Genomic DNA, 144,179 nt, shown 5'->3' with positions numbered 1-144,179 from the left:
TCATATTGCTTCCAATCGAGGATTACTTGATCTCACTTTTAATTTGGGAGAATTTTATGCATTGAAGTCGACTTCCAATCCATCAATTGCATAATGCACATACTTCATACGGATGATCAAACTTTCTTGACCCAATTCGGGTCTGATTTAATAGCATGGTCATCCCCATTTTCTCAACTCAAATCCAATTGGATTTGTCATTTTGTTTTGTGAGGCTACTTGATTATGGCATTTGCAAATGCACAAATCAATGAAATTTTCACCATTTTCAATCAAATTGGCACAGTGATCACAAAGGTAATGTACCTAAATCATCTTCAATTCAGTGGCAGCTGGATCATCCAAAGTCAAATACACCGATCTTTTAGGACAAATTAATCATCATAATTGGTTACAAAATTACCAATTATTCATTCACCCATTGAATTGCACATGCCGTTGATTAAGCACACACACCCGAATTTTTGCCAAAATTTTATGCCAAAATTACATCAATTCCACATTGCAATGCTCAAATTGCAAACTCAATCAAGCATAAGTGAATGCATGCATGCTTAATTTTTAAAAAAATTAGCACTATTTTTACCCAATCAAGCAATGCACACACTCAAAAATTAAGCACAAATGATCAAATTTGGCTCAATTGGCAATGCAATTAGGCTTACACCTAATGATTGCACACACTTTTTATGAACATTTCACAATCAAAAAATCATTTTGGTGCCCCAATTGACTATCAATCATTGAAAATCAAGTAGCTTTGGATAGGCACACACACTCAATCTTTGCCCAATTTTGTGGCAATTAAGCTTATCCAATGATTGAATTAGCCTAGCATACACATAAATTACATGATTGCATACTCATATCCCATCAATTTCTATGCATGCACACACTCAAGATTAGGTGCACACACACTTGAAATTTTTGATAGTTTTTTTCCCTCTTTGGTGCATTACACACAATGATTTTTATGCACATTGAACCACATTAATCAATCAAGAATTGACATAATTACATTGTAATCACACTCCAATCTATTCCTTTGCTCCATGCAAAGACGCACCATTGCACACACAAGTGTGTGCACCATCAAATCGGCTCCAAAATTGACCATTGTATGCCAAAAATCAAACACTCAAATCATCAAATTAAGCATAAATTAGCACAATTAACTTGATTAGAGTGACGATTCCACCTCTTACAAGGGGATTTAACATACATTACACTTCAATGTTAGTGTTTAGGTTAGCAAAGTTAGTCAAAAATTAGTAAAAACTAGCATGAAATTAGTACAATTAGCATGGAAATGAAGCAAAATCAGCAAGGGTTAGTATGAAGTTAGTAAAATTGGGGTGAAATTGGGGGTTTGGGGTATTCATAACTCATCATTAGCATCAATTACTTGCACAACATCATCAAATCAAACCAAAATTGAGTTACACACACTCAAAAATCGAGAAATTAGTAATGAATTTACTCTATTTTAAACATCCTATACTCACTAGCTTAGGTTATCGATCCATGGCAATGGCGTTATATGTAGAGAGGCGTTGTAGCAACGACCTAATCGCAACCCACACAAAATTATCAAATCCGTGGATCGGCAACCCGGCTAGGGCATGGAAGCACGAGCATCAGATGAATATAAATAGAGGATTCAAGAGATCACCTCTCCAATGCAAGTAGAGATTATCCATGGCAAGACTAACTCTAAACATACTCTAATCACTAATCAATCAACTTCTACACACATCAAGTCTACTGAAGTCCCGACTTATCATAGACTAGAAACCCCAAGCACACTAATGATAAGTACGCACTAATTACATTGGTGTTGGCCTCTCCAATCACCACATGCCAATCATAGCACTTCATCAATAGCTACACACACAAGGTGAATGGTGCTAGAGTTTCATAAAACCTATCGACACACAAGCAAACAATAGGGCACACACACTAATTACAAGATTAAGACCCAACTTAATCAACCTAATTAGTGATGCTAAATATCACAAATCGAATGCTCATAGAAGGATAAGAGTGGTTAATAGCAAGAAGTATATACCTCTCTCAAATCTAGAATAATGAGAGTGTAATACTTCTTCATGACATAATGAAATGTAGAGAAGAAGTAGACTAATGAGAAAATAGGGATTAGATTAATGAGAGTGTAATACTTCTACATGACATGATGAAATGTAGAGAAGAAGTAGACTAATGAGAAAATAGGGATTAGATTAATCAAGAATAGATTACTCTAATTACAATGGATTAGCAATAGCCTCTTAAGCATGGGTATTAAGCTCAAGTCTAAGCCATAGTGTGAACACTCAAGAGAGAGAGAGAGAGCTCTTAAATTTTATAACACTGCAAATCCGGAAACCAAATACATTCTCTACATATATAGAGGCAAAAATTATTTGCAAGATTTTCCTCTAAGAGCGATTACCAAGAACCAAAGCTTCCCCTATGCAGACATAGATGCGAGAGGAAGATTATGCCCACAAATTCTTCATGTTACAATGTATTTCTTGATCTAGTATTCAACATATCTTGGGATCTTGGTATGCTTGTCTACCCTCAATTGGGTATAACCATGGCATTTCCCAGTCCTAGAGGTTGTTGTTTCAGTATGTTTCGTGCAGGTTGATGTTTCCAATTTGGAAAAGTTTTGTGCAACTTAGGAATTTCTAGTTGTGGTGGATGTAAAGCTACATTGAATGGGCTGAGAGAACTAGAGACATGTTTCTTTTCCAGGCATATTGAACCTCTCACCAAAAGAAGCTCTCACCAAAAGCTCCTTCCAAACCCCTACTCTAGGTGGGGAAGTGAGATGACAAATTGATAGATAGAACAAGAATACAAAAGAAAGAAATCAAAAAGGGTTAAATATATTCCTCTCTTCCTATCTCCTATGTGATGTACTTTTCTACCGAGTGCTCTCAAATCCATTCTACCTCTTGCATATTTCCTCTTCTGAGTTTTAGCACTAATGCACACTTAGGCATACAATATGCATTTTCCCAACTTTGATCATCGCCCAAGAAGAGAAGAAGAGAATATTTAACATCATAGGGACAAGCATGTGCTACGTGTAGAGACATTAACCGACTTTCTTACACTATGTAGCTTAGAAAATGAAATTGAACCCATGAAAATGGATGTGGTCACATGCTACAAGGTGTGTACATATCACAAGCATGATAGGGGTATACACACATGTGCTCCAAGATCATGATTGGACATAACTTCCAATGGTAGATTACAAGCATGACAAGCAATAGGAGGGTATATTATATTTAATATTAGTTACATGTATACACTTACATGCAAAGCATTTCAATTTTCAAAAAAAAAAGCTACAAGTTTATGAAGAAAGAGGGTCAATTTCATTCCAGCCCACAAAATTTGTAAAGGGGGTTTTTTATTATGCTCTGATTGCATGTGATATAGAGGATCTTGTAAGGTACACCCCTTGAGGATAAGCACAGTCCTAGTGGTAGTAACAATGGTGACTAATCTTGCAATTTGACAACCACTATATATAGGATAGAAGGTACACTTTCAATTATCGCATGCCACATGGCAACATTGATCCAAGGTTGTGAGGAGTCAGGAGGAAAATAAAATGTGACACACAACTCTCTCAAGTGCACATAGCAAGTCTAGGTAAAGCACCATGAGAGAATGTTTCAATGAGAAGCACAAGTAGTTCTTTATTCCTTAGTGCAATAGCATCAAAGAAGTTTTAGTAAAGATCAATTGAATGCAATCATTCAACTCCTACACATTGTGCAAACCACCAGCTTAGGCATTTGAATATAGTTAACTCTACCTCTACTCTTTGTAAACTCTACCCAAGCTTGTTAGAGTTAGTGTGTGTCATGGACTTTGTTCTTACTTTGAACCTATCTTAACGATTATACAAAAATCATCCACAAAAAATCAAGGTTCTTGAAAATCATCTTTCATTTCTTGTTCCCTTACCTACTACAAGAAGAAGAAGAAGAAGAAGAGAGTAGAGTTATAGTGTAATTATATTGTTCTATTCATTTTTTTTGTTGATGTATGTTATTTGGGACACCGGCCTCCTGATTTTGTGACAAGTCCCCAACCCACTGACTCAAAAGCCATGATGGGTTCCTTAATAGGTCTCTAGGCCTAATAAAAAATAGAGTCCCTAAGTTTAAAAAATCTAGGAAACATGCCCTCGCCATTGACAATGGCTTGAGTCTATAGCCCTAGAAGAAAAACTAGCCATGTCTCACTAGCAAAAACTAGTCATCTCTTGCTAGCAAAAACGGGACAAAAACCTAAAGGACCTTAAACTTTTTTGGCTTTATAACCTCCACATAGGGGCCAAGGAATCCTCTCCAACGCTTTTTTCTCTCAATGTATGTGAGAGCACAGTGATTGGTGGACTCCCCTTTCAATGGGGAAATCTACTAGACAAGTAATGCGGTGGGGATGGATAGTTATCGGACTAATTGGGTCCACCGATCCATGATCTACAACCTTAGTCTATCCCCACTTACCACCCCGCACTCATACATGATTCTTAATTTTTTGATTACTACCACATTCTTTTAACACTTGAAATAATGGTCTTTTCATATTTCCATAAAAATGTTTCTTTAAAACAAATCCTTGAAAGCAGTACTGTAAACATCTTTTATCAAATAGACATCTTTTAACTTAAGACAAGGTACCGTCAACTAAATTGACCATGACCAGTACTTGATTTGTCTCAAGCTCACCTATATAGGGGTGAAAAAATGGCACCCATTCATTCATTTGAAAACCAACCAGGAAGGAGACATCACCCAAAAGTTCAAGTGCCCATACACCCTAACTCATTGCCCATACAATCGGGTGGCTCCCCTAGGCTAAGAGAAATGGTATCCTAACTTATGTAGAGACATCAAGACATGAACAAAGTAGAGACTCATTGTCCACGCGGGTGGCTGACTTAAAAGTGGTCTTATAGTCATCATTGCTTATCACCTGAAGTGAAAAAATGTCAAGGAATCAAAGTGGGTTTGAAACAAGCTATCTTAAGGATGATCAAATTGTTCTCCTAGTTTATCCAGATTATCTAGGTTTTTATTGAAGGCACCTGAGAATGTGTTCGGACTTGAAAAACACTTCATGAAGGAAAATCATCATGGTATTGATATTTTAATTAAGGGCTCCTAACATTTTGTTCTAACTCTTAAAATCATCACATAATTTTCTTAGATAATTTACTAATTTCTCCATTTAATTCTCTACTAAAACCAGAGAATTTTAGGCATGGTAATTAGATAAACTAAATATCTAATCAATATATTATTATCATGGATTTTTAACACTATGTTATAACTTTGACAACTATTACATAATTTTCTAAGTTAATTTATTGATTAATTTTGGCACAATTTACCACGGCTTGTTAACACAATTTTGACATATTTACACAATTTTGACATATTTACCACGGCTTGTTAACAGTGTATGAAATCTTTCAAAATTACCTCATTAGTTTTTAGGTTAAGGTTTAAGGCCAGAATATCATTTTTATCTAAACCATCTCATAACTATTTAAGTTATTTTAGTATATTTTCTCTTGATTTAAGCTAAAATTAAGCAATTATAATCCTAAATAATATGATAATCATCTAACTATTATTCCTAATCAGAGAATTACTATTCGACACTTTAAGTATATATGATGAAGCTAATTAACAATATGGAGAGACTTAATCCTTTTTAATTTATAATATAAGTATAAAAATAAAGCTAAATTAATTTGATATTCACTAATCTATGTGGTTTAGAGTTAATTACCTCGATTAGTTCACTTAGAGTTTTGATCTCTTAGTGAGTTTGTTAAGACTCTCTCTAGAACTAGAGAGAAAACGACAAGGTCTCCAAGACCGAGGGAAGTTGTGAGAGCTATTGGAATTTTATAGATTCTCAATAACCAGGGGCTATCCTTAAGCACCTCCCAGCTCCCCAAGCAACCCCCCAGCTACAACAAGCACCCCCTACTACTATTTTAGTTGTAGACATGGCAAGATATCTTTTGCCCATCTTGAAATTGAAGTTCTGCAAACTTTGGTTGCAATTTCTTGCTTCAACCGGAAATATTTGCTACGCTTTGTGATTTAATATCTTCTATCCCATGTAATATAATATCTGCTAGTATTTCCAATTATTTAATAATTTAATCTAACCATGTAACCTTCTATATGTGATTCCAAGGTCGGCGGTCTCTACTCGAATTGGATTCATAAAAAAATTGGCTAAAGTAAAGTCGTGCTTAAGATTCCAAAAATACCGAATAAAACTTTTTATATTAAGGGTTTACTGATTTTTATACCCATTATTATCTAGAAAGGTGGAAGCCTTACATTTTATCCCATTTAACCAATCTTCAATCTTGAGGATAGAATCGTAGCAAGGATTATGGATAGCGAGGCAGGGAGTACTATCTATAGCATGGCACCACAATGTCATTATCTTCCACCAAAACCCATGAGTCATAAGCATCAAATTATCAAGCTACCTTATTGTTGCAGCAACCTTGAAAATGGTGAACACATTGCTTTGGGCAATGCTGATAGCAAGATATTTATACACACCCCCACACACACACACAGATCAAAGAGAGTTACCTACATTTTGAACTACATTGCTTACTACTAATGCTCAATGCTTCTCCTGCACCCCACTGCCTATGTGCCCCGTGTTGTGCATTATGCATTGGATCTTGTTCATGCATGAGTACCACCCACTTAACTACCATGATGCCCCATACTACCAATAGTCTGCATGCTCTTTGCAAGTCTACATGTCTATGTGCCTTGTGTTGTGAACATGACTTGTGTGCCTACTCTTGGGACTCCCAACCAGCTTGCTGCCTCCTTGGGGTCATTGATTGGTATAGCCTCTAGGACCTCTTGTTCACCGGGTCACATACGCCCCATGCCGCCTCAACTATGTGTTGTTTTCTACAATGTTTATAAAAAATAAGATGTGGAAGTAAACTCAAAAAAGCTAGCTATCTCAACAAACCTCTATCTCACAATGTTCCCTTTTGCGCTCAACTTTGTACATCCATGGCCTTCCTTAAAATCGGTCTTGTGAAGGAAAACAGACTTTGGTTGGTTTCTCTTTTTCAAACACACCATAAGAAGAGATTATACTAGATTAAATTGCTTGTTGCCATTGCCACAGACAAAACCATGATGTTGCTTACACCTTATCACAAGAGCATGAGGTTGTAGGTTGAGGCAAGAGAGAGACAGAGAGGTGGAAGAATGTCAGTGAATTGGAATTAAAGTACAACAAAAATTATCATACTAACTAGAATAATTAATCAATTGTGTAACAATAAGCATATTTGAGCATGACAATTGCAAAGCAAGCATTAACTTAGATTCAAATCATGCATTACATACGTGTTGAAACCACAAGAGAGAGAGAGAGAGAGAGAGAGAGAGAGAGAGAATTCGACAACATTTGACGGCCGAACTTTTTGGAGCCGATCCCTCTTTCAAAAGGAGTTTATATTGATATAATTCTTCTTCTTCAAACAAGCTTTTGATCAATACAACTCGCTAATTGCACTTCTAACGACATCAATTGAAGAGATGAAAGATTTAAAATTTGGCAAAGATTGTGATTAGGCTTTTCACTTAAAACACCTTGTTGATCTCAATCCCAAGGCCCTAAACACCTCCTGAGTGATAATGGGGATTAAGCAAAAAATCTGGTTAGAAATAAGATATGTAAGCATTAAGAAGTAGTAACATGTAAGGTTAATTTTGGCATCTCAAGTGAACTGCCTAATGTGATCCCGTTATTTCTTTTGGCTTTTAGGTATTTAGTTTACTTATTTGTCAAAGTCTAGGTAGGGCAATTTATTGAGGTTGCTATATAAGCAACCCCTTACCTCCATTGTATACATTCAGTTATTCATTTCCAAGGTTGATTGGTTCAAGAGACTCTCTCTCTCTCTCTCTCTCTCTCTCTCTCTCTCTCTCTCTCTCTCTCTCTCTCTCTCTCTCTCTTATGGCAAATTTGTTTGGGTGCATAATGGAGATGAAATTGAGTGATTGGGCTGAAGACAATGACAAGCGTGCAAAGGGACAAGCGGGTTTTCGTCGATGCCATAGCACCATTGATCATCTTGTCACTCTTCGTGTTCTCATGGAGGAAAGTTGGTTGAAAGGCAAGCGATTGTATTGTTGTTTTGTGGACTTTAAGAAAGCCTTTGATATGATTCCACGTAACAATTTGTGGAGAAGGATGGAAGAACTCCAAGTGCCAAGTGAGTTTATGCTTGCGGTTTCTCGAATCTATGAGAAGGTGATTTGTCAATTGCGCATGGGAAGAGAAATTTCAGAAATTTTTGTAAGCACTATTGGGGTTAAACAAGGATGTCCATTGTCACCAACTCTCTTTGGTCTATGCATCGATCAATTGGAACAAATGGTACTTGACTTTATGCAAGAAGAATACATTGAAGAGGTCACTATTTGCAATGCGGTAATCATGCTTTTGTTGTATGCGGATGATGTAGTGCTTCTAGCACACACTTTAGAAGATGCACAAAAGCTTATGGTTGTCCTTGAGAACTTTTGCTTGCATAGTGGGCTGATTGTAAATGAATCCAAAACAAAGGTTATGCTTGTGAAAACCAACCATAAGGAGAAGCCATGCATTGTGTACAACAACGAGACACTTGAAGTTGTTGAGAGCTTTAAGTACCTTGGCCTTGAGGTTCCATCCAATCACAAGTGGCATGAATGTGCTATGCGTCGTTTGGAAGCGGGAAAGAGAGCATATTATGCATTTGAGAACATGTGTAATGCGGGAAACATCAAGTGTTGGGTTCTCAAGAAGTATCTTTTTGATGCATTGGTGACACCGGTTCTTCTTTATGGAGTTGAAGTGTGGGGCGGGAGCATCTCAAAGTCTACTTGGAAAGAGTTTGAGAATGTCCAAAAGCGTTTTCTTACAAACTTTCTCCAAGTTAAGACACAAACACCATATATGCTCTTACTTCTTGAGTCGGGATCTCTTCCAATTGAGGTTATGAGCATGGAAAGGGTTGTGGAGTACATGATAAAGATGCGTCAAAACCCCTCACATCGACTTCCTACAATTGCATGGGAAGCAAGCAAAAAAGTTCAAAAGACGCATAAAAGCAAGATCTTGAGCACGGGATGGATGCAAGACATAAAGAAGTGGTTTGGGAGATGGGATGCATTACACTTGCTACATGATGCTTCAATTGACTCTCAAGTGAATGAAGCTTTTCTACAACGCCAATGTATTATGGCTTGGGAGAAATCCGGTGGGTCACACTTCATACATTACACCACCTATATTGCCCCCAACTACAAAACCATGTTCTTTGCTGAGAGAGGAAACCGTACTCACACTTACATGCTTGAGCCTATTCCCTTGTCCGTGATATGCACTATCGCAGCAATTCGGCTTAGCTCCCATTTCCTTCGATGCGAGATAGGGCGTTGGGGCAATGGAGAAGAGTCAAATCGATTGTGCACATTATGCTCACTGCAAGTTCGAGAGTCTGAGTACCACACACTACTAGATGCTCAACTTTTGATCACATCCGAACTTGCTTCTCTCACATTTTCAGCCATAACTTAGACCTACACACTTTCCTCTCCCAGCCAAAAAGTGGGCTCTCCTTTGCGACTCTCATCACTACAATTTTGGAGCATCGAGAGTCACTCATCAGCCATACACATACTACATCACATGTAACTTTGGTCCCATAGGTCATATTTGACCTCCGAGGACGATAATAAAATCTATCTCTCTCTCTCTCTCTCTCTCTCTCTCTCTCTCTCTCTCTCTCTCTCTCTCTCTCTCTCTCTCTCTCTCTCTCTCTCTCTCTCTCTCTCTCTCTCTCTCTCTCTCTCTCTCTCTCTCTCTCTCGTGCTCACTTCCCTTGGTCTCTACGCTGCCGCATCGTAGACTTTGACATGGTATCAGAGCCGTGTCAATATTGAAGGCCTTGGCATGGAGGAGCGGTTCCCAGAGAAGAGAAGAACTCCCCAACACCACCGTGTCCCATGTGTTTTGAAACACCCCCCCAGACCCCCCCCCCCCCCCCCCCCCCCCCCACCCCCCCCCCCCCCCCCCCCCCCCCCCCCTGTGCCGCCAAGCGTTTTGAAATGTTGCTGTCCTGACCAGTCCCCTCCCCTTGGCGATAGTTTTCTGTTGCATTTTGAAACAAGCTGCAATAGTGGTCCCCCTCTTAGCATTGAGCTCAACGTGTTAAAAATGCTATGGGTTGTGGAGGGCATCTTTCAAGGTGCAGAGTTGGACGGATTTGGTAGCCTCCCATTGGAGATCCTTGGGCAGTGGATTACGGAGCCTCAGTGACTTGTAGGAGGGAGTATTGGAGCGGCATAGGACCAAATTTTTGGAGGATTGGCCTTGCGAAATAATGGTGGAGTGGAAAAACGGCTTGGAGGAGGCAAGGAGATTGGAGATATTGCAGCTTAAAATTTGTTGCGTCCACCCTTGGAGTGCGATAAGGTACAATATTACCAAATTTTACAACTTGGTCAAATGGTGTCATGAATCTGCTATGGCAAAGCATTTTGCAATGAATCTTCTATAGTATAAGCACGCTAAATAAATCTTTGTAGCTCATCAAGATTATTACTTCAAGTCATTCGTTTATCAACTCAAGATTTTGTGGATCCATACAGATATATACCATCCTTTGAGGTAATGTGACATAAATATTGAATTTATTCTAAGAAGAATTCACTCTTTTTGCAATTAATGAATATCTTATTCTCTTGCAATGCTTGAAACACTGCTTTGAGATGCTCTTTGTGTTCTTCTAAGGACTTAGACTAGACTATGATATCACCAAAGAATACCCCCATGCAAACGCCATATGTACACAAAAAGTTCTTTCATCATTCAATTGAATGTGGCTAAAGCATCTATCAACCCAAAAGGCATGACAATATATTTGTACAAGCCAAAGGTAGTCCTAAAGGCTATCTTGTGAATATCTTTCGGTACAATTTGTATTTGATGATAGTTACTTTTAAGGTCTACTCTACTAAAGTATATAGATCCTTGTAGCTTATCAAAAAAATCCTCAATCCTTGGGATCAAAAATCTGTTCTTTATTGTTATCTTGTTTAATTCATGATAGCCTACACACATTTTGTATGTACCATCCTTTTTGTGCACTAAAAGGACAAGACAACAAAATGACGAAGAGCTAGGTCTTTTCCTTTTGCACAAGTTCATTGACTATAATCTCCTCTTGTTGAGTTGGTGAGACTTGATAAGGAGGCTTGTTAGGAGGAGAGCTTCCTCGTATGATCACCATCCCCCCTTCTAGGAGGTAACTCTCTTGGGATGTCATTGATAAAAATATCAGCATGTTCATTTAAAAATGAATAGAAATCAATTTCTACTTTTAATGATCCATTAAAACAAACATCATTATTTTTAGGAACATCCTTGACAAATATCATGTAAGAAGAAAAAGATATCTTTATTGATTTTTCAAAGCAGTCATGAGAGACAATGGGGATGGTGTGCCCCTTCTCATTGACTTGCAAAGGGATGTCTCTACCCTTGTGCTGAAATGCTACCAACCTCTCTGGAAACTTGATGGAAGTAGCCATATGGTTGAACCATGGTGCTCCAAGCAGCACGACCTCATTCATGAGAGGAGATATTATATAATCCTCTTTTTCTACATACCCTTGCACATGAAGCTTCAGATTTTCAATCAAAGGTGTGACTGGAGTCTCTAGGCCTTCAAAGTGTCCTTTAGCAGCATATGTTTGTCCCATCTCATGAGCATGTAATCCTAGCTTTGATGCTAATCCCATAGATATATAATTGTGAGTGGAACCAAAATCAAAGAGGATGAGTGCATCATCTTCTCTCACTTTTTCCCATTGCATGGCATAAGGGACCTCCAAGTTGAAGACCGCCCTCTTCTTGAATAGATACCGTTGCAATTCTAAGGAGTTTCTTCTTTGCATGATTTTGAGGGCATGCGCAATAAGAATGACCTTGTTCACCACATTTAAAACATATATTCTCCTTACAATAATGTTGTATATCTTCAAGAGATAATCCATTCTTACCTTGGTAGCCAAATTTGTCTTTAAGCTTCACACATTTAATTGAGATTTATTTCTTTCTCCTACGGCTTGTCTCTCTCATTCTTTGACTTTGAACCCTTGTTCAAATCTTGAAATTTGATTTTGGAGGCTACCATTGAGTGGTGGATAACTTCAAATTGGTCCACAATCTTTGTTCATTGATATAGTCTCTCGAATCTTCAAATAGCCTAGCACAATATTGTTGATTTTGCTTCGAGAAGTTGATGCGCTTGTACACTGTAGCTTTGAGATGTAGACCCCAGACTTTATTTTTGCATGTCCTCTCCATCATCAAGCTTTAGACTTTGCCATGCCATAAGCACTTGGTCGGAATCGCCACTAGATAAAAATTACTTCATGATAGCAACTCGTCATGTTTTCCAAGTCTTCAGAACTTCTCCCTTAGAGTTTAGGCTTGCCCACCACTCAGGGGCTACTTTCTTCTCAAAGCAAGGAGAAGAATGAGAACTTGAAGATCTCCTCCAAAAAGGAGGTGATGTGGTAAGGAAGCTCTTTGAAGTCTTCGGAACTTCTCCTTTAGAGCATAGGCTTGCCCACCATTCATGGGCTACTTTCTCCTCAGAGCGATGAGAAGAACAAGCACTTGAAGATCTCCTCCCAAAACGAGGTGATGTGGTGAGGAAGTTCTTCGACGTCTTCTAGGGTGTACATCTGTATTAGATGACACAAAACTCTCTTCGTCATATAGGAGATTTCTCTCTTGTACCTTTGAATTTCTTCTTACCTTTTTGCCTCACATTGACGGCTTCTTCCTCTTCTTGTAGCAGATTAATGCTTCTTCCGCTCGATAGGATTTTCTCTTTTTGAAGTCTTTTTATGAGACTTCACAAGGGAATCCTCTTTGGGAGCAAGGACAAAACAACTCCTTGCTTGCATTTGTGTTTGGACCATAGTCAACAAAGCAAGATTTTCCATAGCTTCTTGTAACCTGTAGGCAAGATATTCAACAACCCATATTCCATTAGCAGTGGCAACATCATTGTGAAAATTCACACTAGTGAAGTCAATCACTCTCTCCTCTTCTTGGTTGTGTTTAGACAAAGTAATGTTGCTTTGTGAATTAGAAGTTAGATAACTATTTTATGTGAACAATCACAGCTATTCCCCTTTGTGAATCAGGAGAAATCTCTTTGGATTTTAAGCACCCTTGGTTTCAACCCTTTTAATGAATCAAGGCAGAGAGAGAAGGTTCATAACGTTGCCCATTTTGAAGCTAATGAAATTGGTCCAAGCTTTCTGTACACTCAATAGTGGTAAAACCAACGGTAACCCTTGTAAGGGTCCACTATTAATACGACAGCTCCCAAGGTGTTTAGGTTGCACAATACACAGGCTAATAGATCCCAATACTCACTTACAATGGTCAAAAGATTCAACCCTTCATGCTAAATGCTAGAACCACCCTTTCTTCAAAAAGAAAGAGATAACCTAGATATGCTATGATACTAATGTTGAAGAATTGGAATTAAAATGCAACAAAAATTACAGATTAACTAGAATAATTAATCGATTGTGTGACGCTTAGCATATTCAAGCATGATAATTGCAAAGCTAAATTCTAGAACCACCCTTTCTTCAAAAAGAAAGAGATAACCTAGATATGCTTTGATACTAATGTTGAAGAATTGGAATTAAAATGCAACAAAAATTACAGATTAACTAGAATAATTAATCGATTGTGTGACGCTTAGCATATTCAAGCATGATAATTGCAAAGCAAGCACTAACTTGAATTCAAATCACACATCACATACATGTGTTGATACTACGATAGAGAGAGAGAGAGAGAGAGAGAGAGAGAGAGAGAGAGAGAGAGAGAGAGAGAGAGAGAGAGAGAGAGAGAGAGAGAGAGAGAGAGAGAGAGAACTAGACACCAGTTGAGGACTAGACATTTTGGAGCTGACCCCTCTCCGAAAGGACTTTGTATATGATCGATACAACTAGCTAATTTCACGTCTAACTGCACAAATTGAAGAGATGAAAGCTCTAAAATTTGATAGAGATTGCGATTAGGCTTTTCATTTAAAACACCTCGTTGAAACTCAATCCCAAGGCCCTAGATACCTTGTGAGTGATAAGATCTATGTTGGCTAAGCAAGAATCAAGTTGGGAAAAGTAGTAACTTGTTTAGTTATTTATGCATAAGCTGGAGCAGCCATAGCTATGGAGTGTGTGTGTGTGTGTGTGTGTGTGTGTGTGTGTGTGTGTGTGTGTGTGTGTGTGTGTGTGTGTGTGTGTGTGTGTGTGTGTGTGTGAAATGAAAAACCTAACAATAGTTTGTTTATACAAACAATTGAACCATACAATGGAGTAGATCAGACTTTACATATGGATACGAGTAATGATAAATGTACAAGGCCATTGAAAAATACCCAAAAGATACATTACATGTATATAATATCTTGCCAATTGTTTATTTTAATAGTTTACATTTGCTTAAACCTCTACTAAATGAGAAAATACTTGATGTAGATATTCCTTTCTCCGAGTATTTCTATTGATTTGATCTACTTTGACAATATCCAATCCATAGAGACAAACCTCCACTAATCCTACAAGAAGAAGGATCCAGTTGTTACCTACATCCATACAAAAGCATTCAGTTAGAACTGGCTATGCTTGTGTGTATTACAGGTGTCAAAATTTGGTCAGTTGTTATCCATGTCACACCTGCAGAATTAGCTTATAGTCTACTCTATGGACTATCATTATGTTTTTCAATCATATACCAATGTCAAAATACGTTTTGAAGTCACAATAAAGCCCAGTAGTAGCTTTAAAAATAAAAAAATGGACAGTATCTTGTTTGTATATCGAAGAAATTGTCAAAAAAACCATAGTACCAGCCATCTCTTTGGAGACCCTCACAGAAGGATTAAGGCTTTTTAAACGAAATAGAAAACTTTAAGTAGTCACATACTCATAAGCAGTCTCCATCATACTTCAATTCATTTAATGTCATTCAACATGCAAAAATTCAGAGCCAAATGACCCAATCACCATGCAAGAATTTCAAGTATAATCCAAGTGTGTAGCTTTCAATCCAAAGGTCATTGTATTAAAGAAACAGTCAAAAAAACAATATTATGTGGGGAATCGAGTAGGTTTCAAAAACCTCCTTGTGGACAATGTAACCATATTCTTCGGGACAGGTAACTTTTGTATAGAACAAGACTTATACCTTACTAGTAGGTCGACTGAATTCTAGAGTCCGAGAGCATATAGAGTTTAAACCCTATGTGTAAACTTCCTATATTAAACCAAGCTATCCATAGGTATAAACTGGTTCTCAATCCACCAAAAAGGTTCAACACTTGATAATTATATTTGCAAAAAGTGATATTGCTTCACAATGTTTTAGTGCTTATGAAAAAAAGAATCAGATACATTAGCTTTATAAAATATTCCAGGCATCTCATTAATACTTTTTTCAAAACAAACCATAATCAAATCCATTTGATGACATTATATGCATGCGAGAGATCAATTAATCCGCTTTACATTGTTCATCTAGTACCCCCTGCGGTTAGTAAGCATTCACAAGAGACTGCAGATAATTATCAGGCCAGGCAATATGTTAGGCATACTTAGAAGAAGAAGTCGTCACTTGTATACAAATAGTTTTCACTATCATTTACCCATATATCCTAGCTGAGCACACAAAGTTCATATTTTCCTTAGATCCACAAAAATTGGGCAGCATCTCCTCTGTATTGTGATTAAATTTTCAAAAAAAACCAAAAACTTCCATCTCATGGAGAGACCCTCACAAGAGGATTAAGGTCAAAATTCTTAATTCTTCAAAGGTCTATATAGCTCAAGATATCTATTCAACCCATTGTATTGAGATAATGAAACTTAAAATGTGCATGTATCATTTCTCAGCAACAATAATATGTTATTTATTGAATATCACTTTGTAATATTTACTCAAAATTGCATAATAAAGCTGTTAACTTGCGAGCCAAAATCTATTTCGAGTGAGTGTAATAACCTATAAAAATTTATTTTGTAGCAGTAAGTAGTACATAACCTCAATGGCAAGGCCAGTATATATCTTGTGTTTCGATGTTCCTCATCGACATACTCAAATCTTATTCAGTAGTGGGTAACATGACCTTCCTGAATCCCAAAAACATTCTTAGCTGAGGAACCCTTACCCTCCAATAGTGCATATATAGAACATAACCAAATCATTAGCTGGTCCCAAAATAGCTAATAACATCGCAAGTGGAACACGCTTCCCTCTCAAAGTGAGAAGTGCTTGCTTTCTTCACGACAATTATTAGATGAATCACGATCAAACACAAGCTTTCGTTTATGAGTATATGGATATTTACTCCAAAATTCAAGTCCCTATAATATCTCAAAACTATGACTCAAGGTTTGAAAGTTTACCAAATGCACCTAGCCAGATGAGAGTCTTTATGAGCGTCAAATTATTATGACATCTTGTAGCCCAACTTCTAAGTGTAAATGCACCTACCTGATATATATCCCGACGTGATCATCAAAATCACGTGTTGTAGAATTTCAGATCAGAGCTACAACAAGAGGATTCCAGAATGTGCCATGCCACCATTCACTTTAGATGCATGCATTTGCTTTGAAAGATTCATGTATGTACACTGCACCTTCATGTGTGTGTGTGTGTGTGTGTGTGTGTGTGTGTGTGTGTGTGTGTGTGTGTGTGTGTGTGTGTGTGTGTGTGTGTGTGTGTGTGTGTGTGTGTGTGTGTGTGTGTGTGTGTGTTTTGAGTAACATCCCATGAGGATGTGATGGTGGGCTAATCAAGGATTACCTGGTGGCTACGCAGACAATGACCACAAGCGGGTATACCGGTAGAGATGGAGAGAGAAATGAACGATGTGAAACCTCAGTACTTCGCGTAAGCAAATCCCCAGGACAAGCCAACCACGAGACAGTCTGAAGAGTTTGATGAACAAGGAGGAACCCACAAGGTGAGGTTCCGTTTGGCGTAGCAAAGAGGAGCAAGAAAAATGGCCGTGATGTATGGTATTCAGCAATTATCGCAAATTAGATCCAGATAAGGAAACATCAGGTTGGCTTAGGGGTGCTGCCGAGTGAGGATGAGCGTCAAAGGGGAGCATGCATAAAAGATCAAGGCTGGCACAGGAAAGTATGAGCACGAACATGCCTATATTCATAGAAGAGGAGACCATGCGGCCTACGAGGTGTATGAGCAAAAAAAACCCAAAATGGAGCCATCACTCCATGATCATACCATTAATGGTTTGTAGAAAGTTGTAAGATTGTATCAAAGCATGGGCCTACTCATGATGCGAGCCTTTATGAATTTAATCCAAGATTAAAGATACCCACACTCCAAGTTAGGTAACCATACGGTGAGATTATATATACCACCACCTATCACTCATATGTGTATTCATGTGAGCTCATTGAACAAAGTTACACTAGCATAGAGTGGGTAATGAGTGTACTGCAAGTGCAATTAGTAAACCTAGCATACTGGGCAATTATAGCTTGTGTGAAATATATGGGATTAGCGTATTCATTCCAAGATTATTGCCTAATCCATCACAAAAAAGGTTGTCAACCTCTCATCATCCATAGGAAATTTAATGGCCGTTCCATACAGTGTGGGGATAGACACGGTGGAATATCAAGTGAGTCTACGTGTGGTACCCACTTATGATAACTCCATTTTATTGTGTGTGTGTGTGTGTGTGTGTGTGTGTGTGTGTGTGTGTGTGTGTGTGTGTGTGTGTGTGTGTGTGTGTGTGTGTTTCAATAATATTAATACATAGACACCAAAGAATTTGACCAAATTCAAAAGACACTAGAAACTATGTCAGGAAAGAGGGCTGTATAATTCCATTATCATGTCAAAAAATGGTCTTATACACAAGTGGGGAAATTTAAAAAGCTTCCCTAGTAAGGATGAAGAGATACAAGTCCTGCAAATCTCTAGACCAGCAAAAATTTGATAGCTTAGAGTTGAGAAGGTAACCCTCACCTGCATCCATAGAGACAATATAACATTTAGTTAGTATTGGCACTGACTGCAGGTGATGCATAGGTATCCCACTTGTTATCGATATCACCCAACTTTAAAATTGCTATCAATTAAAGTAAAGAGATGAAAACTTTTAACCAGTGCGATGGGAAAAAATGTTTTAGACTTATGTGTTTCACGATATCAAAGACCATACAACTCTATCAGTTTAACAATCATAAAAAACCAAGCTGTATGGGGACAAAATGTAGTTTTTTTTAATTAGCAGAATTCCTGATATCAAAACAAATTTGTCTAACCAAAACAAACTTAGATTTAGGAATTCTAAGTGGAGCTCTTTTTAATGTTACAAGCTCTAAAAAGGAAAGGTCGGAGGCGAGCTTTGGAGGCTATCTTTGCCCCGAAGTGGACTACGTACGCCCATCTCTCCACTTGGCGGAGTTTGGCATTTATTGCCGCAATTTTTTAGGTTCTGAAATTGTGCTCATGCGTGCCGTTAATGTATATTTTGGTGTTTCCTGTAAATATACAAGTATTAGCTCCCAAGGTAAATAATAATAACTTGAATTAGTTACTACCTTTTAGGTGTTTTTTTATTCCTTGTGATCAAAAAAACATTTATCATTGGGATGAGAGGAAAAGGTATTAGTAACAAGTGTTTACATCATCCCATCTACAGGTCATCTTAGTCATATCCCAAAAAAATTTGCTGCTATTAAGGTTTTAGCAGAAAGAAACTCTCAACAGCCCAATAGCTAGGTTCATTCTGGTCTTCAGAGAGCAAAAGAGATGACACAAAGGTAAATATCAATACTCTTACTAGGTGACGGCCCTGCCAGAATTATCAATTACAAGAAACATATCACAAAGTTTCAAAAAAGAGCCATAAGAAGTATAAGCCCTCTTTTAGCATGTAAAAAGAGATGACACAGTCAGCTAGTACATGTAATAAGCTTTTAGAAAAACAAGCAAAGTGCAAAAACCAGTTATAGCCAAGTGGAGTTGGCCTAAAAAACATTTGTCTGAGATTTATAAGACTTAAAATACCAAGAAGACTCAGCTCAGTCCTGGTAGCATACTCCCGAGGAGATCCTACCAAGTTCCAAAAATCCCCAAAAAAAAGGTCAGTAAATAGCAAATAAAAAGAGGGACCAGTCTATCAAGAAACTGCAAATCAATCAAATATATAAAACATGTGTTACAGAGCAGAGCTATTGTTAGAAAAAAAGATATTTAAAGTAATCAACCAAAGGAAAACCACTCCCAAGCTTTATTTAGGCTTTTAAAGAGCAACCACCAAAGTGATGACAACTGCTAGATTTTTTTCAAAACCAGGATCGTGTTTTTTAAGCATTGATCCAGTAGCTCCCAGTTCAAAAAGAAACAAAGGTATCCTCTTCCCCATCTTGGAGGTTCAAGGAAACCATAACATAAACACATAAGACCTAGTGTAACAGGTGTCAACACTCATTATTTACAAGGGCAGCTCAGTACTGAGTAGAAACTAGTTATTACGGCAGTATATGGATGTTATCATCATCTACTAAGCCATAAGTATTTACATAACCTGATGTACGGAAGAAAAGTAAGTTCTAACCGATAACCGTTAGCGAGCAGCCAGCTTATGAGAGCCATATTTGGTTATGGCTAAACATCCAAAATAAGCAAGACCTAGCCCAAAATCTAGTACAGAAAATCAATCAGCACCCAGTGAAAAAGGGCCATGAGATACCCTTTAATACAAAAAACCTGGATAACTTTTTAAGAAAATTATTCTCAGAATTTTTCCAGATCAGCATGATCAAAGTTTTCCACTATAGCAACATTCCCAAAATCTCTGGCCAGCAAAAAACAAACCAACCCAATGAGATGCTTCTACCTATTTAACCATGGATAGAAAACTATAGCCAAGATACGAAACCATCGTAGGCCACGTGCTGTTGAAACATCCAGGCCTAAAGGACACAAACCAACTATATTGTGTGAAGTAAAAGAGAGACACAAAACCATTTAGACCGCTTCCAAATCCGTAAGCTATCTTGACAAAAAACCAAGAATCCGGTATCCGAATGTTGCCAAAGTTGTGTTGTTGGACACCATAGCAGCCAAAAAAAACACAAAAAGTTGTACAAGAATGATGCTCAATTCAAATGCAGGTATAAGCATTCAGTCAACAAAGAGACAGCCAATACCACAAAATAGCATAGTTGCATTAAGTCACAAGCCAACTATATAGTTGCATAAGCAAAATGTTCAGGTTAGTAACAAAACAAAAGAGACTGCAGCCATGATTAGCCACTCCATTACCCAACACATTGACCAAATTTTCATAGAGTTATATTGATGCACCTCAGCCCCAAACAGAGAAGCGGCCTAGCTCCCAACCAGAGCTCCAAAACTCAAATATTCCCAAACCCATAGTCAACCTTAGTGGAGTTCCAGCATGCCAAGTTCTATCAAAACCATCGGCTATATCAAACAAGCCATAATGTTGTCATGAGATGTAGGAAAAAAAACCATAAGAACCAGTCCATAAGCCATATAAGTCCTATTAAAATAAAGAAGAGCAGCAACAACACATGAAGCTTAAAAAGCAAGGTATCCACCTCATAGTTGTATAGGTAAATTGATTGCAGAATATAACCGATACGGCTTTCCAAACAAATAAATAAAGTTCATGCCAATAGTGCAAAAGTGAATTCGGTCACAATCAGTTGCCCCCTTAAGCAAAGCGGTGAAATGGCCAGACTTTCATGGAGCCATATAGATGTAGCTCAACCCCAAACAAAACAGTAACACATCTCCCAAACAGAGAACCATTCATATACCATAGGCAGACCTAGAGAAGCTCCACTAGGCCAAGTTCCACCAAAATCACCAGTCATAATATGTATGTTATATTGCTGTAATGCCACACATGGCCTATCCGAATGGAGAAGAGCAGCTACAAAACCACATGAAGCTGAACCTAAATAAAGCTCAATATAAATGCAGGCATAAGCATTCAATCAACCGAGTTCTGCGAGTATCCTTAAGTCAGGCATGGTATTCACGCCAAAAGACCAAAATCCCACTACTTAGTTATAATTATAGAACATAAGTTGCTTGGCTAAGCACAAGAGCCCTTTAAAAACAATCCGGTCTCCAAAGCAAGCAAGCCTAGACAGAAGTTCATAGAATGATAATCGACAAAATCTGGATATCCTTTACTAGTACAAAATAGAGACAGAACCTGGGTGATATTTTAACCTCAGAATTTTCCAGATCAGAGTTTTCTCATTACAACACCATCCCCAAAATCTCCAGCCAGCAGAAAACAACCAATCCAATGAGATTTTCCTACTCATTTAGTCATGGGTAGATAACCAAAACAACGATATGAAAACGTCGTAGGCAACTTACAGTCGGATTATAACGGAAACAACCAACTACATTGAGTTAAGTAAAGGAGAGAAAAAAACTATTTAGACTGCTTCCAAACCGCAAGCCAGCTTTTTACCACAAAAATTAAACAAGAGATCAAGTATTTGAAAGCCCATGTCCAACAGTAATACCTATGTTTGAGTTGGAGCAGCCAGCTCCACAACTGCCAATTTATCTTTCCCTTTAACCATCACTCAAAGCTTTTCCCCAACAAGAGATAGTGCGACTACTAAGTGGTATTTGCAAACACACAACGAAATGAACAAGTGCACAACACTAAGTGAGCTCCAAGAGAGCTCACCTTTATATACAACTCACGCAGCAGCTGGAGGAGTGGGAGAGATCCATACGGACGATCCCCGAGGTTAATGCCTTCGGTGGCATTCTGAGTGAGCAGAGCAGAGCGTATAGGAACCCGCGCGACAGAGTGCAGGAGTGAGGGAATGAGTGCGCCGTGTATATTGGGGAGACAGAACAGAGATCGCAGGCATGCTCGATTTGGGGGAGGGCATTAAGTGTAATGGCCATATGCCCCCCAATATTAGGAGATAATAAGTTTTATCATGTAAGGGTAGTGCCCCATGCAAGAGAGTTTAATAATCCAGTTTAAAGGTAGGTAGTATTAGAGTAAGTGTACGAGTGTGTAGGAATAAATGTCAAGAGCAATGTAGGTTTTTGAATAGCTAGCGGCCTTCATAGGTATTGTGTGTGTGTGTGTGTGTGTGTGTGTGTGTGTGTGTGTGTGTGTGTGTGTGTGTGTGTGTGTGTGTGTGTGTGCGGCAGCTGGCGGAGTGGGAGAGATCCTTAATATACAACTCGCGCAACAGCTGGAGGAGTGGGAGAGATCCATACGGACGATCCCCGAGGTTAATGCCTTCGGTGGCATTCTGAGTGAGCAGAGCAGAGCGTATAGGAACCCGCGCGACAGAGTGTAGGAGTGAGGGAATGAGTGCGCCGTGTAGAGTGGGGAGACAGAACAGAGATCGCAGGCAGGCTCGATTTGGGGGAGGGCATTAAGTGTAATTTCCATATGCCCCCCAATATTAGGAGATAATAAGTTTTATCATGTAAGGGTAGTGCCCCATGCAAGAGAGTTTAATAATCCAGTTTAAAGGTAGGTAGTATTAGAGTAAGTGTACGAGTGTGTAGGAATAAATGTCAAGAGTAATGTAGGTTTTTGAATAGCTAGCGGCCTTCATAGGTATTGTGTGTGTGTGTGTGTGTGTGTGTGTGTGTGTGTGTGTGTGTGTGTGTGTGTGTGTGTGTGTGTGCCCCATGCTAGGGGGTTTAGGAATCTAGTTTTAAGGTAGGTAGTGTAAGAGTAGGTGTAAAGGTCCCGGTAGCGGCCATAGCTAGAGAGAGTTAAGATAGATTGTGTGTGTGTGTGTGTGTGTGTGTGTGTGTGTGTGTGTGTGTGTGTGTGTGTGTGTGTGTGTGTGTGTGTGTGTGTGTGAGAGAGAGAGAGAGAGAGAGAGGATGATGAGCCTTGAGAAGAGCATGGAGACCTTCCTTTTGACTAAGGATTGCATGGCACTTCAAGAGCCAAGAAGACAGAAGGACTCCTGCTCTCTCTAGTGCAGTCCCACAGAAAAATGAAAAAATCACTCTTTTTTTGGAGGCCCAATTTTTAAGGAACGCCTTCTTTTTTTAGTTATTCTAAGAAGACTCACACCAAGTCCTTTAGAGGCGATTTTCTATTGTCATAACTAGTTCTTTTTTACCTTCTCTCTTGCATGAGAGACTTGTGGACCACATCCCTTATATCCACATAACTTTAGGTTGACGTAGATAATAACACCTTGGCTCCCATTCTCACCTTTTGGTTAGCCATATTGTCCACTTTTGAAGGCTCTTGGGATCTGTTTCGGACTCGTTTAGACTCGCAAACATCCCATTTTTGTCCCATAAAATCCCGATTGAATCGTTATCGAATTTTGATGGCATTTTTGACAAATGCATTTGAATTCTAAAACTCTAGTGCACAAAATCATTCCTCTAACCATTGTACATAATGGTCCCTTCTATTATTTTTATTTTCTCTCACTAGAATGGGCAATTCTAAAGAGAGAAAATTTATTCAAGTAAACCAAAAATGAAATTCAATGACAACATCAAAATTACTTCTCAAATTGAGAACGAGATTGAGACGATGTCAAACAATAAAGCCAAGAGCTACCCCGTTTGTATCCAAATGCTCATCTATCTCTGATGTGCTAGCTTTTCCCAGCCCTATCTCATACAGCTCCTCTTTGGCCCCATCTGGCAAGTGTGCTCGTTGCAATGATGCCCTCTACACTACTCACCCACCATAATAAAATCCATTGTTTACAGGGCAACAAAATCGTGTCACTTGAGCTTGTCGCACCCACGAAGAACAAAAACATGATGCTTTCTTTCAAGGTCAGGGGTCAGGGGACAACAGAACTGGGCCCTCTAGCTTCACACTATTATATAGAAAAATCAACGTGCTTGGTTATTAGATGGTTGCCAACTCACCACACGTCACAAAAACTATTGCTACTAGAGGCCATAGGATTGTTGCAAACTCAATGGTCATAGAAATCCAATAGAAGACACTTCTTAAGCAGCCATTTGACATCTCAATAGTTGGAGTCTGAGGAATGACCTTGTGGCTACGATATCTCAACTACCTGAACTGTGCGACATCTCCTCTATTGGAAGAATGATTGTGCGAAGAATTGTTAGTTAATGCCCCCCACACTTGAAGGCCGAGAACAATCCGTTGTTGACCATTTGTAGGAATCCACGCTCCCGCATGGCTCCCAACTTCCACCGATCGCAATGCAAACACATGAATTCTTGGGAATGGTCAGCAAGGGACCATTCCCTATACCTTCAGCTGCCACTCCTCCTCCTCCCATGATCACAGGTTGAAAGTGATGGCACAAGTTCCTCTTGCAGAGTTTCAACTGCATCGATATTTGGCTTCCCAATTCATCATCGCACTCTCTTTTACAATTCATGCAGGAAGTTTTAAAGTGCGAGTATCACACGATGAATATACATCATCAAACCAAAAGGGATAGCCAAAAACATGAAAAAAAAATGTTGTTGTCTTACTTGAGCGGCTACTCTGCTACAAAATATATTAGAGAGACAACAAGCATAAAAAGCATGGCAGTTGCTACCCACGTTTACTTATTGTCTGATATTGTTTATACATCCATGATTGTGGAGCAAGCTATGGCTTCATTTTAGAGAAACAACCGAGTAAACACAGCAATGTCTTCATTATGCCATTACTCAAAACACGGATTTAGATACGAAGTACCATTGCAAAAATTGGTTTCTCTCTCAGAAAAAAGGAACTTCTTTTGATGCATGGGAAATCAATAACGAAAAAAACTAGTGAGTCTTGAAGCTCACCGTGCAAAAACGCTTTATTGTTTTAGCAAAAGACATCTTACTAATCTTCTTTCGTGTAGCACTAGGTTGGTAAGGGAACAATTTTATGTTTAGAGACACTCTATGTTCTCTTAACCCAAGCAACTTTCTTGAACTATTCAAAGAGATGCAGCATGAATTTTTGAAAGTGTTTTATGTCCACAAAGTTGGCATACAAGTTGAAAGACCTTGGCATTTTTTTGAGCTACGGATTTTACCTTTAACCATTCGCAAGCAAATGATTTTTGAACCTAACCTATGTGAAACCACATGTGCTATCTTTTGCTAGAATGTTTGTAGTTATAGTTACGGCGTATTTATCAAAAAAAAATCCTTGACGATTTTTTGACTAAATCTTCGCTTTAGTATAATTTTAGTAACTTTTAAGCAATCTAAAGGTAAAATTGATTTTGCACGTGGATTCCATGACATTTCACTATTTTTCCTTCGATTTTGTTTGCACTCATTATCCCTTGTAGCTAACAATGCAACTCTAAGATAGTTTTCTAGTTTTAGCAAAAATCACTCTCATTATTTAGTTACAATTATTTTCTCTTTGAGATTCTTAGTTTGATAGGAGAAGCATGGTAACTTTGTATACATTTTGAATTTGGATATATGTCAATAGTTCTCCGAGGGATTGTAAAGGCCACACTGTGGAAGCTCGGTTTTTTTATGCATGTGGTTTTATTACTTCATTATTGTGTCCAAAATTATCTTAGGTAAGCACATTTTGATGCTTTTGTCTGTTGTTGTGTATGAATTCAAAGGGTTAAACTATATCAAGAAAGTGTATGCCTAGTGGCAATAATCAATGTGGGTATAGAAACATTGATAATAGGTACGCGGAATGACAAAAATTTACTTCTTTTGTACTCAATCCATGTCTACAATAGATATTATGGAAGTTCAACAACCATTGATTGTGATCATCCCCTTATCAAGGTTATGGAAAAATAGATCGATGGTCCAAAGAACTCCCTAAACCCCTTCAAATGAGCTTGACCTAGAGATTTGTTGTATTCAGTGAATTGGAGCAATACATTAAATTTGGAGGTTAACCATGACCAAATAGTGAGGAATTAGAAAGGTAAATGGAGTAGTACATTCATTTTGGAGATTGACCATGACCAGGTAAAAAAAGGTTACTTTGTTTCCCAAACAATAGTGGTCTTTTAACTTCAAAGTAATTTCATAAAATAAGAAGTCTGTTAGAATGGACACTATACACAAGCCCTAGGTGCACCCCCCAAGTCTTAGAGCATTTCCCTTGCACTTGCAATCCTCGTAGGAGTGGCATACAAGATGCAAGTAGATTGGTCACAAAGTTGTTAATCATGTAGACTATTAAGACATTGTATGAAAACATAACAATGTTCTAGATATAGAGACCGATCTCCCATGCATTTCCAAGTTCCAACCCTTTTTGGGTGGTTCAATTAACATTGGCTAGCTATCCAAGTGGCAACTCTCACAAGAGTTTTTCAAATAGAATATTGGCCAAATTATTGATTTACATCTTTTTAGTAGTGTATTACGTGAAATTTTCATGTATTATTGCATTGTTAAATTTTTCGAAAGATGTATGACTTCTACAATCTTAATAAACCTGTCATAAATATTGATACCTTAAATCTCAAACTAGGTTGTCCACAACACATGAGTACTCTGTAAGCCTTATATTTCTGTCTTCAAACTAGTGTGCAAAGTATTCTAGAAATTGATGTATACAAAGTGGAAAAGGGTGAAATGGAAGCATGCTTTGAGATGGTAGTCACAACAATAAGCGGTTGATAGGAAGACTTTCTATAGGAAATTCCAACACCACCTATCCAATTCCCTATTGCCGCCTTCTCATAGAAATGTGTTTGAATGTGGTGACAATGTATGCTATGTGAGCTTGGATGCTATCAAATCACTTGACCAATTATGGTGAATGGTTTAAGGACCAACAAACTTTAGAGAGTTCTAGTTATGTTGCCCATGGCGATGATAGTGCGAATTTAAGGGAAGAACACGAGAATTAAGCCTCACAAGGTGTTAGGCTATATTGAGAAAACTGGCATGCTTAAAGTACAAATTTAAAGCACACATGCTCCCATCACATTTGTGCATGCATTCATGCATTATAGGGACCTTCAATGTGCTTACGAAGTGGAAGACCGCGAACGTTCTTATAAAGTGGAAGAACACGGATGAGACTTTAGAGGCATGACTAAAACACCAAAAAAACTCGTTCAACTATAATGCTTTGGCATGTTCGAGGAATCTGTTCTATTTTTATATAGGAGGCCATGTTGAACGGTTGTCCAACGCCCATGACTGGAATGGAGATCGAAAGATTTTTGTACTTCTAATCTTAAGCAGTTGACAAGATTGGGACGGCTTAAAAACAATATTTTATCGATTGAATAACCACTTATCAATAAAACCTTGGGACAATTATAGACCCTGACCCCGGATAATATCAGAGGTGAAGGGCAAGCCTTATCTTTGTATTAGCATATCCAATGATACTACTTCCTGTGTCACGTGTCCTTATAAACATAGCTATTTCACACACAAGAAGCATGCAAACAGTTTTATGGTCTTCATTTTGCATCATTCTTTACTATAGACAAGCTGGTTTTTTGAACCAAGATAATTTAATTTCCTTTTGCAGACAGGCTCTAGGTCATGAAGATGGGTGTCCCTCAACCTCCTCTGCTTCCTTGTGCGTAAATTTGGACAGACATCAGGTGTTCGAACGATGTAAATTTGATCCCCACCATGTTCAGCTTGTCCAAAATCTTGATTTCGATGCCATGTCCAGAGCGCATGAGTGGCGTTAAGTACCTGCAAATAGAGTGTTGAAAAGACTTGGTACATACATGAAGTGTCTAGACTCGCTCATAATTTGGTAAATATAGCACGTGGCCTCAAAAATTATTAAGGGGTTATTTATCCAATTTTTTTACACATACTTAATATACAAAAAGAAACCAATCACGGAGGAGATACACAGATTGAATAGGAAAGAGTATATTACATTTATGAGAACTCTTAACAGATTAGGCAGTTTTGAATTAGCCCTTGAATGCACGGGAAAAAAGAAGGTTTACACATAGTACATTACTTTCCTTTACTAAGGCATCTATATCACATGCTTTCGAAGGGTATTAAAAAAAAACATATACTTACACTCTATGAAGTGTTAACGTGACCTTTACTTCTTATGTTACTTAATACATGCAATTAAAAATCCCTCTGTAAATGTAATCCGGTTAAGTTTTTGAAATATTATCAAATAAAATTACCCCTAATCTGGTATACTTACATTTTTGAAGGTGCACCCCCCAAGACTCGAGATTTGAGGTAGAACAAAAACATAGTACTGGACATGTTCACATGACAGAAAAGTATGTCTAGTTACCTCAAGTATTCCATGTCCGAAACTAGCTTCTCTGAAGGCACTCCATTCAGGTTGGGTATCCCAGCAATACTTCCCAGCAGCTTGACCAGTAGTGAAATTGGAAGGGCAAATTTCACCAAACTCTGGAATGGAATCTAGCGGTGTCGGGCACTGTCCATCATCATCAGCATGCACCACATCCACTTTTTCTATGTTGCCACCATCACCAACTGTTATATATATGGGGCCACAAGAGTTCAACTCATAGTCATACAGCCGGTTACAACGCTCATATGCATGAACCTGAAAAAAAGATTTGATGATTGCACAATTGCAGCTAGCAAATTATTCAATTTCCAAAACCCAAAAAATCAGCTGAGTGTTCTCGGCTCATACATGCCCAGAGAAAGCCGCATCGACCCCGTGTTCGTAAAGAAGAGCCTCCATTTCTAGCCTCATGCATTCCACTTCACGATAATGTGAGCTATAGCTGTTGTACCAGGGGGGATGCCATGCAGCTATTAACCAAGGGGTTACATCCCGATTCACCCTTTCCAAATCATTTTTTAGCCACAAATACTGTTCTCCTGGTTGACACTCATGGCTTAATCAACGAGACATGGATTCCTCGTCTTGGTAAAAACGAGCAAAACCAGAAAAATAACACTTCCTCACGTGACTGAGCCTTCTTCAAATGTAGTATGAAAAAATCACTGACACATAAATAAAGTCCACTACCGTTATCATTACTATCCATGCACATACAGTAAACACACTCAACCTTCATGAATTAGAATACTACAACTACAAAAAACTCCATGCCCGTTTATGTTGCAAAAATTTGAATAAAATCTACAACATCCTTCCTTACAGTTGTGATGCTACAAAGTCGTGACTTCAGTGAAGTATAAAAACACGCCACCAAGGCATTAAAGCCTGCATGTTGCATGGCACTCTACACTTTCCGGGATTGGAGTCCTAGTGGCAGATTTCATTCACCTTGCGATATCCCATGGAACATTTTACCAAACGTGCAAAAGGGACTTTTTACTCAATTCGATAGAGAGAGTTTCGTCTTGTGTATTTGACGAAATTTCCTAGCAATGATTTTCTACAAACTATTCCATGCCCCCAAAACCACCAATGAGAAAAACGACAAAAGAAGTGCATGCATAGCATCTGTCCTGTCATCTTTGACAAATAAGCTTTTAAGCTTTTGAACTCTCACACAACCAGAAAATTGTACAACCGCCCAAACTTGCTCTGACCGGATCTAGTGCTTTCACTGTCGGCATTGATACTTGTAAAATCATCAGGATAACAAATTTTATTATATGATCTGAGTTCATGTAAACACAATAACAGTTCACTTAGAATTGCTAAGCCCTGAAGAAAGCTGAATGTCCCTTCCCATACTAAGTTCTAGCCCATTTTGACCTCAATTACTGAAGAGATCAGGCTTTAAGCCTAACAAATTGATATCTTATAGGTTAAGAAAAAGAAGTTGCAGGAACAGCATAATACCTGTGCGGTTGTAGTCCACATAACCTCCCAGCATTATAAAATGAATACCCCCTGCATCAAAAGAATAATATAATTTTGAGCCTGAGCCACTCTCTTGATGAGGAACAGCAAATCTTGCATTATAGGAGGCAAACGTCACATTTTCAACTTGAGATTCAATCTCATGATTCCCTTCAATGACCATCATGGGCACCGTTGAAACCAGAGGCTCCATGAACCTAAATAGAATTTGCATTATAAACAGCATCAGCATTTGATAGTAAAAAAGGCTTTCCAGTTCGACAGGAAAGTGTATGCGAATAGCAACTACACCTGCCCCATGCATCCCAATGTGGCTGATACGTTTCTCGCGTGGGTGAATTTGGAAACTCACAACTATAGCATGATGCCCCCTTACTGCCTGTAGTGAGATATTGGTTGGCATAGCTTAAATCTCCTATCATCAGTAGCAAGGATGGTTCATTTGTCATGATGTGATCCAACGTGCTGCTCGAATTGTAAGTCAGTCCAAGATCTCCAGCTACAGCAATCCTTGAAGGATAGTTATTAGGGCTAGGGTGTGGGAGAGTTTTAAACCATCTCTCTTCACTCAGAGCAGAAAGAGCACTATCTCCACATGTATAATAATATTTGGTGTCGGGGGCCAGTCCTGAATTGCAGAAAATTTGAAAAATAAAACACGTTAGAGAGAGAAATGAAATGTTATGTTAACGTCTTCAAAAAGGCCAAAATGACCTATGAGACCAAAAAAGTTACAATTGGTGAATCTGATACCATGTCTGAGTACGGAAATTACCAAGTTACAAAGTTACCCAGTTACAGAGGACTAACACTAAAACACTAAGGCACTAAGGAGAAAGGAAATAAAGGGGGGGGGGGGGGGGGGGGGGGGGGGAAGGGGGGGTTTGTGGGTTGAGAGAGAGAGAGAGAGACAGAGAGAAATGAAATGAAATAAAATGTTATATTAACGTCTTCACAAGGCCAAAATGACCTATGAGACCAAAACTTACAACGCGGTGAATCTGATACAATGTATAAGTACCAAAATTAAAAAAGGTACTGAAAAAAGGGGGTACTATAGAATCCTAAACTCCTAGATGTGAACTAAGCATCTAGCTGGAACTGTGTAGGATATGAGTACGGGGGTGAGTAGTGAATGAGGTCTAATACAACACAATGTGAGAGCTGATGCAAAGGTTGGTACAAGATGAGCAGGGTGTACAATCCTCAAAAGAGCTAAATCAAAGGAGATCCATCATCAGTCGCTGGCGGATCTCATCCATCTCCTACATGGTCAATAGTCTGACCGAGCGTCGTGCATGTCGGGCCAAAGTGATCCGAATCCTCTGATGCAACCTCTGCCGATGCTGTGTAGTCCTCCGCAGTCGTGGGCATCTAGTTCTCCCTAGCTCGGTCACTCGATCGAACAATATGCCTCTGGTGAGGAGAATGTGAGCTCTGCTATGGTAGCTGCTCCTCCGGCTACCAGTGTCCGCTCTAAAGAAGTATGTGATCCGTCTCTGAGACTGGCTAGCCTCTCCTCTCATCATGCTCTCTATGTCTGCACAGCTTAAGCAAAAACAGTCCCACACATCTTTGGTCCTCATACCCCATGACTCTAGGGAGTGACCCAAAGCCCTCTCTGAACAAGCAATGAAAGCGGACTCATATCTCATAATAAACTGGTCAACTGCATGTGTAGTGCAACTTTGTCTCAGACTCCATGTGATATAGGGGACATGTCCTGGCCTTTGCTAATACTCCGTTGTATCTACCAGTCTTGACCCGAAGCTGGTCTGAAGATGTGCGTATCTGGCCAATAGCACATCGTATCCTATGAGATAAGTGGGTATCCATGAATCTGGGCCTCGTCACAAAACATTCCTCAGTGAGCTGGAGAAGACACTGTTAGCGGGTTCGCCGCGACGGACGATGGAGCACAGCGAGAACGCAGACCAACAAACTGTCAATCCGAGGACGTAGCTGACCCGACTAGGGCATGGAGGCAATCTCTGGGTTGTCAACCCTGAGCTAGACACGAACAACACTCTACAGTCACTAATCCTACCACAACACTACCATAAAGCAAAGAAACAGACAACGCATCCTACGAAACACTACAAGCTCGAAACAGTCTCAAATCATATAATGACTCGAAATCGGAGGGCAAGACTCACAAGGATATATCCTATATGGCCAAACACCTAAACCCTGAAAACCATAACTGTAAGATCTCTAATCGCTGTCGCGATAGACTCAAAACAGCAATTTCCAAAGTGTCCGGAACTGATCTACAAAGACATCAACACGAAGAGCTTCTCGCCCTGATTCTAACGACTACTCAATCATTCAGAACGGATGTCGTTTGAGGTACTCACGACCAAATATAGCTCGTAGCACGCGGGCTCGCGATGTGGTCCTCGGCTTGCATTGCTTGCGTCAACGCGGAGAGCTCCTCGATGCTAACACGCTCCTACTCTCATATCTGCAATGTGATTAGTGTGCGCGACGGTGTGTGTGCGTGAAGCTCACTACTGTGTGCTGCAAAACCCACGACTGTATATTAATTGAGATAACGTAATGTGTTTCTTACAAATGCTTAGGTTTCAGCTCATATACAAAGCCTTCAAACCTAATGTCCGGCCAGATAACCTGAATTGTCCTTAGGCTTCTACAGAGCTTAATTACAAGAAACTGAGTTGGCTTTACTCATTACACAAGCATCTGCGGCCAAAATACAAGTGCCAATTTAAAATATGAGGTTCCCGTAAACATTACAAAAGTGGCCGTAATGGCTCAAAATAATAATAACGGGATATTCGATGACGTCCATGAACTCGTATCTTCATGTTGCAGCATCCATCTTCATCTTCATTACTTCATCACCATCTTCATGTGGAATCTTTAAAGAATCTTTGAGGAATCTTTAATGGAATCTTTATGGAAACGTTGTTGAAAGGGCGTCCTTTCAACACTCTCCCCCTCCGAATTCTTGTCGTCCCCGACAAGACCCTATGTCTTTGCTGGCCTTGACGAGTTATTGATGTCTTGGTGTTGGTTGAAGTTGTTGTGGCAGCCTCTTCTGCAGTTGGTTGCTTTGCGTGATATTAAAGCTGCCTTGAAGTTGTACCTGTAGTGTATCTAAAGCCTGGAACTCTCCCCCTTCGATTGGTTGTTGTATCTTGAATTGCATGAGGTTGTATCGACTTGTTGGTGCAACAGGTCGTTGTCACTGTAGCTCTAGTTTGCTTTTCCTGTGGTTGTTATCTGGCAGTCATACCTGTAAGTTGACTTGAAGCTTTGTCAAGCTGTTTTTTGGCCTCTCCCTCTTGACTTGTCAGTAGATTTGCAATTAGTAGTGTGGGGATATCGTGGTTCTTCTTGTTTTTGTTATTATAAAAAATAAAAGAGTAAATATAGCGTATATACAAAATGAAGGTCTTGGATACCTGGATAAGACTAAAGGGAAAAACCCATTGGGAAAAAATGTCTTTAGTCATAATTAAATGCGAGGCTATATGTACGTAGGTTCTGATGTTATAGAGTTATGCTGAGTTAAAGTACATATGGCCATATGGCTACTAGTATGGGCTTGATGTACATGGATAAGTGTTAGTAGCTTGAAGTCAGAGTCATTGTTGTTGAGCAAAGACTCATAAAACCTGTTTCCGCTTGGTCATCGTCATTTGTTTGTGCAAGTGCATGGGTGGAATAAAAAAGAGTGCCTAATGCATATGTCCAATGATGGGACATCTATATGCTTGCACAAAGTTATGCATGTTAAACAAGATGCGGTGCGAGAGAAGAGTATTGATGGGTTCTTCATGGAGTTAGTGTAGCAAGCAAAACATATAGCATGAGTGCTTCATTTCACTACTCACAAGAAGGGTTTTTGCTTTCGAGGTTTCTCCACTCTTCCTCACTGTGTCAAGTGCGTGAGTGTTTTTGTTTTGGACTACTCCGCCTTCTCCACCTTATATCAGAGTTACCGGGGAACGCCCGCTAGCCCCCGTTCCGGCGTTCCGGGGGGCAGTTCCCTTCCCGAACGTTCCGAGACGTCCCGGAACGTCGGAACGTTCCGGGGGGCAGTTCCCTTCCCGAACGTTCCGAGACGTCCCGCAACGTTTGACGTTCCGGGTGGCCAATGCAAACCGGAACGGCCGTTCCGGAACGTTCCGGAACGCCCCCGGAACGTTCCGGAATGCCCCTTGAACGGCCAACGGCTACAAACAAATTTGGCAAAAATTGAAAAAATTGAAGTAAATGTTTGGGCTTTGTTTTGAAGTGTGCAAGGCCTCAAGGACTCATAAAATGCACCCCCCTCCCCCTTTCTCTCCACAAGCTAATCCTCAAGGCTCAAGCTCTCTCCCTCTCACACTCTCAAGATCTCTCCCTCTCAAGACTCACTCTCTCAAGGCTCAAGGCTCAAGGCTTCACGCCTTCAAGCTCTCTTCCTCAGACCTCTCCCTCCCACTCTCTCAAATCTCTCCCTCTCCCTCTCTCTCTCCCTCTCTCTCTCTCTCTCTCTCTCTCTCTCATCATCATCTAGTCGTAGCAAGGTTGAATGGTCTTCAAAACGAGTTTTTTGTGAGTATTAGAGTCAAAGCACTCTAATACTCCTTGTATTTAAACACAAGGAGCTAAAAATGCACTATTTGGGTGTTTTTTATACCTCCCGTTCCGCGTCGTTCCCGTTCCGGACCCCTAGTCGTTCCCCCGTTCCGCAGGGATCCCATCGCCGTTCCCGTTCCGCGTTCCGGGTAACTATGCCTTATATATTATATGGACTTTGACTCTTATGCTCACCTCTTCCAGCATGCTTTATGTATGCTCAACTCTCCAGCTTGAGCTTATACCTATTAGCTAGACTCATAGACCACAGAAAAATATTAACTTGAAGCTTGGGTCTGACACTTTGCTCATTTAGTGGCTTAGCTGCCCGACTCTAGACTCTTGTGCCATGTAAGTTTAATGGCGACTTGGACTTACCTGATCACGCCTTGAAATCCAATTCCATATGCTTTTGATGTTTAGGCCTTTCTCGTAAGTTTCTGTTTGAGATGCCATGGTGTCCAATACATTGGCGTATATCTGCTCTTCATTCCTTGGTAGCAAATTGTGGTCGCTTGATGAGACAGGTAATGATGTTGAAGCAATGGTTGATGAAGTCTTCTTCTTCCATATAGTGTTCTTCAAAACTGTGACCTCCGCATTTACCGTTGCTTTCTTTTTGTTGTTAAGAGGCTGTAAAGGAGTTTTGTATCTTTCTTGTTGTTGTGCCTCAATCGCGGATTTTGGAACCCACATTGTTCTTGGGCCTGGTGTGATGTCCTTTGCCACTTGCCTTGTTTCTTCTTTGACTTGATGATACCTTGTCTTTAATTTCCAAATATGGCTGTTACTTTTGTAAAATCCGTGCTCTTGTAGTAATTGACGAGGGATCCATCTATAGGTTGTAGTACTCTTGGGTGTAGCGGGTGGTTGCTCTTGATTTCTTGATGTTTCTTGCTTTTCCTGGGTGATTCCTTGATAAGCTACTACCTTAGGTAACCATATTTGAAAGTTAACCTCATAGAATCCTTGTGCTTCAAGTAACTCGACTGGAATGAATCTTTCGACTTGCTTGGAGGTGATCTTCACTTGACTTTGTTGGGGAGTCTGGTAGAAATCCAATTTCATTACCCAGACTTGTCGTATGGTTTGTCCAATGGAAGACCTTCTCTTCTGCTTTTTATACCTATCCTTTCTCTTGGTTGAGTTATGTAATTGACGTTGACGGCTTTGTTGATTCCTGACTAAGTGGTTGTCATGGGATGGATATCGCCAGGCTGTTATCTTGGGCTTGTTGACCTAAACATCTGAATTTCCTTTCTTGTAGCCTTGTGCAATAATTGACTCGCTTGATGTGATCCATCCTGTTACCTTCGCTTGTTGAGGTTGTTCCTGTGATTGTATCCAAATTGGATCATTAACTTTAATCTGTGCCTTGGATACTAGCACTTGGTTGACCTGTTTTGACTTCCTTTGGAGACTTTCGGGCGATGGAAACTTTGGTTGATAGACTTTTTGCTTGGGTTTCCATTGTTTTGTTGATGGTTTGGCTTTTGATGTAGAGGCTTTGTCTTGCACTTGCATTGGCTGGGCTAGAGATTGTGGCCTTACTTTAGCTTTGCCTTGTTCAATAGCCAAGAATCTTTGAATTGTTGCAGGCTTGCTTGTCGTGATGACCATTGTTGAAGATTCAGGCTCGTCTTCAAAGACTTGTGCCCATGGCTTGGACAAAATCAAGTGTGTTCCCATTTGTCGAGAATCTACCACCAAGAATTTTTCTTTGACATTCTGTGAGCGTAGTTGGAGAGTAGCTTCTGCAATCCCCATACTTGAAACATCTACTTCAGGTGAGAGATTTACCTTTATCTGAATATCATAAAGCTTTGGCTTACCTAGAAGTAACCACATGCCATATGACATGACATTAGTCGTGGAATTTGTATCAATTTCTGCCATAAAATTCATCTTGACTCCGTCTTGTGCACTTAGCAAAAAGTTGATCTTCTTTGGACAAGATTGCCTGTGTTCTCTTGAGTGACTTGAGCAATCTTTGGCCTGGACTCCTTGTCGTCTTCTTCTTCATTGTTCACACTTGTGAGTTCATCTGTGTGTTCTAGCTCCTGCTTGACCACCATTTCCTCTGATATGTCTTTTGGAGAGACAAAATCAGCATTTGGTTCCTGTAGAGTCATAGGCTCTTCTTCCTCGACTTCAGCTGTTGAAATGTCACCAATAGTGTTTGAACTTCCTGTCACTTGCTGCACCTCTTCTTTGATTGATTCCAAGTCTTCATATTGCTCGTTTGTAGGCGCTGGACTTGAAGCATCTTCTTTGGATCTTAGCCCTTCTTCTTGCAACTTTGCTTCGTTGACTTGCGGCTCCTCCTTTGTACTATGCATTCGAGTTGGACAGTTTGTAATCAAGTGTGTTATCGCACACTGATCGCAAAGAGCACCTATTTCTATATGACCAGTATTCAGGCTAGGTATCTGGTTTTGTGCTATCCCCATAGCTGATAACCCCGTTTCGAACTCATACTCAGATTCTTCATCTGTCTCACACATAACCCTTAGCATGTAGTAGGGGACTATGTCATACCCATTCTCATCACAAAATTTTGTTGGTGTGGTCTCATTAACACAGACATCCAAAGTAGCCAATATCTGAGTCCACTCTAGCGGTTCTAACGCCTCTTCCGGAAAAGGTTCTCTTATGTAAGCATCATCTTCTAAGACCCTCTCTAAGGCATTCTCATTTCTCCCAAAGTCACTACACTCCGATGCTCCGCATATCCAGATTTCTTTGTTTTTGTCCATCCACGGATGGCCTGTTGATCCACTTTGTGTTGCAGAATCAAAATCTTCCACGGGCGTTCTAGTTACATCTTGGTAACTATGATTTCTTATATTTACACGTGTTGTGGTTTCAGCATGTCTCAAGTATAGATAATCATAACCCCAATCTTGTACCATCTTGAGTTGTCTCATGAATGGTCTTCCAAGGATGATTTCATAGTTATTTTTCTTGCCAAAGTCAACTATGGCAAAAGTATGCGCATACTCTATACCACAAGAAGACACCACTATCGCTTCTAGCAATCCCATGGGTCTTTCCACATGCCCATCAGCTAACTGTAATTTTATTCTGGTTGTTCTAAAGGCGGGCCTACCCCATTTCTCCCATATTCGTTTTGTTGCTATGGCAATTCCTGCTCCGCTGTCAAGTATAGCTTTCGTTTCAATCCCATTGTACTCGACAGGCAAAGTGGCATTACCATCTTCTCCTTCACAGTACTCTCCTACTTTGTTCAGAGATACCGGTCTTACATTTGATCTAGGCTTCTCGATCTCATCTAGTTCTTTTTCCAGGAACCTTAACGGGCTTTTGATCCCAATTTTTTCCAAGCATTTTCCTATATCCGTCCACATACTTGGCCTGATTTTCAAAAGTTCTGCCGACGTAATTGTACACTTCACTGGCGTGGATAGCAAGTTAGTCAAAATTTTTGTGTCCAATTCTTTTGTCCCCCCTAGCCTCTGTGATGGAACTCTCACAATTTCAAAATTTGCCTCAAAATCTCCCATGTACTGTGGCAAAGTTCTTAACGATGCAGATCTACTGTCTTCGGAGGCTATCGATCCTACATCACCATAATATGACCTCACATCAACACTCATTTGTGGTCTATCTAATGTGATTTCAGGAAATAGTTCTGGTCCAGCATCCTCTTCTCTTTTTTGGGCATCTCGGACAGCCTTCCATAACTCCTCTGGCCACTGCTCCTCAACTATAGGAACATAAGGTGGGAAATCCCTCATTGATTCATCTGTTGTATTTTGGACTACCCTCGAGTCTTGCGACCTTGGCAGTGGTTCTTCCCTATGATCCACCTCTTCCCTAGGCAATTCGTCTACTTTAATGCTCTCATCTTTGTGCACTGGGGTGACTATTCTATCCTTTAATTCCGGTGGAGGTGGTTCTAGCAATGCTTGAGCAGTTTCAATGAGCTGCTTACACATTTCTAGCCTCTGCTTCTCTAGTTCAGGATAAGGATGGGTCACCCATCTTTGTTCTAAGGTCTGTCTATTTGCCAATCTAGCCTCATAAGCCTGTAAAATCGCGTCTAAAGGCTCATTCACTTTGTCCACTAGGACAGATCCTCCTGAACTAGCACTCTTGGGTGCTTCAACTGGTTTAAGGGTTTCAGCTTCCCTTTGCTGTGTCTGTTGCTCTTGAGTTGTTTCCAACTCAGCTGTAACAGCCTTTTCTTCTCCTTTCTCCCTTTCTAGTCTCGCTTTCATTCTAGTCCTTCTTGCTCGTCTAGAGTTTCTACGGCTTTTGGAACTCTTACTAGTCTCTCCATCTGTAGGCTTCTGCTCTTGCACTTTTGCTTGTGCTCTTGTGACAACGTTTACTGGAGCAACTTGCTTACTTTCATCTTCTTGTTGTTTAAGCACCTGTTCTTTTGCAATTGTTTCTTGCTCTGTTGTTGTTGTCGTCTCTCCTTTTGTTGTGGCTCGTTCTTTCTCTGATTTGCTGGTAGAAGGAAAGGTAACATGTGGTTGCATTTTACCTTTCTTTCTTGGATTCTTAGGACAATCTAAAATCATATGTGTGACTGCACACTCATTACAATATACATTTATCATGATATCATGGTGTGGACAATCCTTAATCAAGTGATCACTACTACCACATCTGTCACATGGACGTATTGGTTGTTGTGGCAATACTTGATATTGACGTTGAAGTGGCCTCTGATCTACCACATTTCTTTCTATTTGAAGCTCATGACTCACATATGCATTTCTAGTAGCTATGGATCTTTCACTTAAGAACACTTTTTCCACTACAGGATGATATCTAGGCGGTTGAGACATAACATGCTCAAACCCTAGTGGAGTCTTAGGTCTATAGTCAAGACAATGTTGCGTCGGTTGGTCCCCTCCACATGTCATGCACCTTCGTCGTTGAGGAACTCTATAGGCTGGTACTCTGTCAGAGTGGTTGATGCGTTGCATCACATTCTCTATGATTTGCTCATCAACATTTACTTGGTTTTGTCCTAGATTCCCTCTTTGATCCTCAAGATCAGCGGTTTTCTTTTTCTCACTCGCATCATTCATCTTCTTCTGACCCTCTTCATAGAATTTGCAATTGTCAACTAGGTCAAGTGCCGCTTTGGTCACCTCTTCCAAGGTTTGGTATCCTTTCACGTATAGGTCCTTTTGGAGATTCTCATTCCTAAGCCCTCTGATGAAGCATAGGATCTGACGTTCTGGCGTGGATAACTCTTGGGTAGGACATCTACCAACATATTGCTTGAAACGCAGTATTGCATGTCTCAATGTTTCTGTTTCGCCTTGTTTAAATTCCTGAATCTTAGGAAGGGTGTTATGTTTTATGTCCCTCTTGGTGAATTCTTGAACAAATTCATCCAACATTTTCTCAATGGTTGTGAACTCTCTCCGGTTCAATAGTTCAAACCATGCTTGTGCATTGTCCTCCAATGTAAGTCCAAAACCCTCATATTGCGTGTGGAAGTCCTCTACTCGTTCTGCTCGTAGGACTTGCTTGAAAGCCGAGACATGGGCGTATGGATCTCCTATGCCATTGTACTTTCTATTTACCCATTTTCTTAGCTCAGATGGTCTTATACTTTGGGGTGCAAAGTACGGAACCATACTCCTCTCTGGTATCGTTTCATCTCTCGTTATCGCTCTAGGAGGAAATCCAGGTGGTGGTCCCCTCTTTGGAATTCTCTTAGAGGTTCCTGTGTTTGGTGGATGTATCTGAGGCCCTTCATTGACCAAATATCCACTCATCTCTAATTTGGTTCGCGGATTTTTGCTTTCCACAGCTCTATATTCTCGTCCATACTTGTCAACAAATAAAGATGTCCATTGTCGGTCGACCTCGTATGTATAGACATATAAGAGCTTGTACTCTGTCAGCTCATTTGGGTAAGGCTCTAAGCAACTGTAAAGGTTGAATTGATTTCCATTAATATACCTATATAGTCCTTCACTTTCATGGTTATACGTCCAAACTCTCCCCACAAAATTGGTCTTTATGTACTATAGGTTTGGAAGATCTATTCTGGGCGGGTGCTCATCTATCCCTGCAATCCATGTGCTTGTATAAGTTGAGTCTGACTCTGATGTAGACATGACTTCTATGCTTAACAGATCTAGCTTGCTGTAGTAATACCTCTCTCAGTGTGTTAAAGTGTATTGGTCAGGGAAAATCCAAAACTATGTCCAAAACCGTGAGCGTTTTCTCACAATTCTCTCAAATTGTCGGTTTTAGACACCCCTGACTTCCGGATGCATTTTGAGGCCTTAAACAGCGTTTTTTTCAAAACTGACCAAAATGTATGCCGTTGGCAACCATTTTGGTCAATTTACTCTAAGATTTGTAGTGCTGCTCTCAAGCTACGTTTTGATAAAAAAAGTTTTGGAATCGGAGTCCATATGTGAAAGTTATGACCAAAACAGTGAGATGTAATTTGGAACGTTGCTCTATCTGATATTTTTGCAAGTGGCCAGTTTGAGCCCAAAATTGGTGTGTGCACTCCTTAGGCAATGATAAACCCAGTGGTATACTTGGTTTCTTCTCAAAAAAATTTCCTCAGTTGTCTATCGCGATAGACTCACCAAGTACCCCTTGCAGATGTCCAAATGCACTCAAACTTTGTGTACAGGGTATAATGGGCCTTCTGAACCCAAACATGAAGTCAGATTTGAATTTTGATTTTTCTACAGTGAATTTCTGAGTCTATCGCGATAGACTCACCAAAGTGTTACTGGGATACACTTTTTCAACTGTTTTTACAGATTTGAGTTCCCCCTTCTCTTGAGATACTACTCACCAAGTTTCAACCAATTTGGAATACTTTTCCTTTGTAACTTGCATCAAACAACAGTCTCTTTTCTGATCTTGTGAAGTAATCCACGTAGATGCACTTCCAATGCTCCAAATTTACTCAAAATTTAACCATAGGCTCACAACAACATGTAGAACAAGGCCCTAAGGTCAGTTTTCAAAAATTTCAATTTTTGTGGAAAAACCCTAGTCTATCGCGATAGACTCAGCAGATTCTTCAGTTTTGAAATTTTTCCAGATTTCTCTTCACCATTGTGTTCCCTATGCTCTGTACACCTTGCTCACCAATTTCCACTTGTTTTGGAGTTTTTCTTAGGTCTCTAACTCCAACTCTAGAATTCTGAGTCTATCTAATCACTAGAAAATAGACTTAGGATGACTTCCCAATGTCCAAAATCCACCAATTTTGTGTGTAACCTCCTGAGAGGCTAAACAAGCTATGCTCCAGAGGGTTTTGAAAATCTCAATTTCTTTGGCCCTGCTTTGAGTCTATCGCGATAGACTCAGCAAGTACCCCTTTTTTAGGTCAAACTTGAACTTTGACTATACCACTGTGTTCCAACACCTCTCCTTAGTCCTCCTGTCAATTTTCAAGTGGTTTGGACTTTTACTTTGTCAGTTAGACCATATCTGGTGTTTTCTACAAGCTGAATCCTCTCAAATGGTCTTAGACCCACTTTTTGATGTCCAAATGACTTCAAAATTTTTATGTGTCCTTGATAGCACCTTTCCAAGCTCTGCCACACACGCTTTTGAAAAATTTGGTTTCTATCACTGGGTTCTTAGTCTATCGCGATAGACTCACCAAGTATGCTAACATGACACTTTTTTTCAAATTTTCTCTTCACAGATGTGTTCCCTACCCTCTGTAGATCATGTATACCAAGTTTCACAAGGTTTGGAAATTTAATCAAGTCCCTTTACCCAATTTGTCTCTGAAGTCTGACTCTAAACACCAGACTTGAGGTTTAGTGGTCAAGCAAGTGTCCAAGTACACTCAATTTTTGGGAGCAGCCTTGTATTGATGTGTTTTACCTGTGGTATGAGGGGTTTTGCCTGATTGTGAGTCTATCTCCAATTCATCAGTCTATCATGATAGACTGGGCAAAGAGCCACTGGGAAGTGATTTTTTTCTCTGTTTTTGGACAGTTTGGTTCCCAATGCCCTTAGAAGCCTATCCCCAAAGTTTCATTCAATTTGGACTTCTTTTCCTTTGGATTCAAGCATTTCACAGTTCACTTCCTTACACTCGGAAAAAGCAAATTCCCACTTAGATGCACAAGCACTGATGCAAATGCTTTGAAATTTCACATACAAGCTCTAGAGCATATGTAAAACAAGGTCTTGAGGTCAAACTTTTTTTTTTTTTTGAAAATTGCAGATTTGGTTTCAGATTTTATTTTTTTTTAAGTTTTTTTTTTTAAATTTTTTTTATTGATTGGACCAAATCTGTGTTTTCCCCCTACCTTAAGGTCTCCAATGCAAAAACAAACACTCAAATCGGCTTTCAAACGACCATTTTAGAGCACTTTTACCATAATCAACACAATTCCGTCTTTTGTGTTTTCAAGCACATTTTCATGTCAAAATTGCTCTAGATCAACATCAGATGTCCTACACTACCTAAAGTCCTACTTTGGATGGTTGAATGGTTGTTTTTTTCTTTCTGGCAAGCAAACAGCCTCGTGCTTACCTTTTGCGTTTTTCTTTGCGTTTTTTTCTCTTTCAAGTTCTTCACAACCATAAGTCACAACCAAACACACAAACCATAAAACCTAATCTAAACACACAACAAAATAATATAACCATACCTCAACCTCATGGTGGACCACCTCGGCGAGACGCAGGCTCCCTGGCTATCCCTCAGTCAAGAGATCCGCTCTCTGACTTCCCACTAAGAAGGCAAATGGTGACAACACTCTAGAGAAACGCTATACTATCAAACACGAGTGATGCGGTCTACGCTAGTTTAGGCGCTTCCTCCCCGACAGCGGCGCCAATGTTAGCGGGTTCGCCGCGACGGACGATGGAGCACAGCGAGAACACAGACCAACAAACTGTCAATCCGAGGACGTAGCTGACCCGACTAGGGCATGGAGGCAATCTCTGGGTTGTCAACCCTGAGCTAGACACGAACAACACTCTACAGTCACTAATCCTACCACAACACTACCATAAAGCAAAGAAACAGACAACGCATCCTACGAAACACTACAAGCTCGAAACAGTCTCAAATCATATAATGACTCGAAATCGGAGGGCAAGACTCACAAGGATATATCCTATATGGCCAAACACCTAAACCCTGAAAACCATAACTGTAAGATCTCTAATCGCTGTCGCGATAGACTCAAAACAGCAATTTCCAAAGTGTCCGGAACTGATCTACAAAGACATCAACACGAAGAGCTTCTCGCCCTGATTCTAACGACTACTCAATCATTCGGAACGGATGTCATTTGAGGTACTTACGACCAAATATAGCTCGTAGCACGCGGGCTCGCGATGTGGTCCTCGGCTTGCATTGCTTGCGTCGACGCGGAGAGCTCCTCGATGCTAACACGCTCCTACTCTCATATCTGCAATGTGATTAGTGTGCGCGACGGTGTGTGTGCGTGAAGCTCACTACTGTGTACCTGAAGCTCACTACTGTGTGCTGCAGAACCCACGACTGTATATTAATTGAGATAATGTAATGTGTTTCTTACAAATGCTTAGGTTTCAGCTTATATACAAAGCCTTCAAACCTAATGTCCGGCCAAATGACCTGAATTGTCCCTAGGCTTCTACAGAGCTTAATTACAAGAAACTGAGTTGGCTTTACTCATTACACAAGCATCTGCGGCCAAAATACAAGTACCAATTTAAAATATGAGGTTCCCGTAAACATTACAAAAGTGGCCGTAATGGCTCAAAATAATAATAACGGGATATTCGATGACGTCCATGAACTCGTATCTTCATGTTGCAGCATCCATCTTCATCTTCATTACTTCATCACCATCTTCATGTGAAATCTTTACAGAATCTTTGAAGAATCTTTAATGGAATCTTTATGGAAACGTTGTTAAAAGGGCGTCCTTTCAACAGACACTCTCTACGGAAAGCCATCTTCGTGCCTAGCTCCTGTGCCGGCTATATCCAAGTCCTCCTAGTATCTAGCTGAGTCAGGTCCTGGCGAATGAGCCTGGTGATCTCAGATTGTGTAAGAGTCCAAGAGAGTGCATCCATGGTCTTCATGTTGCAACATCCATCTTCATCTTCATTACTTCATCACCATCTTCATGTGGAATCTTTACAAAATCTTTGAGGAATCTTTAATGGAATCTTTATGGAAACATTGTTGAAAGGGCGTCCTTTCAACAAACACTCTCTACGGAAAGCCATCTTCATGTCCAGCTCTTGTGCCGGCTATATCCAAGTCCTCCTGGTATCTAGCTGAGTCAGGTCTTGGCGAATGAGCCTGGTGATCTCAGATTGTGTAAGAGTCCAAGAGAGTGCATCCATGGAAGGGGGGCAATCTGTCCATGTTGTACCCATGTACCTGAAACCATGATGTCATCTCCTCATATCAGCATGTTGTATCTCCCTGCATAGTTAACTGTCGAGAGGACTCAAGTGCTAGGCAAGCATATCTATCTCTAGGGAGGTCCCATAAGCGGTGTATAAAGGAGACTGATCTAGTGAGCACCTCAACCACTAGTGGGGGGGCGGCTAGCTCTGCTCGAATAATGTCATGTGGGACTGAGGCCTTGGCTCTAATAAGCCGCGAGATCATAGAGACCAGAGGCTTCTCCATGTCTCCCCATCCATTAGTGCGACCCGATCTCCCATGATGTTCCAATGAAGGCCCCCATATCTAAACTCCATAGAGCAAAGGGGAAGTCACCACAGTGCCAAAAGGCCAAAGCTTCATCCGACGCTCTTGAAACACAATCTGTGAACACATCCTCTCCAATCCCCCCAATGCTGCATAGGCTCGGGTCAATCCAGTCTCTGTTGCTCTCCTCAATGAAAATGTTGGTCCACTAAAGACCACCCTAAGGTAGGTGTAAGCATCTGTATACTCCATTGTCTCATGGCCGTATGTGAATGCGGGTGCTGATCTCATGATCCACTGTGGGGTGGTGTTAAACACCATAACCTTGGTTTTACCAAGGTTGACAGACAAACCACTGTCGTAGGCAAACCTATGCAAACATCCAAGTGACGCTGCATCTCCTCCGGAGAGTTGGAGATCCACACAATATCATCAGCATATAACATTAGTGGAATCCATGTACCTGCCAGTTGTGCACCTCTATCACCATCTCTTCAATATAGTTAGAAACCTCATCTACCTACAAACTAAAGAGAGTAGGAGAGAGCGGGCAACCTTGCTTTACCCCGATAGTGGAGTGAACTAATGTAGATAGCCCCTCTAGAGTGCGTACATGCCCCACTACTGACATGTATAATGCCATGATCCCCCAAATCAGCTCTGTGTGTGCTCTCATCTCATGTAGTCTACACATCTATCTAGCTCTAAGCACTGTGTCAAATGCTTTGCGGAAGTCCACAAAGCTACAATAGATCCGTCTCCAATGTGATTTGCCCTCCTCGATAATGGCTCTAAGTGTCAGAATGTGGTAAAGAGTAGAAAAACCTCTCTTGAACCTTGCCTGCCCAGCTGCGCATATACCCTCTCTCTCTGCCCATCTACTCAGCTGCTGCTCAAGAATGGATGTGTACAACCGTGCCAATGAGTGTCCAATCATGATAGTGCAATAATTCCCAAGCTCCATAGGGTCTCCTGACTTGAAGATAGGTACAATAGTAGATAAACTCCAAGTATCAAGCAAGCCCTCACACATGACACGGTTGAACATCATTGCTAGAAGCTCTGCGAGCAGATCCCTAGCATGTATAAAATGCTCAGCCACTAAGCCATCATGATCATATGCTCTCCCAGTCCTCATCCTATCAAGGCTCTTCTTCACCATCTTAACTGTGAAAAAAGCACATGTGTGTGGGTATGGCTCGGTGGGGGATGTGGCGTTGGGAAGAGGCAGTTGTCCAGGAACTGTGTACAGAGATGATGCATACTGGCCCCAGGCCTCTGTAGAAGTAATGGCAAGAGGGGGGGAGTGTTCACGAAACAGTCGCCATGCCTCACATGAGTCCTGACTCAAGAATATCTGATATAGATCCTGCTCTAGTCGAGCCAAAAATGCCCTCTTCTTCCACCGCACTAGGCGTCAAAAGGCAATCCGTGACTGTATGTGGGTGATGCACCCCCAAAGAACCTCCCTTTGAAGTCTGGCTCTCGTCTCGCAGCACTCCTCATCATACCAACTACTTTGGGGCATGCTCCCAGAACGTCATCTCTGCTCACACTGGGTGTGTGGGCTATGACTCTGCTGCTGCATCATGCAATGTCTGTGTCAATATAGTAGTAAGCTCCTCCAGAGGTCTCCCTAGCTCCTCAGTGCACACGCGTCTGTAGATCCCATCTATGTAGCAGAGTCCATCTCCCGATTCCGTCTCCTATGTAAAGGTGTAACGAGTAGGGGTTGCTACCCGTGGCATGTGTGCTACACTAAACTGGAAAGAGATGGTCATCGACACAAGGGCATGATCTACTGCCACACCAACAAGTCTAGGTCCAATTGTGAGGTCCTGGATACTAGAGATAAAGCTCGGACGTGCCATGACATAATCCATTGTGTTGGCTCCATGTCTGTGTGGAAAGTATGTAAAACCTCCCGCACAGCAGGAAATCTCTATAGGCCATTCAAAATGGCCAATCCATGTGCAGTCCCATGTCTATCAAGTGTCGTTCATACTCAGTATGCTCCCCATCCTGTCATAATCTGGATAGGCCCATCTCTCCAACATCCAGCTCCCTCAGCATCTCCTCTAAAGTATCATAAAATATTGTCTAATGATGGACAGTCCTAGCATTGAAGTCCCCCAGGATGATAATGTCAGCATCTCTAGAGAACTCCCATATGTCATCGTCTAAAATAGAAAAGGGGGACTGTCCTCTAGGTGGTGCACATACTGACGTACTCGGAGGAAAGTAGCAAATAGCAATGTAGAGATATCTACCTGTCTCTGCCCTCAATCTCACCCACATGTAGCTAGCGTGCTCATCCCTGCGGGCTATATGTATCAATGGTTGCAACTCCTCCCTGAATAAAACTGCCACTCCCTCTGAGCCCCGTCCTCTGTGCTCTGATCAAGTCTCCTGTCTGCAAGCTCTCTCCCATCTATACCCGCTGACATGTGGTATAGACTGCCTAGGGGTTTAATGTGTCTCCTCAGAGTAGAAGATGATGTCCCTCCCAGTGACACTATCCTCAAAAGTACCCACATCAAGGTGTAAAGATCCATTACAATTCCAAGTAGCAACTTTGAGTGTGGTCTCATAGGTCTCGCACCGTCATGCAGAGCGTCGCTCCAATATCACCACTTTTCCATCTTGGTAAAAAGCAATCTTACCTTTTTCCCTTGCCGCTCTAATATCCGGCATTACCTCCTGCATATGAGCAATCTGCGAGAGGGTGAGGTCATCTCCAAGAAAGATGCTCGTTTCTGAAGAGTTGGTCTCTTCTTCAAAAAATCCTTCGCTTGGAAACGAAGGATAAGTGCCCTTTCCTTCGAGGTTTCCCCATTGCTACCATTTTTCTTATTGCCCACTCTCCAAGCTCTCGTATGCGTCGGCTCATTAACCCCCATCATAGTCATGAGTTCTTTTACCTCTTCGTCCACATTATCTTTGTCGTTAAGGTCACAAATTCTCACATGTAAGGCATGCACAAGTCTCCTTTGCTCCTCTTCTAGTGTCAAGTTAATAATGGTGGGTGTGGACGTTGTTTCCTTGCCTTTTCCTTTCTAGGCAACCTCGATCCATTTCTCAGCCTCGTCCGCTTTTTGTTGAGTCTTTGTAATAACATCCACCCAGGAAGTCATTTCTTTGTGTTGCTCCTCCCCCTCTTTAATGGCCCACACTTGCTCCTTAATCATGTTAAATTCTTCAATTACTGAGGATTGAAGCTCTCCGTCTTCAAGTGTGTTTCATGATTGCACCTCTGCAAGCTCCGTCTTGAGTGATTCAATCTCCTCATCTTGGGCAGTCACACGACCTTCAAGTATGTTTATCTCGCTTTCCTGAGCCGACACGCGTTCTTTAAGCGTCTTTATTGTGCCTAGGAGGTTGCGGTTAATCTTGTAGATGGTCTCCCACATTTCTTGTTTGCATTTTTGAATGGCCTGCTCCAGAGGGTCGTCCTTGTCAACTTGCTTCGTCATGTTCGAGAACAACAATGGGAGAGGGAAAGGTAGAGAGAGAAAGCGAGTAGAGAAGACCACACTAAGTAGATACGTGTTTCCACATTATGTATACATGTGTACTACACATTTGTCGTTCTAAACCAATAGGTATTCCCACATCACACATACATGCTTATGCCACACCCATCTACATTCTCTGCAATTCTGAAAATTCTAAAATTACTGAAAATGAGCAAATTTTCTGCATTGCTGAATTTTCTGAATGTTTGCAGGGTCTCTCAGTTTCTGACGTCTGAAATTTGAGTTTTTGCACTGCTGAAATCTGAAATTTCTGCCAAAGAGGACCTCTTGCACTTTCAGCCCGGGGAGGGAGTAGCGTGGGGGGGGGGGGGGGGGGGGGGGGGGGGGGGGGGGGGGGGCTTCTGAGGACGAGGGGTGGGGTGAGGGGCTGAAGGAGCGCAAGGGGGTGAGTTGAGAGAGAGAGAGAGAGAGAGAGAGAGAGAGAGAGAGTTTCTGCTTATGTCAAATCAAAGCATCTTTTATAAAGAAAGAAACAGAGGCCTTCTTCTAGAGACACGGATGACATTGACAACATGTTGTCGTGCTTGTCTGGATTTTCTAAGGCATGATGCTTTTTCACCTTCAGGGTCTCATGAGACTACTTTTGATGCTCAATTGCCACCAGATCGCATTGTTCCTGACATGCATATGGGCATTTCTTTGATCCCTTGGTTCATTCACTCTTTTGTGATTATTGTACGCCCTTTGAAATGTTTTACATACAATGTGTGTGGGTTATGCAACGTACAAAATGGCGGCCAGCCTAGTACTATGTACATACATATAGGGTTGACATTGTCGTCATCCTTGTGAACATAATCAGCATGGATTTGCAGGTCAATCCTCCTACTTTGCAGGCTATTCGATTGAATATGCTGGTTTCTGCTGATTTATTCGCTATTCTGGACGATCTGCAACCCGTTGTTTCGTTTCTTACAATGACCCAACCAATAGATGGATGGTATTGCTACATACAAGGTCATGTCTATAAATTTGTTGGAATATATGCAAATTCTACACATGTAGAAAGAGACCACTTTTAATAAGAAATTTTCACCTGCACATCTAACCCTATGTGCATGTGGACAAGCTGTAACTCCTATTTCTAGAGTTTAGGATAGCCTACGAAGTGTTTTGGTGTCTGTTAGGTGAAACCGGCCCGTAGGGCGGTAGACTTTGGCTTTCACCCGAATTCTTTACTTTACTCTAGACTTTCACACACAGAGAGAACTTTGCAAAGGTAACTTGCGACGGGAATTAACACTTAAAGCACACACACGGCTCGGAAGCTAGAATGCTCCGAGCAGACGCCGACAGCCTGTAGGCCCCAAACTTGGAACCCCTTTCGGTATTTCTTTATGCTTTAAGAGGGTAGATTACAAAGAAGAGTCCTGGGAATTCTTTATCTGTATCCAACTAGATACCACCTGTTTTGGTAAAATTTCGGTAGCATCACAACCCCAAAACTTGCCCAAAACCAATTCCCCTACTGAAACACACTTCCATTGACATAAACCCTCTGATTTCTGCCCAAAAACAGTAAATTCAGCACGCTGTATTTACTGGTTTTTGCCCTATTTTCAACCCTAAACAGTCCCTGAACTGTCCTCTAGCAGTGGGGAACTGTTCCCAATGGTTCTGGCATCCGTATAGCTGAAAAACAGTCCAATTTCAGTGCATAACCAGCGCTGAAAACACACCTATACGGTGAGATTATCACCCTCACCGGTGCCTGCTTTTGGAGCAGCAGTTAGCTACTCCTGTTCTTGCTCAGAGAGGGTCTTGCCTATGCAAAAACACATAAGACCTCATAACTGTACATGAGTCAAATGAAGAGCCCTCTTGTGAGGCATCACATTACTGAGAGAGAGCAGTGTAGGGTGTGCAAGACATGACTTCTTGCACTACACTGTACATGAGAGGGAAAGCTTGCCGTCAGTAGCTCTTAACCTGTGACAAGCTTGCAAATGAGGCTCTCTCAGCTAGAAATCGAGCGCCCCTTCTTGCTGCAAGAGGAAAGTGCACCACAATGTGCCTCTTGGCACATTTATAAGCAATTTCCCGCTTTGGGCTTCCCGCTTAAAAATCTCCCGACTAGTTGCCCGGTTGATTTTGCAGCAGAGTTCTAAAATGTTCCCCTTGTCATTCCGGAGGTAATGATGCGAACAGATTTTATGGACCAAAATAGCAGTTTCCTAAATTTTAGGGGATGCTTCTGTTGGACTCCCACTCGTCATTTGAACATCTATCCCCACTGGGACCTCGTCCAAAAATGCAATGTAGCCTAGCTGTCGGGTACTTTCCTTTGGTAACCCCACCTTGGCATTGTGCCTTTATTGAGTTCATTTCCTAGTATCCAACAACTTGCTAAGTGCGACAGGGGGACCTACATGATCGCCTGCAAAACAGATAGAAGCCATAAATTGTCTAAGCAGACACTGACTGTTAGTACCGACGCACTAGGAACAACACATCTAGCACATGTACCAATCAACAGTCACATCACTTGACATCACAACATTCAAAAACTTCCAAATCTCAAACCATGATTAATCGACAGTAACGACAGGAGCACTGTGAACGGGAATATTTGTAAGGCCACCATGAACAAACACTTCTTATGCGTCACATTGGATGGGTGATAGGGAGCATCAGGAAGAAGTATTCAACCATCCGGGAACGGACATCTCTGATGTGTCATAAGATGGGTGACATAGAGCATCGCGAAGAAGATTGTGCCGTAAGTTCGGTAGGTAAGGACTTGGTGATGGGTATCCCTGATGCATCACAAGGTGGGTGGCGGGGGAAATACAGTTGCTTTCTTAAAAAGTAGGTTGCTTTTCGGAAAAGCAGATGCTTTCCCACGAGGAAGTCTATGTCTGCATTGCATCTATATATGAGGTTGCATCCAAGGACGCCTGTGAAGTGTGGTGCAAGCATTGTTTTCAGCTTATAATGTTTTATTGAGTTTTTGGGCAGGTTCAGAAGACCATTTATAACAGGCCGGCCACCCACTGAATAAGTGGGCAACCACCTAGTTAAATTAAAGCAATAAAACCCCAGCGCTCACATCTCCCTTTCGCTATTCTAGCGGAACATCCAGCGATCTCTCTCTGGCTGCTCCTAGGCGCCCCCCTCTGTGCTCTAGTTCTGCCACGGAGGATCCTCCTATTATTGACGGGCTGCCAGAAGCTATAAGAACAGCCTAGCGTCCTCAGTTCTGTGGCGTGGGAAGGCTGCAGCAGGACCAAAGAAGGCCAGCGCTAGCATCAAGAAGGGGCTGCTGCAGATTTTCAGCCATAGAGACACCGCCGCCGGTGATGCCCATGGCTGCCCCGAGTGTATCGGATAACGCCAAGACTATATAGGCGAGTTCCATTTGAAGAAGTGCCTACAGAGAGCGTTTCCATTGCGACAAGTTGCTGTTTTTCTCTGTTTTCAGCCAATCAACGTCGTAGACGGGGCTGATTTACGAGATGGAACCCGAGAGCACACCTCTTCTTTGTGCAAGATTGGAAGAGAAGATTCTCTGCGATGAGATCTCTTCCGGGAAGTTGCTTTTCGAGAACCGAGTTGCGTTTCGAGCGTCGAGACTTTGAAGGTAACGTTTTTCATGTTATGATCTATAAGTATTTGCTTGCAAGTGGACTTCCTCTTTGTGAGTGTGTTGCTAAATTGGCTTTATCTGACAGAAAAATATTTCTAAATGAATTACTTGATTTATAAGTGAGAGGGTTTTCTCGCTTGGAGCACAAAGGAAAATGAATTATTGAAATTTTAAGTGAGAGGGTTTTTCTCACTTGGGACATCCAAGTACACAGTATTCCTAGTACGTCGTTCAAAGTAATGACGGGAGCACTGAGAACGGGAATATCTGTAAGGCCACCAGGAACGGGTACTTCTGATGCGTCACATCGGATGGGTGACAGGGAGCATCGAGAAGAAGTATCCGACCATCCGGAAACGGATATCTCTGATGCGTCATAGGATGGGTGACATAGAGCATCGCGAAGGAGATTGTACCGTGAGTTCGGTAGGAAAGGACTAGGTAATGGGTATTCCTGATGCGTCAGAAGGTGGGTGACGGGTGCATCGGAAAGGGGATATCCATAGTCGAGAGGAAATTCCGAACTGTGTTGGTATTGTGCACAAGGAAAAGCAAGCACTTAAATGAAGATGGGTTCAGAGGAAACTTTGAGGAAAAATAGATGCTTTCTGAGAAAGCGGGATTGCTTTTCGGAAAAGCGTACGCTTTCCCGCGGGGAAGTTTATGTCTGCATTGCAACTGTGTATGTGATTGCATCCAAGGACGCCTGGGAAGTGTTGTGAAAGCATTGTTTTTAAGTTAGGTTTTATTGAGTTTTTGGGCAGATTCAGACTATTTTTAAAATATGCCAGCCGCCCACTTAATAAGTGGGCAGCCATCTGATAAATAAGGCAACAGATCAGCCAACGTTTTCTCTCTCTTAACAGCACAAAAGAAAAGACACAAAAAACAAAAAAACAAGGCCGCGATCTCTACGCAAGCAACTAGGAGCTATAAAAGCATCACATGCCCTCACTCAGAGTGGAGGATCAGTTTTTGTGTGAAGGAGACGGTGCTACTGGAGGATCAGTTTTTGTGTGAAGGAGACGGTGCTACAGAGTTCACCCGCAAAGAAGATGTTGGGTTAAAGGCCTAAATAACCCCTTTTTGTACATTTTTATACTTTATCTGGACACATTTTTTAAAGGTCACTTATAATAAAAGTGGGAAAACCCAAAACTCACTTATTGAGTTTTCCCCAAAAACGTGAGCTCTCTCTCTTCTGCTAGCGCTTCCTCTCTTGCTGGCCTTCGCCTCCCCTCTCTGCACACACTGCACTTCCTCGCGTGCTCTTTCACTTGCACACACCGCCGCGCGCTCATCAATTGGTATCAGAGCCCGATTAGGGTTTGTCCCCAAACCTGCAAACGCTGAATTTCAGCCAAGAAGGTCAACTTTCACGCGAGATTTTGCAATTTCGTCGCCAGAGGACTCATCCCCGGACACTAGAGAGCTCCCGGCAACCAAAATTGACCTAAAACAGGCTGAAATTAGGTCAAAAACAGGAAATTACAGGTTATGACAACAAAATACAAGTTTTGCAAAGATGTATTAAGGTGTGGGGATACTTTTGCTAAGTCCCCGCTACCTGAAAACCCTGAAATTGCTGAAAAACAAGCCCTAAAACAGGTGTTTTAAGCAAATTTCAGATTTACGCAGGTTTTTGCAAGTGTTTTTATGGTGCGATTACATTTGGGAAAGTGCAAATAGATGCAATCCACGCAAATTTGGTAAATTTTGTCGATGTATGACCATTTGTGGCTCAATTTCATGCAATTTTGATGCTACAAATTGGGACTTTTATGCTTACATGTGTTTAAAGGCTGTGTATTAGCCTTATGTATGTCTTCTGAGGCTAAAAACAACTGAATTTGTTGTTTTCGAGCACAAATTCGCTCGTTGAAATTTCCTGCGCATAAATTTCAGAAATTGAATTTTGTGACCAAATCGTCCTATTTTGCCCCAAATTGCTCCTGTGACCATTTGGAGATGTAGTGCACATCTCTGTGAGGCTATACTGTGCATTTTGCCCAAAAATTCAGCGTATTATCCCTCTTATTTCGTGCAACTATGGCCTTATCTTCTTCGGATGTGAAGAACCTCTTCGAGATTAGGAGGTTCGATGGAACAGGTTTTGATCTTTGGAAAGACACGATTCAGGGAATCCTATTTCTTAAGGATTGTGAAGGGGCACTTGAACGGGTGAAGCCACAGAATATAACAGATGAAGCATGGGTTAGCATGAACAGGAAAGCCATTACATACTTAAAAATGGCCATGACAGATGAGACCGTCATTGATGTGAAAGGTCTCACGACTGCTTTTGATGTGTGGGAGAAGTTAAAGGGAATGTATGAAAATACAACGCCTATCAACCAGGTGCACTTGATGCGAAAACTTGTTGGCATGCAACTAGATGAGTCCAAGAGCACGGCAGAGCACTTGTCATTATTCGCAGGTACTTTGTCGCAGTTACAGGATTCTGGCTTGCCCCCTTTTGATGATAAGCTGAGAGCTATCTTCTTGCTTATGACCTTACTTGAGTCATGGGAAACTTTGGTGGTTTTGTTGTCCAATAACCCCAATTTGACCTTTGATGGTGTTAGGGGTTCTATCTTGAATGAAGAAATCAAGAGGAAAGCAAGTGGAGAGGGAGGCAGCTCTGCCAACATGGTTAGAGGCAAGACAGAAAAGAAGAATGCTTATGCACAAAGGAGTAAGAGTAAGAGTAAAGAAAGGGGAAATGCAAGCAAAGGCAAGGGTGATGTGACTTGCTATCAATGTGGCAAGAAAGGTCACAAGAAACCCGATTGCAGGTACTATAAAGCTGAGTTAGAAAGGAAAAAGAATGGCGGAGACAAAAAGAAAGAGAAGAAGGAAGTCAAGGCAAATGCACAGGATAGCTCAAAGGACAAAGAGAAGGCCAATGTGGCTTCTAGTGTCGTGATTGAGGAGCTGTCAGATGTAGAGGACATCTTGTGTGCCACTTTGTCAGATGATGATGCTTATGACTATGATGCCTCTCTAAATGTTCATTCACAGGACATGCAGATCACCAAGAGTGATCTTATTGATGCTTTGTTGACTGTTAGTGATGCATTGTCCCAGACTTGGATTGTTGATTTCGGTGCTTCATTTCATGTGACTCCTACCAAGGAGTGTTTCTCTACTTTTGATGCAAGCAAGAGTGGCCATGTATACCTCGGAAACAATCATGCATGTTCCATTGAGGGTATTGGCACTGTGCATCTCTCCATAGATGGCACGAATGAGCTTGTCTTGCATGATGTTAGATATGTGCCGGGAATCAAGAAGAGTCTGCTTTCTGTTGGTCAAATGGATATGCATGGTTGCAGCATCTTGTTTGAGATAGGATCATGGAAAATGACCAAAGGCTCAAGGCTGATTGTAAAGGGCACAAAGAAAGGGACACTTTACTGCATGCATGGAAAGGCCGTGGTGGGCAAGTTTATTGCATTGGCTGAAATTAACTCTCACATGGAGTTGTGGCACAAGAGGCTTTGCCATATGAGCCAAAAGGGCCTTTCTAAGCTTTGTACTTTGAACAAGCTTGATGCTAAAGGCACAAAGCTTGATTTTTGTAATGAATGTCAATATGGCAAGCAAGTAAAGCATTCTTATTACTCTGGTGTCTCTCGTAAATCTTGTGTGCTTGATCTTGTACATTCTGATGTATGTAGCATGCATACTAAGTCTATGGGTGGTGCATGTTATTTTGTCTCCTTTGTTGATGATCATTCTAGGAAAATTTGGGTTTATTTGCTTAAGTCTAAGGATGAAGCCTTTGCTGCGTTTAAGAGATTTCATGCATTTGTGACCACCCAGACTGATAGAAAGCTAAAATGCTTGCGAACAGACAATGGGGGGGAGTACACAAGTGCTAAATTTAACAAGTTTTGTGAAAATTTGGGCATTAAGAGGGAGCTTACTGTGCCATACAGCCCCTCTTCTAATGGTGTGGCTGAAAGATTCAATAGGACACTTTGTGAGAGGGTGAGATGCATGCTGTCCACAATTAATCTCTCTCATGGATTTTGGGGAGAAGCTTTGAAAACTGCAGTGCATATATGCAATCGATCCCCTCACATGTCTTTGAAAGGTGACATCCCTGAAGAGGTTTGGTCTGGCAAGCTTGCTTCATATGATCACTTACGCAGTTTTGGTTGCGAAGCTTTTGTGCATGTTAGACTTGAGTTGAGGAGTAAACTAGATGCGAAGTCCATTAAAGGCCTCTTCATGGGATATGGTGAAGAAGGCGAAATGGGTTACAGGATTTGGTTACCTCAGCTCAAAAGGGTTGTACGCAGCCGGGATGTTGTTTTTAATGAGGCAAAGCTGCTTCAAAACAATTGTGCCTCAAAGCATGACCATAAAAGGGTGAAATTTCAGCATGACCAGCCACCTGTTAGGCCTATTTTTGACCCTTAGGATGCACCACAAATGGCTGAAAATGTAGATGATCCAGTGGTGTTTGAGCCAGATGATGTTGGAAAGCAAATTGAGGCTCCTGAAGGGCATTTGCAGCCAAGAAACAATGCTGAAAATGATGTACAACAGCCCATTGTTGATGACTTTGTCGTGCCACCTGATGTCAACCCATTGCCGGATAATGTGGATCATTGGGTGAGGCGGTCTACTCGTCAAAGATGGCCTATGAGTCGATTTGACCCCTCTTTGCATCACATTATGTTGACGGATGAGGGAGAGCCTCTTACGTATAAAGAGGCAAAGACATGTGAGCACAGTGACAAGTGTGAGCTTGCTATGCAGAAAGAGATTAAAGCTTTGCATGCTAATCATACTTGGGATTTGGTTGAATTGCCCAAAGGCAGGAAGGCTATTCCTAACAAATGGGAGTATAAAATCAAAACTATTGATGCAAAACCCAAGTATAAGGCAAGGCTTGTGGCAAAGGGATATGTTCAAACCAAGGGCATAGACTTTCAGGAAGTGTTCTCTCCTGTTGTGAAGATGACCACTTTGCGTGTATTGTTTGCCATTGTGGTTGCTCTTGATTTGGAAATGGACCAAATGGATGTACATACCGCTTTCTTGCATGGTGATGTGGAAGAAGAGCTTTACATGAAGCAACCCGAGGGTTTTGTCATCCCTCGCAAGGAACATTTGGTATGTATGCTCAATAGAAGCTTGTATGGGCTGAAACAATCATGTAGACAGTGGTACAAGAAGTTTGATCGCTTCATGCTTAAACATGGTTACAAAAGAAGCCATGCAGATCATTGTTTGTATACCAAACGTGATGAGGATGGCAGCCCGATCATTCTTGTGCTCTATGTAGACGATATGTTGATAGCTGCAAAGAAAAGAAGCATTGTAGATGCTCTTAAAGGGCAGCTGAAATCTGCGTTTTTAATGAAAGACCTTGGGGCAGCTGAACATATACTTTGGAGTGCGTGTTACAAGGCAAAGAGACAAGCGCCTATTGTATTTGTCGCAAGAAAAGTACATTGAAAAGGTGCTGGACAGATTTAACATGGCTGAAGCAAAGCCTCTTGGTATGCCATTACAGCCATATGTTAAAATCTCCAAGGATGATTGTCCCAAGTCAAAGGAAGAAGCCAATGAAATGCAAAGTGTGCCTTATGCTTCAGCTTGTGGTTCACTTATGTATGCTATGGTTGCTACCAGGCCTGACATAGCCCATGCAGTGGGAGTTGTGAGCCGGTTTATGGCTAATCCAGGCAGGTTGCATTGGGATGCAGTGAAGTCCATTATGAGGTACTTGAAAGGGACTAAAAACAAATGCCTCTACTATGGTAAAGGACCAATGGAGTTGAAGGGATTTTGTGACTCTGACATGGCTGGTGATGTGGATACACGGAAATCCACAAGTGGCTATGTATTTACTCTTGCGGGAGGTGCTGTTTCATGGTGTTCTAGATTGCAAAAGATTGTTGCATTGTCTACTACAGAGGCTGAATATATTTCAGCCACTGAGGCTTCCAAAGAAGCTATTTGGTTAGCACGCCTATGCAGTGAGTTTGGTTTGCCTGCCAAGGCACCTATGCTTGGTTGTGATAGCCAGAGTGCCATATGTCTGGCAAAGAACGCCATGTTTCATGCACGCACAAAGCATATTGATGTGCGGTATCACTTCATACGAGAAGTGCTTGAGGATGGCCTTATTACATTGGTTAAGGTCCATACATCACAAAATCCAGCCGATGCTCTCACTAAGTGCTTACCCAAAGCACAACATCATCTATGCATAGAGATGGTGGGAGTCACGTAACTTAAAGGCGCCATTTATGCCTTTAAGTGGGAGGTTGTTGGGTTAAAGGCCTAAATAACCCCTTTTTGTACATTTTTATACTTTGTCCAGGTTCATATTAAACCTGGACACATTTTTTAAAGGTCACTTATAATTAAAGTGGGAAAACCCAAAACTCACTTATTGAGTTTTCCCCAAAAACGTTTTCCCCAAAAACGTGAGCTCTCTCTCTTCTGGTAGCGCTTCCTCTCCTGCTGGCCTTCGCCTCCCCTCTCTGCACACACACTGCACTTCCTCGCGTGCTCTTTCACTTGCACACACAGCCGTTGGGTTAAAGGCCTAAATAACCCCTTTTTGTACATTTTTATACTTTGTCGAGGTTCACTATGAACCTGGACACATTTTTTAAAGGTCACTTATAATAAAAGTGGGAAAACCCAAAACTCGCTTATTGAGTTTTCCCCAAAAACGTGAGCTCTCTCTCTTCTGCTAGCGCTTCCTCTCTTGCTGGCCTTCGCCTCCCCTCTCTACACACACACTGCACTTCCTCGCGTGCTCTTTCACTTGCACACACCGCCGCGCGCTCATCAGAAGACGTTTGCCGATGATCCCCATGATTGTCCCAAGTGTACCCGATGTCGCCAAGACCCAGTGCGCAAGTTCTCTCGTGAAGTAGTGCCTACGGAGCGTGTTTCCATCGCGACAAGCTGCTGTTATTCTCTGTTTTCAACCCATAAACGTCGTAGACGGGGCTGAATTTACGAGAAGGAACCCGAGAACACACCTCTTTTGTGTGTAGGATTGGAAGAGACGATTTTCTATTTAGAGATCTCTTCTAGGGAATTGCTTTTCGAGAACCGAATTGCGTTTCGAGCGTCGAGACTTTGAAGCTAACGATTTTCATGTTATGATTAAGTATTTGATTGCAGGTGTACTTCCTCTTCGTGAGGGAGTAGGAGCAGAGGAAGGCATGAGCCTCTGCAAGAGAAAAGCGCTTTGAGGAACTAGAGCCAGACCAGCCCAAGGGTTTTGTACTCGAGTTTGGGAAGTAGATCCACCGATCGAAGAGAGATATACTCTCAAGTTGTGATCCGGAAGTTGGGATTCCCAAGTAAGGACTTCGTGTCGGGGAAAGCAGAGTTGTTCTGCGGGAAGATGACTCTGGAAACAGAGTTGGAAAAGAGAGTTGCAGGGATGTCATGCCTTGAGTCTGGAAGGTGAGATCCGGAGGCAAGAACCTTGGTTCTCAAGGATTTGGAATAAGGAACGGAAGTTCCTTGGAATAGGGTTTTGCCCTAAGAATCGGAAGCTGAGGCTTCCGGGAACCATCAAGTCTTATTCTAGAATGAACGTGGTAATCCGTTCGGTTCAAGTGCTTATATAGATTTCTCCTCAGTAACAATAATAAAGATACTATTAGGGAGGGGGGACCAGCCCATCTTCTGGTCCCCGGTACTATGTCGATCTTCTCACTCTCTATCTCTATCTCTATCTATTTCTCTCTATATCCTCTGGCTTCAGTAATAAGTGATAAATCCCATCTATCCGAATGTATTTCATATTGTTATGCGCTCCCGTTTGTGACAGTGGTATCAGAGCATGGTCTCCTCTCTTTCTCTGTAAAGAAGGATGACTCTGGGAAGATACGGGAAGAAGCCATGACAAGCCAAGAGAGGAGTAAGCACACGGAACCCTAAGCCCTGCAGGAAAAAGCTCGCAAAATTGGGAAAATTTTTCTCCTTGCAAGAAGTCGACACAAGACTTAGGATTCTTTGCGAAGGTGACAAGAGCATGATGCTGAAGAACCTAGAGAATCTGAGGAGCGGAATGCTTAAGATACTTCAAAACCCAAAAGATATCCATGAACATCAATCCAGAACCATAGACAAGAAATCCCGTCATTTCGGGAAGGATATGAAGAAGGTCTTTAAACCTCAAAACCCTCCGGTCAAGTTTGATACTTTTGACGGAAGGGAAGATGTCCCGAAAGATTCCCCTTTCATTCGACAGTTTGAAGTTGCCTTTGCAAACGGCATTTTCTGAGAAGTGTCGGAGGTGAGGCATGTGACCAAACACCTCAAGGGGGATTGCAAGTACTTGGTGGTATACCAAAGCTCTGCAAGGAACTTACAACAACAATTCAAGGCTGAATTTTCCGACAAATTTTTTTCCTCTACGCTTTGAGGAAGGCATTCAAGAAGATTGGGATCGGTTTGCCCAATAGGAACACGAGTGTAAGGTGCAGCGGAATGAACGTTGTATTTCCTCAAGATTAGTGATCTTTATTGCTCAAGGTTCCTTTTAGTTCTTAGGGAAAGAGAGAGCTTTCCGTCTTATGGAGAGTGCTATGATCACGAACAAAGTGAGTGGATTGTGCGTGCAAGTGAATGAGACTGAGAGAAGGAGAGAGAAGAGATACGACACCCGAGAGGTTGTAAAACCCTCCTCCTAAGGCCCCACTCTCGTCGACAAGAGTGGTCTACTTTGATTGCACAAAGGTGTACAATGCGAATGCAATGGACTGATGCAATGGGACTATGCTGATGACGACGACGACTTGATGGCTGAAATCTGAGATCTTCTAGTTGCTGAATTCAGGGACTGTTTCGGTGGCTGAAAATGACTGTTTTGGCTGCGTTTTTATGGCTGAAAATGGGGGAGCACCTGCAACCATCTTGGGCTTATCTTCTACTGTGTCATAGGCTGAAAACTGAGAGCATCTGCTGCCGTGACGACTGATAATCAAAAACGCTGATGAGGCTGAGTCTTGCTGAATTTCCCTTGTCAAAACGCTGGCTACATGCTCCCAAAAACGCTGTGGAACTGCAAGCAATGCTGCGTTTCATAGGCTGGACATCTGCTGCCAAAAACGCTGGTTCTTGTGAGTCAAAACGCTGCCCTTGGCTGATTTGCTAGCGACCAAAAAACGCCAGAAGTAGGCTGCTTGTAGGGGGAACAAAAACGCCAAAAGGGGATTGTAGGCGACGGCTGAATCTTTGAAGAAAACGCCAGGTATGGGAGATGGATGGCGATGGATCTTGATGCTGAGGGGGGTACTGCTGAGAAGTTGCCTATTGAGCGGGAAGCTCCTGCTGCCTCTTCTGCCAGAAAGTGCTAACTTGGGTTTGCTTATATATTAACTTAGCAAAATTGCCCTACCTACTTTTGTTGGAAAGTCGCTTAAAAATAATAAGTGAAAATACCAATAAATAGGAAAATAGGCTAAATGCACTGGAAAATTCCCCTAACTGATGCTAATGGATTCTGATGGGAATTCCGATGATCATGCTGTGTGCAACCGGAGGATATGCATCTATGTTAAGTGACTGGGCATGCACGGTCTACGAATAGACTCACAAAAGTGCCAGATCACTGCTAATCTAAACTGACTTGACTGACGGGAACCCTGCTATGGTGTAGCTTGTCCACGGACACATAGGGTTGGGATGTGTCACGTGGACCTCGACTCGAAAGCCAAGATCGGATCTTTGTGATTGATCGAATCTATAACGAGGTTAGTTTCGCTAGCATTCACTAATACCTCATCCTTGTGAACAATCACATTATCTTCATGTAGCTCATCATGCTTGTGAGAAATCACATCTTGATCATGCAAATCATCATGCTTGTCATTGTCATCCAAATCATCATGCAAATCATTGGCATCCAAATCATCATGCTTATCATTGTCATTCAAATCATCATGCCTCTCATAATCATGCAAATCCTGTGTGTCATGCTGTGGAGAAAAAGAGACTAAGAGAGTCTCCTTATGTCGAATCCTTTCAACCTTGTCCTGCATATAAGCAACGAGAGATGGAGAAGGAGCAGTGTCCACTCCATGAAAGACGGTAGGAGAATCACTTTTGGCATTGAGAGTTAAAGTGCTAGCCTCCTAATCAACGAGAGGATTTATTTCACGAAACCATTTCATGCCTAAAATCATATCACATCCTGAGAGAGGAGAAACAACAAACCTTCTAGTGAAGGCAGTCTGTTGAATTGCAAACAACACATCAAGGCACTCCTTCGTGATGAGAGCGTCCATACCAGGACGAAAGCCAGAGACCTCGATAGGAGATCTCGGACTAACTTCGAGGCGGGCTCTCTCAACAAGAGAGGGGTTGATCACATCATGCATACTACCTGGGTCAAACAATATGACAAAACGGTGCCCCGACGTACGACCATAACATTTAATGAGTGAATCATCAATGGAAGGGTCTTGAGAAACTTTGGGCACAATTGTGTTATCATTCATTGCATTGACAGATGTAGTGGGTGCTGTGGGTTCTTTAGATTCATTCGATTCAAGCTTAGGATATGTTCGTTTTATGTGGCCCTTAATGTGACAATGAAAACAACGACCTTCCTTAGAATAAGTGCTTTGTTCTTCCGAAGTGATGTATCCTCCTACAATTCCTTGTGCTACCTTTTCATCTGGAGTAAGCTTAGGTTTAGCAATTGTGTTAGCCTTACCCTTAGATTCATTGGAAGAATTCTTTGATGAGATATTGGTGGTAGATTGGTTAGAAGAGTTATCATTCTTACCGTTCTTACCGTTCTGAGGAGTCTGCGCGGTACTTGTGGAAGTTTTGTTCTCCTTAGGCTTTCCCTTGTTGTGCTTCATCTCCTGTGCGAGAGCAATCGCTACCGCCTTGTTGAGATCGATTGGATCGAGTATCTCGACATCGTACTTGATATACTCGTCCAATCCAAAGAGAAAAGCCTCTTTGCGCTCTTATCCGACATGCGTAGTTGGGTACCTAGCTGCAAAACACGATTAGAAAAAGACATAACCGGCATACCATTTTGCTTGAGAGCGCGCCAATCGTCTTTCAACCGTGCGAGGTACTGAGGTGGCATAAACCGCGCCTTGAGCTTGTCTTGGAAATCAGCCCAACTAAAAGAGAGGGACGTGAAATAGTCGGCTGCCTCTAGGTGCGTGGCTAGCTATGCCTCTTGCCATCCGTGGTACTAATTTATGGCATCACCGGCAAGGTACATAGCTGCCGTCAAAACTTTGCTATTTCCTGTCTTCTTAGTTGTCGCAAAATAAGCATTAAATTGATGCAACCAAGAATGAATAACTGTAGCATCCATCTTACCGTCATACTTACTGAAAATCAACTTTTCTGTAACTAGATGGTTGGAATCCACGTCATGGCTTGCGCCACTCGACAAACTCCCACGATCTTTGGGTGGTTCGGTCTTCGAGGCTAGGATTTTGGTAATAAATTCTTGATTGCGAAGCTCCCTTTGAGCTTCACGCTCGGCCTCCTTTTCTGCTTTTCGTTCATTTCGTTCAGCGCGCTCGCGTTCGAGAGCAAGTCGATTTTCTTCTTGTTGTGCGGCAAATCTTGTGTTTCTTTCGTCGCGCTCGCGGTCCTTGGCTGCTTGATCTGCGACCATTCTTGCAATTTTGTCATCGCGCTCACGGTCCTGAGCAAGGCGATTTTCTTCTTGTTTTGCGGCAAGAGCAATGCGCTCACGCTCCTGAGCAAGGCGCTCGCGTTCTAAAGCAAGGCGCTTGTCTTCCTGTCTATCCATCATGGCCATTATCTGCTTGACCATTGCCTCCATAAGGTCTGGCGTAGATGGCGAAGGGGAAGGGTTGGAAAAATCTCCTGGTGGGGAGAATCCTTCGTCGCCTCTCTCATGCTCATCACCTGAATGCGAAGTATCCATGCCGCTTCGGGTGACGACCATGCACTATGATCTTGGGGTCTTAAGCTCGCGAGGAACTTGGGTTCTTGAGGGTCTTGAGGTTCTTGAGGTCCTTGATTCGTGAGAATCTTGGGTTCTTGAGGTTCTTGAGTCTTGAGGGTCTTGGGTTCTTGGGGTTCTTGAGGTTTCCTTTCGCTTGCAAATCCCGTTGGAGAAGGATCTTCTCTTCACCCGAGTTCTACCCTTTTCTGCGCCAAGGTTGCTTTTTCCCACCTCACGTCGATTGGCCGGCCGCTAAGTGCACGGTCCGCTCTCAATGAGTGAAAAGAGACACAAGGGGAGGCTAGACAAGCTCTTGTTTCTTGGGATTCCTATCACTCTTCAACAAAACACGATTAGGAATCGCCACGCCCAAGTAAACTTAGGTTCGTGCGATCGCAACAAGCAAAAAAAATTCTTGTGGTTCTTTCCTTGAGTAATGCAGAACACTTCCAAAGCTCTGATACCAATGTAAGGTGCAGCGGAATGAATGTTGTATTTCCTCAAGATTAGTGATCTTTATTGCTCAAGGTTCCTTTTAGTTCTTAGGGAAAGAGAGAGCTTTCCGTCTTATGGAGAGTGCTATGATCACGAACAAAGTGAGTGGATTGTGCGAGCAAGTGAATGAGACTGAGAGAAGGAGAGAGAAGAGATACGACACCCGAGAGGTTGTAAAACCCTCCTCCGAAGGCCCCACTCTCGTCAGCGAGAGTGGTCTACTTTGATTGCACAAAGGTGTACAATGCGAATGCAATGGACTGATGCAATGGGACTATGCCGATGACGACGACGGTGGTGACGACAACGACTTGATGGCTGAAATCTGAGATCTTCTAGTTGCTGAATTCGGGGACTGTTTCGGTGGCTGAAAATGACTGTTTTGGCTGCGTTTTTATGGCTGAAAATGGGGGAGCATCTGCAACCATCTTGGGCTTATCTTCTACTGTGTCATAGGCTGAAAACTGAGAGCATCTGCTGTGGTGAGGACTGATAATCAAAAACGCTGATGAGGCTGAGTCTTGCTGAATTTCCCTTGTCAAAACGCTGGCTACATGCTCCCAAAAACGCTGTGGAACTGCAAGCAATGCTGCGTTTTATAGGCTGGACATCTGCTGCCAAAAACGCTGGTTCTTGTGAGTCAAATCGCTCCCCATGGCTGATTTGCTAGCGACCAAAAAATGCCAGAAGTAGGCTGCTTGTAGGGGGAACAAAAACGCCAGAAGGGGATTGTAGGCGATGGCTGAATCTTTGAAGAAAACGCCAGGTATGGGAGATGGATGGCGATGGATCTTGATGCTGAGGGGGGTACTGCTGAGAAGTTGCCTATTGAGCAGGAAGCTCCTGCTGCCTCTTCTGCCAGAAAGTGCTAACTTGGGTTTGCTTATATATTAACTTAGCAAAATTGCCCTACCTACTTTTGTTGGAAAGTCGCTTAAAAATAATAAGTGAAAATACCAATAAATAGGAAAATAGGCTAAATGCACTGGAAAATTCCCCTAACTGATGCTAATGGATTTTGGTAGGAATTCCGATGATCATGCTGTGTGCAACCGGAGGATATGCATCTATGCTAAGTGACTGGGCATGCACGGTCTACGAATAGACTCACAAAAGTACCAAATCACCGCTAATCTAAACTGACTTGACTGACGGGAACCTTGCTATGGTGTAGCTTGTCCACGGACACATAGGGTTGGGATGTGTCACGTTACAACGAGCGAGTCAAAGCAAGTAGTGGTTCACTCTTGCCAAGGTAGCTCCATTCATGATCCTCTCTGAGGAAGGAAAGATGAACAAATTTAACGAAGGACTTTTGCCCGAATTTTGTAAACCTATCTGCAAGATACTTTGCAGCAGATGGTGGAGTCAGCAATAAAAGCTGAAAGTGAACACCTTAGTGTACATAGAATACAATCCCCGCAGTGGGACGAGACCATTGAACACAAAAACAATGAATTTTTGTTACCTCTCCTCGAAGGATACATTGCTATCCGGAGAAAGTTTGGAGTAAGGGAATTCAATCTAACTCGTGAGTTTTTGACCCTCAAACTTTAAGTGAGAGGACAGGTCTTTGATCAAAGTTAAATCTTTGAGGAACTTATAAAATGCGTATTGCTTTTATGCACGAGATATGCATGTGTCTAACCAAGACAATCACTCTCGAGTGTTTATGAGAGTAGAATTGAGTTGAAACATTGCTTTATGCGATGAATTGGTTTGCTCAACCATCTAGAAGGTCAACTATTGATCTCGTATCCGGTAGTTCACCAACAAATTACCTGCTATTGTGAGTAGGACGGCAGAAAGGAAGGAATCATTCCGCGATTTCAAGCAAGAAAGCTTGAGTACCTTATGAACCAACACTCCTTACCTGGGAAGATATGGTAGTGCTTTTCGCACAAGTGAATGAACACTCTCTTTATGAGTAAAGGAGCAAGAGACTGCTACGGCTTGTGCTCGAGGAATCCAAGGATTGAAATCCTAGCTTATTTGAAGAGCGGGTTTTGCTCTGAACCAAAACTCTTAACACAGCTTAAGAATTATGTACACCTTTGAGTACATGGATAACACACGAAGATGCAAACCTATGCCAAGGAAGTGGACGAGAGTTTGTTATACTCTCTTGAGTGCCTTTTTGCGTGCAAAGGATATTCAGACACGAGAATCTCTATTTGAGATGTGTTCGGTAGAAGGAATTTGAGTTTCTCTACGGAGAAGAGGTTTTCTGATGGTCGTTGATCATTGAGTACGCTATGTGCTTTTACCATTACAGTAGCAACTTTTGGTTGCGGTATATGTTTCTCCATGAGTAGGTCAAGTAGCATTTACACGTTGTTGGAATAAATTCGAACTATTATGTTTGTGAATCGTAAGAATATAGTTCGCCAACCGTTTCAAAATGGTAAGAATTACATATGGGAGAACATCCCTAAGAATCAAAGAGGGTTCGCTCTATTGTGAGCCGGGTTTGAACGTACGTTCAGAAAATGCTATGGCTAGAATCCTATCTGCCTGAGATTTTGCAAGGCATCATTGATGCTCACAAGGTGAATCATTTTTTATGATTCTGAAAGGAACAGACTCTAATGGGCGTCGGGAAAAAACTGTTGGTGGTAATAACTCGCAAGAGAAAAAGATTGGAAGGAAGTGCCGCCGTGCACAAGGAATATTCGGATTGGAACCGTCCACCTACGTTGAGCGACGACCCGGAACAAGAACCTTCTATAAGGTGATCGCAAATTGTGAAAAAAAGACATCGAGCTTAATGCTCTATGACTTGGGCATTCTCTATGTGGGAGGACACAAGAGGTTTAATACCCTCTGGACTAACAATGCAGGATTATGCGCAAGGGCAAAGACCTAGATTGATTTCATTCTTCTCGGGATTAAAAAGGTGGATTGAGTTAACAGATTCTCGGAAAGACGTGAATGATGAGTTCTTACGTGGCTCGTTAGTTTGATGAATGGTGAAGGATATCCTCGAGGTACTAGAGGAACGACATGAACCGGTAAGGTAAGTATTGATTTATTGATTTATTGAATTTTTGTTTAATTTAATTTTTAAGTTCTCTTTTGAGAAAGAACTAGCTCAACTCACCATTGAGCAAGATTTGAAATCTTTCTGGTTTCTCCCCGGCAGTTCAGTTGGACCTCTACAGTTGAGGACAACTGTTTATAAGTGAGAGGGATGTTGCTAAATTGGCTTTATCTGACAGAAAATTAATTCTAAATGAATTATTGGATTTATAAGTGAGAGGGTTTTCTCGCTTGGAGCACAAAGGAAAAATAATTCTAAATGAATTATTGGAATTTTGAGTGAGAGGGTTTTTCTCACTTGAGACATCCAAGTACAGAGTATTTCTAGTACATCGTTCAAAGTACTGACGGGAGCACTGAGAACGGGAATATTTGTAAGGCCACCAGGAACGGATACTTCTGATGCGTCACATCGGATGGGTGACAGGGAGTATCGGGAAGAAGTATCCGACCATCCGGGAATGGACATCTCTGATGGGTCATAGGATGGGTGACATAGAGCATCGCGAAGAAGATTGTACCGTAAGTTCGGACTAGGTGATGGGTATTCCTGATGCGTCACAAGGTGGGCGACGGGTACATTGAAAAGGGGATATCCATAGTCGAGAGGAAATTCCGAACTCTGTTGGTATTGTGCACAAGGAAAAGCAAGCACTTGAATGAAGATGGGTTCAGAGGAAACTTTGAGGAAAAATAGATGCTTTCTGAGAAAGCAGGATTGCTTTTCGGAAAAGCAGACGCTTTCCAGAGAAAGTTTATGTCTGCATTGCAACTGTGTATGTGATTGCATCCAGGGACGCCTGGGAAGTGCTGTAAAAGCATTGTTTTTAACTTACGTTTTATTGAGTTTTTGGGCAGATTCATGCTATTTTTAAAATATGCCGGCCGTCCACTTAATAAGTGGGCAGCCATAAGGCAACAGATCAGCCAGCGTTTTCTCTCTCTTAACAGCGCAAAAAAAAAGACCAAAAAAAAAAAAAACGGCCGCGATCTCTACGCGAGCAACTATTTGTGCCCGTGGCGAGGAGCTATAAAAGCATCACATGCTCTCACTCAGAGTGGAGGATCAGTTTTTGCGTGAAGGAGATGTTGCTGCAGACATTTGCTGGTGATGCCCATGACTTTCCCAAGTGTACCCGATGTCGCCAAGACCCAGTGCGCGAGTTCTCTCGCGAAGAAGTGCCTGCAGAGGGTGTTTCCATTGCGAGAAGCTGCTGTTTTTCTCTGTTTTCAGCCCATAAACGTCGTAGACGGGGCTGATTTACGAGAAGGAACCCAAGAACACACCTCTTTTGTGTGTAGATTTGGAAGAGAGGATTTTCTATTTAGAGATCTCTTCCGGGGCATTGCTTTTCGAGAACCGAGTTGCATTTCGAGCGTCGAGACTTTGAAGGTAACGATTTTCATATTATGATCTCTAAGTATTTGATTGCAGGTGTACTTCCTCTTAGTGAGGGAGTAGGAGCACAGGAAGGCATGAGCCTCTGCAAGAGAAAAGCGCTCTGAGGAACTAGAACCAGATCAGCCCAAGGGTTTCGTACCCGCGTTTGGGAAGTAGATCCACGGATCGAAGAGAGGTAGTCTCTCAAGTTGTGATCCGAAAGTTGGGATTCCCAAGTAAGGACTTCGTGTCGGGGAAAACAGAGTTGTTCTGCGGGAAGAGGACTTTGGAAACAGAGTTGGAAAAGAGAGTTGCACGGATGTCATGCCCTAAGTCTGGAAGGTGAGATCCAAAGGCGAGAACCTTGGTTCTCAAGGATTTGGAACAAGGAACGGAAGTTCCTTGGAATAGGGTTTTGCCCTAGGAATCGGAAGCTGAGGCTTCCGGGAACCATCAAGTCTTATTCTAGAACGAACGTGGTAATACGTTCGGTTCAAGTGCTTGTATAGGTTTCTCCTCAGTAATAAAGATACTATTAGGGGGGGGACCGGCCCATCTTCTGGTCCCCAGTACCGTGTCGATCTTCTCACTCTCTATCTCTCTCTCTATCTATTTCTCTCTATATCCTCTGGCTTCAATAATAAGTGAAATCCTATTTATCCGAATGTATTTCTTTTTGTTATGCGCTCCCGTTTGTGACAGAGGGAGTAGGAGCAGAGGAAGGCACGAGCTTCTGAAGCTATGAGGAATTAGAGCCAAATCAGCCCAAGGGTTTCCAACCCGGACTTTGGGAGTGGATCCACGGATCTGAGAGTGGCAGACTCTCGAGTTGTGATCCAGGAGTTGAAAATTCCCAAGGAAGGACTTCATGTCCGAGAAAGCAAAGTTGTTCTACAAGAAGAGGACTCCGGGAACATAGACGAAAAAGAGTTGCAAGGATACCATGCCCCGAGTGTGGAAGGTGAGATCCAAAGGCGAGAACCTTGGTTCTCAAGGATTCAAAAATAAGGAACGGAAGTTCCTTGGAATAGGGTTCTGTCCTAGGAATAGGAAGTTGAGGCTTCTAGGAACCATCGAGTCATATTCTAGGACGAACGTGGTAATACCTTCGGTTCAAGTGCTTGTATAGACTTCTCCTCAGTAATAAAGATACTATTAGGGGGGGGGACAAGCCCATCTTCTATCCCCAGTACTGTGTCGATCTTCTCTCTCTATTTCTATCTATACCCTCTGGCTTCACTACTAAGTGATAAAATCTATATATCCAAGTATATTTTATATTGTTATGCGCTCCCATTTGTGACAATCTGATACAAAAAGCTAGCATAACTATCAAAAGCAATTGCCACAAACCTGGCACCAAAAAGCATCTTGACTTGCGGCAAAACTGCCACATCAGCACTCTGAATTGGTGCCGCAATTTGTGGAGGCAGCAGCCACATCATCACTTTGAGATATTCTCCCTCTTCCTCTATTAGGGCTGCCACCACGTCATCACTTTTGTGACAATCTTGCCCACCCTTGCCAAGGAAGGTCCTACACCAAATCTCATACCTCCACTCTACTGAGTAGCATCCCTATAACCTTGAAAATGATGGTGGTCGCCCAAAGGCAGTCAATGTCAACAACTAGGCTCGCTTTCTCCTCAAGCAAGAGTCGAATGGTGGGCTCAATGGGGTTAATCAAGGATACTTCACCAAAGGCCCTCTTGAGTGGGTGGGCTCAATGGGATTAGTCAAGGATGCTTCACCAAAGGCCCTCTTGAGTGGGCGAAGCTAAGCTCTCCATCCGTGTGTGCTACAATAAATCAAGGGAGCAACAAGGAAGCAAGCTATAAGTGAGTGAATGTGTGCGGAGTTTAGATAAACTCATGTTCGTGTGATGTAGGGGGGGAACAAGGAGAGAGGGAAAGAGAGAGCGGCACCAGCAGTAGCAACGAGCTTGACTGTGTCAAGAGAAATGACCTTTTCATTCACATAATCATTTAGTCATACAAGAACAACTGGAGATTTCAACGACCAGCTGTTGCACGTGGTGTCAAGCCATGCATTGATTTTGTCATTCTGTATGCTTTGACAAATTTAGTCAGATTGAGTATGGGCTCATTCTAGCTAGCCAGCTTCCCAAGTCTGGTTTGCCATGATTGAATGATTTTACTGTGTGGAAGGCTCCACGATACATGTTTACGTTGACAATGTTTTCTCTTCCTTGGTCTTGGACTTGTCATACCACAAGGTACGAAACACTTTGTTGACCTTCAATGCCTCTGCAGAAGGTGCATCTATGACAGCTTGACTCTTTGCCTCTCTCATCAATCCAGCCAAGTGGTTTGGCCTTCAATGGCACATGCCCCAGATTCTCCCATTTCTTTCCTTATATAATAAATTCAGCTAGGCTACTCCACCAACAGTCTCCCCACGTGGCCTCGGGCTCAGCCCCATATTATTGCACAATGTTCTTTCCCAGTTTTGGTCTTGCATATGGGAGTCTTGACTTGTCCTTGGCACAGTTGATTGCTCATGCTGGCTTGCCCCTGGTCCTAACATGTCTGCAATGACACTAACATGTTCCAGTCATTTTGGCCATTATCTATAGGTTTGTCCACAAGTTCAGAGGTCTGACACACAGTATGCACACTCAAGGCGTGCTGGGCCTCATGATGGCTTCATCCCTTAGGATGTTGTCACAGGGCTTTAGACATGCTCCCATCTTTTATCCATGAGTTTACCATCCAATCCGCAAGCTTATATTTTTGACTCGTACCAGCATTACCCTGTGATACATTTGAAAGTCTTGTTGCAGCATGCTTGGATATTTTTAGCAATCCACCTTCTACGACAGCCAATGTTCAGACAACCCTGGTCTACACTCTTTACAATTTTTAGAACTCTTTGCATAGGTCTTCCAGAGCAGCAGAGGATCACAGATTCACTTTTGTAGATGTGGGGCCGGCACTTTCCTCTTTTCTGGGTTGTGGCTGGGTAAGGAGCATATCTCACCACCACAGTGGTTCCTGCTATACTCATCCCGCAGGCCGCCTTGATGACATATCTAGTTGCAGTAACCTCCTTTGCTTTGCTTTTACTTTCTCATAAAGTTCTCCTTTTCCGCAAGAACACAGAAATACAGCCTGTGTGTGTGTGTGTGTGTGTGTGTGTGTGTGTGTGCGCGTGCGTGTGGGCTGGGAGAGAGAACCTTGCAGACGGACATGATGAATGATTCCAGACGTGTAATTAAGCAGACCCTCATAAGGGTAGCGCTGGCTATAGACTTCTGCACTTCCTCGGGAAACCCATGTCAAATTGCCACTTTGAATTCCGTAATGTACCTCACTCGCCACGGTTGTTGGGTCTAGGGGTGCTACTTCTGGCCCAATCTGTGCATCTCCTGAAACAAGAACAAAGGGCCAACGTTGAGCAGATTACAGAGGACCATCTTATGGGCGATGTGTGTGTGTGTGTGTGTGTGTGTGTGTGTGTGTGTGTGAGAGAGAGAGAGAGAGAGTGCGCGTGCGCATCGTTGGGTTGGGTTGGAGGAGTTTACCTGTGACCCAAGAAACCCACAAGCAATCGGGACTGGAGAGGGCAAGCGCGATTTGTTCCGGGAAAATGGACGGAACGCGCTTGACGAGGCGAGGGTGCCAGTGAGGGAGGTCTTCACTACCCCGGGGGAGGGAGGTATCGAATGCCACAGTCTTGGGTGGAAAAGGGCCATCCAGAGAGGTGGGAATGGCAGCGCCAGACACTGCCAAAATAGAGAGGAAGAGGAGGAGGAGGAGCGCGCCAAGGCGAGGTCGATGGGGACATGCCCAGCAGACAAGCTGCTGCAAGAGAATGCCAGGCTGCTTCATGACGCTGCTGCTCCTTGCGGAAGGTGTCCATGCCTTCAATGACACAACAAAGAAACACCACGAAGAATATTCTTCTCATTTTTTCGATCGCTACCTGGAATATCCCGATCTGGATGTTTGTTCTGTATGTCTGGTCAAGTTTGAAACAAGTGAAAGGATCATGGTGGCTTTCTAAAACACAAACAATAAGAAAGGGATAAAATCATCAGGTTGAGTTCAATTGGAAATTTAGTGTTCCTAAAGGATTGCCTCAACATAGCCTTGAGCCAATTGAAAATTGAGACTAGCCGTTGCAAATCATGGTTTAGGGAAGAAAAACCAATGAAATATATCAAAAAATAGTTCAACAATCATGCAAATTTTAAATTTTTGCTAGTATTTTCAATTTACTTCCTTGTGAGGAGGAAACTCGACCAACGACCGCGTAATAGAAGGGACTTTCCCAAATATTGCTATAGAACGCTGCAGAAAACTCAAACCATGTGAGGATGAGAAATGAAATGTGGAATAAAAGAACTCATCAATATATATATATATATACACACACACAAGCGTGTGTGTGTGTGTGTGTAAATATAAATATGTGTGTGTGTATGTATCTATAGAACTTACTAGATTTATGCAAGGTGAAGCTTCACTTTAACATTCTAAAACAATAGAATGCAAGAAAAGTCAAGACATGTCAGTCGTGAAATGAAAGGTGAAATAGAAAGATCCAAGTTTACTATTTTAAAACTGAAATAACATTTAAGATAAGTCTCAATCATCACTAAAAACATTGAAAGTATGCCTAACCAGAGTCCCCTCTAGACTCTAAGGCGTCTTTTAGAAAGCCAAAAAGAGTCGTGGTGTGAGGTTGGGTGTAGGGATAGGTGGGAAAATGGGGGCGCAGTTCTCTCTCTCTCTGCCACTTGCACTAATTCTCTCGGACACGTGGTCCTCTCTCTCTCTCTCTCTCTCTCTCTCTCTCTCTCTCTCTCTCTCTCGTCTCCTCAAGGGTTGGATTGCCGAGGAATTAACCACCAACCAACTCAAATGCAAAGCAATTGCTTCATGACGCTGCTGCTCCTTGCAAAAGATGTCCATGCCTTCAATGACACAACAAAGAAACACCACGAAGAATATTCTTCTCATTCTTTCACACGCTACATGGAATATCCCAATCTGTATGCTTGTTCTATATGTCTGGTCAAGTTTGAAAAACGAGTCGTGGCGTGTTGGGTGTAGGGATAGGTGGGAAAATGCAGGCGACGGTTCTCTCTCTCTCTCTCTCTCTCTCTCTCTCTCTCTCTCTCTCTCTCTCGTCTCCTCAAGGGTTAGATTGCCGAGGAATTAACCAACACCAACTCAAACGCAAAGCAATCGATCTCAAGAAGATAGACGAAGCCCGCAAACAAAGCAAATGGGCAATTTACCGAGGAGGCAAAGCAGTCATCCAAGAGTTCCGAACTTCAATCTCGGCTCCCCTCCCTCCAAACCCTCCTTAGGTTTTGTCTTTGCTTTCCTTTTTCTTTCAATTGGACCCTCTCTCCTTAACTGATATGTATCTGATGCCTTCAGTTGGAAGAAACCGTTGTACTGTCATGTTTTATTTCGGCCCCATGGGTCATATTTGACCTCTATAAACGATAAAACAATATCTCTCTCTCTCTCTCTCTCTCTCTCTCTCTCTCTCTCTCTCTCTCTCTCTCTCTCTCTCTCTCCTTGAGCGGCCTACTGTGTCTCCGGTCTCCCTTGGGTGAGGGGGCAGCCCGAGGGGAGGCCACAGAGCCCTGCTCCCCATCTCTAGTAGCAACCCCGCTCAGCTCTGCTCGCGTGCACTCTCGCTCTCTGTAGAGCTCGTCAGTTTCAGCCCCTGCTCACCCTAGCCAATCTCAGCCTCGCCAGTCTCGGCCCATGCCCAGGCCCGGCCAATCTCAGCCTCGCCAGTCTCAGTCTCAGCCTTGCCCATGTTGAAGCCCGCCAGTCTCAGCCTCTGCTCACCCGAGTCTCGACCTGCTACACAGAGAGAGCTCCTTTAATTAAAGTTGATTATAAGCCTTTGAAGGTGATTTTTTCTCTTGAGAGACTGCCCACCATGGCCACTCGGGCCTCTTCTCGCGTGAAGCCCACATTCGCCGGCGTCGTGGCAACACCCCCAAAGGTGGACAGCATGGCCCGGCTTCAACATGAAGTCGAAAGACTTCGCAAGGAAAATGACGCTTTGAAGGAAAGACTCGCAGCCATCAAGTCTCGCCTCACCACAGTGGAGGACTCCAACAAGGGGAAGACAGAACAAAAGGAAATCGAGCTCAATACGAAGACGGAAATCACCCTCACAGAGAAGGTCAAAACTCAAGTACAGGATGTCATTTTTCGCGAAGTCGAAGTTCGTGTGGCGTCTACGCTACACGAACAACAACGACAAGATGCTATTGCTCTCAATGTCCACATTGGCGGACTCCCGAGCGATTGGCAAGGAAAAGAGGACCCCAAGTTCCACAAGTCTTTCGATCGCATCCGAACAACAACCCCCATGATACAATGGGATCCAACGACAATCACCACTCTCGCTCACGAGCATCGCACCAACCATGCAATTCTTACCTTCAAGACCAAAGCGGATCGAGTTAAGCTCCTTGAGCAATCGAAGCTTCTCAAGGACACAAAAATTGAAGATCTCACACCCACCCAACTCAAACAAAAGAAGACCGAACTCCAAAAGATGCGAGAAGCGCGCACAGCAGGGAAATGGGCAGTTTACTGAGGAGGCAAAGCCATCATCCAAGAGTTTCGAACTCCCAAACCGGCCCCCTCCTCCTCACCTACCTCATCTTAGACTTTTGTTCATCCCACCTTATCTTTTTTTCTCCCCACTCGATGGACTCTCAGTCCTTAACTGATATGTATGAGACGAAATCCTTTGTACTGTTTTGTTCTGATCCTATAGGTCATATATGACCTCCATGGACGATAATTCAATCTATCTATCTATCTCTCTCTCTCTCTCTCTCTCTCTCTCTCTCTCTCTCTCTCTCTCTCTCTGCGAAGGCGGTGGGTGGCCGCTTGCCCACAAGCCGCTGTTATATATATGTTGCGCACGTCTGTGTTCGATGAAGCTCGTGCAGCGGGCGCAGGGTGGAGGTTGAACGGTCAAGGGCTGGCTTTGTGTGTGTGTGTGTGTGTGTGTGTGTGTGTGTGTGTGTGTGTGTCGCAAGATGAGCAGCCACAACTAACAAATGGAGCATCACAAGATGGGTAGCCAGGATTGAGAGGTGGAGTCGGGGGGATGGAGGCAGGCGAAAGGGACGAATGACGGGTGTAGGATTCTCTCTCTCTGTCTCTCGCGAGGGAGCTAACATGGAAAGGGGGAGGGTGAGAGATCTGAGCGTATCAACTAAAGAAATTGAATTATTATTTTAGTATGCCAGTATACTTTGTCTTGTATGTGTGGGCAATTCTAAGCAATTCGCGAGTGGGGGGATTCTTTTTATTAACCTACTGGCAGGATCTTTATTATATTCAATTTCTTCAGCAGATTTCTTCGAATCTAGTACTTTCCTCCAAAGAAGAACCTCATCTAAAATGGCAGTAAGTTATCAATCCTAAGACCTCAAGGAGTTCAACTCTTTGAATGCTTGCTTAACCAGATGCCTCAACACTCGACGTTGTTGATGTAGTGGATTCGTTAAATTTTAAAAAAAAACTTGTCATGCTTCGTCTTCGCCTCCGCTCTGCCTTCGTTCCCTACTTAACGCCCCCTCCTCCTTTGTCGCAGCCTCCGCCTCCTGCGTCTCCCCTCGGCCCACTTTCCATTTCTTTCCTTTCAGTTCCTACGCAGGATTGCGCTTGATTCTCTCATTGTTTCTTTTTCAAAATTGGGTACTTGGATTGAGAGCGAGTAAAATATGGAGAGCGGCCTGGTCAACGACAAGTGTCTACGTAGTTTTTTCACGGTTGACAGGAGAACCGCCATGGAATGGCTGCGCTGCCAGTACGTGTGATTTTTGGTATGGGGACGCTCGGAAGCCGTTTGTGTATCGTCACCATACGACCGCCAAGGCAGGAGGATGGATGTTATATAAGACGTTCTAGGTTGTGTGTGTGGAAGGTGAAGCTTGCAATTAGGTGAGAAGCGAAGAGTAAAGATATACAAATACACTGCAATTGTTCCAAGCATGTGTGTAGCAAACGCCAGCTTCGGTGTGTGGGTCAGTGTACGTGGACTGGAAGAGGTAATTGTTGGAGCGGGTGCGAACAGGAGGCGACAGCAGGCAGGTGAGAGCTCACAGTGTGTAGCTATGGTGAAGTAGGAGTCATGAGAGGTCCAGGAATGAGCTAAGGTGAGTTGTGCGCTGGAACACGAGAGAGCAGAGCTGGCGTGCACGGCCCAAGGACTGGTGTAGAGAGATAGGTGGGGGGTGTTGGGAGGTAGCACGGGCAAAGAGACAAGGGCTGTCGTGGCGGGCGGCAGGTGTGACAGAGGTGGGGGTGTTGTGAGGTAGTGCAGGAAGAGATACAAGGGCTGCAATGAGAGATCAGCATATAGTGCTCAAAATTAGATTATAGGTGTGGTGGGCCATGAGTTGGCAAAAACAACAAAAATGTTGGCGTCTGCGTAATTTTTGAAGGTCTTGTGTGTATGCAAGGTGCAGATGGTGGGCAAGGTCCACAAAGGTGGCCAAAGTCAAGGATACAAGTATGCACAGTTAAACGATTGTGCACATGGGAACGCAACAAGGCGAGGCGAGATTTTAGAGAGAGAGAGAGAGAGAGTTGTGTTGTAGAATTTGAGAGATTAAGGGATATCATCATGTAGATTTGGAAGGAGTTGCGAGAGTCTACTACGGATGGCAATGAAGCATTTAAAACTTGTGTTTGTAGTTTGATAGAGTCTGTAAAAAAGTCTGTAGATGAGTATCAAGTCAATGTAACAGATGTGCATGTCTGTCAACTAGAGGAACAGATAGCAGCGTTGAGGAAGGTTATGTAGAAATAAGAAGCCAACTAAATAGATTAAATGCAAATGCCACAAGATTCTCTAATAGTTTGGAGAGAGGAGGATTTTAAATAATCAATGCAGTTTATATATCTCTTGTCAAAAAGACAAATATACTAGTATTGTTATTCATATGTCCGAAAGTCACACACCCTTGAGAAGTTTAATACTGGTGAGTATATGCTGAGAATAGAAACATGTAATCCAATTTTTGTAATTTTCTTGTTTGAGAACCACACACCTTTGATAAGTTTAATCGTTGTGATATATGGTGAGGAATTCAAACATGTAATCCAATTTCTTTAATTTTTACCAGTAAGTAATCTATACTATGTGTATGCGTGGCGCAAATGGCAGGCAAGGTCCACAAAGGTGGCCAAAGTCAAGGATACATGTATGCGTAGTTAAACAATTGTGCACATGGAAACGCAACATGCTAGCAAAACTTTGGGCAGAGATCAAATTTTAGAGAGAGAGAGAGAGAGAGAGAGAGAGAGCTGCATGATTATAAATTATTGTGGTGGATGTATGTATAATGGCGCAACTAAAAAGACTAGCACAAGGCATCGTAGACGATCGTGCTTGTCCACCCAAAATGATTTCAGTTGTGTGCCCAAGATGAGAGGGAGGGCCGCATTAACAAGCAAGGAGAAACATAAAAGAGATGGGAAGAAACCAAGAAAACTAATGGAAAGTAGTGTCAATATAGTTCTAGGTGAGCAGATATAGATGTCGGTCTTTTAGGTCAAGTGCATGAGTTCCTAAAAAAAGAAACAATCGTCGGTATTTGCGCAGTGGAGAGGGGGGAGATGTGTTCCACTTGCACTTTCAAATGGTTATTCGTATATGGAGTACCTCTCTTATTGATATCAATAAAAAACTAAAAAGTTACCTAGGTTGGGGTAAGGATTATCCATCTAGAGGAAATGTGCTTTGCCGAGCCTTGAGACAAAAGAACTTGCACACATTTGAAGGTATGATAGGGTACTGCTTAAAGGATGATGGTGAGGCTCACTTCCAAAAAGTAGAGCAAAACATAATTGTGGGCGAGATGAACAAAGATGTGGAGTTATCTAACCTATATGGAGTGGAGGATGCGATACCCGTATTTTCTCGACACACAATAATATCTTTGATTGTGCGTTGATGTATTAGAGGTCCAGATGCGAAATCCTTTTCGAAATGATTTCTTGCGTACGTTGCACAAGATGTTATGCAGCAACAAATATTATCGTTCATCGATATGGATCACTCCATACCAAGGGCAAGGGATGACCTTAAGAAAGATGAAAGCAATTTGGACGTGCATAGAGAGGTAGGTGAATTTTAATGTAGTTTTCTTAGCCAATATTTCATTATTAAATGTGTATACATTTTTTTTGGTATGAAAATAAGAAGACATTTTATACGAGTCTCGCAAATCGCGAGAAGTACTAATGGCGAGGTAGTAAATGATGACGTGAGTGTCGAAGACGGTGAAAGGCCATCACAGATAGGCAATGAATACATGTCATCGTTGCTTTGAAATAAAGCAAATACTATTGCATTGTACTATACACACGGTCGTAAGTAGTTAGATTTTTTGTGTTGTATATTCTGTTTAACAATGGGTATGCATGACTTGCAGGTAAGCAATGGATAATAAGAACCAACCAGCTGATTACAATGATGCACAAACGGAGCAGTCATCAAATGGCGCAAGTGATGCAGCGTTTGAGAGATCAATATATATATATATATATATATATATATATATATATATATATATATATATATATATATATATATCAAGTCAATGTAACAGATGTGCAAGTCTATCAACTAGAGGAACATATAGCATGTTACCATATACATGTAGTAGTGATGTGTGTGAACACACTAGGACCGTTGGGGCATTTTTTCCCTCTTTAGGAGGTTTTTTCCCCCGATCTTTCCATTGCACACTAAGTAACACACTCTCTATTGTGTGCATTGAGCTTCCTTCGTCTTCTCCAAGCTGTGTGCATTTCTCTGCAACCCTAATTCCAACAATTGGTATCAGAGCAGGTTGCGTCCTCCCGGGCTTAGTCGCCAGCTGCTCCAGCACATGCCTGCTCACTTTCTGCGATTTCAGTGACCTTTGGCAAGCGTTCGCAGGTCGACAAAAACAGGCAGTACTGCACAGGCTATTTTGTCATTTTGTGCAAAATTTTTGTCAGTGCCGTTTTCTGCATAACAGGTGCCTCATAGTCTTCTACGATTTGTGCTATATAGCACGTGTTGTTCTCGTTCCGTTTCTCCTATTTTCGGACAGTTTTCACATCAAGTGCAACATTTACCATGGCTAACAACAACACAGATGTATTCAAGATGTTTGCTGCTGCTGAGGATAGGTTGGATGGGGACAACTACCCTATGTGGGCTTATATGATGCAACATGTTCTTGTGTCAAAGGGCGTCTGGAATATTGTGTCGGGCATTGATGTACGTCCTAGTTCTGAGGATGTAGGCGATGTTGAGGATGTTGCAGGTCTTGCTACAAGGATTGCTGCTATTAGGGTTGTTTTGCTACGGTAGAACAAGCTCCTTGGGATGTAAAGGATGCGCAGGCTCATGCACTGATTGCATTGTCTGTGAAACACACCATTGTTTCTCACACCCGTTCAGCAAAATCTGCAAAACAGGCTTGGGATATTTTAGCAGGTCTTTATGCAAGCCGCAATGAGGCTAAAATTGCTTTGCTGCGTAAAGAGCTGGAGTCGAAGATTATGCATGAGGAAGATGATATGGACACTTTTCTTGCTGGTGTCAAGGATATCAATGAGCAACTTATTTTTGGAGGTGAAGTCATTTCAGACAGCTCCCTTGTGCAGACTGTTCTTGATGCCTTACCAGATTCCTACCAGACTTTTGCTAGTACTTGGAGACTGCTGACCCAAGGAAATCCTGAAGTTGTCAAGTTTGATGCATTATGCACATTGCTGTTGCAAGAGTCACTTTCCAGGCAAAACAGAAGTAGGCAGCGTGCAGTTGAACAAGTTTTTATTGCTTCTCAAAGAAAGGGTGGTAACAGCAATGCGGCCACTTCTTATGGTTCTGCTGGGAGTGGAAAAACCTATTTTCCTAATGCTTCTGTTGGCAGCAATTCGTCTGGAAATTTTGATGATAAGGACAAAAAGAAGATGCGTTGCCATTATTGTAACGCTAATGATCACTTGATCAAGTCGTGTCTTAAGTTGAAGGCCAAAGAGGCTAAGAAGAAAGAGGGTGGTTCCACTGCAAATGCTGGTTCCACTACAAATGCAGCCATTGTTGAGTCTTCTGTGAAAGGAGACTGTGTTGCTGATGTTGATTCAGAATGGGCTTTTAGTGCAGAGCGCACTTACAATCCTGTTGTCCATGATGTATGCTTGTCAGTTGCTGCAAATTCACATGTGTGGTATTTCAATAGTGGTGATACAAAGCACAATACCTCACATCGTAAATTGTTCACCTCTCTTGAGTCTGTCCCTCATGGGAATTCAGTCACTTGTGCCAACAATGCCTCTTATCCGGTTCAGGGAGTTGGCAAGATTGTGCTTACTGCTGCAAATGGCAGTTCCTTCACACTTGTTGATGCACTTTATGTACCTGGGATCACGAAGAATCTCTTGTCTGTATCCGCACTTGCCAGACTTGGACTTGTAGTCAAATTTGTGGATGACAGATGTACAGTTTATGATCTAAGTTTTGGTGATGAAATTGTTACATCTAGCCTTTTGTGCCGTGGGCTGTATAGGCTCACTTTGTATGACAAGTGTGGACAAAATTTTGCAAATGCTATTGCAGATTCAAGGGCTATTTCAGATGCCAAAACTTTGGCATGCACGTTTTGGTCATCTGAATTTTGTCAGTTTGCTGCGTTTGCAAAAATCTGATATGGTTGCTTCTTTGCCGCCTCTTGAAGCACCTCTCAAACATGTTTATAAAGGCTGTATTTTGGGTAAGATGCAGCGTTCTAAGTTTCCAAAGGATGGTTCAGTTCGGGCCAGATGCAGGTTGGAACTTGTGCATAGTGATGTTTCTGGGCCCATGCAAACTCCGTCCTTGGGCAATTACCTGTACTACGTGACTTTCATTGATGATTACTCCAGGCATGCATGGGTATTTCCACTTAATTAAAGCGAATTCCAAAGTTTTTATGTGCTTCAAAAATTTTCTGGCTATGGCTGAAAATGTCTCGAAATGTACTATGGACACCCTCCGTTCCGATCGAGGGGGGGAGTATATGTCTCATGAATTTAATGCATTTCTGGCAAGTCGTGGGATAAAACACCAATGTACAGCGCCTTATACACCTCAGCAAAATGGTGTTGCTGAGAGGAAAAATAGGTCACTGACCGAAATGGCACGATGTATAGTCAAAAGTCAAGCTTTGCCGCATTCTTTTTGGCTTGAGGCCATCATGTGTGCCACTTATGTACTTAATAGGTGTCCTACGAAAGCTTTGCAGACTATTACTCCATATGAAGCATGGCATGATAGAAAGCCTTCTATTGAGCACAAGCGTGTTTTTGGTTGTTTGGCATATCCTTTGGTGCCACAAACACAAACACAGCGTAGAAAATTGGATGATAAGGCTGTCAAATGTATTTTTGTTGGTTATAGTGCTGAAAGCAAAGGCTACATGTTGTATCATCTGCAAACAAAACGTATTCTGGTTTCACGAGATGTAGTGTTTGTGGAAGATTCTGTTCAGCCCTTGCTGTCATGTACTAGAGACAGTAATGTAAGCTCACAGGACATTTATGACACTTTGTTGCCTCTTTTCAGTGGTGGAAATACGAATGTAAGTTCCAATGAGGCAAATGTACAGCCTATGGGGGTTTCTGAAAATGTTATAGATCGGCCTATTACTGATGTAGATTTACATGATGTACTTGATGAGGAAAGGGCCGAAAATGAGCAGGCTAGAGGTATGCCAAAATGGCTAGTGCAGACTTTGCGTGACAGTAAATTGGAAGCACCTTTGTCTAGTCATACTCGTTCAGGCTCTCGCCATGCATCTTATGCATCAGATTGTTATGCTTTGGCTGTGTTTAGCTTACATGATGTTGAGGAGCCTTTGTCTTTTGATGAAGCACAAAATTCAAAAAATTGGATGGCTGCCATGCAATCAGAATATGATGCACTTATAGAAAATGACACATGGACTTTATGTGATTTGCCTCTTGGCAAAAAGGCCATTGGTAGAAAGCGGGTTTACAAGTTGAAACGCAAGCCGGATGGCGAGATCGATCGCCATAAGGCTCAACTTGTTGCAAAGGGTTATGCATAGCAAAAAGGCATAGATTATGAAGAGAGTTTTGCTCCCACTTGTCGTATGACTACTGTGCGTTTTCTATGTGCATTGGCAGCTCATTTTCGTTGGGATGTACATCAATCAGACATTATTACTGCTTTCTTGAATGGTGACGTATTTGAGGAAGTTTATGTAGCGCAGCCTCGCAGTTTTGTCATAAAAGGACAAGAGGACAAAGTGTGCAGATGTGAGAAGGCTTGTTTTATCCCAAGGGGGGATCATTGCTGCCAAACTTACATCGTTTTTCGGACTCAGATTGGGCTGCTTGTTTTGACATGTGAGTGTCCACAAGTGGTTTTTGTTTCATGCTTGGCAGTTCATGTATATCATGGTTGAGCAAGAAGCAACCTACTATGGCCACTTCCAGTTGTGAGGCTGAGTACAGGGCAGTCTTCACAGCTACGGTTGAGTGTGTATGGCTCATACGCCTTATGGTTTATTTGGGTGTTGGACAGGACACTGCCAACACTATCTACACTGACAGTCAGAGCGTATTGGCAGTTGCGAGGAACCCAGTTTTTCATGCTCGCACAAAGCACATTGAGGTGCATTACCACTATGTCAGGGAGAGGCTCTCAGAAGAAGAGATAAGCTTGGCTTATGTGCCAACACAGGACAACCTTGTAGATCTTTTCACAAAGGTATTGTCTCGTGAGAATCTTGAAGTGTTGTTGTATAAATGAGAAACCAAGGAAATAGACTAAATGCAACTGTCACAAGTTTCTCTAACATTTTCGAGAGAGCAGGAGTGTAAATAATCAATGCAGTTTTCATATCTCTTGTAAAAGAAAACTTCTAGTAAGTTGTTTCTATTGTTATTCATATGTCGAAGAGTCACACACCCTTGAGAAGTTTAATTGTGGTGAGTATATGCTAAGGAATCTAAACATATAATCCAATTTTTGTAATTTTCTTGCTTGAGAACCATACACCCTTGAGAAGTTTAATCGCTTCCTTTAATTTTTATCAGTAACCAATCAATACTACGTGTATGCATGGCGCAGATGGTGGGTAGGGTCCACAGAGGTGGTTAGAGTCAAGGATACATGTATGTGCAACAATTGTGCACAAGGAAACTCAATAGGGCAAGGTGCTAGCAAAACTTTGAGCATGATTAGATTTTAGATAGATAGCTAGATAGATAGATAGATAGAGAGAGAGAGAGAGAGAGAGAGAGAGAGAGAGAGAGAGAGTTGCATGATTGTAATTTATTGTGGTGGATGTAGGTATGATGGTGCATCTGAAAAGTATAGCATGAGGCACGATAGAGAATGTGCTCATCCACCCAAAAAGAGAGAAGGCCATTACCAAATGATTTGAGTTGTGTGCCCCAGAAAAGAGGGAGGTCTGCACTAACAAGCGAGGAAAAAACATAAAATGGATGGGAAGAAACCAAACTTACTAATGGAAGTTAGTGTCACTGTAGTAGTAAGTGGTGCAAATATAGATATGGCTCTTTTGTGTCAAGTGCACGAGTTCCGAAAGAAAGAAACAATAGCCCATATTTGCTCGGTGGAGGGGGGGAAGGTGTGTTCCACCTTCACTCTCAAATGGTTATACGTACATCGAGTACCTCTCTTATTGCTGTAAATAAAAAACTATAAAGTTATCTAGACTGGGATAAGGATAATCCATCTGGGGGAAATTTGATTTGCCGAACCTTGAGGCAAAAAAGTTGCACACATTTGAAGGTATGATAGGGTATTGCTTAAACGATGATATTGAGGCTCGTTTCCAAAAAGTACATCACAACATAATTGTGGACAAGATGAACAAAGGTGTGGAGTTATATAACCTATATGGAGTGGACGATGCAAACACCCGCATTTGCTTCACACACATTAATAGCTTTGATGGTGCGTTGATGTATTGGAGGTTCCAGATGCAGCATCCTTTTGGAAACGATTATCAATGCAGCTTGTATATCTCTTATAAAAGAAAATCTATTAGGAAGTTGTTTTTATTGTTATTCATCTGTTCGAGAGTCACACACCCTCGGGAAGTTAAATTGTGGTGAGTATATGCTGAGGAATCTAAACATGTAATCCAATTTTTGTAATTTTCTTGTTTGAGAACCATACACCCTTGAGAATTTTAATCGTGATGAGTATATGCTGAGGAATCTAAACATGTCATCCAAATTTCTGTAATTTTCTTGTTTGAGAACAATACACCCTTGAGAAGTTTAATCGTGGTGAGTATATGCTGAGGAATCTAAACGTGTAATCCAATTTGTTTAATATTCACCAGTAAGAAATCTATACAATGTGTATTCATGACGCAGAGGACGGGAACAATCCAAAGAGGTGGCCAGAGTCAAGGATACATGTATGCGCAGTTAAACAGTTGTGCACATGGGAACTCAACAGGGCGAGGTGCTAGTGAAACTTTGGGCAGGATTAGATTTTAGAGAGAGAGAGAGAGAGAGCTACATGATTGTAAATTATTGTGGTGGATGTAGGTATGATGGCGCAACTAAAAAAGCTAGCACGAGGCACCGTAGACGACCGTGCTTATCCACATAAAAAGAGAGGAAGGCCATTACCAAATGATTTGAGTTTTGTGCCCAAGAAGAGAGGGAGGCTTGCACTAACAAGAGAGGAGAAACATAAAAGTGATGGGAAGAAACCAAAAAAACTAATGCAAGTTAGTGTCATTGTAGCTATAGACATCGGTCTTTTAGGTCAAGTGCAAGAGTTCCTGAAGAAATAAACAATAGGCGGTATTTGCTCAGTGGAGAGGGGGGGAGTTCCATTCCACTTGCACTTTCAAATCGTTATGCATATAATGAGTACCTCTCTTTATTGCTATAAATAAAAAACTAATAAGTTATCTAAGTTGGGATAAGGATAATCCATATGGGGGAAATGTGCTTTGCCAAGCCTTGAGGCAAAAAAGCTTGCACACATTTGAAGGTATGATAGGGAATTTCTTAAAGGATTATGGTGAGGCTCACTTCCTAAAAGTAGAGCACCACATAATTGTGGATGAGATGAACAAAGGTGTGGATTTTTATAGCCTATATGCAGTGGGCGAAGCGAAAACCCACATTTTCTTGATGCACAATAATATCTTTGATCGTGCATCGATGTATTGGAGGATCCAGATGCAGCATCCTTTTGGAAATGATTTTTTGAGTATGTTATGCAAGATGTTATGCAGGAGCAAATATTATCCTTCATTGACATGGATCATTCCATACCAACAAGGGCAAGGGATGAGCTTAGGAAAGATGAAGCGCTTTGGGCGTGCATAACATTCCCATCTATAACGACCTACCAAGATGTGGTCGCAATGTTTGTGGCAAATGATCAGGATCGAAACAATCAACCAACAATGGATTGGCTCACGTCTCGCTGGAAGGACATAGAGAGGTATGTGAATTGGAATGTAGTTTCCTTAGCCAATGTTTCATTATTAAATGTGTAATCATTTTTGCTGATATATAAGTAAGAAGATAAGTGATATGGGTCGAGCAATCGCGAGAAGTACTAATGAAGAGGTAGTAGATGATAGCATGAGTGTCGAAGACAATGAAAGGCCACTAGAGATACGCGATGAGCACATGTCGTTGTTGCATCAATGGTAGTTACGAGGGATCCAGATCATTGAGGCGCATTATCACTATGTCACGGAGAGACTCTCAGCAAGAGAGATTAGCTTGGCTTATGTGCCGAAAGAGGACAACCTTGCAGATCCATTAACATAGGTATTGCCTTGTGAGAACTTTAAAGCTTTTCACAAAGATTTGGACTTGCTTCCCTTTTTTAATTGATTATGCCCTAACAACATGACACTTCTCTCAATGGAAATTATTATCATATATGTGGTAGTGATGTGTGTGAACGCACTTAAGACCGTCACAACACCTTTTTCCTCAATAAGATATTTTCCCCCCTCGTGCATTGTATAAATGTCTATCACTCTAGGGCTAACTTATCACCTTTAGGATCGCTAGAGCACCTTTTTCCTCACTAATTAGAGATTTTTCCCCTCCTAGTATTGTATATACAACTATCACTCGAGGGCTAACTTATCTTTATATTTGCGCATGTTAGCAGCAAGCTAACACAAGCACCATGGATATCATTTTTCGGAGTTCTCATTGTAAAACACTTATTATTTTGATAAGTCGAGAATATTGTAACTCCTACTTTCTCGGATAAACTTTGTAATTGATGAGTCGGGGCTACAAGCTTCCAGATTGTATCAACCTATTATTACCCATCTTTGGTAGAACTCCCAGGTGATTAGTTTTGACCACCAAAAATCTTGGCTAAGATATAAAAGCCAATTTTTGTAAGTTATTATTAAGTTTTGGATAATGAAATACACAAGTGAGCTAATGGTGCTCACCACTCTCCTTCTCGCGCTTCCTACTCCCTCCCTGGTTGTCACATTGCAGTCGCGTTTGTTGCATTGCGACCGTAGGTAAGAGCTCTACACATTGACGTAAACACATCACAATAATTCGTAGCTTTTGGCGTCGTCGACCCGCGGCCTAATTTCATTATAACTAGGAATTTACACTTTCAAATAAAAAACTAAGCACAGGCGGGATATTGGGGCATCATTGCTAAGCATTTAGATGCATTCTGGGCCGAAAACGACTACGTCAAAAATCCACTGTTGTTAATAATCGCGATTTTGAAACTTGACCCAAAGTGGGGTTTGAGACCATAAGCATGTGTACTTAGGTCTTATAAACATGTCCTAGAAGTTTCGTTACATTTGGATGTCATTTGATGCTGCAACGGATGTGATTTGTTTGCCGATGAGCGATTGGCTTTTGGTGATAAGTGGTGCAAATATAGATATGGCTCTTTCGTGTCAAGTGCACGAGTTCCTAAAGAAAGAAACAATAGCCCATATTTTCTCGGTGGAGGGGGGGGAGGTGTGTTCCACCTTCACTCTCAAATGGTTATACGTACATCAAGTACCTCTCTTATTGCTGTAAATAAAAAACTATAAAGTTATCTAGACTAGATAAGGATAATCCATCTGGGCGAAGATTGATTTGCCGAACCTTGAGGCAAAAAACTTGCACACATTTGAAGGTATGATAGGGTATTGCTTAAAGGATGATGTTGAGGCTCGTTTCCAAAAAGTGCATCACAACATAATTGTGCACAAGATGAACAAAGGTGTGGAGTTATATAGCTTATACGGAGTGGACGATGAGAACACCGCATTTGCTTCACGCACAATAATAGCTTTGATAGTGCGTTGATGTATTGGAGGTTCGAGATGCGGCATCCTTTTGGAAACGATTATCAATGCAGCTTGTATATCTCTTATAAAAGAAAATCTACGAGGAAGTTCTTTTTATTGTTATTCATATGTTCGAGAGTCACACACCCTCGAGAAGTTAAATTGTGGTGAGTATATGCTGAGGAATCTAAACATGTAGTCCAATTTTTGTAATTTTCTTGTTTGAGAACCATACACCCTTGAGAAGTCTAATCATGGTGAGTATATGCTCAGGAATCTAAACATGTAATCCAATTTCTGTAATTTTCTTGTTTGAGAACAATACACCCTTGAGAAGTTTAATCGTGGTGAATATATGCTGAGGAATCTAAACATGTAATCCAATTTGTTTAATATTCACCAGTAAGAAATCTATACAGCGTGTATTCATGGCGCAGAGGACGGGCACAATCCAAAGAGGTGGCCAGAGTCAAGGATACATGTATGTGCAGTTAAACAGTTGTGCACATGGGAACTCAACAGGGCGAGGTGCTAGTGAAGCTTTGGGCAAGATTAGATTTTAGAGAGAGAGAGAGAGAGAGAGAGAGAGAGAGAGAGCTACATGATTGTAAATTATTGTGGTGGATGTATGTATGATGGCGCAACTAAATAAGCTAGCACGAGGCACCGTATACGACCGTGCTTGTCCACATAAAAAGAGAGGAAGGCCATTACCAAATGATTTGAGTTTTGTGCCCAAGAAGAGAGGGAGGCTTGCACTAACAAGCGAGGAGAAACATAAAAGTGGTGGGAAGAAACCAAAAAAACTAATGCAAGTTAGTGTCATTGTAGCTATAGATGGTGCAAATATAGACATCGGTCTTTTAGGTCAAGTGCACAAGTTCCTGAAGAAATAAACAATAGCCGGTATTTGCTCAGTGGAGAGGGGGGGAGTTCCATTCCACTTGCACTTTCAAAGCGTTATGCATATAATGAGTACCTCTCTTTATTGCTATAAATAAAAAAACTAATAAGTTATCTAAGTTGGGATAAGGATAATCCATCTGGGGAAATGTGCTTTGCCGAGCCTTGAGGCAAAAAAACTTGCACACATTTGAAGGTATGATAGGGTATTTCTTAAAGGATTATGGTGAGGCTCACTTCCTAAAAGTAGAGCACCACATAATTGTGGATGAGATGAACAAAGGTGTGGAGTTTTTATAGCCTATATGCTGTGGACGATGCGAAAACCCACATTTTCTTGATGCACAATAATATCTTTGATCGTGCATCGATGTATTGGAGGATCCAGATGCAGCATCCTTTTGGAAATGATTTTTTGAGTATGTTATGCAAGATGTTATGCAGGAGCAAATATTATCCTTCATTGACATGGATCATTCCATACCAACAAGGGCAAGGGATGAGCTTAGGAAAGATGAAGCGCTTTGGGCGTGCATAACATTCCCATCTATAACGACCTACCAAGATGTGGTCGCAATGTTTGTGGCAAATGATCAGGATCGAAACAATCAACCAACAATGGATTGGCTCACGTCTCGCTGGAAGGACATAGAGAGGTATGTGAATTGGAATGTAGTTTCCTTAGCCAATGTTTCATTATTAAATGTGTAATCATTTTTTCCGATAAGTAAGTAAGAAGATAAGTGATATGGGTCGCGCAATCCCGAGAAGTACTAATGAAGAGGTAGTAGATGATAGCATGAGTGTCGAAGACAATGAAAGGACACCAGAGATACGTGATGAGCACATGTGGTTGTTGCATCAAAGGTAGTTACGAGGGATCCAGATCATTGAGGTGCATTATCACTATGTCATGGAGAGACTCTCAGCAAGAGAGATTAGCTTGGCTTATGTGCCGAAATAGGACATTGACACTAACTTCCATTAGTAATTTTGGTTTCTTCCCATCCATTTTATGTTTTTTCCTCACTTGTTAGTGCAGACCTCCCTCTCTTCTTGGGCACACAACTCAAATCATTTGGTAATGGCCTTCTCTCTTTTTGGGTGGACGAGCACATTCTCTATCTTTCCTCGTGCTATACTTTTCAGCTGCACCATCATACCTACATTTGTTGGGGTATAAAGCCCAATGTGGTCGCCCAGGTAAGAACTCACTATGCTCTACACATTACAGTAGAGTGAGTTCACCATATCGTCGTGCTCTTCTTCTCGCACTCTCTCTCGTGTCTCACTTCCGCTCGTACTCCTTCAACTAGTATCAGAGCTCAGATCGAGGCTCAGGGCAGCACTGCAGGAGGCTAGAGTCACCAACTCAGATTGGAGTGAAATTCGACAGGCGAAGACACGGCCCCAAATCTCGTGGGTCATCCCAGAGGGCTTGGTGTTGTCAAAATTTCATTCTGAGGTCATCTCGGCCATCGTTCGGCTTGTTTCGGCCTACGATTGTAGGTGCTGAGGATATCGACACTCCCAGAGTGCTGATTTGTGGTTGTCTACACATCGAAGGACGGCTCACAGTTCTTGGAGGCGTGTCACATACGACACGGGCGCATCTATACACTGACTGTAGGCGACACCCACTAGTACATCACGTAGCTTGTGTTTGCTGCTTGATATTCCAGATTTCATCCTGACATTACAGGTACTTCCACATGGGATGTATTGTCAGAGATGATGTATGTTTGTTGAGGGTTTGCTGGCTGTGAGTCACACAGCAAACAACCGCCGCAGCGGTTACAACATACAGTGGGAAATTTGTGGATGTATGACTTTGTGGGAAGTCTATGTACTGTTAGATTTACTGCAGCCTTTGTTGAGGGTCGAGTGAGGTTTTATTGAGCTGGGGGATTTTCGAATGTTGAGATCCTTTCGGTGATACAGGTCTTGGAGCGATCCCTCGAGCACCCTTAGATAGGCAGCTAGGATGTATTGACTGTGAGTTAGACAGTTGGGATTGCATCTTTGCTTTATTGCCGTTGAGGCATTGTCGCAGTCTATGCTTACAGGACAATGACAGGACAGTCAAAGACAGTACAGGTGCAGGACAGGTTTACCCGCAGCTTACAGTGTCAGAGAGACGGTGTTTTTGAGCTGTTTTTTGGTCTGTTTTTAATACACCAGAGCCATTTTACAAAGGAGACTCTGCCGAAATTTATGCAGAATCTGAAGCTTTCTTTGTTCATTTGACAGGTTGATATTGGTTCAGAGGTCAGTTTACAGGGGAAACTCTGCCGAATTTTTCCCAAAAAAGTAAACCACTGTGAAGCGTAGCTATGGTTGGATCAAAGGACATTGCTCTTTACAATATCAAGAAGCTGGATGGAACCAATTTCCCATTGTGGAAGAAGCAGATTTGGCACGTGTTGGTACAAAAGAAGCAAATAAAACCTATAAAGCTCAAGGGGATAAAACCAGAAGATATGGACGAAGATGAATGGAGCGAAATGGATGAATTGGCACTTTCTACCATTATGCTGACTTTGGCAGAAAGAGTTTACTTCAATGTAGCAAACGAGATGTCGGCTTATCAAGCATGGTTAAAGCTGAGTGATCTTTATGAGAAGCAGAGTGCAGCTTCAGAGGTATACTGGCTTAAGAAGCTTGTTGACTTGAAGATGAAAGAAGGGACACCTATGTCCAATCATCTGAATGAATTCAACACAATCTATAGTCAGTTGTCAGCTCAAGGTGTCAAGTTTGATGAACCTGTTAAAGCTATGTTCCTGTTGATCACATTGCCGGAAAGTTGGGACACTTTTCGCACAGCTTTGAGTAATTCTGCACCTCCAGATGGTTTGAACATAGCAGGTGTAGAAGGAAGTCTGCTTACTGAAGAAACCAATAGAAAGACAATGGACAGAGGCAAAGGAACAGCCTTAGTTGTTAGGGGAAGGACCAAAGAAAAGTACAAAGGTGGAAAGAGGAATCAGTCTCGTAGCAAGTCCCGCAGTGCTAAAGGCAAGAGTGACATAGAATGCTACCATTGTGGCAAGAAGGGTCACATGAAAAGAGACTGCAGAGAATGGAAAGCCGAAAAAGGCAAAGAGAAAGATGAAGACCATGGTGAGAAGAACAAGTCCTCAGTGAAGATTCAAGAAATAAATGTGACAAACACTGTTGCAGAGGATGAAAGTCTAGTGTCAGGAGACATCTACTTCTTGAAGAATACAATGGACTCAGCTCTTCTTACAGCATCTGATGGAAATGCACTCAGTGATTGGATTATAGACTCAGGGGCATCACTTCATGTGTCTCCAAACAAGGAGTGGTTTACTTCTTATGTGACCACTAAAGATCATGTTCGGCTAGGCAATGGGTTAACATGTGAGATCTTAGGTGTTGGAGATGTTCAATTGAAGTTTCAGAATGGCTCTTCTTTCACGCTGAAGAATGTGAGACATGTTCCCGCAATTACAAAGAGCTTGATCAGCACAGGTTTACTTGATGATACTGGCTACGTCACCATTTTTAGACAGAACATGTGAAAGATATCCAAGGGTTCTATGACAGTAGCACATGGAGTAAAGTCTGGAGGACTTTACATGATTTACATAGTCAGCCAAAGTACAAAGCAAGGCTTGTTGCCAAGGGCTTTAAGCAAGAACAAGGCATTGACTTTGATGAAGTATTCTCTCCGGTGGTCAAGATGACTACATTGAGATGCTTTCTTGCATTGGTTGCCATATTAGATTTGGTGTTGCACCAAATGGATGTCAAGACAGCGTTCTTGCATGGTGATTTAGATGTGGAAATCTACATGCAACAACCAGAAGGGTTTGTTGAGAAAGGCAAGGAAGATTGGGTATGCCAGTTGTTAAAGAGTCTTTATGGCTTAAAACAATCACCGAGGGCACGGTACCATAAATTCCACAAGTTTATGTTTTCTCAAGGCTACAAACGTAGTGAGTTCGATCACTGTCTATATACAAAGAAGGCTAAGGATGGTAGTTGGCTGATCCTTATTTTGTATGTGGATGACATGTTGATTGCTGGCAAGCACTTGGAAGAAATTTCAGCTTTGAAGTCAAAGATGGCAAAATCGTTTGACATGAAAGACATGGGTGAGGCAAGTCATATACTTGGTATGCGCATTGAGAGAGACAGATCAAAGAAGTTAATTTGGTTATCTCAAACAGAGTATATTGACAAGGTTTTGCAACATTTCAATATGGAGAAGGGAAAGGCACCGAGTGTTCCATTGCCACCATACGTGAAACTTAGCAATTGCCACCATATGTGAAACTTAGCAAACAAGATTGTCCTGTGTCTGAGGAAGAACAGGCTGAAATGGATAAGATTCCATATGCGTCTGCAGTGGGTAGTTTGATGTATGCAATGATTGCTACTCACCCAGACATTGCATTTGCAGTGGGAGTAGTAAGTCGATACATGTCAAACCCAGGCAAGAAACATTGGGAGGCAGTGAAAGGAATATTGAGATACCTGAAAGCTACAAAGAGTATGCGTATATGCTATGGGAGTCACGAGCTAAGTGTAAAGGGTTTTACAGACTCAGATTATGCAGGTGACTTAGACAACCGAAGGTCTACGTCAGGGTATGTCTTTACATTGGCTGGTGGAGTAGTATCATGGCGTTCTAGATTACAAGATTGTGTTACTCAGTCTACTACAGAGGCTGAATATGTTGCAGCATCAAAGGCATGCAAAGAATCAATTTGGCTTAATCGACTAGTAACAGATTTGGGAATCAAAGAAGAGATGCCTGTGTTATATTGTGATAGTCAAAGTGCTATACAATTGGCTCGCAATCCAGTTTATCACTCAAAGACAAAGCATGTGGATGTGAAGTATCATTTCATCGGGGAAATGCTCGAGGATAAGCAACTTCAGCTTGTCAAAGTTCACACCATAGAAAATCCTGCTGATCTACTTACAAAAGGACTTCCCTCAGAGACCTTTGCGCATTTTCGCAAGCAGTTAGGTGTAGGGTAGTACATCACTTCTCTACATCTCTTGTATATTAGCTTGTATAGTAGCTTCTCTCACACTTAAAGTACCACATTGGACTTTAAGTGGGAGGTTGTTGGGGTATAAAGCCCAATGTGGTCGCCCAGGTAAGTGGGCGGGCCGCCAGGTATGTACACATATTCTTTTGTAAAAACCTAATAAGAACTCACTATGCTCTACACATTACAGTAGAGCGAGTTCACCATATCGTCGTGCTCTTCTTCTCGCACTCTCTCTCGCATCGCACTTCCGCTCGTACTCCTTCAACATCCACCCCAATAAATTACAATCATGCAACTCTCTCTCTCTCTCTCTCTCTCTCTCTCTCTCTCTCTATCTAAAATCTAATCATGCTCAAAGTTTTGTTGCACCTTGCCCTATTGAGTTCCCATGTACACAACTATTGCGCATACATGTATCCTTGACATTGACTACCTCTGTGGACCCTACCCACCATCTGCGCCACGCATACATGTAGTATTGATTGCTTATCGATAAAAATTAAAGGAATTGGATTACATGTTTAGATTCCTCTGTTAAGTATGGAGCTTGATTAACGCTTGTAATTTTATGTGGTAAAAGCGCACATTTGTAAGGCCCCCATTATGAGGAGAAGCCATCGTGCGTGAAGGAAAATCACTCACCGGAAACCAAAATTTTCACGGACAAGAATCAGGGGCAACTTTAAAGGCCTCGAGGGCGGAGGCCCCTGAGACTTTTTTTTTCGCCGGAATATTCTTTTTCGCCAGAAGAAGACAATAAAGCTATCTCAAGAAGATTAGATCAAGAAGGTACTAGAAAGGTTTGCAATGCAAAATGCAAAACCAGTTTCTACACCTTTGGCTGGTCATTTTAAACTAACGAAGGATATGTGTCCAAAGACACAAGAGGAGATAGCCTATATGTCTAAAGTTCCATATGCTGCAGCGGTAGGTTCTCTAATGTATGCTATGGTCTGGATAAGGCCAGACATTGCACATGCAGTGGGAGTTGTGAGTAGGTTCATGGACAACCCAGGTAAAGAGCATTGGCAAGCTGTGAAGTGGATACTTAGGTATCTAAAAGGGACAACAACAAATGCTTTGTATTTTGGAGGAACTGGTATTTTTCTAGAAGGGTATGCTGATGCAGATATGGCAGGTGACAAAGATACTCGAAGGAGCACTACTGGCTATGTGTTCACGGTTGGAGGCACAACAGTAAGCTGGGCTTCAAAGCTGCAGAAAGTGGTTTCACTTTCTACCACGGAAGCAGAGTATGTAGCAATGACGGAGGCAAGCAAAGAAATTCTGTGGCTTCACAGATTCTTAGAAGAGCTTGGATTCAAACAAGACAATTGTGTCTTGTACAGTGATAGCCAAAGCGCTATCCATCTTGCGAAGAACTCAGCCTTTCATTCAAGGACAAAGCACATTGAGGTGAGATATCACTTCATACGCACTCTTTTGGAAGAGGGACAACTAAAGCTAGGAAAGGTGCATACAAGTGAAAATCCTGCAGACATGTTTACAAAGGTGGTCAACAAGGAGAAGTTGAGCTTTTGCTCATCTTCAATCGGCATTCAAGGATAAGAAGACAAAATGGAAAGCAGTCACAGGTTTGGTTTGGAGATCAGTCTCCAAGTGGGAGATTGTTAAGTATGGAACCTAATTTACCCTTGTAATTTTTTGTGGTAAAAGCGCACATTTGTAAGGCCCCCATTATGAGGAGAAGCCATCGTGCGTGAAGGAAAATCACTCATCGGAAACCAAAATTTTCACGGACAAGAATCAGGGGCAACTTTAAAGGCCTTGGGGACGGAGGCCCCCTCAGACTTTTTTTTTCGTCGGAATATTCTTTTTCGTTGGAATATTATGGCCGGACGGCAGCCGGAAAGTGGTTGGAAAACAACTGGTCGGTTGGCCAGTGGCCGGTAGTCAATGGCCGGTGGTCGGAAGTCAATGGCCGGTGGCCGGTGGTCGGAAGTCAATGGCCGGTGGCCGAATTCAAAAGCGGACTTGTCTTCTCAAGGGCGGCCACACATGGGCGGATTGGAGGGTCTGATTTGGACTTATTCGCACAAGGGCGGCTACACATGGCTGTCTCTCATAAGAGAGGGCAGCCCTTTTGGCCTATAAAAGGAGGCCATTTCTACACACATTTCATAGTGTGAAGTTGATGCAACAAGGTGAGTGTGAGGTGGTGAGAGTAAAGCAAGGCGGGAGCTCCATTAAGGGTATAATCCCTTTGTAAACTACTTTTTGTTTTGAAGTACTAAAGCCATTGAGTGGCTGCTTTCCGGTGGACGTAGCCCACATTGGGTGAACCACGTATATCGTGTGTACTCTCTCTCTCTCTCTCTCTACTCTATAATCTCGTGTATATAAATCTGTCTCTCTCCATTAAGTAATCTACTCAATTATCTATTTAGCTACATCTTATTTCCTATCATCCTCTGCATATACTCACCGCGATTAAACTTCTCAAGGGTGTATGGTTCTCAAGCAAGAAAATTACAAAAAATTGGATTATATGTTTAGATTCCTCAGCATATACTCACCACATTCAAATTTCTCAAGGGTGTGTGACTCTCCGACATATGAATAACAATAGAAGAAACTTACTAGTAGTTTTTTTTTTACAACAGATATACAAACTGCATTGATTATTTACACTCTTGCTATCTCCAAAATGTTAGAGAAACTTGTGACAGTTGCATTTAGTCTATTTCATTGGTTTCTCATTTATACAACAACCTTTCTCAACTCTGCTATCTGCTCCTCTAGTTGGTAGACTTGCACATCTATTACATTGACTTGACACCCATCTACATACTTTTTTACAAATACTCTATCAAACTACAATCACAAGTCCTAAATACTTCGTTCTCATCTATAGGAGAATCTTGTAGCTCCCTCCTAATCTGCAAGATGATATCTCCTAATCTCTCAAACGCTGCATCACTTGCACCATTTGGTGACTCCTCCGTTTGTGTATCATTGTAATCAGCTGGTTGGATCTTATCATCCACTGCTCACGAGCAATTCGTGCATACCCATTGTTAGATAGAATATACAACAAATAAAATTTAACTACTTAAGGCCATGTATATAGTACAATACAATAGTATTTGCTTCATTTCAATGCAGCAACAACATGTATTCATTCCCTATTTGTGATGGCCTTTCACCATCTTCAACACTCACGTCATCATTTGCTACCTCTCCATTAGTACTTCTTGCGATTTGCGGGACTCGTATAAAATATCTTCTTATTCACATACAAAAAAAACGTACATACATTTAATAATGAAATATTGGCTACAAAAACTACACTAGAATTCACCTACCTCTCTATGTCCTTCCATCAAGACTGAAGGAGTACGAGCGGAAGTGCGACGCGAGAGAGAGTGCGAGAAGAAGAGCACGACGATATGGTGAACTCGCTCTACTGTAATGTGTAGAGCATAGTGAGTTCTTATTAGGTTTTTACAAAAGAATATGTGTACATACCTGGCGGCCCGCCCACTTACCTGGGCGACCACATTGGGCTTTATACCCCAACAACCTCCCACTTAAAGTCCAATGTGGTACTTTAAGTGTGAGAGAAGCTACTATACAAGCTAATATACAAGAGATGTAGAGAAGTGATGTACTACCCTACACCTAACTGCTTGCGAAAATGTGCAAAGGTCTCTGAGGGAAGTCCTTTTGTAAGTAGATCAGCAGGATTTTCTATGGTGTGAACTTTGACAAGTTGAAGTTGCTTATCCTCGAGCATTTCCCCGATGAAATGATACTTCACATCCACATGCTTTGTCTTTGAGTGATAAACTGGATTGCGAGCCAATTGTATAGCACTTTGACTATCACAATATAACACATGCATCTCTTCTTTGATTCCCAAATCTGTTACTAGTCGATTAAGCCAAATTGATTCTTTGCATGCCTTTGATGCTGCAACATATTCAGCCTCTGTAGTAGACTGAGTAACACAATCTTGTAATCTAGAACGCCATGATACTACTCCACCAGCCAATGTAAAGACATACCCTGACGTAGACCTTCGGTTGTCTAAGTCACCTGCATAATCTGAGTCTGTAAAACCCTTTACACTTAGCTCGTGACTCCCATAGCATATACGCATACTCTTTGTAGCTTTCAGGTATCTCAATATTCCTTTCACTGCCTCCCAATGTTTCTTGCCTGGGTTTGACATGTATCGACTTACTACTCCCACTGCAAATGCAATGTCTGGGCGAGTAGCAATCATTGCATACATCAAACTACCCATTGCAGACGCATATGGAATCTTATCCATTTCAGCCTGTTCTTCCTCAGACACAGGACAATCTTGTTTGCTAAGTTTCACATATGGTGGCAATGGAACACTTAGAGCCTTTCCCTTCTCCATATTGAAACGTTGCAAAACCTTGTCAATATACTCTGTTTGAGATAACCAAATCAACTTCTTTGATCTGTCTCTCTCAATGCGCATACCAAGTATATGACTTGCCTCACCCATGTCTTTCATGTCAAACGATTTTGCCATCTTTGACTTCAAAGCTGAAATTTCTTCCAAGTGCTTGCCAGCAATCAACATGTCATCCACATACAAAATAAGGATCAGCCAACTACCATCCTTAGCTTTCTTTGTATATAGACAGTGATCGAACTCACTACGTTTGTAGCCTTGAGAAAGCATAAACTTGTGGAATTTATGGTACCATGCCCTCGGTGATTGAGCCATAAAGACTCTTTAACAACTGGCATACCCAATCTTCCTTGCCTTTCTCAACAAACCCTTCTGGCTGCTGCATGTAAATTTCCACATCTAAATCACCATGCAAGAACGCTGTCTTGACATCCATTTGGTGCAACACCAAATCTAATATGGCAACCAATGCAAGAAAGCATCTCAATGTAGTCATCTTGACCACCGAAGAGAAGACTTCATCAAAGTCAATGCCTTGTTCTTGCTTAAAGCCCTTGGCAACAAGCCTTGCTTTGTACTTTGGCTGACTATCATGAGCAGTGATCTTATACCTGTAAACCCATTTACAAGGTAGAGCCTTTTTGCCCTGTGGTAATTTAACTAGCTTCCATGTCTTGTTTCTATGCAGAGCTGTCATCTCTGACTGCATGGCCAATTGCCAATTCCCGGAGTCCTTCATTTGCATTGCTTCCTTGTAACATGAAGGCTCATTACAATCAGTCAACATGACATAGTTCATAGATAAAACAGACCTATCAAGAGGTCGTGTGACACGTCCAGATCTACGCACAATGGGTGGCTCAGGCTCAGCCACAACCTGTGGTTCCACTCTATCCTGTCCTTGCTCCTCTTGAGCCCTGACATTTTGTCTTGCACGTGCAGGTCCATCTTCTTGGAAGACAACTCTTCTAATCTCCTCAACCCTCTCTGGTTTAGAATAATATTTGGATTCATTAAAGTGAACATCATTGCTGCGGACAACCTTTCTGGATTCGGGATCCCAAAGTCTGTACCCCATCTCACCAGAATTACCATAGCCTAGAAAGATGCACTTTCTACTTTTTGGCTCAAGTTTGTTCCTAAATTCCTTTGGAACGTGAGTATATGCCTCACAGCCAAAGACTCTGAGATGCTTGTATGAGGGCATTTTGCCTGACCATACCATCTCTGGCACTGAATCCTTCTACAAAACCTTGCTAGGAGATCTATTTACAAGATGAACAACTGTTGATACAGCTTCAGCCCAAAACCCATTTGGCAGCTGTGCATTAGACAACATACTTCTGACCTTCTCTTGTATGGTCCTATTCATCCTCTCAGCAACACCATTTTGAGGAGGATTGTAAGGAGCAGTAAGTTCACGTTTTATACCTTTTGACTCACAAAAGTCCTGAAAGGCCTTTGAAACATACTCTCCACCATTGTCAGTGCGTAAGCATTTAAGCTTCTTGCCACTCTGATTCTCCACAAGTGTCACAAACGTTTTGAAAACACTAAACGCTTCATCCTTGTGCTTGAGAAAGTAAACCCATACTTTCCTCGAGTAATCATTTATAAATGTCATAAAGTAAGAAGCTCCCCCTAGAGATAGGTTAGGCATAGGTCCACACAAATCACTATGAACAAGTGCCAAGTGTGTATCTCTTCTACTGCTTCTATGCTTATGTGGCTGCTGTGTTTGCTTACCATACAGACAATGTTCACAGAATTCAAAATCATTAAATGAAAAGCAAGGCAAATAACCAGAACGAGACAAGATTTCCATTCCCTTCTTGGACATATGTCCTAACCGGGACGTTCGGCTGCTCGGTTACATTGATTACATTTTTAGAGACATTTGATACATAAATCATGTAAAGTCCTCCAGACTTTACTCCATGTGCTACTGTCATAGAACCCTTGGATATCTTCCACATGTTCTGTCCAAAAGTGGTGACGTAGCCAGCATCATCAAGTAAACCTATGCTGATCAAGCTCTTTGTAATTGCGGGAACATGTCTCACATTCTTCAGCGTGAAAGAAGAGCCATTCTGAAACTTCAATTGAACATCTCCAACACCTAAGATCTCACATGTCTGCCCATTGCCTAGCCGAACATGATCTTTAGTGGTCACATAAGAGGTATACTACTCCTTGTTTGGAGACACATGAAGTGATGCCCCTGAGTCTATAATCCAGTCACTCAGTGCATTTCCATCAGATGCTGTAAGAAGAGCTGAGTCCATTGTATTCTTCAAGAAGTAGATGTCTCCTAACACTAGACTATCATCCTCTGCAACAGTGTTTGTCACATTTATTTCTTGAATCTTCACTGAGGACTTGTTCTTCTCACCATGGTCTTCAGCTTTCTCTTTGCCTTTTTCTGCTTTCCATTCTCTGCAGTCTCTTTTCATGTGACCCTTCTTGCCACAATGGTAGCATTCTATGTCACTCTTGCCTTTAGCACTGCGGGACTTGCTACGAGACTGATTCCTCTTTCCACCTTTGTACTTTTCTTTGGTCCTTCCCCTGACAACTAAGGCTGTTCCTTTGCCTTTGTCCATTGTCTTTCTATTGGTTTCTTCAGTAAGCAGACTTCCTTCTACACCTGCTATGTTCAAACCATCTCGAGGTGCAGAATTACTCAAAGCCGTGCGAAAAGTGTCCCAACTTTCCTGCAATGTGATCAACAGAAACATAGCTCTAACAGGTTCATCAAACTTGACACCTTGAGCTAACAACTGACTATATATTGTGTTGAATTCACTCAGATGATTGGACATAGGTGTCCCTTCTTTCATCTTCAAGTCAACAAGCTTCTTAAGCCAGTATACCTCTGAAGCTGCACTCTGCTTCTCATAAAGATCACTCAGCTTTAACCATGCTTGATAAGCCGACATCTCGTCTCCTACATTGAAGTAAACGCTTTCTGCCAAAGTCAGCATAATGGTAGAAAGTGCCAATTCATCCATTTCGCTCCATTCATCTTCGTCCATATCTTCTGGTTTTATCCCCTTGAGCTTTATAGGTTTTATCTGCTTCTTTTGTACCAACACGTGCCAAATCTGCTGCTTCCACAATGGGAAATTGGTTCCATCCAGCTTCTTGATATTGTAAAGAGCAGTGTCCTGTGATCTAGCCATAGCTATGCTTCACTAGTAGTTTACTTTCCTTGGAAAAATTCGGCAGAGTTTCCCTTGTAAACTGACCTCTGAAACAATATCAACCTGTCAAATGAACCAAGAAAGCTTCAGATTCTGCATAAATTTGGGCAGAGTCTCCTTTGTAAAATAGCTCTGGTATACTCAAAAAACAAACCAAAAACAGCTCAAAAAAAAAAACACTGTCTCTCTAACACTGTAAGCTGCGGGTAAACCTGTCCTGCACCTCTACTGTCTCTCACTGTCCTGTAAGCATAGACTGCGACAATGCCTCAACGGCAATAAAGCAAAGATGCAATCCCAACTGTCTAACTCACAGTCAATACATCCTAGCTGCCTATCTAAGGGTGCTCGAGGGATCGCTCCAAGACCTGTATCACCGAAAGGATCTCAACATTCGAGAATCCCCCAGCTCAATAAAACCTCACTCGACCCTCAACAAAGGCTGCAGTAAATCTGACAGTACATAGTCTTCCCACAAAGTCATACATCCACAAATTTCCCACTGTATGCTGTAACCGCTGCGGCGGTTGTTTGCTGCGTGACTCACAGCCAGCAAACCCTCAACAGACATACATCATCTCTGACAATACATCCATGTGGAAGTACCTGCAATGTTTGGATGAAATCTGGAATATCAATCAGCAAACACAAGCTACCTGATGAACTAGTGGATGTCGCCTACATTCAGTGTGTAGATGCGCCCGTGTCGTATGTGACACGCCTCCAAGAACTGTGAGCCGTCCTTCGATGTGTAGACAGCCACAAATCAACACTCTAGGAGTGTCGATATCATCAGCACCTGCAGTCGTAGGCCGAAAACCCCAAATTTGCAGAGTCGGATATGCACCCGCTGAGACCACGTAGTCGAAAATGGCCTGCGCAGACCTTTGTCGAAGCCGAACGGTGGCCGAGATGACCTCAGAATGAAATTCTGACAACACCAAGCCCTTCAGGCTTACCCTCGAGATTTGGGGCCGTGTCTTCGCTTGTCGAATTTCACTCCAATTTGAGCTGGTGACTCTAGCCTCCTGCAGTGCTTCCCCGAGCCTCGATCTGAGCTCTGATACTAGTTGAAGGAGTACGAGCGGAAGTGCGACGCGAGAGAGAGTGCGAGAAGAAGAGCACGACGATATGGTGAACTCGCTCTACTGTAATGTGTAGAGCATAGTGAGTTCTTATTAGGTTTTTACAAAAGAATATGTGTACATACCTGGCAGCCCGCCCACTTACCTGGCCGACCACATTGGGCTTTATACCCCAACAGAGACGTGAACCAATCCATTCTTGGTTGACCTGTTTTGGTAGTGATCATCTGCCACAGAGATTGCCACCACATCTTGTTAGGTCATTATAGATCGGAACGTTCATATACAGGTCCAAATTGCTTTCATCTTTCTTAAGCTCATCCCTTGCCCTTGGTATGGAGTGATCCATATCGATGAAGGATAATATAGTGGGGTACCATGCCAAATGAGACCAAGGAAAAGATTATCCTTGATAATAGCTGCATTTAATTGAAAGGTACAAAATGTATTGTATGTGAAAATTGCATTATTATGAAACAAATTGTGTGTTGCAAGGCATATGAGGATTGGAATAAGAAAAACAAAGACATGTCTCATAAAGAGAACATGCCCAAGGAGGAGGCAAGTCCCTCAAGAAAATAGGAATGTGTGACCTATGAGGCTGAGTTACAATAAAAAAATATGCTTGTGGAATTGCAATGGATACCCAAGGAATGTAGGGATTGGCATAGATGAAATAACTAGCAAAGCCGATGTTGTACTTCTTGTTGAAACTTGTGTGAGCATCATGTACAAAGCATTAACGGCTTTGAGGAATACAATGTACATTCATTGATGTGGCCAAAGAATCTCAAGCAACAAAGAGGTCAAGGAGGGGTAGCATATACGATTAAGAAATGTTTCGAATAATTTTTTTCGATTGTAAAAGATGACAAGTACAAATGTTATGTATGGCTGAGAATTATGACACTTAAAATAACATCCATTTTTGTAGCTAGTTGCTACATTCCTCATCATGATTTCCCTTTTATGCTTGCATGGATAGTGATCATCTTTTTTTTTTAGAGGAGGAAATTTCTTATTTTCAAGACATTGGCGATGTTATTGTCATTGGGGATATGAATGCCCACACAAAAACATTACAAAATGATACAGAACAATTTGACATGCCATACATTTCAAGGGAGTTGGAGGAAGTTCACTTGTATGATCGTACTTTAGTGGATGAGAAAGAGCTCGATCACTATGGAAAGCTACTTTACACGTGCAATATTATGGGAATGCTCATTGCCAATGGTGTATCTTTATGGATTGGAACTGATGGATTTATATGTAGAAAAAAATGTGGGGATAGTGTGATTGACTATGTGCTACTCTCCAAAGCCATCATGTATCGCATAAAGTGTTTTACACTTGGTCAATGGACACCGTAATCAAACCATCGGACCTTATGGAACTGATGGATTTATATGTAGAAAAAAATGTGGGGATAGTGTGATTGACTATGTGCTACTCTCCAAAGCCATCATGTATCGCATAAAGTGTTTTACACTTGGTCAATGGACACCGTAATCAAACCATCGGACCTTATGTATTGACCTTACATGTGAAGAAACAACTAAGCATAAAAATATCAACCAAAGTGAAGAAAAGTTTTCTCTTTGTATTATGGATTTCAAACGGGCACCGATGTATATTGAAATGGTGTTGAAATTAAGATTGCAGGAATGCACACACAGCTTAGAGAAGATGAAGAAGCTCAAGGCACACAACAGAGAGTGTATTCCTTAGTGCATTGTGGGACGCATGTCTAACCTCGCTATCCTATCTTATTGCAGTATTAGTGAGAACCACGATTGAATTGTCAATCCATGGGATGAAGCTGACTCGACTAGTGCATAGAGGCTACAAGAGGGTGTCAATCTCTTGGAAAAACAACTAACAACTCGCATCTAACTCGAGCTACACTCAAGTGACTGAAATCACCAAAAGTCAATCGCTCATTGGCAAACAAATCACATCCGTTGCAGCATCAAATGACATCCAAACGTAATGAAACTTCTAGGACATGTTTATAAAACCTAAGCACACATGCTTATGGTCTCAAACCCCACTTTAGGTCAAGTTCCAAAATCGCGATTATTAACAACAATGGATTTTTGACCTAATCGTTTTCGACCCAGAATACATCTGAATGCTTAGCAATGATGTCCCAATACCCCGCCTATGCTTAGTTTTTTATTTGAAAGTGTAAATTCCTAGTTATGATGAAATTAGGCCGCGGGTTGACGACGCCAAAAGCTACGAATTACTGTGATTTGTTTACGCCAATGCATAGAGCTCTTACCTGCGGTTGCAATGTAACAAATGCAACTGCAATGTGACAACCGGGGAGGAAGTAGGAAGCGCGAGAAGGAGAGAGGTGAGCGCCGTTAGCTTACGCTGTGTATTTCATTATCCAAAACTTAATAATAACTTACAAAAATTGGCTTTTATACCTTAGCCAAGGTTTTTGGTGGTCAAAACTAATAATCACGGAGTTCTACCAAAGATGGGTAATGACAGGTTGATACAATCTGGAAGCTTGTAGCCCCGGCTCATCAATTACAAAGTTTATCTGAGAAAAATAGGAGTTACAATATTCCCAATTTATCAAAATAATAAGTGTTTTACAATGAGAACTCCAAAAAATGGTATCCGTGGTGCTTGTGTTAGCTTCTGCGAACATTTCCTCCCTCCTCGCTTGTGTCGTCCCTTGACACAACTTTATGGGCTGAAATAGTCTTCGGGTTGGCCGTTGGTGAGGCGGTCTTTAAGCGCTGTAAGAGCCTTTTGATATCCGATTTCCCTTTCCTTGTCTGGCACTTGCAAGAACTACATAGTTACCCTGTTTTTTAGCTCCACTTCTGAGTAGCCTACAAACCTTGAGGTCAAATTGTTGATCACTGGTGCAAATATCTTCATTCGCCAAGTGAAGAATCCCGTGTAGAACGCTTCCTCGAACGCCAACATATTGTGAGAAGGTAGAAACATGCATCTAGCGTAGAAGCCATAGAGGACTTCTTAGGAAGTTTGTCCACTGAGATCATAGCACAAACCTTTGTTACCCTTGAGGAATGACATCCAAGGGGCACCTGCTTGCTCTGGCTCATTGAACACTTCGGTGCAAGTGAGCAGCATTTGACAGATTTTATATAACATAGCACATGACAAATCTGGTACTTTTAAAGAATGACATGGCGCCCTTTAGGGTTTTCACCATGTATTCTTCAGTTGCGGGTCCCTTTTCTTGAGCAGGCAATATGGGGAAATTCAGCCAAGCTGGCCGCTTCTTTTATAGTGCCTAATGTGCTATCCAGGTCCTTACTCTTGGTACAGGACAGAAGGTGGGATCCTTTTGTAGGGCCACAGGTGCTCTTGTGAACAGAATCAAGTACCTTGGATTCTTGTTCAGTCAGCTTAACCTCCACTCCATGTGGTATTTATCTTCGCCCTCAACTTGCATATCTATGTAAAGTCTTTCTTTTACCTGTAGCAACTCAAATTTAATCAGAGGGTAGCGCAGGGATTGTTGGTGCCATTGCGCGTTAATTTGATTGGGAGTGAGTTGTGTGACATTGACAGAATGAAGTACTCTCAACTCCCAATCCATTGCTGCCTTCCACTGCTCATCTATCTCTTGTGTAACTTTTTCTTTCAGTGCATCTTCTTCAGCCTTTGAGAGCCGGCCCATGGGCACTATGTCTTCTTCTCTGATGGGTACCTGAAATTCTTCCTCGCCGCTCAGCTCTCTTGCTGCCTGTGTCTCCATTTCAGCAAATGATACTGAGGGAATTTCTATCTGAGGTGGATCCGAAGTGCCTGCCTCTTCTTGCGTTTCTGTCCTTCCCTCTATCATTAACTGGTTGACTCGTTTGAGTTCAGCTATCTCCTTCAACAGCTCGTCTTCTCTTTGGACCCGCATCAAGGCCAGGTCTCTGCGCTGAGACTACTCTAATTTCAGCTCTAGCTTGAGGTCTTTATTTTTCTTTTCTAACATTTTGTAGACCTTGTATGTTCCTTTGATCGAGGTGATGGCTGGATTTTCTCGTATTTACCGCAAGAATATCACCTGATCATTGAATCTTTGTTTTGAGTACTGTAGAGAAGCATTGGCCACATCTAACTGCACCTGGATCTTTAGCTGATAGAGTGGTAGTTAGAAGTTCATTTGTCACTTCTATCAGCTAATCATCCTTGACTTTGCATGCATCTGACAGTTTGGTAAGCAGCTCACCCAGTTCTTCCATTTCTTTTTGTTGCTTGTCTCTTGTGAGCTGATGCTGTTTAACTTCCGCTCTTAACTCTTGCACTTGCCTCTGAAGATCGGTGATGACATTAAGTATGTCGTCTAACTCCCCTTGGAGTGTGTCGATCACCATCTCTAACTCTTTGGCCCGTGTGCTACGACCAAGTGCTGCTGAGCGAAGTCTTTCTGTCATCTCCTGCATTTGCTTAGCATATTCGTTCACTTGCAGGATGACTTCATCATTCGATTACCAATCTTCACTTTGTGTTATTTGTTTTGATGTCTGTGCAGATTCTTTTAACTCTGGCTGCATCCTGGCGTCCTGGCTGCTGGTTGTTGTTGTTGCCCTTGTGGCTGCTGATCTTTCTCTATGGAGGTAGAGGGTTGTATCTCAGTCTTATCTTGCTGTGTTGAGGTAGAGGGTGTTTCCTCGGCCTCTTGTTCTCTTGTGTGCTCAAATCTTGTGAAGTCCTCTTCTGGTGCAGGACTGGCTGCTGTTTTGATCTCTGGCTCTTTCTCTGTTTGCTTCTCTTGATTGGAGACATCTACTTGTTGTGTTGTCTCCACTGTTTCTTGTTGTTCAAATTCTTGTGTAGCTTCAGCTGTTTTTTCCTGTTTAGCTTCTGCTTCTTTCGTTGGCTCATTTACTGTGTCTTTAACTACCGGTGATGGTGGTGGGCTCGGCATTGGTTGATCTAGGTGTTCAGATACAGGAGAAGAGATGCGGGGAGACACATCACCTTGGGCATGTTGTGCTTCTCCTTGTGCAATAGTTTCCTCTGCTCTCTTTTGTTCTTCTACCGCCTATTTCACTTTTCTCGCCGCTTCTTCGCTTCTTTCAGCTTTAAAGCTTCCGCTTCTTCTCACATCTTTTCCAAGGATTCCGTTGGATCTTCAAATTGCTTCCTGATAAGATGCTTTGTTCTAGGCCCTTTAAGCTCAATAGGGACCCACTTTTCCCGTCCTTTCCTTGTGCTTGGCGGCTGTGTTGGTATGAGTGTTTCTTCCTTTCAAACCGGGCTTGCTTTTGCACAAGCTCTTCCTGGTGTGCTGCCACGGCTTTTCTCTTCATTTCTTCTATGCACGCTCTTCTTTCTTCATTATCCGAGCTCTCACTGCTGTGCCGTTCCAGAGAGCTTTCAGCAGATTCTTCATCAGATTTGTGGGATCTCTTGGCGGATCTTGTAGCTCAAGGAGATGGTGGAGTTGACACTATCAAAGTGTTTTGATCTGGGGCAGGTGGTAGGTTATCGACCATGCCGATGGCATGGTATGCAATTCTTGTCAACACCTCTGGTGTACCCAGGTATGTGATCTTTCCTTCTTTCTTTACTCCTTTCAAAGTGGTCAAGACATATTGAGCATGGTCAACCGGTTGCCTAGTTGTTGACTTGAGGACTTAGGTGAAGGTGGTGGCAACCGCATGGTTTGGTGTTGTATACCTTGGCGGCCTCTTAGCAAGGAAATGGAAGTGTTGGTGGTATAACCTGGCTGGTTCTTCAACCTACTTGTGAATAAGGTCCGCAAAGGTGGCCACGGTGGTTTCTTTTGTGAAAGTTCCGGCCATCTTCATATCCCTTGCCCTCATTGTCTGAGTGCTTCTGCCACTATTTCCTTAATGATCACCACTTCAACTTTGTTCCCTTGTGGATCAGAGATCTATGCAGTTCCATCTTCCTTGATCGTGGACAAAAGCTCGTAAGCTTTTTGGAAGTCCACTCCGCACGGCTCGTGTTAATAAAAGTCTCTGAGTCCTAGCCATCGGTTGGCACCTTTGGTTTCGGGCTTTGCGGCGACATCATACACTTCTTTTGGTAGGAGTTGCAACTATATCTGATGTCCCTCCTCACTCTTGAATCTGCCAGTGAACACTGTGGTGTGATGCTCTTCAAGTTGTTCTTTTGAGAGATAGGTTGCTTTTGCGGTTTTGACTGAATCTGGGTCCAGTTGGTATGTTGGTAGTTCTTGCAACTTTTCTTTCTGGTTGAGCTTCTTCTTGGCCCTCTCTGTTGCTTGCATGGCTCCTGTTCATTGACTAGAGTGTCAAAATTAGCAGAGCTGTCAGATTTTTGTCTGAAATGTTCTTTAGTCTGTAATGCTGTCAATTTTGGTCCAATTTGCTTCAAATCAATTTTTGAACAAGCATAGATGCATAAAAACATGTAAGGAACAAAATTGTAAAGTCCAAACAAAAATTTGCACCAAAGTAAATAATCGCGATTATTTGCTTGAATAATTTCTTCAACTTTTTGCAAACTTGGCATCACATGCTTGAAGTATATACCAAATACATGCTCTAAGTGAAATATGAGCTCATTTGGATGCATAGGGTGAAAATGGTACCAGATTTTAGCTTTAGGTCTCTGAAACAGTAGATATAAAAGAAATTTGAGATTTTAAGCTCCAAATTGGTTCAAACTTGGCTAGTGGGCTTGCCACATCATGTACTTTGGATGTATGATGGCAAATTAGCAAAATTCCCCCATTTTGGCATGAAAGTAAATAATCGCAATCATTAACTTTTCTACCAAAATCAATATTTTTTGGTACATATTGGTTCTAAACATTGTATAGACTCTATGTGTGTGATATGAGGTGATTTGGATCAAAAAAAGTGATCCATAACTCAAAATTTGGCTTGCAAAGATTTCTTTGCGTTTTTTGGCAATTTTCCAAGTTATAGGTGCTCATTTTGGCTCATACTTGATTTTTGGCATGTAATAGGTGTGTAGACATGATAGGTGAGGTGATGATGCAATTTCCAAGCAAAAATAGTGCAAAAGTAAATAATCACGATTATTTACAGCAATCACAATTTTCTTGAAAAACTTAAATTTTTTGACATAAACACATTCTATACACCTAAAACAAGTCCTATATTGAATTTGGTCAAGTTTGGTCTTGTCAGTATCACTTTGTGCTTTGTTGACTCTGAATTCTCTGATTTCTGTGACTACACTACCTATTGAGTTAGTTTGTCACTTGTGAGGCTTTGGACTTGTCCGCAACATAGTCGTGAAGCAACTCATCCAGTTTTGGCTCATTTGGAGTCAGTTTGACCTCGTGTGTCGAATTTGATGCTTTGTAGCCTTCAAGCCATTTTCTGTTTTTCGAGGGCTTTGCTTGATTAATTTCACGAGACCAATCATATGCATTGTATATAAACCTCGTAGGCAAGCTGTCTATGCAGTCAGAACCAAATTCTGGCATCTGCCAAAAACCTAGCTTTTCTACTAGGGACCCCCTCGACCCTTGCCGATGGTCAACTGATGATATAGAAAGTTTCTATTATGTTAGGGCATGCTACATTTAAAATCTCATCTAATTTGCTCTAGCTGACAGGCCGCTATGGTCAGTTTTTGGTCGTAGGTCTTCGTGCACTGCTTGGATTCTAGGGTTTTTCCAAAGGGTTTAGACTAGCTTCCAGCCGTACAAAATGGATCGTTGATGAGTAAAGAACTTACCCCTCATGTCTCATGTGAGATGGCATTGAAAACGGGGGACTGTGGACTCCGGAAAGTATGCACGAAAGAGGTCGAAAAGCTCTCTCTGCAAAGGTCAGTGGAAATGAGGTGGTTTTAGCCTACATGGGATATCTATACCCGGACTTCCCAAACCAATTTTCCCCAGATTTCTCCGTTAGTCCTACTAGGCTGTGAAATCTATGTTAGCCTCAAAAATTTCCTTGATCGAATTTCCATAGCTCATTTTGCAAAAATTTTACAAAAGTAGGTATGGCCAACTAATTTAGGCTTCCCGCTTCCATCTTCTGATTTCATTGAAATTTTTTTGTGCTTGTCCGTCTTGTCTTTCTGATCAGCATCGTGTCTTCAGTTTTTCCATCTGAGCTCCTTTGCTATTTATTATTTATTTTTGACCTATTTATTGAAAAAATAAAAGAAAATAACAAAATGCGTTAAAAAAGCAAAGTGAAAATCCAATAATTAGAAAAATTCATTGAAAATCACAGCTTTATTGTTTTTTGTTGGATGACTATTTTTTGATGATTTTCTGATAGTATATACACTATTTACACTCATTCAAAAGATATTATTATTGAATTTTCCCTTGATGATGAATTGTAAGGGCATTATTAGGTAATTTTGCAAAAAAATCACACGTTAACATCAAACTTTTTTCCTCCCTCTTCAAACATTGCTTTTAATTACTTAGCGCCATTCCACCCCTCCTAGATGGCGTACTCCGGGACGACTGTGTGCATGGGTTGAACAATCATGTCTATGCATAGTCGTGGTTGGCTCTACCATGCTTTGAAGATCAATGCAATTCAAACCACTATGTTGTGCAAGAGTTGGGTCTTGAGTAATTAACTCAAGGGTTTCTGATGTTGAGGCTTTCTGATATTGTCTTTCAAAGAGCAAATCTTGTAGCTTGTGTGCTCTCCGTTTGATTGTACCATCAGGATGCTTCAGCACGCTAATTGTCTGAGCTCTTGGTAGCGCTTTTGACTGTTGTTGAGCTTTTTCTCGCCATTGGTAGGTTGGTTTGCTTGGTGTGGAATGGTGTGGTGGAGTCTTTTGAGACTTAACTCTCCATAGCTTGATTGGTTTTACAGCTTGTGGAGAAGATAAGTGCTCCGTTTTCTGCCAAAGCCATTCCGTGTTAGGTTCCTTACTCGGAGAAGCTCGTCTCTGTGTTTTGACCCTTGGAGCCGTCTTTGGTTTTGTCGTATTGTTTTGGGCACCCAGATTTGAATCGGCTTGTTCCTAAGCTGTGCTTTTGGCACCCAAATTTGCCCGACTCCTTGCATGCTACTTGTAGTCTTTGCTTGTCGAGAGGATGGAGAAGATTGATTACTTCGTGGTTTGGTCTGCTGATTGCTTCCTTTCCATTCCTCGTTGCTTGGTGCAATTGGAACAATGAGTTGCCCACCTTTAGGTGCTAGCTTGAGCTGATTTGTATCCCAATCTGGTATTGCTTTGTATATCCGCATCCAGGGAATTCCAAGAATCATCATCTCATTCATGTGTTCATCTAGTAAGCATACAAACTGATGAGCACATGAACATCCATGTACTATCATGTTCAAGTTGACTACTCCCAATGTTGGGGCTGGGTTCTTGTTGCATCCTTTGACTATCGCTATTCCTGCTATCAATGCTTGACTTGTTGCCTTCTTATACTAGGAATAACTGACTGCATTTACTCTTGCTCCTGTATCGGACAAAGCATTTGTGCTATGATTGTTGAGCTGTAATTTGATGCGCAGGTCCATTCCGTCTAACCAATCATCATCTGTTGAAACTGCATCTTTAGGTAATTCCCATTTTCGGTTATCTATTTCCAAAGTGTTGATGGGAATCGATATCTTTTGATTCTTGAGAGCAGCTTTCCATTTGAGTACCCAAACTCAAGCTTCCTCTTGGGCTTCATCAATAACTTGCTGTCGTTTAATCCTCCTTTGCTTGGTTGCGTGCATTCTTTCTAGCAATTCAGTGGTTAGCGACAGATTGTATTTCTTTAAATGGCCTCCACTTATCCAATTAGCCATTGGTTCACCATATAGGGTGGACAACTTCACTGCTCCTCTTCGAGATACATCTTCAATGATAAACAGTCCGTTTTCTTTTTTCTTAAACTTGGGAATGTGCTACTTAAGGGAATAGACTAAAACTAAGTCCCCTTTCTCGAAGATTTTTATTATTAGGTGGGAATCAAAAAACTGTTTTTGTTTTCGCTTTTGTGCATAGATATGAGCTACGGAAGTTAGCCTCTAGCTTCTCTAAATCTTCTAGTCTTTTTGATAATTCATGTCCAATTCACTCAAGATTCTTTATTACCCTTAGTGTCGGCAATAGAAATTCTATTGGCAGTATGGCATCCAGACCATAAACAAGGTTAAAGGGTGTAGCATTTAAAGCCGTTTTGAATGAAACTCGATAAGCCTATAGAGCTGCATGGAGATTCATTTCCCAGTCTGTCCTTCCTGAACTAACAACTTTAGTCAATACTGAGCTAAGAATTTTGTTCGTGTGCTCATCTTGTCCGTTTGCTTGTGGGTGATAGGGAGCTGATTTGTTATGGATGACCATAAACTCATTAAGCAAATACTTGATTACCTCATTGAGGAAATGAGTTCCCCGATCACTACAATTTCAACCGGCAGTCCATATCTCGTGAATACATACTCATATAAGAAAGTTGCAGTAGTTATGGCATCATTTTTTTAGTTGCTTTAGCCTCGGCCCACTTGGTCAAATAGTTTGTAGCTACAATGATATACTGAGCTTGGGTTCTATAAGCAGATGGTTGTATTGGCCCAACAAAATCTATACCCCACTTTGCGAAAGCTCTTGCCCCCATCATTGGTCTTAAGGGCATGCTATCTACACATGTTGGCATTTTTGCTCGTTGACAAGCATCAAACCTTCTAACATATTCCTTGGCATCTGCAAAAAGTGTTGGCCACCATATGCCTACCATCAAGATTTCTCTTGTGGTGGTTTCACTAGAAAAATGACCTCCAACTAATCCGGCATGTGCTTGTTCTATAATTGGAATATATTCGTCTTCATTTGCACAAAGACACAGATGTTCATCCTTACCTCTTCGATAAAATTGGTTTCCAATAAGAGCATAGTCTCTTGCTTTCGTTTCAATTGCTCTTTATTTGCGTTTACTCATATCCTCAGGAAACGTTCGTCTTGATAAGTAAGTAACCAGATAGTTACTCCACTTAAGAACATGTGACATTTGAAACAATGTTACATGAGGGATGGGTGTTTGTTTTTGACATTGAGGATAATCCTTTACAAAATATCAAACATCACTCCTCATAGTCGGCCAAAATACTCCAAGTCTCAAGATTCTTTACATAGTTTGGTCTTTCACAAAGTGAAGTCCCGCTATGGTAATATGTGCTTGACTGAGGTACTGGTCTTTCTCTTCAGGATTAATGCATAAGAGCAATGTTCCATCTCGATTTCTTTTGTATAGCCTACTAGCTAGTGATTGATACATAGCCGATTGCTCAATTAATCCAATTGTAATAGGAAGTGGTATTTGTGAATCCACTTGAGCTATTGTCATCAATGATACCATGTTTTTCGACCATCGAGGTATCATTTCCACAGAGAACAAATAGGCGTCTGGTAGATCATCGTCTACTCCTTTAGGTGATTCTCCTAAAACAATCCTTGACAAATGATCTGTTCTTTGATGTGTAGTGCCCTTTTTTACAACCACAATGAAATCAAATTCCAGAAGAATGATGAACCATCTCACTATTCTTCCTGTGTTGCATGGCTTGTTGACCAAATACAACAAAGCTTGGTGGTCTACAAAGAACACAAATATGTTGGCTAATAGGTAATTTCTATACTTTTTAACGGCATAGATCATTCCTAACCCTTCTCTTTCAGTGGTAGTGTAATTCTTTTCTGGCATGTTCAACTGTCGGCTAGCATAAGAAATAGGAAAATCAATTTTCCCATCTACTGGTTGAGCTAGTATACAACCTATGGAAAATTTGGAAGCATCTACATGTATGTGGAATATCTTATTCCAATCTAGTGCTTTCAATATTGGAGCTGAGGTGAGAGCTTGTTTAAGCTTCATGAAGGATTCTTACATGCATCGGTCCATTCAAAGTGTGTAATCAAGCTATACATGGGTTTTGCAATTATAGCGTACATATAAATGAACCGGCTGGAATATCCACAATGCCCCATGAAGGCTTGAACCCCCTTGACTGTTGTTGGTCTAGGCAAATCGGCAATTATATGAATTTTTTCAATATCCACACTATATGTCCAAGAATTTTTCCTTGTCTACCCATGAATGTGCACTTTTTAGGAGTTAAGCAAATCCTATAAAGTCTACATTTTTCGAATACCTTTTTGAGGTGTTCAAAATGATCAACCCGGATTGATGAATGTACGCATAGATCATCCATGTATACTTCCAAGAATTTCCTAAGATATCCTTTAAAAGCATGGCTCATCAATCTTTGAAAGGTGGCTGGAGCATTAGTTAACCCGAAGGGCATAACCTGATAAGCAAAAATATCATATTCTATTGCAAAAGCAGTTTTATGCTGATCTTTTGGGTCAACCAAGACTTGATTGTCTCCCAAAAATCCATCTAAGAAACTGTAAGCTTCTTTTTCTGCAACTCGTTGTAAAACATGCTCAATGATTGGAAGAGGAAATTGTCTCTAATGGTAGCTGCATTCACTTTTTTGAGGTTGCCACACACTCGAAATTTTCCATTCTTTTTGGGTACTACCACAATTGGAGACACCCAGTCTATGTGTTCAATTTCGTAAATGAATTCGGCTTCCTTTAGTTTCTCAATCTCTTCCTTGATTTTCCTGGCAAATGTTTCATTATATGTGTATGGACTTTGTCTACTTGGTTTTGCATCATCTCTCATGGGTATGGTATGTTGACAAATTTCTGGATCAACACCCTTGAGATCCTTATAAGACCAAGCAAAGATATCTCGGTATTCTTTTAGCAAGCTTCACAAAAGCTCTTCTTCATCCTCTGTTAGGTCATTTGCAATGTAGGCAGGCCTAGGTTCTTCCCTTGGTTTGGCCAAGTCTATCCTTTTCGCGTTCTCGGGCCCTTCGTAGGACTCGTCTTGTTTTCGTAATTCCCTAACAGGTTGTTCAACTATGATTTTTTGATCTGGAGAGTATATTTTTTGTAATGGGATGGAACACTCATTACATACTTACCATCCTCTTCCGTGGTTTCCATTTCGGTTGTGTATATCTCCTTTAGAGCCTTTTCTAACTCTTGATATCTCTTTTTCCTATGAACTCGTGTCATGGTTGGCCCCTTGTCCTATTTGGTTGGCTTTCCTTGAGTATCCTTCCTTGTTTTTCTCGATGTTTTTGACATTTCTGGATATTCGTTTAAAGGATATCTGCCAATGATTTTGTCCTTGACACAATCATTTGCATCTATCTGCATTAGGAATTGTGTTCTACTAGAGACTGATGGCATAGATTTAGCTTTCACATTTTTGGTGTCTCTTTTTCATTTATACCATTTTTGTCTTCTGAATTTCTGGTTAGGACAGTCAAAAAACTTTTCCTCCCCTCCTTTCATGAGTAGCTTAGCTCTTGTATGCTCTTTTTCTGACCCCGAATCTTCTGAGGTAGCTGAGTGTTCATCTAACTCATCTGTTGCATCGTAGTAGAGGTCTCAAAAGACTTGTTGAGCTTTCATCAAGTCCTTGGGTTCCTCATTTTCATCTTCCATGTTGAGGGTTGAAATCATTTGGATGGGAATTATGTCGTAGCCATCCTCATTGCAAAATTGAGTAGGCATAGACATATTCACACATACATCCATTGTCGCTAAAATTTGAGTCCACTCAAATTTGTTTGAGCCATTTGAGTCCACTCAAATGGCTCAAACAAATGCTCAAGAAAGGGCTCATGTACATATGCTTCGTCTGTGCAATCCCTTTCTAAAATACATTCTTCTCATTTAAACTCCCATTTTCTGAGGCTCCACACATCCAAATAGGAGTGTCTTTGTTTAACCAGGATGGAAGCTTAGTTTTAGCCGAAGAGACTGAATCAAATTCTTGTATGGGTGTTTTCAAGACATGTCTATAAGTGTGATCTTTTAGATTTACCCTTGTTATAGATCCCACTTGCTTCAAGTACAGATAATTGTTTCCCCAATCTTGGATAAGTTGTACCTGTCGCCTGAAAGGTCTTCCCAATACAATTTCGTCATTGAGTTTTTTCCCAAAGTCTACTATGGCAAAAGTGAATTGATATTCAATCCCACAGGAATTGACTATCACTTTTTCAAGCAGCCCTAATGGTCTTGCAATGTGTCCGTCAGCGAATTGCAATTTCATTCGAGTTTGTCTAATGGCTGGTTTTCCCCAGGATTCCCATACTACTTTCGTGGTTATGGCTATGCCTGCCCCACTATCCAGTATTGCCATGGTTTCAATGTCATTATATTTCACTAGAAGGGTTGTGTTTCCATCTTCTCCCTTGTAATATTCTCTGACTTTGTTCATTGGAACAGATCAAATCTCTTTGTTATCCATTTCGTTTTTTAATTTTTTCAAATTTTTTGAGATCAACCCCGTTATCCCCACTTTCTCTAGGGTTTTCTGTAGATCATTCCATAAATATGGTTTGAGTTTTAACATTTCTCTCAAAGTAAAAGTGCATTTGATGGGTGTAGACATGATTGAATGAATGTTGTCTACTTCTAGGGTCTGTTCTGCTCTTTTTACTTGAGTGGTCTTACACACTATGGATTCATCTTCGTTATCTCCCAAGTAAGAGGGTAATGTTTTCAAGGTCAATGGTTTCGACATTCCTGAAGCTTCAGATCGGCAATCCCCATACAAGGATTGTACATCCATGTCCATATCAGGAGGTAGGTTGTCTAACCAAACTTCCTCTATAGGAGCTGACTTTAGAGTTAGGCTCCCATCATTGATCTCTCTAACTTTTTCCCATAAGTGTCCTGGCCAATCTTCCTCCACGAATGGAATTTCATCTAAGGCATCTTCACTGTCCGGCACTATAAGTTCTGGTTCTTCCAGGTGGGGTTCTACCACCACATTGGATTTTTCTCTAGTGTCTCTTACCACAAGCTCCTCAGGTCTTGCGATGCTTTCAAGCTTGGGTTTTTGTTTTTCTAGCATTTCTTGCGTGATTCTTACTAATTTTTGATAAGCTTCAAGCTTAGCTACTTCCATGTCTGGAGAAGGATAGTTCTTCCATTCGTTTTCCATGTTTTGGCATGCTTTTAGTCCTGCTTGGTAAGCTTCCAAGGCTACATTAATAGGCTCAAAAATTCTATCAACAAAAATTGATCCTCCAGATTTCACGGTTGTTTCCTTGATTTCACTTCCAGTTTCTTTCACTTTTTTCTAGAATAGCTGTTTTGCTTTCTCCTCGATTTCACCCTGTTGTTTCTGTCTTCTCAATTTATACATTTTGCTTCTGCTTCTTTTGGTCTTTTGAGAGGCAGCTTTTATAGTCTCCGAATCATCAGAGGAGTTGTGATCATCAGAGGAGTTGTGTTTCTTTTTCTTAGCCTCAGCTCTAGTGATTACTTTGATTGGAACAATCGGTTCACTCTCAAACGAGCTACTAGGTATCACTTGCACTACATTTACTACGTTTTACCCTTGTTAAAGGATTTTTAGGACAATCTTCCGGAAAGTGTCCTCCCTTTTTGCAACATTGTATGCAATAAGCTTCAATAGGCTTGAGGTTTTTGTTAGGCTCTAGGCATTCATTTTTCCAATGATCATTTGCACCACAGTTGTGACAGTTTCCTGTTCTTGGCTTAATCATGGGTCTTAACATAGGAGGTCTGGCACCTTTTAGCTACATAATACATTGGTGCGAGCTTTGGCGGAGCATAAGTCATAGGTTCCTCCATTGGCGGTGGATGTGAATTATACCAATCTCCCTCTACCATTACTGTAGATGGACTAGGCTCCGCATAGGATGTAATAGGCACTAATGCTTGTTCATCTATGACTCCTTCAGTATGCATATACTTTACATACACTGCATTATGGCTTGGATATGGAGATTACTGACCCAACACAGGTTGAGGTCTTCCATACCCATACGTGGTCTTTGAGCATGGGCCATATATCTATACATGGGTAGTCCTTGTGGCCTCATGGGCACATACTGAACATTCCCATCATCCTTTGGTCGAAAGTAGCACTCGTTGGTCTCATGGTTGATCCATTTACCCTCGATTGCACAACATTTTTGTGGCGTAAGTGGTTGTCCATGTTGAGATATCCCTTGTCGTGGTCCCCTCATAGGTGCTTTTTGCATGTTGTTCATCATGTCATTCATCCTTTTGAGCATATCTTCTATGGCTGAAAGTGGTGCTGCAACAACAACCGTTCCCACTTGTGCTGGTTTAGTGGATGATGTTTTCTCACTTTGGTTATCCTTAGGGACATCTTCTTCGTTGAAAATATCACAATTTTCTCCTAAGTAAATCGCATCTGACACACACGCTTCTAGGGTTGTATGCTTCTTGCTATAAAGTATAGCATGAAGTTCTTTGTTTAGCAATCCCTTTAGAAACAATGATACCAGTCATTCTTCTGCAGGTATCTCTAGCTCTGGGCATCTGGCAATGTATTGCTTCATTCGCGTTGCACAATCCCTAACAGACTCACCAAGTTTCTGTTTAACGTTGTAGATTTGAGCTCCCGTATGGTGTTTGATCCCAGTTTTGGGACAAGCAGCTACAAATCATTGAGCTAAAGTGTTCAAGTCCATGATTGACCTTGGTGGAATGTTTTGGAACCATGTCAATGCTTTTCCTTCTAATGTCATTCCAAATCCCTCGGATTGAGTATGGAAATCAAATATACGTTCTGCTCTTAGCACTTGCTTAAAGCTTGCTAAGTGGTCGTATGGATCCCTTGGTCCACTATGTTTTCTGACCCATTTCTGAAAATCAGCTAGTTTGATGAGTCTATTTGGTTCAACTCTTGGTCTCCTGGCAGTTGGTCCTGTTCCGAGTCCTTCAAACCAGTCTATTGGAAATAGACTCACGTAGCCCTGGACTGGCCCTAGTGTCACCCGGTTTTTTTCGTGTGAGGTGGATTCTGGTTTCTTAACATTACTCTCCAATGATCTCTCACGGTGTTCGTCTCTTGGAATGGTTTCTGGTCCTTGGCCCAATATCCAATCCCTTATGGAATACCCTTGGTATTTGGTTTGTTCTACCTCCTCAGGAATCATCATAACAAAGTTGTTGTTATAACAATCCCTAAATAGGTAGGTTGATAGGTATGCTGATCCCTTATCTTTGATCTTGAAGATATAGATGATCTTCGTGGCCGTTAGTTGTTCTGATTTGGCATGCGAAGTCCAGAAAAGATCTTTTACGTTTCTACCCTCCCAACAATAGACTCCGATCCTAGGATTATCCGTACTAAGCCGTTTGAAAGGCTTCAAATCTACTTGATCGTATCCCTCGAATTCTAAAGTTGGTGGTCCTTCTTTTGCTGCATATCTGGGATTATGGTGTTTACTTATAACCCCCATTTGTCCATCATGTCAGGGTTTTCAACTTGTAAATATTGAGTTCCATTTCGATCTATGTACATTTTTCCTTGTTTGTTTGCCCCGATTTCTTCTTCGAACTCAATACCATGGTCATCAATGTGAATAGCATACTCTTCGTTAGGATCAATGTAAAGTTGAGCTCCATGGTGATTAGTCCTTTAAAAAGAGAGTATATGCTTATAGCGCATTGTCGTTTCGGTTTTCGAGTGAGTTGAATAAGAAGACATTTCGGATGTCGAATCAGAAAAAGTATGTGAGATTTCTTCGGGAATAGTGTGCAAGGAATTGCCTTGATTTACGCTTTCTTCAGTGGATACTCTACTGGAGGTTTCTCCAAATATGCCTTGGTTTCCTAATACACGACTAGATCTAAAGTTCATAAAGACTTATGAAGCCCTGGATAGAGTACTTACCTTTGAATTGACTTGTTGACAATTTCCACTTGACTCGATTGCAACTTTCTGTCAAGCTACTGATTCCTCGTCTGCAACCTAATTCCTGTACAAATTTGATCAAGTTAGCTATTCTTCTATAAAGACAGTAGAGTTTTTGCTAATTGTCGTGGTTGGTTTCTGTGTATCACTTCAAATCGAGCTATGGGAGTCAGCAAATGACTTTCAGATTCAACTTTGGCAAAAAATCAAAGAATTACTCTGCAACTTGGAAACTGAGTGAACATGTACCAATTTGGATCCGATTGAGCCCAAAATTGCCCGGTGGCTTTGTATTATCATAGTCTAACACTGTACAAGTTTAAAAGTCAAAAACTGGTGTTCCTAGGTAGCAATAGTAAATAATTGCGATTATTTACTTTTGCTAGTTTTTGGCACTTTTTGGCTTGGTTTGGCAAGCATACAAACTGTTAAAGTCCCTGGACAAGTTTCAACAAGTTTGGATAATTTATGTTCAAGTTTATCACCTGTTTTGTGTCCGCAGACTCTGATTTCAAGAATCTGGCTTAAGTCTCACTTTTGTGATCCAAATTTCACCAAAATTGATTTGGATGGTCTACTTGATATGCTTGACCTTATCGTATGCTCAAACATGCAAATTTTTCACTTTTTGAAGCAGACGTAAATAATCGCGATTATTTACTCCAGCTATGTTTTTACAAATTTTTGTTCCAACTTTGACACAAATTTGTTAAACACCTCAAGTTAAGGTCCCTAGCCAAGTTTCATCAAGTTTGGACAAGTTTTGGTCAAATGGCCATCAATTTTCTGTCTGCAAACTAAGTTTGCAAATTTGGTCACAATTTTCAATCCAATGATCCAAATCTTACCAAATTTGATTTGTGGGCTTATTACAACATGGTAAAGCTAGTGGTATGCGAGCTTGGTCAAAAAAGTTGAAAAATGGGACAGATGTAAATAATCGTGATTATTTACAACTGGTAATTTTTTGCATCTTTTTGATCAACTGAGCATATACACATGTATCACATCAATATAAGCCTATGAGCAAAATTTCAACAAGTTTGGATAATTTTTCCCCAATTTACACTCAAGACTCAGAAAGTAAGTACAAAATTTAGTTTTTACCCAGGTTTTTGCCAGTTTGGTGATCCAGATCTTTTGTGCCTTTACAAAAGTTATTTGTACACATGCAATGAGTCAATGGTATGAACCTTGGTCAAATCTGAGCTGAAAGTTAATAATCGCGATTATTTACTTCAGGCTTGAAATGAACACTTTTTTGCACTTTTTTCAAGGACAGTCCTTTTATGAGCTATTTTAAGCTTATGAATCAAGTCAAAACTTAATTTGGCCTAAAATGTCAAGGAAAAGTAAATAATCTGAGTTTTGGCCAACTCTTGAAATTTTTACCTCAAAGTGTCCTTGAGCTTAACCACTAGTTTAGACAACTTTTAAGCTTACTCTGCAGTCAGATTGAGTGGTTTGGAGTCTTTTCGTTCTATTTCTAGCCGTATACTTGAAATTCTGCAACTTCCAACAATAACTCACAATGATTCTTTCAGAGAGAGCAATGTTCTAAAATCCACCTCGGATCCTACTTACCCTACTCCTAGATTCTCATGCAATGGGGTTGTGGAAAGTGTCCACAAACACTCGTTTTCTTGTCTTTTGGGGTTTCCTGAGCATTGATCTTAAGGCTTGTCTCGTCTTTCAATCATCCTCAAAATCCTAATCTATTTCTACAACCCTAAAGGCACTCAGCAAGTACGATTACTTCCAAGCTACCTCTAGCAAATCTATTAACATAGGTATTGTTTTGTGAGAACTTTAAACCTTTTCGCAAAGATTTGGACTTGCTTCCCTTTTTGAATTGATCATGCCCTAACAGCATGACACTTCTCTCAATGGAATTTATTACCATGTATGTGGTAGTGATGTGTGTGAACACACTTAAGACCGTCATAGCACCTTTTTCCTCAATAAGATATTTCCCCCCTCGTCATTGTATAAATGTCTATCACTCTAGGGCTAACTTATCACCTTTAGGATCGCTAGAGCACTTTTTCCTCACTAAGAGGTTTTTCCCCTCCTAGCATTGTATATACATCTATCACTCGAGTGCTAACTTATCTTTCTATTTGCGCACTAAGGAATACACTCTCTGTCGTGTGCCTTGAGCTTCTTCATCTTCTGTAAGCTGTGTGTGCATTCGTGCAATTCTAATTTCAACTCCATTTCAATATACATTGGTGTCCGTTTGAAATCCATAATACAAAGAGAAAACTTTTCTTTATTTTGGTTGATATTTTTATGCTTAGTTGTTTCTTCACATGTAAGGTCAATACATAAGGTCCGATGGTTTGATTCCGATGCCCATTGACCAAGTGTAAAACACTTTATGCGATACATGATGGCTTTGGAGAGTAGCACATAGTCAATCACACTATCCCCACATTTTTTTCTACATATAAATCCATCAATTCCAGTCAAAAAAGATATACCATTGGCAATGATCATTCCCATAATATTGCACATGTGAAAAGTAGCTTTCCATAGTGATCGAGCTCTTTCTCATCCACTAAAGTACGATCATACAAGTGAACTTCCTCCAACTCCCTTGAAATGTATGGCATGTCAAATTGTTCTGTATCTTTGTGTGGGCATTCATATCCCCAATGACAATAACATCGCCAATGTCTTGAAAATAAGAAATTTCCTCCTCTAAAAAAAAAAAGATGATCGCTATCCATGCAAGCATAAAAGGGAAATCATGATGAGGAATGTAGCAACTAGCTACAAAAATGGATGCTATTTTAAGTGTCATAATTCTCAGTCATACATAACATTTGTACTTGTCACTTTTACAGTTGATAAAAATTATTCCAAATCTTTCTTAATCATATATGCTACCCCTCCTTGAACTCTTTGTTGCTTGAGATTCTTTGACCACATCAATGAATGTACATTGTATTCCTCAAACCCATTAATGCTTTGTACATGATGCTCACAAGTTTCAACAAGAAGTACAACGTTAGCTTTGCTAGTTATTTCACCTATGCCAATCCCTACATTCCATGGGTATCCATTGCAATTCCAAAAGCATATTTTTTATTGTAACTCGGCCTCATAGGTCACACATTCCTATTTGCTTGAGGGACTTGCCTCCTCCTTGGGCATGTTTTCTTTATGAGACTTGTCTTTGTTTTTCTTATTCCTATCCTCATATACCTTGCGACACACATTTTGTTTCACAATAATGCAATTTTCACATACAATACATTTTGTATCTCTCAAATAAATACATTTATTATCAAGGATAATCTTTTCCTTGGTCGCATTTGGCATGGTGCATATGATTGGCCATTCTCCAAAGCGGGGATCGCTTTGTTTACCCACTATATGTGCCCCATAAACCATAACTCTTGACATGCCAAAGTAGGTTTTGAATACATATTAAATAGAAACGGCAAGAGCCTTAGCTTCGATCTTAGGCAAGCTAGGGCTGATCTTGAGGTGAGCCCCACCTAAACTTGCCTTTGACCTTAGGCAAGCTAGGGTTGAGCTTGAGGTGGGAACTCCACCTAAGGTGCTTGTCATGTTTGATGACTAAGGTACTTGAGGTACTTGTCATACTTAATGAGAAAGGTGCTTGAGAAGCTTCCTATGCATAGGGAGTAAGGTGCTTGAGTCAAAAAGAGACCCTACAAACTTAATGAGGAAGGTGCTTGAGAAGCTTCCTATGCATGGGGGGTAGGGTGCTTGAGTAAAAAAGAGACCCTACAAACTTAATGAAGAAGGTGCTTAAAAAGCTTCCTATGCATGGGGGGTAAGGTGCTTGAGTCAAAAAGAGACCCTACAAACTTAATGAGGAAATTGTTTGAAAAGCTTCATATGCATGGGGGGTAAAGTGTTTGAGTCAAAAAGAGACCCTACAAACTTAATGAGAAATTTGCTTGAGAAACTTCCTATGCATGAAAGTTCCAAAGTTAGGGGAATCTTTGACCTAACCTTTCACTCACCCAAAGGGCACCCCTTTTCTATAAGGGCACATGGGACACATGTCAGACTCTCACTAAGATTAACCACATGGTGTGCTTGAATGCTATTGGTTGGGCTAAAGAGGGGTCCAACGAGCTTCTAGTTCCATCCAACAAATATCTAGATATTTTCAAGATCTCTCTCTCTCTCTCTCTCTCTCTCTCTCTCTCTCTCTCTCTCTCTCTAAGGGGTAAGGAGGATACTTATCAAAACACTACCCATGTACTTGAATGCATGTTGCATGTGATTGGCTAGCGGGAGAGGGGTCCAATGAGCTTGCAGCATGTGAAAAAGTTGGAACTCGCCCCAAGCAAGCAAGGGGGGTGTTAGGGTATATACACCACACACACACACTCATTTTCTGGATCTATTCTCACTTGGGGGAAGTTAAGGAACTCCACCTCCTTCTCCAAGCTTGTGAGAAGTAAGAGCCTACACGACCACTCTTGGTTATGAAATGCAAATCCAACCAAGAGCCATGCTTCAATGCTTAAGCTTGCCATCTTCTCCATCTTCATTACTATGCTATTATGTATGCTAGCAAGAAGAGTGATGATAAGTGAGGAACTATTTATTTCTCCTATGGAATGTTTCTTCTTTCTCTTCCCTACCCTCATTCCCCGCTAGCTCTCTCCACCTTCGAAGGTGTTTGAGGCCTTGGGACTGAGGCTTGGGATAGTTAATGCTTTCTACAAATTTTATGTTATGTTTGTGATGCATGAAGCTTTCCATCTTCATTGCATCACCTAGGTCACAAGGAACACAAAGATTGCATTGTACCAAGTCTCTCTTGATAGGAGAAACTATAATACAAATGCCTATTGGAGGGGGGACCGGCTCTGTATGAATCCGGTCCTCAACTATTGTCATGTTCTGTAAACTCTCTCTCTTACAAAAGCATTGTTCATGCTAAGTTAACTAAGTACCATTTTTTTGTTGCTACCATCAATTAAGTTCACCCACTATGCTCACAAAGTAATCTCACAAAAGTGCTTCATCTAATTTCCTAATTCCGCTACTCTCAAAGTCCATAGGCCATTTCCATTACATTGGTATCAGAGCATTTGGTTTCTCTTTTCTTGCTTAAGAAGAGAGGTCCTTAAGTAGCCTATTAATGGTTGATTTTGTTAATTGTATTAGGGTAAGTGGGACTCGGATCTATTATAGATTTTGTTGAGTCCACTATGTGGGATATGGTGCACACCCCGGGAGCTTGGGTCTTAATAATGGAGTATTTTTAGACTTGCCTACGGCTTTACCATTATTGAGCCATAAGAAGTCCGAAAGGAGCTATCCCTCGGCAACTTCACTATGTTAGACTCACTCCACTACTCTCTATAATTAACCAAATTCGAGCCGTGGGTGTAGATACTTAAGTGCCTATTTTCAAAGGGTAAGAGGAGTAGCAACTAAGGTTTTGAATTGCCTAAGCATACACTAAGTAAACACATAAGTTTAATTAACATGGCTGGCAATAACCAAGAGAGTAGAATGAACATTGATAACTTTGATTTTGCACATGAAGGTGCTAATGATGATGCTCACATGTTTGTTAATTATCTTGTCACTAGGTTGCAAAAAGTTATGGGCAACCTCGCTTTGCAAGCCAAAGTTACTCAACAACTTCGTGCTTATGGGATTTCCTTTCCTCTCCAAGAGGAGAGAGAGAGCTTAGGAGGCCTCTTGATGAGACCCCCAAAGGAAGACTCTCTCCCATACGACAGGAGGAATCCAAAGAACAATAAATTAATGACTCCCTAAGTTCCTCAAAAGATGTGGCTCCATGAAGACGGCGGTCTAGACAATCGCCAACTTCTCCCATGAAGAAACGGTCAACCCATAGTCCTTCTCTTCGTCACTCCTAAAGGGAAGAGAGGAAACAAAGGAAGAAAAGGGGAAGAAAGAGGTCACCCTCTTCTTCTAATTCTTCACCTTTCACCTCTTTCAAGAAAAGCTATGGCTATTCTCCTAGAGAATACAAGAGGGGAGGACATCGCAAAGCTTACTCTGCATGGTGAAGGACCTAAAAGCTCAAGAAGTTCAAAGAGGGAGGCAAGAGTATCTCTTTTCTCACCTATGATGGCACCTTTGGTGCTACTAACAAAGTATTGGCCTTCATCCAACTATTAGATGCAGCCTTTGGAGATGAGGGCTTCATGGAGTCCTCCAAGCTACGCCGTGTAGCTATGCACTTCCAAAAATTGGCTCGTCAATGGTGGTCTAGCCTTCGTGGTTACGGCAAAGCCCCAAAGACATGAAAACTCTACGAGTTTCCATCATGAAGCAATTCCTCGCAAGTGATGCAAAGGACAAAGTGCTTACCAAATGGTGAAGTTTAAAGCTTCTCTCTCATGAGTCTATCCACGCATATGTGGACAAGTTTTGGGATTTATATCTCAAGGATACTATCTTTTAACACTAGAATGGTAACAGGACACTATTATGTCCTTGGACACTTTTGTGTCCTGTTAAGTGACCATTTTGCTTGAATTATTTGAAGCGTATGAAAATGAATTTCTAGGTGCTATATATCCACAAAGTTGCCTTATGAGCTGAAAAAAAACTTAGCATTTTTTTTAAAGTATCAATCTCACCATTAACCTTACTCTTGCACAACATTTTTGAACCTAAATTGTGTGAAAAAACGGGTCCTGTTTTTGGCTTTTTTTTCAATTTTTGGCAACTATACCACTCTAAACTTCATGTTTGTGAGGTTTAGATGGCTAGAGGTTAGGCCTTCATAGTTCTCAACATGTTTTGATGCTTGTAGGGAGAGCTAAGTGTTAAAATTGAAAGTTATGACCAATTTACAAGAATTGCATAATCCTGTTTTTTTGCCAAAAGTAGCACTTTTATGATTTTTTTGGTGGCTTTCTTGATATCCAAATTCAATTTTGATTGTGTAAGTGTAATGTATAACATACATCTAATCTTCCTTGAGTTTTGGGGGACCTAATATGCTATATAGCATAGTATATGATGATGGTTGAGTTTTTTGATTGCTGAAGAATACGATACATTTTAGAGTAGCAAGTATAACTTTCTCAATATTGCTAGTTTCTTAGGCCAATTGTGTGTATTTTGTAGGTAGTAACCATATCTAATCATAGACTACAAACTTGGCTAGATATTGAATAGTTTCTATGGGTTTCTAGAGGTCATAATGCTAAACCCAGTTTTTTCATGTTTGCTGTATTTAGCACTTTATCATTGCCCCCAAAGTTCCAATTGTAAGAGATCCATTATCCTTTTTACATGCTCCATGGCTCCTTTTGAATCCAAAGGCCCAAAGGGAACTAAGAAAACATGTATATAGTATATGTATTGAGCGTGACTATAGAAACTTTGATGATAGGTCTGCAGAATGGCAAAAATGCAACTTTTTTATACGTATTTTTTTTGCCCAAAAAACAAATGGTGAGGTAAAAGCAACCATATGTTTTGTTCACCAACCCACTGAAGTTAACGGGGCATTTTATCTCATGTCCTACAAAAATCCCCACTCTTATTTATATGCAATCAACCGTAAGAAATTGCTGTTTTGGGCAAAATGCAATGGTCCATCAACTTTGGAGGCTTGTAGTGACCAAGGGATGAGAAAAATTACAAGTTTCTCATTATTTCCATATGTAGTAGTTATTGAACTATAAGCTCATGAAAGGATTTTTCAAAATGAGTGGATCTACTATGGTTTTGGATTTTTTTCCCAAAACCCTGAAAGGACACTTTTATGTCCTATTAGGTTACCATTCTAGTGTTAAAAGATAGATTTTGCCGAGCAAAAGCAACAATTATGTGCGGGATTACCCAAAGAGATAGCCAAGTATGTCAACTCTCAACGGGTTGGTTCTATGACCAAAGTAATCCACCACACTATGATTTCTTCACGCATCAATTTCCAACAAGGGGCTAGACGGAATGTCAAGCCCATGGAAAATAGAGACAAAGGTGATACCAAGAGGAAAACCAATGCCCAAAATCCTTACCAAGGCTATTCCAACAACAACAACAATCGATCCAAGGAGAAGGGAGTTTACAAAGGTAGATATAAACTCTCTCCTAAAGAGCTAGAAGCTTTTGGTAAGGACCACAAATGTTTTAAGTGTGGGGAGCAAGGCCATGGTTATCGTCCTTGCCCCAAGAGAATTGCCCGTAATGAGGCTCCTAGAGTCTCTATGTTTGAAGCTCCAAAAGAGGATGCTCATTGCCAAAGGATTTCTCCTTTCCTATGCTTGGGGAAAGATGCAAGACCATGATGACTTTATTTTGTTTGACCCTAGTTCAACTCACAACTTCGTATCCACGGAGTTGACCACTAAGCTATGCATACAAGCCCACAAGATAGGAGATGCATTGAAAGCCAATGGAGCTATCAAGGGACAAGACGTCTCAGTTACTTCTTTCGTTGGAAAACTAAGGCTCCATGTTCAAAGTTATGTGGACAAAAAGGATTTCTTCATCTTCCCTCTCAAACATGAGAATGTTATCGTTGGGGCACCATGGTTTAACCGCAAGGCTTCCAACATGAAGTTCCCTAAAAGGAGAATCTACTTCACCTTTAGGGAAAAGAGCATGTACATAGATGCTCATGAGTCGGGGAACACCATATCCCTGTAATAAAGGGAATCAAGAGGAATTAGAGTTGTCTAATTTCCTAAATGGATTCCAAGATGTTTCATTGATGACATCCCTAGTGAGCTACCTCTAAAATGATGGATGATGACCATGCAATTGAGCTCCCACCAAGAAGCTCAATGCCTAACAAGCCTCCTTATTGAGTTTCACAAGCTCAACAAGAGGAGATCATGAGGCAAGTGCATGAATTGGTGGAAAAAGGGATGGTGTGGTCTAGCTCCTCTCCATTTTATTCACCATTACTTTTAGTGCAAAAGACATACGACACATATCACATGTGTGTCGATTATAGAGCACTAAATAGGATCACTATCAACAATGGATTTCCCGTAATGCGGGTAAAAGATCTATTTTATAAGTTACAAGTTCTGGCCGGACACATGCTCCATACGCATTCAAACTCATGATGGACAAAAGTCTTTAGGCCATTCGAATTTTCTTGAGGACTACAAGCGACACCTCCAAGTAATCTTTCAAGTTGTGAGAGAGAATAAGCTTTTTAATAATTAAAGAAAAGTGAATTTTTCCTACAAGAGATTAAATATTTAGGTCACATTATCCCTAAAGATGGCACCCATATGGATGCAACAAAATTAGAGATATTAAAAGGATGGCCTAATCCAAGGAACCTATAGGAGGTACGAAGCTTCATAGGTATGTGTGTATACTATAGATGCTTCATTAAAAAAAATTCTCGCTAATAGCAAGCCCATTACATGACTTGATAAAAAAATTGCAAAAGTGCAAGAAGCTTTTGAAGAAGCTTAAGGAGAATCTTATCTCTCAATGTGTGCTCACACTACTAGATCTCTCAAAGCCATTTGAGGTCCAATGTGATGCTTGTGGTGATTGCCTTGGAGCTATTTTGCTTCAAGAAGGGCACGACATAGCATATGAGAGTCAAAGACTCAACTTCAATAAGTGAGTATTGGACAAACACAAAAAAGAGCTACTTGCTATTCTATATGCCCTAAACACATGGAAAGACTATCTCTTGGGGACTCCATTCATCATACAAATGGATCACAAAGCCTCAAGAACTTCATGATGCAAACCAAGCTCTCCGACAATGAGGTGGGCAAATTTTCTTTTGCAATTTAAATTTCATATTGCTCACATTTGTTGGCAAGCACAATTAAGTAGTCGATGCAGTTTCACAACGACCAAGGGTAAATGTGGTGTCTATAGCAACTCACAATGATCTATCTTTTATGATAGATGAGTATGCTATTGACCGAGACTTTAAGTATGTAATTACAGCCTTTGCAATAGGGAAGAAAATAGAACCATTCAACTTGAAGGATGGTTATCTTCCAAATGGCAATAGGCTTTGTGTTACTCACCCATACAATTAGAAAGTCATGTATGAATCCCATACTTCTCCTTATGCGGGGCAAAGAGGGAATCCATAATCTACTCTTCAAGGAGTAGAAATGTATTTCTGTTGGTCTACCATGAGAAGTAAACATACAAGAGTATGTTTCAAAATGCGGGGTATACCAAAAGTTGAAATTTGATCGAGGGAAGCAACTTGGATTGTTTCAATCGATAGGCTTAACAAGAAAACACACTCTATGCCTGTCAAAAAGACTATTAACGCACATCAAATGGCAACCCTCTTCAGATCTCAAATTTTCAAGCATCATGGCTTTCCAACATCCATAGTGTCAGACAAAGGTCCTAGAATGACCAGTAATTTCTAGAAGGGTCTCTTTGAGAATCTAAGAAGTAGATTAAATTTCTCTTTCGGCCTATCATCCACAAATGGATGACCAAAGTGAAATAACTAATCTAACGATTCTTGATCTACTAAAAGCCTATGACATGGAAGTGGATCAACGTTCTCAATGAGAGAAGTACCTACCTCTTATGGAGTATGCGTACAATGACATTGTACATACTTCTATGGGGAAAGCATCTTTCGAGGTTAAAGAGGGAAGATCCAAAAGTCCCTTACTACTTAAAGTACATGGGAAGATCTTCACTGTTGATGAGTGAATATAGCAAAGACTCACAAGAATCTTGTCCAAAGATTAAAGAGGTTACATCCATCTCAAAGCAAAGGCGAAAAGGGTTCCTGCTAATAAGCACAGAAGAGCCTTAGCCTTTAAGGAAAATGATTGGGTCTTGCTAAAGTTTCTCAACGCTCGTCCAAGGCATACTACAGGCAAGATCCTATGGGCCACCAAGAGTATTATGCTAAACTAGCAAAAAGATACTATGCTCCTTTTTGAATTCTTAAGCCAATCGATGAGATGGCTTATCAATTAAACTTGTCCCAACCATTGGCTCATGCACCATGTTTTCCATGAGAGTCTACGTAAGCCTTACAAAGGAGCGCCATCAAAAGAGGTGATAGTTGCAGACCCTCCAAACATCGGAGATCAAGTACTTCAACCTGAGTCCATCCTATGACATGAAGACAAGGTATTAAGAAACTGTAAGATTATCAGACGATATCTTATTAAGTTTCAGAATTATTCTTTTAAAGATGCTAGATGGATGCAAAGAACCCTTCTTAAGGATAATATGAACCTTGTCAATGCTTACAATGATGCCTTAAAGTAAGCATATGAAAATGCATTTTAAATTAAAAATATTTTCGTCTTATGAGACTAGTTCTCTTTTTATTGTGCACAAAGTTAAATAGTATGCATGCTTAGAATCATGTTTGTGGTAATGATGTCTCCCAAACACCAAGTAGAACTTGTCTCTCTACTTTGGAAGTATGATATGGAATAAAGAGCAGACATGCTTGCGGCAACTACGTCTCCCAAGCACCAAATGGACTAGTCATCCATCTTGGAATGATGTCGTAGGGTAAAAAGGGATCCTCTACCCGCTAAGTAACATGGACTAATGACTAGGCTTTATCTTCTCGACCTCATAGTCGAGGACGACTATGATTTCAAGAGAGAGGTAATGTCATAAAATATAATATCTAACTTTAACAAATTATTTTCTCATATTAAACTGATCATTTAATGTGAGAGAATAAACGGGAACAAGAGTTAGAATAGAGATATGTGCTTCTAGACCTATCTCAACACGGGACCAGAAGGAGAGATGGTTGCATCTCAATAAAGGTCCAAAAGGAGATGGTCTATCAAAGAGCAATGTGCAATAAGTGCGTCTAGACTTACCTCAGCAGGGGACAAAGAGGAGTGATGGTTACATCTCAATAAGGGTCCAAAAGGAGGTAGTCTATCAAAGAGCAATGTGCATCTAATGCAGCTTAAAAGACCTTAGGGTTAGCTTCATTAAAGACCTCCAATGGTTAGTGTTAAAAGTCCTTTGACCTTAGGCAAGCTAGGGTTGAGCTTGAGGTAGGAACCCGACCTAAACTAACCTTTGATCTTAGGCAAGCTAGGGCTGAGCTTGAGGTGGGAACCCGACCTAAACTTTGACCTTAGGCAAGCTAGGGCTGAGCTTGAGGTGGGAACTCCACCTAAGGGGCTTGTCAAGTTTGATGACTAAGGTACTTGAGGTACTTGTCATACTTAATGAGGAAGGTGCTTGGGAAGCTTCCTATGCATGGGGGGTAAGGTGCTTGAGTAAAAAAGAGACCCTACAAACTTAATGAGGAAGGTGCTTGAGAAGCTTCCTATGCATGGGGGGGAAGGTGCTTGAGTCAAAAAGAGACCCTACAAACTTGATGAGGAAATTGCTTGAGAAGCTTTCTATGCATGGGGGGTAAGGTGTTTGAGTCAAAAAGAGACCCTACAAACTTAATGAGGAAGTTGCTTGAGAAGCTTCTTATGCATGAAAGTCCCAAAGTTAGGGGAATATTTGACCTGACCTTCCACTCACCCAAAGGGCACCCTTTTTCTAAAAGGGCACATGGGATACATGTCAGACTCTCACTAAGCTTAACCACATGGTGTGCTTGAATGCTATTGGTTGGGCTAAAGAGGGGTCCAATGAGCTTCTAGTTCCATCCAACAAATATCTAGATATTTTCAAGCTCTCTCTCTCTCTCTCTCTCTCTCTCTCTCTCAGGGGTAAGGAGGACACTTGTCAAAAGACTACCCATGTACTTGAATGCATGCTGCATGTGATTCGCTAGCGGTTCTCTTGATAGTGACCTCAGAAAATAGTAATAGCAGACATCACTTATATTTTCTCAGGTCAGTACCAAGCGAACAGGTGCATCGGAAAGAGTTTTCCTTCCCTTATTTGCTTGGTACTGACCTCATAAAAGTGTAATAGCAGACATCACATATATTTGTTGAGGTCAGTACCAAGCGAACGGTGCATCGAAAAGAGTTTGCCTTCCCTTATTTGCTTGGTAGTGACCTCAGAAAGTGTAATAGCAAGCGAACAGGTTTGTATTTCCTGCAACAAAATACCAATGTGAAGGAGATGTTTAAGTCCATGCGGTCCTAATTTTCATGTCGCTCCCTCCCATCACCTCACCTAATCTAGGGGGGGTGGTACCATTGCTTCTCCCTCCCACGTCTACCTCTCATGAAAAGGCATGGTGGTACCACTGCCTCACATACCACTCCACTACAACATGCACCACACACACACTCATTTTGTGGATCCATTCCCACTTGGGGAAAGTTGAGGAACTCCACCTCCTTCTCCAAGCTTGTGAGAAGTAAGAGCCTACACCAACACTCTTGGCTATGGAATGCAAATCCAGCCAAGAGCCATGCTTCAATGCTTAAGCTTGCCATCTTCTCCATCTTCATTACTATGCTGTTATGTATGCTAGCAAGAAGAGTGATGGTAAGTGAGGAACTATTTCTTTCTCCTATGGAATGTTTCTCCTTCCTCTTTCCTACCCTCATTCCCCGCTAGCTCTCTCCACCTTCGAAGGTGTTTGAGGCCTTGGGACTGAGGATTGGGATAGTTAATGCTTTCTACAAATTTTATGTTATGTTTGTGATGCATGAAGCTTTCCATCTTCATTGCATCAACTAGGTCACAATGAATACAAAGATTGTATTGTACCAAGTCTCTCTTGATGGGAGAAACTATAATACAAATGCCTATTAGAGGGGAAACTGGCTTCGTATGAATCCGGTCCTCAACTATTGTCATGTTCTCTAAACTCTCTCTCTTGCAAAAGTATTGTTCGTGCTAAGTTAACTAAGTACCATGTTTATGTTGCTACCATCAATTAAGTTCACCCACTATGCTCACAAAGTAATCTCACAAAAGTGCTTCATCTAATTTCCTAATTCCGCTACTCTCAAAGTTGATAGGCCATTTCCGTTACAGTCAATGTGGCATGTAAAAAAGTATCGACCCTTTCACCACGTAGAGTTAAAGGAAAGACACTATAGAATAGAAAAAAGTATACAATCAATTAGAAAGATAAAATCAAGTAAAAACTACAATATGGTTCAGTTGTATGAGTACTCTACCTTTGGCATGCAACCTCATACGTACTCCTTTTCTTTGTCGGTGATGTCCTCTCCATGTGCCTTTGTTTTGGTCATTCTCTCATGGATCCACTTGAGATTGATGAGATCTGAAAAACATGCAAGGTATCAAGGAACCACGGGTGTTTTCCTACCTCCATGAGCTTGCTTCCATGCTTCCCTCTCTTGCAAACCCATTGCCTTTGCCATTTTCCACAAGTCCACCCACTTGGTCACATAACCTTTGCATTGAGGATATAAATTTTTTGACCAATGGTGTAGATCCATGTCCGTGTTAATTAATTTTTCCTTTCCACTTGACAATTGAGAAGTCATTCTTGCATCCTTTCGTAAGACCACATACAAAGGGATCAATAGAATCCAACTACTCTGAGAGATATACAAATGCCTCGTACAATCCATCCTTTGGCCATGCATGCCTTTGGTTGGGCCCGTAGTCGCACAAATTTTTTGAGAGTTTTTAAAAACCTCTCTAGAAAGAACATCCATCGTGCATGCACTTCTTCACATATAGCTATCTCCTCAACCACATGAACCATGAGGTGGACTTGACTAACAAGAATGGCTTGAGAAAATGCATCCTCAATTGCACACACTGTTTCCACGACAAGTGTTTGAGCAGCGAGGATGACATCTATTTCTATTTCTTTGGAGCTTACAAACCTACAAAATAACACACAAGAGTATACTAAGTGCATATTGAAGATTTAGTGTATATAGAATACTTTGATGAAATAGAGATATGTTGTACCTTACTAACTCGTCGAGCTTGAAAATAGCTTCCCTCACTTTCTTGTCCTCACATCTGCACAAGATCACAAGAAAAATGAACTGAATGTCAAAAGATTAAGACGATATTTTTTAGTCATACACAAAATTCAAGATCGAGGAACAACATACACATGGAAGAATTACGTGTAACATCTTGTGCCAATTGTGAGACTTCAGCTTCAACCCATACAATTGAATGCTCCACCTTTCTTTGCCTTTGTGAAAGCTCCCTTTAGTGATCTCATGATCCTGTTGGTGTGTGAGTGGAGAGAATGGAACCCTACACTCAATCAAGCTCGTCTTTACTTAGAGTCCATGGGGCTTTAGGAAGCACAATCTTTCCATTAGGGCCTCAATGTGGACTGGCTAATGCGAGGAGACGTTTCAAGGTCCTCAAATCCTCGCTCGCCCCCAATTAGTCCCTTTTGCCCGTAATGTGGTCCGAAAGGGTGTGAGCAATATTCTTAAATATGTGCATGGGATCCAAAAGTGTTGAATTTTTAAGTCCTTGTTACCATATACATGTGGTAGTGATGTGTGTGAACACACTAGGACCGCCGGGGTATTTTTTCCCTCTTTAGGAGGTTTTTTTTCCCCGAGCATTGTATATAGGCCCATCACTCTAGGGCTATCTATCTTTCCATTGCACACTAAGTAACACACTCTCTATTGTGTGCCTTGAGCTTCCTTTGTCTTCTCCAAGCTGTGTGTGTTTCTCTGCAACCCTAATTCCAACAATTGGTATCAGAGCAGGTTGCGTCCTCCCGGGCTTAGTCGCCAGCTGCTCCAGCACACGCCTGCTCACTTTCTCCAATTACAGTGAGGTTTGGCGAGCATTCACAGGTCTACAAATATTTCGGGAAAGCTCATAGAGCTCAACCTGCTCAGATTTCTGATTCGGGCTCATTTCGGCGTCCGTTTCCACTACAGGCAGGTTTGCATAGGCAATTTTGTCATTTTGTGCAGAATTTTTGTCAGTTCCGTTTTTTGCATAACAGGTGCCTCATAGTCTTCTACGGTTTGTGCTATATAGCACGTGTTGTTCCTACTCCGTTTCTCCTATTTCGGGCAGTTTTCACATCAGGTGCAGCATTTACCATGGCTGACAAAAACACAAATGTGTTCAACAACACAGATGTGTTCAAGATGTTTGCTGGCTGAGGACAGGTTGGATGGGGACAACTACCTATGTGGGCTTATATGATGCAACATGTTCTTGTGTCAAAGGGCCTCTGGAACATTGTGCAGGGCATTGATGTACCACCTGGTTCTAACGATGTAGGTGATGTTGAGGATGTTGCAGGTCTTACTGTAAGGATTGTTGCTATTAGAGTTGTTTTGCCTACGACAGAACAAGCTCGTTGAGATGTAAAGGATGCACAGGCTCATGCATTGATTGCGTTGTCTGTGAAGCGCACCATTGTTCCTCACATCCGTTCAACAAAATCAGCAAAACAGGCTTGGGATATTTTGGCTGGTCTTTATGCAAGTCGCAATGAGGCTAAAATTGCTTTGTTGCATAAAGAGCTAGAGTCTAAGATTATGCATGAGGAAGATTATATGGACACTTTCCTTGCTAGTGTCAAGGATATCAATGAGCAACTTATTTCTGCAGGTGAAGTCATTTCAGACAGTTCCCTTGTGCAGACTCTTCTTGATGCCTTACAAAATTCTTACCAAACTTTTGCTAGTACTTGGAGAATTATGACCCAAGGAAATCCAGAAGTTGTTAAGTTTGATGCATTATGCACATTGCTGTTGCAAGAGTCCCTTTCCAAAAAAAACAGGACTAGACAACGTGCAGTTGAATAGGCTTTTATTGCTTCTCAAAGAAAGGGTGGTAACAGCAATGCTGCCACTTCTTATGGTTCTGTTGCGAGTGGCAAAACTTCTGTTCCCAATGCTTCTGCTGGCAACACTTCGTCTGGCAATTATGGTGATAAGGGCAAAAAGAAGATGCGTTGCCATTATTGTAAAGCTAATGATCACTTGATCAAGTCCTGTCCTAAGTTGAAGGCCAAAGAGGCTAAGAAGAAAGAGGGTGGTTCCACTGCAAATGCGGGTTCCACTATAAAAGCAGCCATTGTTGAGTCTTCTGTGAAAGGAGACTGTGTTGCTGATGTTGATGTAGAATGGGCTTTTAGCGCAGAGTGCACCTAAAATCCTATTGTCCATGATGCATGCTTGTCAGTTGCTGTAGATTCACATGTGTGGTATTTTGACAGTGGTGCTACAAAGCATATTACCTCACATGGTGAATTGTTTACCTCTCTTGAGTTTGTCCCTCATGGGAATTCAGTCACTTGTGCCAACAATGCCTCTTATCCGGTTCAGGGAGTTGGAAAGATTGTGCTTACTGCTACAAATGGCAGTTTCTTCACACTTGTTGATGCACTTTATGTACCTGGGATCAAGAAGATTCTCTTGTCTGTATCCGCACTTGCTAGACTTGGAGCTGTAGTCAAATTTGTGGATGACAGATGTACAGTTCATGATCTCAGTTTTGGTGATGAAATTGTTGCATCTGGCCTTTTGTGCCGTGGGCTGTATAAGCTCACTTTGTATGACAAGTGTGGACAAAATTTTGCAAATGCTGTTGCAGATTCAAGGGCTATTTCAGATGCCAAAACTTTGGCATGCACGTTTTGGTCATCTGAATTTTGCCAAATTGCTACGTTTGCAGAAATCTGATATGGTTGCTTCTTTGCCACCTCTTGAAGCACCTGTCAAACATGTTTGTGAAGGCTATATTTTGGGTAAGATGCAGCGTTCTAAGTTTCCAAAGGATGGTTCAGTTCAGGCCACATGCAGGTTGCAGCTTGTGCATAGTGATGTTTGTGGGCCCATGCAAGCTCCGTCCTTGGCCAATTACCTGTACTTCGTGACTTTCGTGGCTGAAAATGTATCGAAATGTACTATGGGCACCCTCTATTCCGATAGAGGGGGGGAGTATATGTCTCATGAATTTAATGCATTTCTGGCTAGTCATGGGATAAAACACCAATGTACAATGCCTTATACACCTCAGCAAAATGGTGTTGCTGAGAGAAAAAACAGGTCACTGACAGAAATGGCATGATATATGGTCAAAAGTCAAGCTTTGCCGCATTCTTTTTGGCTTGAGGCCATCATGTGTGCCACTTGTGTACTTAACAGGTGTCCTACGAAAGCTTTGTAGTCTATTACTCCATATGAATCATGGCATGATAGAAAGCCTTCTATTGAGCACATGTGTTTTTGGTTGTTTGGCATATGCTTTGGTGCCACAAACACAGCGTAGAAAATTGGATCATAAGGCTGTCAAATGTTTCTTTGTTGGTTATAGTGCTGAAAGCAAAGGTTATAGGTTATATCATCCGCAAACAAAGCGTATTCTGGTTTCACGGGATAGTGTTTGTGGAAGATTCTGTTCAGCCCTTGTTGTCATGTACTGGAGACAATAATGTAAGCTCACAGGACATTTATGACACTTTGTTGCATCTTTTTAGTGGTGGAAATATGAATGTAAGTTCCAATGAGGCAAATGTACAGCCTATGGGGGTTTCTGAAAATGTTACAGATCAGTATATTACTGATGCAGATGTACATGATGTACTTGATGAGGAAAGGGCTGAAAATGAGCAGGCTAGAGGTATGCCAAAATGGCTGGTGCACACTTTGCGTGATAGTAAATTGGATGCACCTTTGTTTAGTCGTACTTGTTCAGGCTCTCGCCATGCATCTTATGCATCAGATGGTTATGCTTTGGCTTTGTCTAGCTTACATGATGTTGAGGAGCCTCTGTCTTTTGATGAAGCACAAAATTCAGAAAAATGGATGGCTGCCATGCAATCAGAATATGATGCACTTATAGAAAATGTCACATGGACTTTATGTGATTTGCCTCCTGGCAAAAAGGCCATTGGTACGAAGTGGGTTTACAAGTTGAAACGCAAGCCGGATGGTGAGATTGATCGCCATAAGGCTCGACTTGTTGCAAAGGGTTATGCACAGCAAAAAGGCATAGATTATGAAGAGACTTTTGCTCCCACTTGTCTTATGACTACTATGCGTTTTCTATGTGCATTGGCAGCTCATTTTGGTTGGGATGTACATCAATCAGACATTGTTATTGCTTTCTTGAATGGTGACATATTTGAGGAAGTTTATGTAACGCAGCCTCGCGGTTTTGTCATAAAAGGACAAGAGGACAAAGTGTGCAGATGTAAGAAGGCTTTGTATGGGTTGAAGCAATCTCCTCGTGCTTGGTATGAGAAATATGACACTCATTTGGTCAAACGAGTCTTTCGTAATAGTCCAACAGAAAGCACATTGTATGTAAAGCGTGAGGGTGATGTACTTGTCATTGTGATTCTTTATGTCGATGATTTGTTGATCACTGGACCAAATGAGAGACATATTACTGAATTTAAGGTTGATTTGAATGCTACTTTCAAGATGAAAGATTTGGGGTTGTTGCATCATTACTTGGGTATACAGTTTAAGCAGTGTTATGATGGTATTGCCTTGTGTCAGAAAAGTTACATAGAGACATTGCTATGTAAGTTTGGACTTGAGGATTGCAAACCTATTGTCACTCCCATGGAAACAGGTTTGAAGTTGAGTCTACATGATGCTGGCGATCCTATTGATGTCACTCTTTACCAAACTGCTATTGGCTGCCTCATTTATGTATGCAACACGAGGCCAGATATTCAGTTTGCACTCTCACAGGTTAATAGATTTATGCATAGCCCAGGGTCTAAGCATTGGCAGGCTGTCAAGAGGATTTTTCGCTACATTAGTGGCACTTTACATCTTGGCTTGTTTTATCCCAAGGGGGGATCATTGTCGCCAGACTTACATGCTTTTTCAGACTCAGATTGGGCTGGTTGTTTTGACACGCGAGTGTCCACAAGTGGTTTTTGTTTCATGCTTGGCAGTTCATGTTGAGCAAGAAGCAACCTACTGTGGCCACTTTGAGTCGTGAGGCTGAGTACATGGCAGTCTTCACAGCTACGGTTGAGTGTGTATGGCTCAGATGCCTTATGGCTGATTTGGGTGTTGGACAGGACACTGCCAACACTATCTACACTGACAGTGAGAGGGCATTGGCAGTTGCGAGGAACTCTGTTTTTCATGCTCGCACAAAGCACATTGAGGTGCATTACCACTATGTCAGGGAGAGGCTCTCAGCAGGAGAGATCAGCTTGGCTTATGTGCCAACACAGGACAACCTTGCAAATCTTTTCACAAAGGCATTGTCTCGTGAGAAGCTTGAAGCTTTCCGCAAAGCTTTGGGCTTACTCCCCTTTGTGGAATGATCATGTCCTCAGGGCATGGCACTTCCCTTTACTCATGTGCCAGCTCTCGTTCACCGCATCATTCCAGGGGGGATTTGTTACCATATACATGTGGTAGTGATGTGTGTGAACACACTAGGACCGCCGGGGCATTTTTTCCCTCTTTAAGACGTTTTTCCCTCTTAGCATTGTATATACGCCCATCACTCTAGGGCTATCTATCTTTCCATTTCCAGTGCCATCCGTGAGCGCGTGCGCTGAAGGGGGAAGAGCACAAGCTGGTGTGGGTGGAGCAGTCTCAAGAACTAATGAGTGATGAGGAGCTCCTTATTCTCATAAGTAATGAAGAATAATGGTATGTACACACGTTGGTAGGCGGTCGAACACTGGACACTCCGGCGCGCAAAAGACGGAGCGCCTTTACCCCAACAATCTCCCACTTAAAGGTGATGCGTCGATAAGTGAGACCTATTAGCTAAACTACTAGTATATAAAAAAACAGGAGAGAGACTCACTCAACCTATGCCCACTAGCTCACTCTATCGATCTACACGTAGTCGTATCGGCCCTGGTGGTAGGCTATTGTGCATACCCACGCTAGAGCCTACATGTAAATCCCGCATACAACTCTCTATGGTCTACAAATGAAGAATAAGGGTATGTACACACGTGGGTGGGCGGCCGGGGCAAAAGGTGAAGCGCCTTTATCCCAACAGTCTTCATACCAAGTGCAATGAGATACGATCTCACTCGTCGATGATCCTAAGGCATGTGGTGATCTCTCTAAAGCATTTTGCCCGGCCCATCAATCTATAATCAAATAGATAATCAATACAAATCCATGAAGCAACCAAGAAGAATTTGAAATAAACAAAAAGTGCAAATAGGACATACTTGAGGCATCCTTTTTCTATTTTGGCATGGCATATGCCGAGAGCCATGCACCATGATGAAGGATATCACCTTTTGACACTAGCTCAATAAAAGGTGTATGTAGCAATAATAAGTGCAACATCTACATAATCACTTTAAAGTAAATGAGGAATCTTTGGATTGATCGCTTTGACAAGTGGGAAAATGTGGGTACCTAACCAGTTGCATCCTTCTTCAACTTTGGCATTCCATACAAAAATAGTTCTACACCGAGAAGTTCCCGAGTGAGATGCATGAGATCTTCCCCATATAGCTCATATGGATGGAATCATGCATGGTCCTTTGCAGTTGCTATTGAACCACTTTATCTTTTTGGCCAAAACAAATTGTGTCCTTACAACTACTTGAAGTGAACCATCTAGGTTTCACATCCTTCTTCCACTTCGACATGTCATATGTAGTGAGCCGTACACTAGGATGTTGAGTGATATCCCGTTGTCCTTTTCCTAGCATGGGATCTTCCCAAGGACGATTTGGATCCTTTGGGATTGAATCGAGCATGGTTCTTTGTTACTGCTCTCGTAAATATCTCCTCTTTTTTGTTAAATAAAATTGTCACATTGGAGCTCTCCAAAGTGAAGCATATGGATTTCATACTCTTTTCACCAGTGACACAAACCTTGTTTGCCCAATTAACATTTTTGGTTCATTCTTACTAATTGCATCCTTCCTCTAGTCCGACTTGCCATACACAGAGAGCCCTACATGATGATGTTTTTGAGTGAGGTGTGGCTCTCATGTTTCTGGCATGGGATGTTCCTGAGGAGGGTTTAGCTCGTATGGGATGGAATCAAGGCTGGTACTTTGTTGCTGCTCTTAAACCTCTCTCTTCTTTTTTTGGGTAGAACAGATTGTATCATTACAACTCTCTAAAGTGAACCATCTGGATCAATTACACACCCTTCTTCCACTCCATCATGTCATATGCAAAAAGCCAAATACCACCACAAAGTTCTCGAGTGAGATATCACTCTCCTTTTCTTGGCATGGGATCTTCCCAAGGTCATTCAGATCCTTTGGATGGAATCAAGCATGGTTCTTTGTTGGTGCTCTTGGAACTCTTTGCTCTTTTTTGCTAAATCAAATTGTCTCTTATAGATCCTTTAAGTGAACCATATGGTTTTTTTCCGATTTCCATAGGTGACACAACTTTGTTTTCCTTCTTAAGAAGGATTATTCATCTCATTTTCAAGTTCCTCTTTGACACCTTTTTCATGATAATGGTTGTCTAGAACAACCATTTTGATCCTTCTCATGGATTTCTCTAGCTAGCTTATTTGTCAAATGAACTTCTTCCACTCCAACACATCATTCACATAGAGTTCTACACCACAAAGTTCATGAGTGAGATGTAGTCGCTCTCTTGTTTTCATTTGGACTTATTGTCTTAAGTAAACCATTTGGATTTCTTACGATTTCCAAATGACACGTCCTTCTTCCACTCCCACATGTTATACTCCGAGTGTCATACACCACAAAGTTCAGCTTGTAACTTAAAAGACTTTGTATTGATAGCCTTGACCACTGGCCAAATGTGGGTGCCTCACCAATTGCATCCTTCTTCCACTAGCATGTGTCATTACAACTATATCTCACGATTTGCACAACTCACACATCCTTAATCTAGGGATGGAATCGAGCATGGTTTTATGCTACTACTCTTGGACCTCTCTCCTCTTTTTGGCGGCTTAAACAAATTGTGCCATCAAACTCTCTTAAGTGAGCCATTTGAAGAACAACGTAAATGTTTAAGAAGTAGCACACAGGTGCAACAAAGCATGTGATTTGCACATGCAAACATATGCTAGCATGTAACCAACAAAACTTTTCAAATGTTAAAACCATCACAGCCTACTTTTTATAAAGTCATTCATTAGCTTAATGTTAACTTTTTCATTTTCTTCTTGCAAATACCTTCAACTATGGTGTTCTTCTGGCGCGCATAAGAAGCTTCATCTATTGATATTAAGCACTCCACAAAATTAACACCTTTCGATATATGTAGTAAGAAGTCCTCTATTCTCTTTTGTATTGCAAACCCACTTCGAACACTCAAAGCCCAAACTCGGCTGCTAACACTAGGAGTCCCCCTCACTAACAGAAAGAAGGTCATATTTTTGTGATTAATTTAACAAGAGAAAGTAGCACCCCCCCCCCCCCCCCCCCCCCCCCCCCCCCCCCCCCCCCCAACACTCATTTTATGATCGCTTTGTGCAGTGTATGTGATCTAAAATCACTCGTAATTTAGAACATGCATGAATATTCC

At 41.5% G+C, this 144,179-nt stretch overlaps 1 protein-coding gene and 1 pseudogene across 1 annotated transcript; both read right to left on the bottom strand.

Moving 5' to 3' along the window:
- LOC147455125 (uncharacterized) overlaps nucleotides 1-12,146 on the bottom strand; it is a 28,035-nt pseudogene extending 15,889 nt beyond the window's left edge.
- Nucleotides 12,147-27,399: 15,253 nt separating this feature from the next.
- On the bottom strand, nucleotides 27,400-73,067 carry LOC147455124 (purple acid phosphatase 23-like). Its single transcript, XM_086513959.1, has 7 exons — nucleotides 72,710-73,067; nucleotides 72,362-72,553; nucleotides 30,245-30,581; nucleotides 29,933-30,150; nucleotides 28,805-28,995; nucleotides 28,430-28,711; nucleotides 27,400-27,852 (listed from the first exon to the last, which is right to left on the bottom strand). The coding sequence occupies exons 1-7, from the start codon at nucleotides 73,014-73,016 to the stop codon at nucleotides 27,619-27,621; spliced, it is 1,761 nt and encodes a 586-aa protein (XP_086370085.1). The 5' UTR covers nucleotides 73,017-73,067; the 3' UTR covers nucleotides 27,400-27,618.
- Nucleotides 73,068-144,179: the final 71,112 nt, after the last annotated feature.

Source organism: Adiantum capillus-veneris, chromosome 6 (genome assembly GCF_014529385.1).
Source record: "Adiantum capillus-veneris isolate H3 chromosome 6, ASM1452938v2, whole genome shotgun sequence".
Classification (NCBI taxonomy): Eukaryota; Viridiplantae; Streptophyta; class Polypodiopsida; order Polypodiales; family Pteridaceae; genus Adiantum; species Adiantum capillus-veneris.
Note: the sequence above shows the minus strand (reverse complement) of the source record. Positions and strands in the feature narration are given on the sequence as shown.

Coding starts and splice junctions, on each gene's coding strand:
- LOC147455124 (XM_086513959.1), bottom strand. CDS start 73,016: ATGAAGCAGCCTGGCATTCTCTTGCAGCAGCTTGTCTGCTGGGCATGT. Junction 72,554..72,709: donor GTGGGTTTCTTGGGTCACAG/GTAAACTCCTCC, acceptor TTCTTGTTTCAG/GAGATGCACAGATTGGGCCA. Junction 28,712..28,804: donor ATGCGGCTTTCTCTGGGCAT/GTATGAGCCGAG, acceptor TCTTTTTTTCAG/GTTCATGCATATGAGCGTTG.